At 36.6% G+C, this 119,805-nt stretch overlaps 10 protein-coding genes across 19 annotated transcripts in view; 8 read left to right on the forward strand and 2 right to left on the reverse strand.

The window, feature by feature from the left end:
- The first annotated feature begins 4,517 nt into the window (after window positions 1-4,517).
- On the forward strand, window positions 4,518-6,819 carry LOC127792046 (style cell-cycle inhibitor 1-A). Its single transcript, XM_052322344.1, has 4 exons — window positions 4,518-4,685; window positions 4,792-4,914; window positions 5,383-5,444; window positions 6,434-6,819. Exons 1-4 carry the CDS (start codon window positions 4,622-4,624, stop codon window positions 6,665-6,667), a joined length of 483 nt encoding a protein of 160 aa, XP_052178304.1. The 5' UTR covers window positions 4,518-4,621; the 3' UTR covers window positions 6,668-6,819.
- Window positions 6,820-8,369: 1,550 nt separating this feature from the next.
- Window positions 8,370-12,744, forward strand: LOC127792045 (transcription termination factor MTERF15, mitochondrial). 9 transcript variants are annotated; one of them, XR_008021055.1, is made up of 3 exons: window positions 8,370-9,703; window positions 11,817-11,903; window positions 11,981-12,383. XR_008021055.1 is itself a non-coding variant. In XM_052322342.1 (2 exons), the coding sequence occupies exon 1, from the start codon at window positions 8,505-8,507 to the stop codon at window positions 9,684-9,686; it is 1,182 nt and encodes a 393-aa protein (XP_052178302.1). In that variant the 5' UTR covers window positions 8,370-8,504; the 3' UTR covers window positions 9,687-9,703; window positions 11,817-12,383. The 9 variants fall into 9 exon arrangements, 4 of the variants coding, with proteins under 4 accessions (XP_052178302.1, XP_052178300.1, XP_052178301.1 ...); XR_008021054.1 differs by having other exon boundaries at window positions 8,371-11,659; XM_052322342.1 differs by having other exon boundaries at window positions 11,817-12,383.
- Window positions 12,745-13,492: 748 nt separating this feature from the next.
- Window positions 13,493-17,583, forward strand: LOC127792044 (pentatricopeptide repeat-containing protein At3g24000, mitochondrial-like). Its single transcript, XM_052322339.1, is given in 2 exon segments — window positions 13,493-14,316; window positions 14,318-17,583. Coding segments are annotated over 2 exon segments (3,207 nt in total). The 5' UTR covers window positions 13,493-13,902; the 3' UTR covers window positions 17,111-17,583.
- Window positions 17,584-19,759: 2,176 nt separating this feature from the next.
- Window positions 19,760-35,059, forward strand: LOC127792100 (thiosulfate/3-mercaptopyruvate sulfurtransferase 1, mitochondrial). Of its 2 annotated transcripts, XM_052322450.1 has the most exons (12): window positions 19,761-20,145; window positions 21,543-21,728; window positions 24,554-24,613; window positions 24,833-24,895; window positions 25,077-25,201; window positions 25,306-25,468; window positions 26,281-26,340; window positions 30,419-30,477; window positions 32,577-32,658; window positions 33,343-33,406; window positions 34,217-34,284; window positions 34,663-35,059. In XM_052322450.1, exons 1-12 carry the CDS (start codon window positions 20,038-20,040, stop codon window positions 34,759-34,761), a joined length of 1,137 nt encoding a protein of 378 aa, XP_052178410.1. In that variant the 5' UTR covers window positions 19,761-20,037; the 3' UTR covers window positions 34,762-35,059. The 2 variants fall into 2 exon arrangements, with proteins under 2 accessions (XP_052178411.1, XP_052178410.1); XM_052322451.1 differs by lacking the exons at window positions 34,217-34,284; window positions 34,663-35,059 and adding an exon at window positions 33,495-34,210 and having other exon boundaries at window positions 19,760-20,145.
- Window positions 35,060-35,428: 369 nt separating this feature from the next.
- Window positions 35,429-38,263, forward strand: LOC127792164 (patellin-4-like). The gene is made up of 4 exons (XM_052322560.1): window positions 35,429-36,904; window positions 37,022-37,146; window positions 37,233-37,374; window positions 37,480-38,263. Exons 1-4 carry the CDS (start codon window positions 35,912-35,914, stop codon window positions 37,726-37,728), a joined length of 1,509 nt encoding a protein of 502 aa, XP_052178520.1. The 5' UTR covers window positions 35,429-35,911; the 3' UTR covers window positions 37,729-38,263.
- A 553-nt stretch (window positions 38,264-38,816) lies between these two features.
- Window positions 38,817-42,539, reverse strand: LOC127792165 (phosphoglycerate kinase, chloroplastic). The gene is made up of 6 exons (XM_052322561.1): window positions 41,944-42,539; window positions 41,181-41,258; window positions 40,780-41,040; window positions 40,086-40,403; window positions 39,714-39,872; window positions 38,817-39,267 (listed from the first exon to the last, which is right to left on the reverse strand). Exons 1-6 carry the CDS (start codon window positions 42,355-42,357, stop codon window positions 39,058-39,060), a joined length of 1,440 nt encoding a protein of 479 aa, XP_052178521.1. The 5' UTR covers window positions 42,358-42,539; the 3' UTR covers window positions 38,817-39,057.
- A 2,066-nt stretch (window positions 42,540-44,605) lies between these two features.
- LOC127792692 (uncharacterized) lies at window positions 44,606-48,741 on the forward strand. Its single transcript, XM_052323315.1, has 8 exons — window positions 44,606-45,068; window positions 45,621-45,680; window positions 46,019-46,267; window positions 46,502-46,578; window positions 47,261-47,337; window positions 47,728-47,860; window positions 47,953-48,149; window positions 48,276-48,741. The coding sequence occupies exons 1-7, from the start codon at window positions 44,675-44,677 to the stop codon at window positions 48,106-48,108; spliced, it is 1,146 nt and encodes a 381-aa protein (XP_052179275.1). The 5' UTR covers window positions 44,606-44,674; the 3' UTR covers window positions 48,109-48,149; window positions 48,276-48,741.
- Window positions 48,742-50,058: 1,317 nt separating this feature from the next.
- LOC127791870 (nuclear cap-binding protein subunit 1) lies at window positions 50,059-111,140 on the forward strand. Its single transcript, XM_052322026.1, has 19 exons — window positions 50,059-50,225; window positions 50,370-50,429; window positions 65,059-65,115; window positions 65,745-65,816; window positions 78,197-78,259; window positions 78,907-79,083; window positions 82,496-82,627; window positions 83,124-83,190; window positions 88,380-88,579; window positions 90,821-90,891; window positions 91,929-92,013; window positions 100,708-100,776; window positions 100,910-101,028; window positions 104,074-104,212; window positions 104,750-105,247; window positions 109,482-109,781; window positions 110,141-110,304; window positions 110,404-110,515; window positions 110,681-111,140. Exons 1-19 carry the CDS (start codon window positions 50,142-50,144, stop codon window positions 110,792-110,794), a joined length of 2,583 nt encoding a protein of 860 aa, XP_052177986.1. The 5' UTR covers window positions 50,059-50,141; the 3' UTR covers window positions 110,795-111,140.
- An 832-nt stretch (window positions 111,141-111,972) lies between these two features.
- LOC127791337 (peroxisomal 2,4-dienoyl-CoA reductase [(3E)-enoyl-CoA-producing]-like) lies at window positions 111,973-115,064 on the reverse strand. Its single transcript, XM_052321138.1, has 5 exons — window positions 114,807-115,064; window positions 114,103-114,262; window positions 113,350-113,519; window positions 113,039-113,261; window positions 111,973-112,346 (listed from the first exon to the last, which is right to left on the reverse strand). Exons 1-5 carry the CDS (start codon window positions 115,005-115,007, stop codon window positions 112,186-112,188), a joined length of 915 nt encoding a protein of 304 aa, XP_052177098.1. The 5' UTR covers window positions 115,008-115,064; the 3' UTR covers window positions 111,973-112,185.
- Window positions 115,065-118,336: 3,272 nt separating this feature from the next.
- LOC127792104 (DEAD-box ATP-dependent RNA helicase 36) overlaps window positions 118,337-119,805 on the forward strand; it is an 8,026-nt gene continuing 6,557 nt past the window's right edge. Inside the window, exon 1 of the mRNA XM_052322456.1 lies at window positions 118,337-119,061. Within this exon, the coding sequence (XP_052178416.1) occupies window positions 118,465-119,061 (597 nt within the window). The 5' untranslated portion in view covers window positions 118,337-118,464. The remainder of the gene's footprint in view (window positions 119,062-119,805) is intronic.

Below are 119,805 nucleotides of genomic sequence, written 5' to 3' on the forward strand. Positions count from 1 at the left end.
TCTAGATTGCTTTAAAGTGTTTTGTTCAACATTTTTTAGAAACTATTGCTAGCATGATTTATGTTAATTGCACTTTAAACCCTCAATCTTCTAGAATTAGTATAGAAGTTCATAAAGGATTTTTGGAAAAATATAAAAAGTCCTATTATTTTATAGAAAATTTTGAAAAGATCCTTTTAGTTCCAAGATTTATATAGCAAGTTTTAAAGTTTTGGAAAATGATAGTGAGGCTCTTGATTATTTGAAAAATCATAGAAACACCCAGACATATTTTAACAACTTATTGACATGAAAATATTACATGATTGCTCAAGTTAATGATATTGGCAGACATGTGAATTATCTCCAAAATGAATAAAGTGAGTAATTATTTATGCAATGACATATGTTTTAAAATTTATCCTTATACCTGTTCCAAAAGTGTTTTGACATGGTGAATACTTAAATGAATATCAAATATGACATAGTGAATATTTAACCTTTATTATTTATGCTTATTGACTACTTAATCTAGTTTAAAATAATGTTTGAATTACACACGAGTTGAACTAGAAAGAAGAAAAACATAATAAATGAATAAAAAAAGAAAAATCTATCAAATTGATCATTAATTACGCATTCCACTTTACCTTTAGTCATCATTTTTGCCTCATCTTTGCCTTTATCTCTCGTATGAAAAAAAACTAAGTATTTCATCGATCATTGTCGTCTCGACATATCTTGACTCTTTCTATTTGTTTCAACCAACGACTCGTGAGTTGTGACTGACCCGCCATTCCTTTTTTCTGATTGACAATCTATGATTGACCCACATTTTCTCATACTCTTTGCTCTAATCGGCGAGTCAAAATCGACCCATCATTCCTATTCCTCTTTGCTCCGGCCAGCAACCTGCGATTGACCCACCATTTCCTGTCCCTTTTGTTTTAATCAACTACTCACAATCTATCTATTGATGAGTTTGTAATCTATCGACGGTTGAGCATGGTGTTTTGCTAATTTGTTTTCACGCACTTAATAGCACATCTATTACAAACTCAACGTTGGTTAGATAATTATATAGTCCAGAAATATAAATTATAAAAATTAAATATTCAACAAGTGAGATTAAAGTTCAAGGGTGATATATTTTTTATGTAAAGTTCAAATAGGAAAATATGGGTATGGCCTAGTTATTTACTATATATTGCATTTAGACGGTGTTTGTTAAAATGAACAAGATAAAATTTGAATGTTTTGTGGATAAAAATATCAAATGGTCAAGATAGGGCTAAAAAGTATTCAAAAAGTTTTTAGAATGCATTAGGAAACAATCATAGCGTATGATACAATCAAAGAAAATTGTCTTCTCTGAAACTTGAAGGACAATCTTGAATCCGATAAAGTCAATGAGATCCTTGAAATGAAGACCTTATGTCCTGATACACATTTTTCAATTTTTAAAATCAGATAATAGAGCAATCTATGTGCATAAATCGAACAATCCAGAATCTAAATATTGCATAACACATTTTTAGAGAGATTCAATATATAACATGTTTTTAACTGGAAAGAATATTACTTCCTCACAAAAAAAAAAAACCCAAAGGCTGCTTTTTGGCGGGAAATTGTGTGCAATAATATTAAAAATATAGATTTTGATTTATATTATTGAAATTTAATTTATGCAATAATAACAAAACATTGAAAATAATGAAAACATTAAAAAATATGGATAATTTTTTATGACTTAATTAATAGTTTAAGTTGTCTATTTATATTTCTCATAAATAATATTTATTTTTGACATTGTTTTAAAAATCAAACCGGATCGGCCGGTCGGACCAATTTAACAGGGAACCGGTGGCCTATCCAGTTCGGTTTGACTTAAAAATCAAATCTCCTTCAACCCAGTCAAAATCCGGTCGGACCGGTGAACCGCGAACCGGGTTGACCCTGATTTTTTTCACCCTCTCACTTATTTTTAAAATTTTAATTATTAATTAATTCTTTAATAATATATATAGCAATTATATATAAAATATTAGTTGTATATTAGTTAATAATAACATTTCTCATAATAATATATAGAATATTAGTATTTCAAATATATATTAAAATATATATATATATATGACATCATCCGATTGGACTACTTCGGTCTAACCTGTCGGACCAATTGACCCGTGACCCAATTAATAGGTCGGTTCGCTCTTCGATCCAATTTTTAAAACATTAATTTTTGATTGATTGAAGGATTAATTGATGAGAATGTATGATAGGAAATATGTATTTTTGATTAATTAATTACATTGAAAAACCCATTGGTTATTACTGATGCACGTTTTTCAATTTTCAGTATCAGATAATAGAGTAGTTTATATGCAAAAATTGAACAATCCATGATCTGAATATTGTATAACACATTTTCAAAGAGATTCAATAACACGTTTTTAACTTGAAGGAATATTATTTTTTGAAAAAGAAAAACTAAATGTAACTTTTTGGCAAGAAACTGTGTGCAATAATATTGAAAATATGGATTTTGATTTATACTATTGAAATTTAATAGTATATTTAATTTATGTAATAATAACAAATCATTGAAAATATTAAAAACATTAAAAGATATGGACGATTTTTTATGACTTAATTAATAGTTTAAATTGTCTATTTATATTTTTCAGAAATAATATTTATTTTTGATTGATTGAGAGATTAATTGATGAGAATATATGATAAAAAATATTTATTTTTGATTAATTAATAACATTGGAAAACCTATTGGTTATTGATAATACACACTTTCTAAATTTTAATATTAGATAATAAAGTAGTCCATGCGCAAAAATTAAATAGTTTAAAATTTGAATATTACATAATATGTTTTCAGAGAGAATCAATAACACGTTTTTAATTGAAATGAATATTACTTCCTGAAAAAAAAAAAAACTAAAGATAACTTTTTGGTTGGAAACTATGTGCAATAATATTGAAAATATAGATTTTGATTTATACTATTAAAATTTAATTTATGCAATAATAACAAACATTGAAAATATTAAAAAATATGGAAGATTTTTTATCACTTAATTAATAGTTTAAGTTGTCTATTCATATTTTTTAAGAAATAATATTTATTTTTAATTAATTAATAACATTGAAAAACTAATACAAATTTTAGAAATAGATTTTGGGCGGAAAAATGTTTACAACAACTCTAATACTTTAATATATATTAAGATAAAAAGTTATATAACTTCATTTATAATGATTGTTAGGTAAATTTAATAAATATAATAAAAAATATTTGTATTTATAATATTTTTTATATCTTATCTTTATTAACTTATATCTTAATTAACAAATACTAGTGGTTAAAGATAAACTCGCACTAGTTAGTAGGGGTGTGCATTAGTTCGGTTAGACCTAACTAACTAAACCGAACCGACCGAACTGGTCGGTTCGATTCGATTATTAAAAGATTGCTTATTGGTTCAGTTGATTTTAATAAAAAAAATTGATTAATTTTATCGGTTCGGTTATTTCAATCAGATTAACCGAAAAAACTAAACTGCCCCTAAACTAGCAAACCCACCCACCCAACGCGGGCGCGGCCCCCCAAAAACCCCTTCCACCTTCTTAGTTCACTCTTCTTCTTTTATTTTAGCCATGCCTCGCCTTTACAGGAGAGAAATCTCATTCTTCTTTTCTGTTGGTCACCCCCCACCGCCATTCACGGTTGTCGTCACCGTCACTATCCATTGGAGACGAAGACGAAGGTCAGAGAGACGAAGAAGGAAAGGTCAAAGAGGTTGAAGAGTCGGAGGCCCTTTGTCTCTCTTCGAGTTGTCGATGTCGATGCCACCGCCGACCTCTACATCTGAATCCGAACTCCCAACTGAGAGGCCGTCTCACATTGAAACCTCTGAGAGGCTGTCTCACATTGAAACCCTATGTTCCTAACGCTCACTCCAGATCTGTTGCTTGGCGTTCATTCTGGATCGAGCAGCTAACTGCTATTCTTCTTCCTCGCTGCAATCTTAAGGTTAGTTTCATCTACAAATTTGTGCTTTTTCATCGGCCATCGGTACAATCTTAAGCTACCATTTTTTCTTGTTTTTGTTTCTCTTATCATGTTCATTTAATCTTATTTTGTGTCTATCTCCATGAATTTCTCCTATATGTTCGGTCGTATGGTAGTCAGTTTTTGGGTAGATTTTCAGTTCGATTAGTTTAAATTTAAAATCGATTAGTTCGATTTCAGTTAATTTGGTTAATGTAATAGTTTGGTTTGGTTATTTGTTTAAGATCGGTTCAATTCGATTAGCTAAAATTGGGCGATTCAATTCGGTTATAACCGAATGCACATCCCTACTGGTTGGTAAGGAGTTGTTTTTGTTCAACTTTTAATTTTGTATTATATAATATTTATAAGTTTGAAAGGAATAGTATTTAATTAAATAATTTTAAACATAATAAATATAAAAAATTTGTCCGTAAACTATAAGTGCCGTGATAATTCTAGTAGACCGGCCCAAACAACGAGTTAGAAGGCTTCGCCTCCGACCACAAAGACCAGTCGTCCATTGAGCCCTACTTTTCTCTCTCTCTCTCGGCCGAAGATCGGAGGGCGGCGGCGATGGGCGGCGACAGGAAGTCCAAGAAGAAGAGAAGAAGTTCCCTCTCTGCCTCTGATTCTGAAGGTCACTCGTCCATTCATTCATCCTCCATCTCTTCCTTTCTGTAACCCTGCATATGGATTTATCGAACTTGGGCTGATCCATTTTCTGTATTTTTGCAATTCGGTAGACGGGGGGAAAACCAAAAGGCGTAGAACTGGAGAATCGAAGAGCGAAAAGAAAGACAAATCCAAGAAGAAAGACCGCGACAAGTCCCATAAATCCTCCAAACACCGCCACCATTCTCATAGAGGTCCATGCTATTTCCTTTTTATTTTCTACGAATTCCTTGACACGTACGAACTGTACAAAAATGCTTGGATTGGATTCTCAACTCGTTTTTTGCTTCTCCACTCTCTTTCTAGCGTGCTCTGTGATCCTAATTGGGCATTGTTGTTCCTTCCAAATATTAAATTAATTTATTTGGTATTAGGGTTTGTTCCTTTGTGTTTGAGAATTTAGCTTATTGGAAATAATAAAAGTCCTACGAGGAGAACCCGTAGATGTTTGCCACCGCTATTTTCACAACCAATTTGATGCATTCTGAGAACGGCTGTTACTATATTTTGCAGTCAGACAAGTTTATGGGATCCGATTTCCCTGATAGAAAGTGACTTAAATGCTGCACGTTGCACGACATGGCATTATCTTTGTACTCACTTCAGCAAGTATGAGGCTCAAATAGAATCTTAATTGTGCTGCTTTCTTTGCATTGCGCCAGATAAGAAGTCAAAGGCAAAGGGGAAGCACCAGAGTAAACATGACAAGCATGATGGCAAGCTGGTGCGTTTTCTATTTTTGTCCTATTTGCTTTGTTTCTTGCTTGTATTTTAGTGCTTTCATATTACTCCAGGTAACCCAAGTTCTTTCTGCGTGACCTGCGGTATTTGAGGAAGTTAACCAAGTATTTTTACCAGTTGGGTTTGTCTTGCTTAGAACCTTTCAATAGTGTCTGTGATTGTGGTTGTTTGAACGATTTTAACGATGAATGTGCAATGGTAAAGTTGTCTGAACATCCAGCGTTTGGGGCTGCATGGACACGCGCACACAGGATATGACTTACTGCCCTGCACCGCACTAACAGTCTGTCTACCTAGCTTAGTCTTCTAACCTTCTATAGAGACCTTTGTGAAGACTGTCTACGTAGGAGTAGGAGCGATGGTAGGATATGAGGCCTTGGAGAGGAAGAACAAAAAAGAAAACCTTCAAATCATAATTATGAATGTCAAACACATTGTGATTTTAATTATATGTGAGCCATCTCTAAATCCGAAGGACCCTTTTTCTGGATAGCTAGAAATCCAATAGTTTGGATTTATAGCATACCTTACCGGATGAAATTAATGCTGATATGTTGTTGTCGTGATTACAACTCCCAACCCAAGTCTCCAACAAGCCTTGATATGTTGTTGTTGATGCTACTGCTTATATTTTTTTATTATAGTTAATAATATGATGAAATTGATGGCTAAATTACATCTGTTACAAGAGTATAGCACTCAACTGCAAAAATGGGGACTAAATTTCAAAACAAATTCTATTTTTTGTGTAACAATCTGCAGATATACTACAGCTAGATATCTCAAGTACACTTGAAGTAAATACATGAAAATCTTATCAACGAGATCGTGCTAGCTAGCTAGCTAGGGGAAGTCTTGGGTAATAAGGATGTTTTTTATTGTAGTAATTTAGCATTTGCCCTTTTGAGCGGGCATTTTGGTGTCCTTTAACTCCTGGTGGTAGTGATACTGAAACTTGGGTTTGTCTCTCAGAAACTGAAATTCCAAGAGCTGTCTACCGATGACTACTTCTCGAAGAACAATGAGTTTGCAACCTGGCTGAAGGAAGAAAAAGACGTGTTCTTTTCAGAACTCTCGTCGGAGTCTTCCCGGGATCTGTTCTCACAATTTATCCTTGATTGGAACAGCGAGAAGCTTGATCCCCGATACTACGAGGGCATTGCGGCAGGGCCCCGGACAGCCCATAAATGGAAAATCAAACAGTAGTCAGTTGGATTTTCCATACTGTTTGTTATGTGTCATGCTTGCTTTGTTCTCTTTGCTTTGCTAAAACTAAGTACATAAACATAGCCTGTAGAAATATGCAATGTTATTTGCTGATTTGTTGCAATTCATCTAATCTACTTGAAAGAGGATGATGGAGTGCAGTTGTTTTCTCTGTATGCATGAGATGGATGAGATGAGAATGATGATTTTTAGGTTAGGCAAAGCTCTTTAATGTTGCACTGTGGGATGTTCATTCATTCCAGATCGGACTCGACCAACCTCGAATTAGATTGATTCGGTCTGGTCTTAAATATTTTTTTTTAACTTTAAAAAAAATATGCATATTTATTTTTATATATATATTATCCAAACATAAGAAAAATTTAAACAAGAATAAACACAATACAATATTTTCATAATGTATCATAATATAATGTAAATTATATTATTATTATTATTAATTAATACATATTATTATTTATTTTAAACCGATTTTTGGTCTTGGAGCAATCTCGGATTGGACTGGATGGAAAATCGATTGACGCTAATAAGTGGATCGAAAACTAGATATTTAACTCATTCAGATTGATTGTTCAAGTTGAATTGAAATTTTACCCCCCAAAAAAAAATATATTTTTTTAAAATTAAACTTAATATGACAAACGTTTAAAATAAGTTTTTTTTTTTTCACTAATTTGAAGATTTGGGTAATGTGATTTTTTGCAAAATTTCTCTTTATTTATTAACACAAATTTCAATTACTAAAAGAAAAATCTCTGTTTTTTTCTCTTTTGTCTTAATTTTATTGACTGTGTAAATTTTTAAAATATACTTTATATCTTTTTCTTAAAAAACACGATATTTAAAAAAATATATAATCTTTAAAATTTTAATAAATTTAAAAATAAATTTGTTATTGTATCAATATTTATGTTTTTAAAATTTATTTAAAAAATAATAAAAATTAAATCACAATTTATGATAAACTTATAAGGCATTAGATAAAGAATCAATCTATAGGCCCATGGGCTTACCAAACCCCTCACAGAAAAAGGGGCAAAAAGATAATTTGGCTCTCGTCTATTTTGCAAATTTGTAAAGCGAGCCATTGCCCTTGCCCCTGCTCTGTGCGTCTCCCTTGCCATGGCCTTCGTCGCGCCTCGCTGTTGTCGGTTCACCTCGTCTCCGTCGCCTCTCTATCATCACCGTCTCGCTAAAAATTGATGCAGCGACTGTCGTCGAGGCAAGGCGAGAAGACAATGACAGAGAGGCGACGGTAGCAAGGCGCGGTGGCAACCATGGCAAGGGAGACGCACAGAACAAGGGCGGGGTAAATCCATGGGAGGGGAAGGGAGAGAGCAGGGCATGGGGGCAAAATCATCCTTTTACCCTATTTCGGTAACCCAGTTGGTAAGCCCGAGCTTTCTAGAAATTTCCTTAGATAAATACATATAATTTATAACTCAATCAAAGATTAGTTTTTAGGGCATAAGTCAAGTGGTCGGGTAAGCAGTATATTGGTATTATTTCGATGGATTGTAAGTTTAATTCTTGTCCTACATAATGAGACGAAGTCTAGTACTTATAAATTTATCTTCCTTAATATAATTAAGAATACTAGTATTGAATAATCCAAATGAATGAATTTATTGTTAAATCAATCAAAGATTGGACGGAGAAAGAAGGAATTTGGGGCTTTGGGTTGGGTTGGTGCAGTGCTTGTGCTTCTGTTGGAGCTTCGCTGCTGCTGCTGCTATGGTATGTCCGTTTCTCTCCTCCTTCAACTCCAACAACAGGCATAACCCTTCTCCCTTCTATTTCATTCCTCAATTCATACATGCATTCTTTGACTCACAGTAATATGAGAGCTAGATTTATCCAGTTAGGTTTTCTATTCCGCGCCCCTGATTCCGTCCTCCATCATCCAGTTTTCGGTCCAAACCCCCCGATTTTGAACCTCTGCCGTTACTGGGCAACCTTTCCCGTCACGGCGCCGCCACTCTGCGAAACCCCAGACGGAGCAGCTAGTGTAGGAGAGGACAGAGGGTGCCCAAACAACTCCGGGGACGTGCTTCGGAGATGGGGCTGCTCTGACACTGAGATATCGAAGATATTTCACCGTAGGCCAGCTTTGCGCAAAGCTGATGTTCACTGCCTTCAATCCAAACTCAACTTACTGAGTGAATTGGGGCTCACCGGTTCTCACCTTGTCAGGATCATTAACTGTCGCCCCCGTTTCCTCAGTAATAACCTCAAGCAGTGCCTGGACGAGCGCCTTGAATATCTGGAAGCACTGTTTGGGTCGAGGGAAGCACTCCTGAAAGCCATTGTTCGAAATCCTTCCCTGCTCACCTATGACTTGCACGATAAGATTAAGCCTGTCGTTGACGCATACTACCAAATGGGGTTTACTAGGAAGGATTTAGTTCCCATGCTTCTATCACGCCCGACCTTGATTCCCCGGACCTCTCTCAATGATGAGAAGCTGGATTTCATTCGCAGGACTGGGATCTCCAAGGATTCGAAAATGTACAAGTATGTGGTCACCTTGACTGCCATCTCACGCATTGAGACGCTTCATGAGAAGCTGGCAAACTTGGAGAAGTTTGGGTTTTCGGAGCAAGAGGTTTTTGGCCTTTTTGGACGATCACCTTTTATTTTGACGCTATCCGTGGACAAGGTTCAGCGGAATATGACTTTCGTGTTGGGCACGATGAAACTATCGGCCAAAGCGGTCCTTGATCACCCATTCTTGCTGCTGTCCAATTTAGAAGCTGTGTTAAAGCCACGCTTCCTCCTGGCAGGCAAGATAGAGGATATGGATCTTGTCCCGCAAATTAAAGGGCCTCTAATGCTAAGGGCTCTGAGAATGGTGGAGATGCGGTTTGTTAAGGCATTTATTAAATGTCACCAAAATGCTGTTTCTGATGAATTGATGGAATTCTACACAAATGCAAAATGTGTCAAGCGATTGGCAGAATCCTCGAAGAAGACTGTGTATAAAGGTTTCCCTTTCTGAACATCTTTGGACATCAGGTACTTATATTTTTTCTCAGAAGTATTCAACTATATCAATATATTCTTAGTTTTTCAAAAGTAGGGATACATTATGGTTGATAATGGTAATTATAGTACTTAGTTTGTACTGTGGATATTATTATCCAGTTAATATTCTACCATTTTTTTAGTAGTAATATTAATAATATCACTATAACCCAGTAATGTGACAGCATTAATATTAGAGTATATAATATTAACTAAAATGAAGAAAAATTTGTTTAATAGTATCACTCAGACTTTTGCTTCTTTTTTTTCCTATTTGTTTATAAAAGCTATACTTATCAACTTTGTTTTTTATTCATAAAATGAAATTTGAACACAAAAAGTTTTTATTTTAACAATAAATACAGAAAACTAAAGATGAAGAACTAACCACAAAACTAGAAAATAGAAAACAAATAACTAACCATGTTCCTAACTGGCCTCTTTGTCTTTTATTTTGATTCTTTTTTCCCAGTTCTTCATTCCACCATGCAGGAACTGATATTGATTGTTGTAATTCATAATGTAGTTCCTTGATGAATATTTTTTCATCTGTATCCTTGTGCCATTTTTTTTTTTCAGAGATTCTTATGCATATGCCCCTGCATCCCAATGTTAGCGTTATTATAAAAAAAATGCAGTAAATTATAACAACAACATCAAGCCATAATCCCCCTAGCTGGGGTCAGCTGTATAAATTCTAGCTTGCTAATAAAGAAAGTTACTCGTAGAAAAAAGAAGAAGAAGAGCATCTCTTTATGCATAAGCAGCGAAGAGTGCCGCCCGCCTTCCCAAATCCCAATAGCTTACCTTGTACTCCCTGAATTAAGAGATCTGAGTTCCACAACTATTATCAAAGTGAAAACCGAAACAGAGAGACTAGAAAAGAAAAGAAAGTCACCCATAGAAAAACAGTAACATACCAAGCCTTTGTCCCTCCAGATGGGGTTGGTTGCATGAATTCTAGCTTTCCGTACTTTTTTGTCTTGTCTATGCTTCAGGGAGGACAAATATGCACTGGAGTCCACTGCTGCCAATTACCACCATTATTTGTGCCCGCCAGCTTAATCCAGTAGGTTTCATTATTGGCCAATCAGCCACCATTATGGGCATAAAATAGAAACAGGAAATAAGAGGAAGTGATTGATGCTCTAGGAATAAGATTCTGAAGATAGGAATAAGTCCTGGTTATGAATGATTCATGACATTGTTGAATTACATGTATTTTTTGCATAACTTCACTATTAATGTATTACTACAGCATGGATTGGATGTCTATTCATTTTAGATTCCTTTTTTGATTAAGAGGTGGTTAATGTTTTCTTAGTCTTGAATGTGCTCTTTTGCGTGACTAAAGCAAGGACCGGATCTCTACAAAGTTCTCAAAGTGATTTAATTATGCTTAATAGTCTAGATTATCACCATCAATAGGTGCTCTTTATCCTTATGAAAGTTGAGTTTAATCAGAATTAATTTCAAGATTTTCATATATAAATTTGTTATGATCACACATTTACCATTCTTTCACAGTTAGTTAAGTTTCAGAACTGATGTAGGACGGAAAAAGCCATGGTCAAACTTTATGTGAAGCATGGTGGAAAATGGTTGATATAGCCTTTTCCAGTATAGAAGTCAGGATGTGGCTTTCCACAACAAGTTGCATCTGATTATTGCTAGCAATTTTACTAAAACCTTCTGCCGTGGTGATGGGGTCCAAGGCAGGGGCCAGTGTCAATATGAGCTGTTTCAATGAAGGATAAGATCGTGTAATCAGTGATCAGAACTTCATGCTTATGGTACTTCTGCTGTGCTTGAATAGTGTTCAGCTATGTTGAGTTTGCTTACTTTTTCACCATACAAGGCCATAACAAAGCGAGAGAGAAGTTCATCTGCTAGTTAAAGACATGCATCCAGACCCTGCATTTGATGAAAATTCTTTGCCAAGGCAAGGTGAAAGATCCTTGGAGAATGTCTCCGCTGTCTTCCAGAGCATTTTTGTTCTTCTTTCTAGCTAGAATTTTTTTCCCACTTCGGATGAGAATTTCCCTGGTTCCGCTTGATTCTCTTTTGCTTGCTTTCTGATAGAGTGTATATACACATTTTCCAGCTTGATGTCTATTGGCTATTCAAGTGTCAGTGCTTTTGGGAAGTAGCAGTTAAAGCTCATGATTCTGGTTTCAGCCACCTCTAACCTGTTAGTTGACTCTTGTTAAGAATTTTCAGTATGTGATTAAATGTTGTTGTTTTCTAAATGGTTGTATGCTTATTCAGGTAGATAATGAAACCTGTACCAACCAACAGTTCAAAATTTTCAACCCTGTGGCAAACTGAAGTCTGACTGTGTCTGTGATTCGAAAGGCAACAAAAGTTGCAAGCTGAGTTTAAGGCAACACAAAGAGAATCAGATCTGGAGGGAGCATAAGTGGAAAGTATGTGAAGAATGACCATTCGGTTGCAATCGTCGTATCATGAAGAATTTTGTCTGGGTATGCTTCCTCTATGAATGCTGGAAGTTTTGAAGTTCTTGCTGATCAAATTTTGTTGTTATCCTCTTCTATTCACACTTACTGGCATCAGAGACAGTTTTGTAGTTTGTGTTGTATTGAGTAATTGTATCACTTCCTTTGATTCTTAGTACTTTGAGCTGGAAATAAGAGAGTTTACTCTTCTTGATTGTTGATTGTTCTACCCTTCTCCTTTTCTCAGCTTAGTGTCAAAGCAAGTTGATGTGCATCTCAAGTTAGAAGGATTAGCACATTCCACTCATTCCAATGGCCAGCACTATGTTGATGTCAGCATGAAGTCATCACATCATTAGGCTTCAGAGTAATGATATCTGATTTGAGTCAGATTACGGGTGTTCAATCGGCTGGTCTTAGATTGAAACAAAACTGGAATGGGCAAATGTTCGGACTGAAATTGGCAGAATGTATGCACTGCATACAGCAGTGTATGAATTGTATTTATTCTGTCTTCGATGCAAAATCGAGGTGGATCGAAATTTTATTTTTTTAATTTTTTAACCTAAGATCGAGCTAAACTTATTCAGTCTTAAATTAGATCGAGCTTCATGGTCAAAATTAAAATTTGAATACCCTTAATCAAATCAAATATCTTTTCTTTTAGAGTCTTAGATCACGAGAAACCTTCATTTTATTCGAGTCAATTTAATTTTTATATTTTGATATTTTTTTCATGTAATAGTTTAAATTTGTTATTATTTTGATCATACTAATGTATCTATATTTTCAATTCAATTTAATCTTTGTATTTTGATGTATAAAAAAGATGTATTAAATTGACTTATCTCACTTTATATTTTTTTTATACCTAAAAATATAATAATTAAATTCACTCAAAAATATATATATAAGAGTGTAATCGAAATAACAAAAAGTTTGAATTGTTATATAGAAAAAACTTTAAGTATATGAGTTAAATTAATATAAAAATATAAATTTAAAATATAATTAAAAAAACAAAAAATTTAAATAATTATATGAAAAAAATTATACATCTTACCATCAAAGCTACCAAAGTTTAATAATTCCTTTATAATTAATTTTATAAAATTTTAGCAATTGACACATAGAGAGAGTATTGAAGGATTACGAAGATGCAAAAGAATAACTTTATGCTTGAGATTATTGTTCTTCTGCCATTATTTATTGTTCGTGTTTTTAATTTTAACAAAAAAAAAAATTAAATATGGAGACTTTTATCTCCTGTAAAATAAGGAATCAAATCCACTAGTGGAATCTGAATTTATAGCTACCTAACCAGTTGAGATACAATGCTATGGGGGAAAGAATAGCTCCATGCTTAATCTTTAAGGTGGCGTGAATTCATCAGGCCAGGCCAAGGGAACACAGAGCGAAGAAGAAGGCTAAGCAATGCTCACTGATGAATCTGCTGGGCTGTCGGAAACGAATACGGCGCTTTTCTTGGATGCCTTTCTCCCTCAACCCTCGCTGCACTTCTTCTCTGTGTCTTTCCCTTCCAACAACATGCATAACCTTAATCGCTCCCTCTGTTTTGGCGATTATACGGCTGGTTGGATTTGTGCGCTGTTTTGCTTTCACATTCCTCCTTTGATCGATCATTTCATCAGTGTCTGCTTTCACAACCGTTTAAAACACTGCTCTTAAGCAGTAGATAAACTCGTTTCAGTGATTCAACAATTGCATCACAATATGAAGGCTAGATTTGGCGCAGTTATCCAGTTGGGTTTTCTATTACGCGCCCCTGAAATCTTGGGCCCTCTAGTTTTTGATTCCCCTGCTCCAAAAGCCTCAATTTTGAAGCTTTGCCGTTACCGGGCAAACCTTTCCGGCTTCACCACGGTAGCGGCAGCACTGCCACTAGGTGAAACCCTAGACGAAGCAGTGACAATACAAGGGGACAGCCATGGAAGCATTCATGAGCGCCTTTCCCGCCACCCGAACCCCGAAATCTCGGTTTTTCTCCACAAAGGTTTTTCAGAAATTGAGAACGAGATTGTGGGTAGAGCAGTACATGCAGTATGGTTAAAAGGTTCAAGTTCAATCCACGTGTGCACATTCCACATAAACACATTGATAAGCATGTACTCCAAGTTTGGCAAGATTGGAGCCTGCTAGGTACCTGTTCGATACAATGCCCGAGAGGAATGGGGCTTCTTGGAGCACCATGATGTCTGGTTATGTTCGAGTAGGTTCATATCCGGATGCAGTTATCCTGTTTCGTGAAATGTGTGATCAAGAATCTGAGCCAAGTGGGTATTTAGTGGCTAGCTTGGTGACTGCATGCAGTAGGTCTATGATTATGTTTTTTGAAGGAATTCAACTCCATGGTTTTGTACTTAAAATTGGCTTGTTGTGGAATGTGTTTGTGGGCTCTGCGTTTCTACATTTTTATGGCACATATGGGTTCGTTTCTGGTGCTAAGAGACTCTTTCAGGAGATGCCAGAGAGGAATGTAGTTTCTTGGACTTCCTTGATGACTGCATATTTGGACAATGGAGACCCTGGGGAGGTTATAAATATATACCAACAGATAAAGCAAGAAGGGGTTAGCTGTAATCAAAATACTTTCACTACGACATTTTGTTCATGTGGGTTACTTGAGGATGAGTTATTGGGTCATCAAGTGCTTGCAGATGTTATAAAGTCTGGGTATGAGAATAATGTTTCTGTTGCAAACTCTCTCATCTCAATGTTTGGCAGTTTATGTAGCATACAAGACGCCCGCTATATCTTTGATAACATGATTGAGCGAGACATGGTTTCTTGGAATTCAGTCATTTCAGCATATGCACATAATGAGCTTTGGGAGGAATCACTTAGATGTTTCCATTTGATGCGTATTGCTCATGGTGCAATAAATTCAACCACGCTCTCTGCTATACTATCGATATGTGGTACCTTGGATAATCTGAGGTGGGGGTGTGGGATTCAAGGATTAGTAGTTAAATTGGGATTTGATTTAGACGTTTGTGTTTGTAATACTCTTCTTACCATGTATTCTGAGACTGGAAAACTTGAAGATGCAAAAGAATTATTCCAAGGAATGCCAGAGAAGGATTTAATATCGTGGAATTCCATGTTGTCTGGCTATGAACTAAATGGGAAGTGCCTGGATGCTTTGAGACTATTGGCTGAATTGTTTAATATGGGAAAAGGAACAAACTACGTGACATATGCTAGTGCTTTAGCTGCATGCTCAAACCCTGAACTTGTTGTTGAAGGTAAGATTGTTCATGCACTTGTTATCATGGCTGGCCTTGATGGCAATTTGATTGTTGGAAATGCACTTATAGCCATGTATGGACAGTGCAACATGATGTCTGAAGCTAAAAAGGTTTTCCAAAAAATGTCCAAGAAAGACTTGGTTACTTGGAATGCACTTATTGGTGCTTGTGCTGAAAATGAAGAACCAGATGAGGCATTAAAGTATTTTAAGTTGATGAGAGGAGGCAGCATCTCTGCAAACTACATCACAATTGTTAATGTTATCGGTGCTTTCTCAGCTCCAAGTGCATTAATAGTACATGGAATGCCCATGCACGCACATATAGTTCATACTGGATTTGAATTAGATGATTATGTGAAGAATTCCCTCATCACAATGTATGCCAAGTGTGGTGATCTCAGTTCAAGTAACTATATCTTTAGCCAATTGGCTGACAAGAACCCTGTGACATGGAATGCCATGGTTGCTGCAAATGCTCATCACGGTGATGGAGAAAAGGCTTTAAAACTCTTTATCGAGATGCAAAGATCTGGAGTAAGTTTAGATCAGTTCAGCTTATCTGCAGCCCTTGCTGCTTCTGCAAACTTGGCTATTTTAGAAGAAGGGCAACAGCTTCACTGTCTGTCCACTAAACTTGGATTTAGCTCATATTTGTATATTATAAATTCTACCATGGATATGTACGGGAAGTGTGGGGAAATGGATGATGTGCTGAAATTGCTTCCTGAACAAAAGATGAGATCACGACTATCTTGGAACATATTAATATCAGCTTTTGCTAGAGACGGATCTTTTGACAAAGCTAGAGAAACTTTTCATGAAATGATAAAAGTGGGAACAAAGCCTGATCATGTTACCTTTGTCTCCCTTCTATCTGCTTGTAGTCACGGTGGCTTAGTGGATGAAGGCCTCGCATATTTCGCTTCGATGACTAAGGAATTCGGGGTACCAGCTGGAATAGAGCATTGTGTGTGCATTATTGATCTTCTTGGACGTTCAGGCAGACTCTCTGAAGCTAAAAAGTTCATTGATGAAGAAATGCCAGTGCCACCAAATGACTTTGTATGGCGAAGTTTGTTAGCAGGTTGTAAGATCCATGGCAATTTGGAGCTGGGAAGGGAAGCCACTGAACATCTTCTCCAGTCCAACCCATCAGATGATTCAGCTTACGTTCTTTATTCCAATGTATGTGCTAATTCTGGGAAATGGGATCAGGTTGAGAATGTCAGGGCACAAATGCAATCATATCAGGTAAAGAAGCAGCCAGCTTGTAGTTGGATTAAGTTGAGAAATGAAGTGAGTTCATTTGGCATGGGAGACCTGTCCCACCCAGAGACTGCTAAAATATATGCAAAATTGGGAGAGCTTAGGAAGATGATTACAGAAGCAGGTTATGTACCAGACACTGCATTCTCATTGCAGGACACTGATGAAGAACAAAAGGAGCAAAATCTTTGGAACCACAGTGAAAGACTTGCTTTGGCTTATGGATTGCTCGGTCATCCGAAAGGTTCGAGACTTAGAATTTTCAAAAACCTTCGTGTTTGTGGTGATTGTCATTCTGTTTTCAAGTTTGTGAGTAAAATTATTCAGCAAGAAATCGTACTTAGGGACCCTTACAGATTTCACCATTTTAGCAATGGGAAATGCTCTTGTGGTGACTATTGGTAGAGCGGCCATTGCAAGTTTTTCTTAGAGGATGGTCAGTTTTGGAGCAAGGTTGACTTACGGGATTATTAAATTGGCATGTTAGACACAGTTGGAGCCATGTCGGGCGTTGTGTCCGTCTCAACCTTGTTCCCAAACTGATAATGCTCCAATACTGGATTATTGATTGGGCAAACTCATCCTCATGTATTTTGAACACCATGTGTTGTGCATACTTTAAATTTTGTTTTAAAAAATATTTGTGTTACAAAACATATTGACGCCAGTGAAATCATATATGCAAAATGTAATTGGACCACTAAGATTGCAGGAGATGCTACAGTGGTAAATTTTTTTATCATGACTTGTAACATGAGATTTGCTATGTTTAATGACTTCTCGAAATTGCTTGCCATGGTTGAGACTCAATTTGCAACCTCTATTGTTATGTTAAGAAGATTTAGACAAATAAAAGTAGTTTGCAAACAATGGTTATTAGTGATAGACGATGTATTTATCATGACGGTGATGTTGGAAATGTAGGGTTTGTAAATGACAAATTGTTGGATGATGAATGGCGAGACAAAAGTTTATTACATTTTTGCTTTTATTGAACCAATCTATGAGAGTGAGAGATGGTTTATTTAATAATGTTGGAAAGGCAAGATTTGTAAATGAAAATTTGTTGGATGATGAATGGTGAGACAAAGTTTATTACATTTTTGTTTTTATAGAATCAATTTATGAGATGTTGAGAACAACAGATACAAACAAATCTTGCCTTCATTTGATTTGTGAGATGTGAAATTTTATGTTAGTTAAAGTGATGATTGTCATATATATAAATTTGAAATGAAAGGAGAAAGTGAACACTCAAGTTTTTGGAATATTGTGAAAGAAGATTTTAGAAGATAGATGGAATAAAAATAATACTTATCTCTTCGTTACTTGGCTCATTCTTTGAATCTCGTGTAATTTTAAATTTTAATGTGTTATTGAAATTTATTATTTTATTTGTTAAGATACTTATATAAAAAATAGATTTTAGAAAGTCCAACTCATATTACTCCACAAAGTGATTTAGAAATTTTAAAAAAGAGAACAAGTTGTTTGATGTCTTGTTTTCCAAATGAAAAGTAGCGAATAATGTCTAATGTTGAGCTTGCAAAATTTTCGGTTGTATGGAAGAATTTGGAAATACTAAATTCTTGTGAGAGAAGTAGGAGATGGATCCAAAGGTATCATAGTTGATTTATCATAGTATTTCAATTATTTTAATTTAAAGTGTTGTTATTAAAATACTTGGCCAAGTATCTTTTTTTTCTTTTTGTGAGAAAAACTAAATTACTTACTCATTCGTACAATTAATAAAGAAAAATAAAATTACACTCTAACGAGTAAAATACTTAGTTTTTGTGTATTATAACTTTACTTTTGTCTCTTCTCAAAAATATCTTTGTAATATATAGAAGATGAGAACAAGATACAGGATGTCATTTGAGATGTCTACGAGACCATGAATAATATTATAATATTACAATTTGTAAATTTATCTCTTGATGAGTTTGAATTTAAGTTTATATTATTTTAAACTGATAATCATGTACCAACAAATTTAGGAAACAATAATTTTGTAATTTATGGTGATGTTTGAAATTTGATGACCAATTCGTATTTTATATCATCACGTGAATTTAATAATGAATTTATTTGTAACTATTTTAATTATTTAATTTATAATTTAAATATGTATGGTGTAACTAATAAATTAAATTTATAAGGTACCTGCCTATGTTGCGTGAAAATTGTATTTGTAATATTTTTATATAAATTTATATTTTTTAAAATTTATTTATTAATTAACACTTTAAATTATTTATAAACTCTGTTTGTTAGTTGAGTGATATCGAAAAATTTTACGGCACAAAATATTTATCTTATTTTAAAAATTATTAAACATTTATATTGAAATTATAAACAAAAATTATAACTTATGAGACTAATTTCACTCGGAGAGATTAAGACTTATAATTATGATGATAATTATAAAATCCTTGTAGAAAATGATGATGATGATGAAATATTCATTCTTAATGTTAACAAATATTAACATATGCATATTTACATTTAAATTTTTTAAATACACCAAGAAATTTTTTATTAGGTTAATTATAATTTAGTTTTTTATAATGCATAAAAATATCTTAAGAGCACTTTAAGAGAGCTCCGTTTTGGTGTTTTCGAAACTTTTGAAACGTCAAAATATGTTTAAGTTATTTTTATAATTTTCAAAATATTTTAAGATATTTTTTGAAATATTAAAATATATCAAAAACTCATTTCACTCCACGAAAATGTTAGGGACAAATTTTTTTTTTTTATTATTTTTTAGAATTTATTTAAATATATTATAAAAATTATGTTTATTTTTAAATTAAATAATGTTTTTTATATTAAAATTATATTTATAAAATAGTTTTTATATATTTTTTTATTTGCGCATTTTTTCTGTATTTCTATGTTTTACTTTTTTTTTAAAAAAATATTTTTATTATATTTTGTATCACATTCGTTTTCTATTTATGTTTTGGTGTAGTTTAACACGATTTTAGTTGTTTTATAATAATATATAGACATGAATTAAAGAGAAAAACAGTAGAAGAAATAAGGCAAGGAATAAAAAGCGGTGGAGGGTTTAAGAGTGCAAAGAAAGGGCAATCCAATCTGTCTCTACTGCTTGCCATTTGCGTTGCCGATGATGATGATGATGATGTTTGCAATCAGAGCATCGGCTTCATCGTCGTGATCGCCATTGCATTAGGGTTCCTCTTTCGCCTGTGTTGTAGTTGGGTTGCCCATCGAATTATACATCTATCTTGCTCCCTTCTTGCTTGCCGACTCTCTCTCTCTCTCTCGCCCCTCACTGTATGCTTCCTATATCTGATTAATAAATGGCATCGGCTCTCTTCGCGAGAACTCTCTTCGCCCATCGCTTCTTTCAATCCTCACTGCCTCTCACTTCCAAGCCTACCCAGTTGTTCTTATCGTCTTTCCTCAGTGTAAGTAACTTACCCCCCGTATTCTACTATTGATTATTGCCTGATTCTACTTCGGCCATTCCTTGTTATCTACTCACGCTTCTTAATTATTATCTTCCTTTGGTAATCGGTTTGCCGGTTTTCACTTGTTCCGATTGTAATTGAAATAGGTCTTTTTAGTTTTTGGCACTGTACTAGTGACTTGCTTTCGGAGTCCATGGTCTTATTTTTAGTTATGTACATGCATCAGTCCATGATCCTTATGGTTGTTTTTCTTCCTTTCATTGTTGGAAATAGAGGGAATGGCTATAAGCTTTCAGACATTTTTAAGGGCATATCCTTTTAACCAACTCATAAATGAAATTTATGCAATCTAATTATTCTATCAAAGCTGTATAAATTGGTTGTATTTTATTTCTTTTATCCCCAATCTCTTTGATATCTGAAATGACCTACTGTTGAAGTTTTGCATTAAGTATATTCTAGAAGACCAGAAAGGATCAGAAGAAACCAGATTGATGATATAACCAGAAACGAGTTAGTTAGATAAGTTCTAATTAAGTCCGTTATATAAGGGTAGAATAGACTTTGTGTTGTTTTTAATTACCCTTTGTAATTTCTGCCCAACCCTCTATAAATAGATGGATAGGCAGACTGGAATGATTATTATGATCATTCGGTTTTTTACTAGTTCTGAATACGAGAGAATTGCTGTGAGAGTAAGGCTTGAAGAAAGGAAGTTCTTTGTAATCTCGGGTGAAGACAGTGTACTCGTGTGATAGAGAGAGGAGAGGGTTTCTTGTGTACTGATTCTTTCATTGGATTTCTAGTGGATTGCTCTCGGACCGCGGCTGGATGTAGGACTGATTTCAATCAGTTCGAACCAGGATAAATCCTCGTCTCTTCTTGTGGTTTGGTTGTCTTTCTCCTTATTATCTTACTGGTTTATATACTGTTTTCATTTTCTGTTGTTTGTGTTTTATATCCTAGAGAGTGTGTTGGTGAGATTGGCATTGAATTGAGAAGATCCTAGTGCTCCTAATCTTAACACCTACATTTAAGAAAGAAAATGATGTCCAGAAAAACAAAAAAAAATCCTTATCCCCAACCAGTCATCTCCCGACCAAGCTTGATAGTCTCTCTTGCATTTATCTAAACTGTAATTCATACTTCTAATCATAACTATGCTTTCTTTGCTACTCTTTTCCAAAGCCGTATTATGCATTTCTCTCTTCAATTGATCTATTGAAGGCTTGTAATTAGTTCTGATTTATGAGAAGAAACTAGCTTTGTATTTGAATCCCCATTAAAAAATTTTAGGAGGCTTTTGTATGGTAATTTTAGACATCCTTAATGATCATGTTTTTACATTTGTATTTTGTGCTCCTTTTTCTCATCATTTTATGATTTATTTGTAGAGGAGACCATATCACCTGTGGGCTGCTCCTGCATATTTGGTGCACAAGAAAAACTCTGGTTTTGTTTTTTGTGCCTCATCATTGACTGGGTCAAAAGCTTCTCTTTCAACACAGTCGATATCAACTAATGAGCCTGTTGTTTCAGTGGAGTGGCTTCATGCTAATCTTAGAGAGCCTGACATGAAGGTATATTCTTGAGCTTGTTGCTATTGTATCTTCGAGCGGGTTGAATTTGATCAAAGTCCTGCAAAATATTGAATTGCTCTTCTAAAATATTTTGGTGACATTTTAAATTCTAAAGTTTTATAACAAATATGTTATTTATTTATAAAAAAAGAAAATGGATGAATTTGAAAACTATATTCAGTTGAGCGTTAAAGTTTAACTGTAACTCATGTGACTTTTGTGTAAAACTAAGACATTTTTGAAAAGCTAGCTGATTTTGCATTTCTATATGCATTTAATAGAGAAACTACTAAATGCTTTCAATTTTAAGCGTTTCATTGTATTATGGAATATGGCATGAGTTTGTTACATATTGTACTTATTTTAAGAGCATTGAAGAACTTAGATATGGTTTTCTTCTAATTCAACATTAAGATAAGAAGCTTTGATTGCTCATATTTCACCTCTTCTGATGGAGACCTATATAAAAAAGTTCATACGCGCACTGAAAGATACGAGAAACAAGAGGACACAGACACAAAGCAAAACTGTTTGAGAAATAGGAAGACAAACCAGTCTATAAAAGGAACATCCCTATTAAGTGAATCTCAAAACATGTGAGGAACATTTCTTACATCCAAATCCCCTGACACATTATTTCTCAGAGCCGACCTTGCAAGTTCATAACTTCTTGTGAGGTCTGCATGTCACTCAGAAAATTGGCCATACTGGTTTTGACACTGCAATGTCATTCACAAACAGGTCTGGAACATTAACAATTTGTAAAGCATTATTCTCCAATATTACCTTGTTACAACACTTGTACTGTTGTAGCTTGGAAAATACAACCCAAAGAAGAATGTAGTAGTAGCACTGGCCAAACATTTCTAATGTTGCTTGAAAAATAAACCCCGAAATGAACATAGTAGCATCACTGGGTAAGTACTTTGTAATGTAGCTTGAAAAATAAAACCCGAAGAAGCATGTAGCAGCAGCAGCAGCAGCACTAGGCAAACACATTCCTAGAAAGCAGAAAGAAAAGAGAGGAGAAAGGGAAAACAGAAGGATATTTAATGAAGCTAAGAAAGAATATTGAGAAGAGTCAGAAGACAAATTAGAGAATACGCAACATGTAGAGGAAGAGTCAGAAATAGAAAAGGAGGACAAGATCTGGGCGGCTAAAAAAGACAAGTACCAGTTGGATATTACGAGGAGAAAAGAGTAAGGAGGAGATATTACAGCAAGAAAAAGAAATCTAGAAAAGAAGGGTATTAAAAGGAGAAGAGAGTAAGAAGAAAGAGATGTAATGATAAGGAGAATAAATCCAGAAACGATAATAGTAGAGAACAAGAAAAAATATATTTGACCCACTTGGAGACCTCCTTTTCTTTGTCATCAAAAGTTGAGGGGATTAAGCTTGATATGTGGTTGTTGTTGCTGTTAAAGTTGAGGGGCTAAGCTAACTAGATGGATCCATAATATGATGATAAATTAGTATTAATAAATTTTAAAGTTTAATATTGATTTAGGTTTCATTTGAATTTTGGAATTTAGATTTTTATGACTTATTTATTCTGTTGTGATAATTATAACTGGGGTAATTATCTTTTAGTTGGGATTTCAGCCTATAAATAGGCTTGTGATGGAATTAGAGATAATGCTTTTGATTGATATTGAATCCTATCGATAATCTTCTATCCCTGAAATCTCTCTATTCTCTCTTTCTATCTCTCAGATCTTCTTGTCTTCTCAAACTACATCTTCAACTTCTTTTTCTTCTCTCCTTTTCTTCTCCAATTTCTTCTATTCTTCTTCAATCTCTTGCAAGTTTCTTTTTTGTCCAGCATCAAATTGATCAAAGCAATTTGATGTGAAACAGCTAGAAATTTGTGAAGGATTGAAAAAGATAGGCCAAGCCAATTCAATATATTGCTTTTGATGCAAATGCTCTCAATGGTCCTATGGATCTTATTTGTTCAAACTGTAAGCAAATATGATGTCTAATTTTGTAGACCAGCTGAAGTCTTTCTTAACACTTTACATGTTGTTATTACTTCACTCAATGTCCTGATGACCATCCACTGAAGACATTATGTAATAGTGACTAGATGTTGCCATAGAGTGTATATTTGGTGTGAAATAGAGTATGCCTTCCAAATTTGGTTTTACTAAAATAGATAGGGTTATGTGAGTGTGATTGGGAGAGAAAACTTAAGAGATTAGCCTCTCAATTCTATTATTTATAGGCTAATTACAATGATTGATGGAGCTAATCATGGAGATAACTACAAATCATGGGTATAATTACAGCCTAGCTAATTACCCTAATTATCAGCTAATCATCAGTTCACTATATACACATTCTATAAATGGAAGGGAATAAATCTCATAAATTTCACAGGTTACAACTGAGTAAGTTGAGTAAGGTGTTAGCCCATTTGAGCTCATTTCGTTTGATGTGGATGGAATTTTAGGGGAGCCAAAATTGGAAGCATGCTAAGTTGGGTGGTTTGATGTTTTATTCATCTAAGTTGGACAGTTCATCCCAACTCCTACACTTAATGTTTCATGGTCAATATAACACATTAAAGGGTAAATCATATTAAATTCTCTTTTCACTTTTTTCTATAGGATTTTCACATTGAGGTTGGATGTGAATAGTTAGCAATGTTGTATCGACTATCTATTGATTTTTCTGGTACTGGTCTCGTATGGTTTTCATTCTTAAGTTTTGCCTCATTGATATCTTTGAGCAAACCTTGGGATTTTTTTCCCTTTTTGTTATTTTTTTTTCTCCTGAAAGAATTTTTGAGATCATGATCATGTTATTTTATTTACTTTTTTAGGTTCTGGATGCATCCTGGTACATGCCTAATGAACAGAGGAATCCACTTCAAGAGTATCAAGTATTGTCTAAGATTATACTTTTGGCCATTTTGTACTGGTTTGCTATCGAATGAAACTCCAAAGGGATTATTATTATTTTTTTTTTGGTATTAGAAGTTCTTATGTAAGATTTGTATGTCTATCCAATGCATTTACTTTTGTTCTTTCTTTTTTTTCTTTTTTCTTTTTTTTTTTTGGGGGGGGGGGGGGGGGGGTGTTGGGGATTGTTGTTTGAACAGGTTGCCCACATTCCTGGTGCACTTTTCTTTGATGTAGATGGGATATCAGATCAAACTACTAATGTAAGATACTTTCTTTGCGTACAGTTCATTTGTTGTTGCTTTTGTAACATTTCCCATTATAATATAAATAAGAAAAAAAGTCTACCTACTTTTAGGCATTTACAACTTTACATGAAATGTTGGTTTTATTCTTTCTTTACACACAAATGATTTGTAAAACATATTAGTTGGTGTGTCTTAGTTGCCACACATGCTACCATCAGAACAAGCCTTTGCTGCTGCTGTTTCTGCCCTTGGTATTCAGAATAAAGATGGAGTGGTTGTATATGATGGAAAGGGAATTTTCAGTGCCGCTCGAGTGTGGTGGTGAGTTGTAGTTTTGGTTTTACAGGTCCAAGTACTCATTGTTTTCTGTTCCCAAGTTGTGTTGCATCAATTGAGTTACTAATTTTATTTAACCGAATAAGAAGGATGTTCAGAGTGTTCGGGCACGACAGAATATGGGTGCTAGATGGAGGCCTGCCCAGATGGCGCGCTTCAGGATTTGATGTTGAATCTAGTGCTTCTGGTGATGCCATTCTGAAAGCAAGTGCTGCCAGTGAGGCAATAGAAAAAGTATACAATGGTCAAGCTGTAAGTGTATATCTTGTTGATCCAAGTGTTCTTTTCAGTATTATTGCAGAGCAGCCTGCACTGCGATGTGGTGCACTACAAATTCAAGGGACGCAATCGTGCAAATTCAAAATTTCAAACACCCAAAACTTTTGAGCTTGCTAAAAACTTTGCCCAACATATACATGTTAATCCTTGTGATAACCAAACAATCTTTCAAAATGCTCAAGATGATACATGGTTGAGTGGATGAATTATTCCCTATTCCAAGAAAGCTTGGACCTATTAATTTTATTTTCAATGTGGAAGATTTGTCATCTTATTGAGGCACATTTAAGCCTCCTGCTTTGCCTACTAGTGTTCTCTGCATTTTCCATAGCAACAAGATGTGACTGAAGTTGTGCTACATGATGAGAAGATTTCTTCATCTTCTAGAGTCAAGTTCTTTTCAGGGGGGAGATCATGGAGAACCTAAATCTTAATTTTAGGAAAGTCTACTCTATTCATAACTTTAGGAAGCAACATATTAGCAAACTTTATTTTGCTTCCTAATTAATTTTTTTTTCTAAATAGGGTTTGTTAGCACCCTATATAAACTTCTCTTAAGTTTATTTTGGATTTTATTGAATCAAGAATATGACTCGTTTCCCAGTGTATGTCATCTTTATTCAATTAACTATGGAAAATTACTTGTGCATTGTGATATGGATGGTAAAATCTAGGTTTTCCCTTTCTTGTTATTTTTTCCTGTTATGTTTTTGATGTCTTTATAGGATACTACCATCTGATTGTGATGAAATATCGTTATCATATTTTTTATTTGACTTTTGCAGGTTGGCTCAATTACATTTCGAACGATGTTCCAGCCACATCTTGTTTGGACACTTGAACAGGTCAGTTTCCTTGTATAATTAATGTTTATTTGTTAATAAATTAGAAATTCATTATATCATCTCTCGAAATTGTCTGAATACCTGTTGGAAACAGTCTCTTTCAAAGCAACGCATGCAAAGACAGCCTTGCCCCACCCCTCACAAAGTAGAGAGCCTCATGCATTGGAGATCCCCTTTTTAGTAAATGGACCATGCACAAGGCATGTTGTCACTTCAGTTAATATTTTTTTGTCAATACAGTAGTAAAAAAATACCAAAAATCTCAACCACAGGTATTATGAAGTAATGATTTTTTTTATGAAAATAAATATAAAATTAAGTTTACTTAAGAAATGACTACTTAAATCAACGTACCAAGTCTTTATCCTATTTATCTAGGTTGAGTTGACTACATGAATTTTATCTCGCATTCATTTCTGTCTAGAGTAATTTACAATTAACCACCCCTGAGGATTGCTTTAATTATAGAGACTACCCCCCACATTTTGAAAATGGGATAAATTGACCATTTTACCCTCTTTCTCTCTCTCTCTCTCTCTCTCTCCTCCCTCTTTCTCACTCTCTCAGAAAAATTAAAAAAACTGAGAAGCACTGGCAGCTGTTGCCAGCCAACTGCCACCATCACCTATTCGCCAATGAAGACCCCAGCCATTGCTGGGTCTGTTGCTAGAGAGAGAGAGAGGGAGAGAGAGAGCTCAACAAACAAAATCAAATGAAGTGTAGTGGAACAACCCTCCAAAAATCAGAAACCGCAATGCCAAACAGATATCGACACTCGAATCCCTAATCAGAGAAATTGGAATCTCTAAACATCTGTATTAGACCAAATCAGAGAAACCCCAAAACAACACTTGAAACTCTAACTCTGACCTGATCAACATAATCGAAATCAAAACCAAACATCCATAATCAAACCAGAACAACAAATGAGAAGAGGAATCTGAGGGATCTAAGGCCTGCTAACTGAAGCTGATCTAAAATCAGCAACCCCAAAATTGGAGGTCTTACTCTATCCAAACCAAAAGAGGGATGAACCATGAAGGACTTCGACCACTGCTGCACTATTGATACGAGAAGAAGACCACTACCACTCATTGCTACAGACCTGTCACCATTGCCAACAACTGTTGTTGAGAGAGAGAGAGAGAGAGAGAGAGGAATGGAGATGCCATAGCTATGATTAAGAGATGGAGACCTAAGGCAAAATGTCAAGTTCAACAATTTTGTCCAAGACACAGTCATTGCACTGCACTGCTGGAGAGAGGGGATGGGTTAGGTTGAGGGTTTGTGGCCCAGAATGAGAGAGAGGGAGAGGAGAGATAAGAGAGAAAGTGGGAGGGGTTTTAAAATTTAAGGTTATTTGGTCCTTTTTGAACATTTAACTAGGTTAACCAACAGTAGGAGGAAATTGCAACATGGTATTAAAATTTGAAGGTAGTTTTATTTTCTCAAATGTCAAGAGTATTATTTGTAATTGCCCTAAACATCAAGGATAACGAGCACATTTTACCCTTTTATCTATAGAATATCTTTTGTAAGGCCCACATAACTAATACCATATCGAAGTATCTCTCACTAAGTTTTTCTTATTCTTCCTATACCTCTTTTTGTAGATACTTGTTCCATTTCATCCAATCTCTTCACAAAAGCCTTTATCGCTCTTCTTCTAATGTGGTCATACCATCTTAATCATATCTCACTTATTTTATCTTCAAAGGAGCCATTTTGTCCTTATTACAAGTAATCTCAAAATTTCTAATTTTATCTCTTTTTTTTTTTTGTATGGTCATACATCCATCTTAACATCCTTCATCTCTGTTATACTCATGTTTTGCACATGCTAGTGCATTGCTTTCCAAAATTCTATGTCATACAACAAAACTGATCTGATAATTATCTCGTAAATTTTTTTTGTTAGCTTTAATGGAATCTTACTATCACATAAAACACCAAATGCACTTTTCTGTTTTAATCATCATGCCTTAATTTTATGATTAACTTCCTCATTAATCTCCCTATCTTTTTGGATAATTGATCCAAGATATTTGAACTGATTTTTTTTATGACTTTGTTAAAAGGTTTGCCTAAGATTAGACTTAAGGATCGGAGGTCAGAAAGAATATGAAGAAGGAAGTAGTCATAGGCCGGTTTCTAGAAGATGTTAGGCATTATGTAATGGTAACTACCACATAAGGCAACTACCAGTTAGTTAGTTTATTCTAATTTTGTTTCCTTGTATTTGCTGCCCCTATGTTCTATAAATAGACGGTCGGGAGGGTTCTTTTAGACTACTGAATTCATTTTGTATCTTGAAGAGTGCGCTGTGTGTGAGAGAGAAAAGTCTAAGTCTAGAGCTTTGTAATCTCTGTTAGAACAGTTGGTGTATAGGGCTGTGAGTGCAGTGCATGTAACATCATTCTGATTTCAAGATAGTGGAAACCGAAGCCTCGTCAGTCTGGACGTAGGGTATTCCTATTCAAAAGGATATCCAAACCAGGAAAAATCAGTGTGTCTCGTGTGTAATTGTGTGTGTTTCCTTATCCTATCTGATTCTGTCCAATTTCATGTGACGGTTATTGTCTTTCTTGAGGGTTGAGTGCGAGTGTGTGAAACGGGAATTGGATCAATAAACTTATCTTCCAATTTTACTATAACATCATCCACACTGGTATTTATACTAGACATATATTCTATATATCCATTTTTCACTCTATTTAACTTAAAACCTTTAGATTCTGAAGTGTGTCTCCATATCTCAAGCTTAGCATTCACACTTTGTTTTGTCTTGTCCAGCAACACATTGTACACCACAACACCTCTGGCTATATATATTTAGTGAGTTCATCTATTACTAAGGTAAATAGGTAATGGCTTAATATAGATCCTTAATGTAACCCCATTGTAATTGGAAAAACCTCAATGTCTCCTTCACATGCTTCTACTCCATGATGCATGTCTTTACTCTTTAATAACTCGTATATAAGCAATTCAAACTCATTTATTCTCTAAAACCTTCCATGAGACTTCTCTAGGAACTTTGTCTATATATATCTATATATATATATATATGTTGTGTGTGTGTGGGTAATTGGTTGAAGAGTTGCTTTGACGAAAAAATGGTCGAAGGAAAAAATTGTCCAAGAAATTTTTACTGAAAGGTGCCTTAGAATATTTGTTTGAAAAACAAAATAATCCTAACATATTTAGTGGAAGGGCAATTTTCCTGAGTGGATTGTGGACAAAATTACCTAGAAAGTTTGGTTAAAGGACAAAATTGTCCAAAAGATTTTGGTCCAATTATATATTTTTGTAAAAAGAGAAAAAGAAAAAGGTTGAATGGCATGCCCAAAAAATCATGGTTGCAGAAAAAAAATTGTACAAAAAATTGGTTGAAGGATAAAATTGTACAAAAGATTTTGGTTGAAGAGCTCCTTTATGGCTCTATTTATGTATAGATAGATGCGTGCACTTTCAGGCAGCTTTCAGATTTCATTCTCCAAAAATTTTGGTAGACAAAATTGTTGGCAATGGGATTTGCTAGCATTAATTAGAAGGAATGTTCTATCTACCATAATTGATTGGTAACACCCATAACACATATTGGGGTTATATGTCAAAATAGAAGCTCAAGGGTTTCACTGAAATTCAGCTTACTACTTAAGAAGTCAGTTCATTTAATCCAAATAAGAATGTCTTAATGGTTACTCCTAACCCAAGTATAGGAATGATTTGGTTATGCGCTTTTGGTTTTGTATTATGTAATTTATGAAATTTACTGGTCATCTGTGCTCACATTAAGTTATGCATCTTTGACACAGCAGGTAAAACAACTCGAATAATGAATTAATGTGTCTTTTAAGTACCAGGTTTTATCGAAAGGTATCATGTCAAGTTGTTTAGCATTACTTTGAAGCAAATAAAGGTGGAGTTAATTGTGACTGCAAGATGGTGACGGGATAAAATTTTTGTTTCAACATGCCTGATATTTCAGTTGCTGGAAAGAAGTTACCTTCAAGTGATTGGTCACACAGGTCATGTTTACCCCTTATTTCAGCTTACATCATCTTGATGATTTCAGGTTAAGGGAAACATAGAGGATAAGACACATCAACACATAGATGCCCGTTCAAAGGACAGGTATCTTTATATCTTTCCTTCTTGTTCAATCATCAACTGACTACTTGACGTACTAATCAATTTTGTTTCGTGTTCACTTTGAAGTATTTGATTATGGCCTTCAGCATGTTAAGGATTCTAAATAATAGTTCAGCTAAAAACTCATTGTAGTGACACAAGAGTGACCAGTCAGGATCTATTGGTTTTTAATAAGAACACCTACAGATATACCTACTGAATGATCTTTGCCTGACCTATGCATTTGGAGATACAGATACATTATAAAACAATTTGAAACTACGAATGAATGTTGAGGCAAGTGATTATTAACAAAGAGCTCTTTCAGATATACATACTGGATGCTCTTTGCCTCACCTTTGCATTTTGTTGAGAGGAAAAATAATAATAAAAGATAAAAGTTACTCACCTCTCAAATAGCTTAAGCTTAGATGAGTTTATGGTTAATAATTTAGCATAGTATTACAGCAGGGAATGTTATATAATGTTCAAATGTCATTTTCTTGTCGATAAATAAATACTTGCACAAGTGCAGGTCAGTTATGTATCAAAGTGTGGCCAGATGTGTGAACAAAATAATAATATCATGGATATAAATTACTGCTTTGTCTAATCTCTTAGCTTTTAGATGTGTTAATAGCCAATAATTTAATAAATTTGAAGGTATAGATTCTTCTTAAAGTGGATTTGTTGTAAAAGGCATTGGAACTATGAAAGAGGGTCAGGGTCACAACTGGAATGTGGAATGTGTGGCCCAAAATATAGTTAGTTTCAGGGTATTCTGAGATGTTTGTCTGGAGGTGACATAAAGGGAGGTTATGACCTTTTGCTGGTTTTTGAATTTCAGAAATGGCTCACAAAGTATTCTGATTCTCTGTATGAATCTGCCAGTTTGAATTCACGCATTTGTTTTGCTACACTAAACTGATAATACAATTAGCACATTGCATATTGAGCAAACGATATATAGTACCAAGAAAATTGGCCCAAGCTAAAGCTAGCTATGTCGAGAAATCACCAAGGTTACAGAATGCATGTGCTCATTAACCCCATCTGCCAGCTTGTTTTCAAAGATATGAACACATATATAAATGATGGGCAGCCTAGAATCCATGTAGTTGACCCTACCTAGTGGGATTAAGGCTTGATACATGGTGGTGGTGGTTGTTTGTTTCATTGAGTTACATAATAACGATCCTATCTCGTGTTAAAACACGGGGCATTATAACCACTTAGAAGGGTAGTCGGTTATTCTTTAGTACTGAGTTGGTTACCATTTTGGCGGGAATGTATTCCGGAAATGGGTTCCATGTGACTGGAAATCAGTATAAATATAGGCTGATCACCCAAGGAAAGGTATCTGAAGTATTAATTCAAAATCTGAAAATTCCCTCTCTCAATTTCTCTTATCTCCCTCTCTTTTCTCTATCTCTCCCTCTTCATTCTTCTTCGAAACTCTCTGTGTTCTCTAGAATTCTTCACAGAATTCCGAGAGCTCTTGTCAGATCTCCAAGACCTGACATCTCTCAATGCTAATCATGCACTCTGATTTAACTGTGTAACTGCTGCAGAATGGTGTTAACTTGAGACTCCTTTGATTGTAGCCTAATTTGTAGACCTGTCATACTTGGTATTGTTTGCATATTCAATGTGGAAAGCTGTTAAGAATATTAGTTCTTTGGTGAATGATCTTGAAGAGCAATGACAAGAAAATTTCTTTGGAATGTAGCTATGCTCCATGCCTGGAATAAGAAGATGCGAACAAGTTCGTATCAAATTTTTGAAGTCTATTAGTTAATTATAGTGCCATTTCATTGATTAATAAAAAAAAGGAGCCATCTGTGGTCAGGTTGAATTTTGACAACCCAATTAAAAGCTGCCAGACAGGTAAGTGGCAGCGCCAAGACAATAATTGCTTGTTAAACAACTGATGGTATAAAATTTCAGAATCTATATTGCCATCTTGTTTTGTATGATTAGGCCTAATTATTCAGAAAATCTTCTACCTTCTCGGAAGGCATTTGCCATGCATGTATAAATGGGCCAGATTCAATTATGTCTGAAACTATTCTTACATTTGATGGAAATTTCAACTTTTGCAGGTTTGATGGGGTTGCGCCTGAGCCTCGAAAGGGGATAAGAAGTGGTCATGTACCAGGCAGTAAGTGCATTCCTTTCGCCCAGGTAAGATTTTTTTTTTTTGTTTTGGGTGGTTGGGGGGGGGGGGGGGGGGGCGTTGTACTATCTTGTTTGTTTTGCCTGAAACTTAACATGCCCTAATTTCAATCAAAATCAGTTGTATGGATCCGCCATCCATGGTTTAAGGCATTTGAGTACAATTACTCCACGGTTTAAGGTACTCGAGTACAATTAAGGATTTTTCTTCTTGCTTTAAGCAAACCTGTGCTGTTTTTTCAGTGCCTTTCTGAGGAGCAGATCATTTTGTGCCCCTCCCAAAAAAAAAAAAAATGCACTGATTTCTGCATCAAGGCCTGATGGATGGAACATTGTCTGAATAAATGTCATTTTGACAAGTGTGACCTTGTATTACTCATCCAAAGACAATGATTTCCTTTCTTATCTGATCAATATGTAATATGAATAAGAAGTTAGAAAGGAAATGTTTCATTATATTTTAGTTTATTCTAGAAGCATCTGAAGTGTTATTATGGTGATGTTTTGGGAATTTCCCCAGGATTCTTCTAATCCCTCCCAAAACTTAGTCAGATGTTCTAATATTAATTAGATAAGTTTGCAAGTCATTGGCTGCCTTTTGTTTCCTTTGTTCGTAATTGTCACACATGGATATTCATTGAGGATGATTTTGACGTGTGTTTGGTTTAGTTAAATGTAACTTGTTGCTTGCAGATGTTGGATGGCTCACGGACACTTTTACCTGCAGATGAGCTTAAGAAAAGATTTGATCAAGCAGGTAATGACAATTATGTGCATATCTGTTCAAGCATGTGTCTCCATGTTTTTCGTTATGTCACTTAATGGCGTTTTTTCTTGTACTCCAGTATCTCTATATATTTGATGGTCAAAGAGTAAAAGACTTTTTTGCTTGTGCTCCAATATCTATATATTTGATGGTTAAATTCACGGGACTCAAACTTGGATCTCTTGATTGGGAAAATGCATTGCTGCCTAAGCTGCTTGGGTATCCCAAGGGACACCAGGTGTCTCCTAACTTGAATCTTCCCAGTTTCTGTTTGCTTGAATATTAAATGATCATTTGGATAAGTTGGTTTACTGGTGACTGCGAATAAGTACATGTGTTTATAAAAAATAATTAAAAAAAACTACCCATGCAAGTACATGTCTGTTTCTTAATAAACAAATGCATGTGTGTACATGCTCACACACAATATTAACCAATTACATCTAAAAATGGGAGAAATACTTGCTAGATCCTGAAAGTGCCAGAAATAATGAAGAAGAAAATGGAAATTGGAGGCGAAAACTTTTTAGCTTTGGATACAACACATTCTGAACAAATTCTCTGATAAAATCTAAATGCCCCAGTGCTGTAATTTTTCTATTCTAGGTTAAAAACTTTTGGACAGCAATTGTATCAGCATGCTTAAATCACTGTTCTGTGATTCTGAGGGGAGAAATAAATTCACGAGTCAATTTTTGATGGGGAGGCATATTTTCTTAATTATCTAATACTTGTATCTTTTCAAGTCGTTTTGTTGTTTGCCTATGGAATTCCAAACTCTCCCGTCTTGACATTGTGCAGGCATCTCTCTAGACAACCCTGTTGTTACTTCCTGTGGCACTGGTGTAACTGCTTGCATTCTTGCCCTGGTAAACTTTTCTTCATATTGTATCCTATGTCAAGCTGCATCTTCCTTTTTTTTTTTCATTTATCTTGGTATGTTTAAAAAAATAACCACATGCACACATGAGAGAGCAGCCCTGCTGAGCACACATGAGAGATGGCGAGAGGGCCATAGAAGTAATTAACTGTGTTCTTCTGGCTTAACACGTGCATCTTTTGATAAGAAACCAGTCTCAATATGGTTATATATCATATTATTCTATCAAAATTTGTTTGATTTGAATAATGCCTCCATCCCATGAAGTCAAGTCTTCTTTTAGGAGAAGAAAAGAACCAAAGTTACCCTCGGCCTTGCAGGCAAGAAGAGTGGTAAACTTTAACATTAATGTGCTTAATTATTTCAGGGTCTCCATCGACTTGGGAAGAGTGATGTTCCAGTATACGATGGGTCCTGGACAGAATGGGGAGCACATCCAGACACACCCGTCGTCTCCAGCTCCTGATTGCTCTAATTAATTCTCAGATTTACCTGTTGTTTCAAAGTCAGCAGCAGAGATAATTATGAAAAATGACTTGTATCTATCTGAAACAAACAAACAAACATGGAGAGTTTTGTTGTCCCAAAGCTAAATGTGTGTCTCATTCTCTGTTCTGGAAATAATAATAAAAAAAAACTGTTTTTCAGCCAAATTCTTTACGATTATTTGATTTGGAGATTTCTTGTAAACATGACAAATGGTCAGGGGCAAAATACATATTTTAGTCCATGTATTTACATGTTTTCTCATTTAGACATTCGAATTTTTTATTGTTTTAATTGTATCTCTAAAATTTTAAGTTAATTGTACTTTTGAACTTTTTATTGTTTCAATTATACTTTTAAATTATGTTTAATTTATTATCTTTAATAAATTTGTTTGAAATTATATAGTTTATGAATGAATGTAATTAAAATAATAAAAAAATTGAGTGTCTAAATGAAGAAAATGTACAAGTTCAGCGACTAAAATATATATTTGGTCAATGATTGAGGGTTTTAATGTTTTTTCATCATCTATATCATTTCCAGTTTCGTTGAACAAAATTTTAAGTTCATACTCCAAAACAGATCAAAGTTGTTAAAACCTGTCGGTTTGGATAAAGACTGTCATCCCTATTGTGTCTCATCAAACTATCAAAATGAATGTATTGGCTTCAACAGTTGAATAGACTTGGAACTTTGGAAGAGGAGAAAAATGGTGCATCTCTTGGAGCATATGCTGCTTTCAAGACCCATGTTTGTTTGTGGTTAGCTTAGTTGAGTATAGTGTGGATGGGTGGAAGAGTTGAAATATTTATGGGTCTTGAATCCCAACTTGGGATGGACATTCCCCTAGTTTTTCGTTTTCATTTATTTCCCCATTAATTAATAGTCTTAAAATCAAAAGTTTCAATTGATCCTTGCAAGGGTTGAGAGATTTTTATTTATAGATCGGTTACAGGTAGACCAAGACCTACACACAAATAACGGACACCCACATAACCGTTAAAGCATGGCAGAGGCGCTCTTGTCTTCTCAACAGAGTAAAACAGGGGAGCCATTGATTTTTCCCCTTTCTTTCAAGGGATTTTCCTTAACCCCCAATTCCTTCCCTTTCCCTTCAATCTTCAACCATGGTTGTGGAGGGAACGACCCACTGGATGGCTGAAGTTGCGGTTTCTCAAGAACAAGAAGCCAACAATATTAATAATGCTTCCATTGTCTCAAAGGAGGCCAAGTCTGAAGAACAAAATGGAGAATCGAAGAAAGACGAGAAGCCCAAAACAGAGGAGTCGGCTGAGGAGAAGGCAAAGAACGGCGAAGAGGCGGGACCGGCACTTGAGAGAAATGGCACTTTCAAGGAAGACAGTAATCTAAAAGAACATGAGAAGCAAGCATTGAGCGAACTGAGATCATTGCTCGAGTGCGCAATTCATGGGAATAGGTTGGTGGTGGAGACCAACGATAGGATTGAAGAAGAACCTGAGCCATCAGAGAAGAAGAAAGACAAAACTTCGGAAGATGAAGCTGCTGCAGGGAAAGAAGAAATGGAAAAAGACAACACCACACCTGCAACTTTAATGGTGGAAGAAAGGGTTGGAGGAGAAAAGGATGTTAGGCTTTGGGGGGTGCCATTGCTGCCAAGCAAAGGAGAGAGATCCACTGATGTCATACTCCTCAAGTTTCTCAGGGCCAGAGAGTTCAAAGTCAATGAGGCTTTCGAGATGCTGAAGACTACCCTTCAATGGAGGAAGGAATTCAAGATTGAGTCCGTCCTGGAAGAGGATTTTGGCGCCCATTTGGGCTCTGCATTCTACATCAGTGGCGCCGACCGCGAAGGCCGCCCCGTCTGCTACAATCTTTACGGGGTGTTTGCTGGCAGCGATGAGATGTACAGGAGGACATTTGGAAGAGAAGAGAAGAACGAGAAGTTTCTTAGATGGAGAGCTCAGCTGATGGAGAGAGCGATTCAGAAGCTCGATTTTGGACCTGGCGGCGTCTCATCGCTCTTCCAAATCAACGATCTCAACAAGACGCCGGGGCCGGCCAGCAAGGACCTCTGGCTGGCCACAAAACAAGCTGTGTCACGCCTTCAAGACAATTACCCTGAGTTGGTAGCTAAGAATGTAAGTTGAAGGATTTTTCAGTCAGCCCCACTGTCTTCTTCTTCATCAATTCTTTCCTTTTTCCTTTCTTTACTGCTTACCAGCTTTGCACAATGTTTCTTGTTGCTGGGGTTGCAGATCTTCATCAATGTTCCTTTCTGGTATTATGCCTTCAGTGCCCTGGTATCCCCTTTCTTCACCCAGAGAACCAGGAACAGAGTCGTCTTCGCCAGACCTGCCAAGGTCACAGAGACACTTCTCAGGTAAGGAAAACGAAACTTCTTGGTCATGTTGGAGGAGTGTGAATTGAAACCACTAAAACAAATCAATCTAAATCATTCGGTTACAGGTACATAGATGTAGAGCAAATTCCAGCCCAGTATGGGGGATTTAAGCGCAAGAACGATACAGAGTTCTCGGGTGAAAATGAATATCTGGAATTCGTTGTTAAGGCCAGCTCTTCTGAAACCATTGAGTTCCCAGCAGCCAAGGTATTCTTAATCGATTCTCTAGTAATTGTTCTAACTTCTTATAACTAAAAGCCTAGTTAATTTTGCATATCCTTGCAAGCTTAATGGGACTTGTTCTGAGAGCAGGTTGGAACCAGCTTGGTCTGGGACGTGACTGTGGTAGGTTGGGAAGTGAATTACAGGGAAGAGTTCGTTCCAGACGACAAGGGCTCTTACGCCTTGATCGTCCAGAGGGGGAGGAAGATAGGTTGCCAGGAAGAAGCCATTCGAAACTCCTTCACAAACAAAGAGCCCGGAAAGGTTGTAATCACCATTGACAATGATTCTTACAAGAAGAAACGCATAATCTACCGCTACAAGGCTAAGAACGTGTAGCTCATCAACTCCCTCTCCAGCCCTCTTGTTACTGCCTAATTGCCGCCTCTAAGCACTCTTTTGGTGGTGTGTCTATATCTTGTTGTATGTTGCATAGATAGGATTCATATGTTTGTTTTAGCTGCTTGTGTGTTCTGCAAACTGCAATGGTATTGATTCATCTTCTACCTATTAAACATTGAAGATGAGCATAAATATAGAAGTCTGGACAGTTTAGGTCGAGCTTAAACGCGCAGAGATGGGCGATTTGGACAGAAGGAGAAGTTTCCCAGGACAAATGTTTGTGTACCACCAACCTTCAAGTACACTGAAATACAGAAAAATCTGTATGTAAGCTCGCCCTTAGAGATGTTTAAAAACTGATCGAATGCGAGGGCAGACTAGCATTTTACCACTAGGCTCCTTTCGGTTGTATACTCTGTACCTTTTCAACACATCTGAATGTAATCATCTAAAGGATTTTGTCAATAGGTGAGCCTTGTCATAATATAGTCTGAAGAGAGCCATGACATCCATTGACAGTAACTCCCAACTACACACTTCTGCCAGTAGATGGATGGATGTCCAGAAATCCAAATGGACCATATATTTTGCTGATGAACACACCACCACGAAATCCAGCAATTCCTGATCACACAAACGAACAATTTTGTATCCAAAATCTCATCCCAAAGCTATATCCAAACCACACGATAAGCAAGTGGCCCTTGGTTTGGCTACTTCCATGGAATTTGGCCCCATCATGTCTTCTTGCATTATTATGTCATATATCAATTCAAATTAAAAGAGCGAACTGTTGCATCCCACGCCTTCTGGGGCCAGCAGCAGCAGTCCGGCTTCTTTTCCCGTGTTATTATCCATTATTTTCCTCTCTGTGACTGGTAGTTCACGGGTTCAAATTGTAAAAATAGCCAGCTACATATAAAGCGGGGAGTCCCGTGTACCAAGGATATCCTTCTAGGGTTATTTATGAGGAGCTCTCTCATCAAATCAAACCAAACGGCGCATAATATCACTTCAAAGTTCTATGATCATTTACTCAAGTTAAACAGAACATACCATGATAACCAATGATTAGAGTACAAAAATTCAGGGAATTCAAAACCATTTTATTGATGACTTGGAAAGTCTCCTTTCCCTTGAAACATTTCTCCTAGAATCTTTTCTAGTTGTGCAAATGAGGGAAGAGAGAGACAGGCTATAGGACCTTACAAGGGTGGCAAGGGTGAAAAATCTACAACTCATTTGCCTACAATGTATCTCGTTTACAAACCCAAACTGAAATGCCAAGAAGCGAGTAGGTGGTGGAAAAATCATATACAATGTGTCTTACACAGGAACTGGTGTGGCTTCATCGAGAGCAAGAACACCGGGGAGCTCTTTTCCTTCCAACAACTCCAAACTGGCACCACCACCGGTTGATATGTGGCTCATCACTTCGGCAACTCCTACTTTTTCCACAGCAGCAACAGAATCTCCACCGCCAATGATTGTTGTTACTCCCTTCCCACTGAGATCAGCTAATTTCTTTGCAATTGCCTGCAACAGTAGATACAACCTTAACTGACTGGCAATTTGTTTGAACACACATGCAGTGATTGCAATGTACATAAAAATCAGTGGTCTTTCCCATCTTTTACTCTTTCAAATGGACTTATTGCATGGCTTTAGAGTGTTAAGCAGCGTCTGTCACAGTTGACAGAGTATTTTCAATTTGGGCACAGTTCTTCTATATAGAATAAAGTTCATTTTACAAAAAACACCAAGTGCAGCCGGTATCTCATTTTGAGAGTAAGATGAATAGAACCATATACGGGCATTAGAGCACATTAAATCAATGACAGAAGTATAGGAAAGTGGGAGGTATCACATAATCCCTGAGCTCGTGTATGATAGTGTGCACGTGATGACAGTAGAAGCACAAATATGATGCATGCAATCATCACAAACAAAATCAATGACGGAAGCAAGGAATTCCTGCACACCTCTGTTCCAACAGCAAACTTATCAAACTCAAACACTCCCATTGGTCCATTCCAGATAACAGTTTTGGTAGTTTCCAGAGCAGCGCTAAATGTCTTAACAGATTCAGGTCCGATATCTAACCCCATCCACCCGTCAGGGATGCCAGATGCCGGCACAACCTGCGGTGACCAAAACAAAAGGTTATTTCCAACTTGCATGTGTAATTAAGAAAAAATCGTAGACCACAAATTAATGGAATGTTTGTTAATATAAGCTTCAGTCTAACAAAAGTAATCAGCCCACTATTGCCAGTGAGGGATTTAGAGATTTTGAATGGAAGAAGTTATAATGCTCAAACAAATGATTTTCTAACTGAAGTTTACGGAACAAACCTTGCTGTTCGCATCAGGAGCAAACTTGTCAGCAATCACTACATCAGTGGGCAACAGAAGAGATACTCCTTTCGCCTTGGCTTTCTCGAGGAGTGTAGTAGCAAGGCCAAGCTTGTCTTCCTCCACTAAAGATGACCCCACTGAAAGACCTTGTGCCTTGTAGAAAGTGAAGATCATTCCTCCACCAAGAAGCAGGATATCACACTTCTCCAAAAGTGATTCAATCACACCGATCTTAGACGAGACTTTTGAACCGCCCACAATGGCAGCAAATGGCCTCTTTGGGTTTGAGACTGCCCCAACAAGGTAGTCTAATTCCTAATAAAATAAAAGATGCAAGGTGAAGAAAGAAATAACCGGAAGGCGAAACAAAGATGCACACTTTAGTTCGAACTCTAAAACTCCCTTCGTGACATGTACGAGGACAAGCATAACATTTTGGAGTTTTTGTTTGATGAACAAATTTCTCTTTTTCCTCCTTGAATATGTTTGGCCAAGACATTCAAAAACTTCAAACTTATTAACCTGGGCATCCTTCGGAGCCAAAGAACAACCAAGGCTAACAAGTATGACTTTAGTTATATTTAACAAAAATAAAGTTTTACACGTTTGTTGAAATCTCTTTCATTTTGAAAGACTTATCTGAAAATGGCCACACTATCAATCAAAACAAGTAAAAAGTAAGTTAGCCAACCTTCTGCAAAAGGAAACCAGCAACAGATGGTTTCAAGAATTTTGTGACACCCTCAGTTGAGGCATGTGCTCTATGCGCCGTGCCAAATGCATCATTGACATAGAGATCTGCTAATGAGGCAAGCTTCTTTGCAAATTCAGGTTCATTCTTTTCTTCCTCCTTGTAAAATCTCACGTTCTCAAGAAGCAAAACACCACCGTCAGGAAGGGCAGCCACCAACTTTTCCACCTCTGGACCGATACAGTCATCAGCTTTCACAACCTATTCCATTAGCAAAGAAGAGTTGCAGGAAAGATCCACGATTCAGTCAACACATCAGATCCTCAAGTAATAAAAATTATTTTTTGATTTTTCCTCTTCATATTTGTTTGTTTTAACTTCTGATTTCGATGAGGATGTACCTGAATACCAAGGAGTTCAGATAACCTGGGCACAAGTGGCGCCAAGCTGAATTTTGGAGTAACACCTTTAGGTCGTCCCTGAAAATCAACGACCAAATGGTTCATCTCTTCTAGTTCAAATCCAGAAACAAAATGGATTGGATACTTCAAAAGTTAAAAAATTAAGTCGAACACCATAATGCAGAATAATATCCATGTCTGGCGAAGACAACATGAGGCATAGGTTAGAAACACATGGTCCATGTTAGTTGAACAGATCAGTAGGTACCACTTAATTGACCAAACTATTATTCCGAAATTCAGGTAGAAAATTCCATAATCCAAGTATCAACATCCCCTGCCATGGAGTTAATTTATGATGAGAGTTCTAGCAAACCTATTTACACAATATGCATCTACATAGATAGCATCATATTGTTCCAATCGCTTGCCGAGTTACTAAAAGAAGATACAGCTTTACCACCACATTGACTCAAACATTACAACCGAACTACATTATCTCATGAAACTCATGAAATTATAGTCAACATAGCTTCTAAAGGTTCGCGGTGAGAAGACAATCTCAAAAGTGATAAATCTGTGTATAACTATACCTGAGGTTGTGAGGCTCAAACTACTTTATTTGACACAATTATGGCGTAGCAGAGGGAAAGATGAAAGAACCGAAATTTATGGTAAAATTTTGAACCCCGTGTAGATTAGAGTCATGAGACTGTCAATTACAGTCAGGAATCAAACAAGAACATGACATCCAAAACCTTACCAAGTGGCTGGAAAGGATGACTTTGGCCCCATTGGAAATCAAGTGCTTGATGGTGGGAACAGCGGCGCGAACTCTGGTATCGTCGGTGATCTTCTGGCTGTCGTCGAGAGGGACGTTGAGATCGGCCCGGACGAAGACCTTCTTGCCCTTCAATTCGGCGGCGGTGAGGTCGCCGACGCTCTTCTTAGCCATGGAGGCGACGCCGCGGGAGGGCTTGGCCCTGAGGGATCGAAGCTTGGAGGCGACGTGGAGGGAGAGAAGGGGGTCGGCGGCGGCGGCCAAGAATCCCAAGCCTCGCAGAGGCTTGCGCAGGAAGCGGGTGGAGGGGACATTGAGGGAGGCCCGGGTGCGGGAGGTAGAAGACGAGGTGGTGGGAATGAGTGAGAGAGAGGTGGGCGACGTTGCAGATGCCATTGCTGCTCTTCAAATCCTCCTCCTCCTCCTCAACCGATTACTACCAGTCTACAGCAAGCTCCACAACTGTAGTAAATTCACAGAGCAAAGAAGAAGACGACGACAACGATGAATGGATTGGATGGAGACTGGCAGTAGCAAAAGGCGGAAATGTATATGTAAGTAAGGGGACGAGAAAATAGAGATATGGTTGTGTTTATAATTAGAGGTGGGGATTGCGATTCTCTTTATCTTCTCGAGGAGAGGCTCTCAATTTCTTTCCTTCTTTTTCTTTCTATGATCAGCCACACACATATGACCTCCCACCAAAATATAAATTTTTTTTTTTAGATCGAACAATCGAATGAGTAATATGTCAATATCAATTTAATAAGTTGTGAATTCAATTCTCGTTCTACGCAAGAATCAAAGGTCCAACCTACAATTTATCTTTCTTGACATTAGCAAAGGTATGAGTACTGAAATCGCACCAGAACTATTATCTCAAAATATATAAATTTTTCTCGTTAATATAGATGAGTTATGTTTATTGATAAAAATAAATATTTTAATATAAATATTCATTATGTATATGTTAATTGATAAAAAAATATTCTAAATTTTTAATTATAAATTATAACTCTTATTATGTATATGTTAATATACATAATTTTTTTAATATAAATATTCATAAAAAATCACAAAAAAAATAGTTAATCTACTTTCTTTACTTCACAAGATACATAGACTTAAAAAAATAAAATTTGTACTTCACAAAAACTAATAAAATATATTAATATTAAAAATATTTTTATTATCATCAAAATCATATTAATTTACTCATGAACTTAATACACACAAAAATAATTAATATACTTTTCAAATGTTGATAAAAGTGTTTGTGAAATTATAAGTCTAAAAAAAGTTCATTTGCAGAGACTAATGTATATATTCAAAATAATTCATTCAAAAGGCTAATAGGTCGATACACACAAAGGTCACTCGAGTTAATTTAAATTAATCTATAAGTTACTGTAACACGATCTACTTAAAGTCAAGCCCGTAGACAATACCAAGTTTGGGATAACATGGGTTGTTCTATAAATGATACAAGTTCACTTATTTCATAATTATATATTATTGAGTTGTTGACCAATTAACTTGTCAAGTGATTAGGTATTTATCTCATAGCAAGCAACATTCAAGTGTTAATAAGTTAAAAAAAAATTGGTCACTCATCCTCTATAACATACACTATGATTCATCTCAATAATGAGATTGCCCAACCTAATTTGAGATTGTTGCCCTTGCACGGTCCCTTGTCGCTCGTGCCATCGATTTTGACAGATGAGATAAATTGCAAGTGAAAATTTTGTCTCATTACATAGGGCAAGATGTCGAATCCTTGACTTACTGGTACGAATCTCAAGTTATCATGACCTAACCACTTGATTTGTATCTTATGAACAAATTGGCCAACCCAACTTGGCATGTACAGTGTTGGCTCACCCACTTAACAACTCTACTTATAAAGTATTGGCCAATGCACTTGTCAAGTTTTCAAATGTTTTTCATGTGGTAAATAATCTCCGAGTGACAAATTCGACTAAGCTAGAGTCATCGTACCTCAACAAATGCTACACAACTTATTCCAAATAGAAAATGAATTGACATAACTCGACATGCATGATATTGGCTGACTCGTTTGACAATTCTATTAGCAAGGCATCGATTGATCTATTTATTGAGTCATAATACGTCTTTCTTATAAAATAGTAGTCCTAAAGCACACTCAATTTCAATGAAGTTAATAGTCAATTTGCCCTAAAACATGTTAGTAATGTACTTGCTTTAACTATTCAACATTTGACAACGAAGTATTGTTTACTTTAACTTAATTATTTTAAAAATATCAGCACAATAAGAATGAGTGAATGAATGTCTCTATGTCACAACTCACCTCTAACTTGTATTGTTATAGAATTGTCTTATTATAATACGAGCTTCTTGATCAAGCATGACTTTAAATTTTTTCATAATTTGAGAATTATTTTGACTTATATCATATTTATTAAAAAAATTATCAAACTTTATAAACATTAGTCATTTTAAATTAAATTTGATTATTTTCATTAACTCCCAATAAAACCCTCAAACCAAATCGGCTCCATTGAGTTCACTTATATATATAATCAGTTAATTTGATTTAATTGCCAAATTACTTCATAACAATTACGGAATAGGGCACATATTTAAAGGAAATTAGATTTCCCGCACCCTCTGTTCTGCATCTTCCTCTATTCTGTACCCATATAATGCTTCAAGAGCGCCGGCGGCAATGGCAACGTCGCTGCCCCTCCCGTGCTTTGCTCTTCCGAAGCTCTCCGTGTCCTCCGGCGCAGGCGCCGGAAGCCACAATCTGTTATTCTTCCGCCAAACGATCCGTTTTCCAAGGCCTTGTAACCGGAAACATGCGACGAGGAGGCGAGCTCTGAGAGAATGGCAAGAAGAATACGAGGAGGCGGTCAAGGACAAAGACCTCGCTCGAGCTCTCCGATTCCTGAACTCTTCGATTACGGAGTCCGCTTCAGGTGAATTGGGAAAGTGGGAGAGGGATTGGGAGGTTCTGGATACTTGCTTGAATGCCGACGACATGGCCCTCGTCTCCGCTGCCTATTCCTTTCTCAAGCAAAGGGGCTTCTTGCCCAATTTTGGCAAGTTCACGAATATTGGTAAAGTAATCCTTCTTTTTTGCCTCGTCCTCGAAAATTTGGCAATTCATACACAATTTGCTGTAATTCGATTGCTTTGCTGCTTTTATATTTGCAAATTTTGTTTGTTGTATTTATCTTTTTGTTCAGTAACTTTAATATGCTTCCAGTTAATGATTTCAATATTATAAATCTCTCTTATTTCTCCTCCTATTATGTGATTTTTAGGATTGTTTGATCAATTTATCTCGTGGGCATCACAGTAGTAGGGGTGATATCATCTGCAGAGATGAGTTGAATATAACAGCTGTACCATACTGTTCATTTGTCTCATCTCGTTGTCATTCTCAGGGCCATCTCATATGATGTTTAATTATATGAAGATGGCAAAGATCCTTGGAATTTTACATGTATATTGTGAACTTGCTAGGTCTTGGAATTGTACTTCTGGTATGCAAATTACTATTTCTGTTCATGGTATTAATCAATGGCACTATAACGGAAGGAAAACCATTTGTAGTCTTAACTGGACAGTTTACATCTTCTTTACACGTTAATCTTCTATTTTTACAGTTTTGGAGGGCCCAAGAGATGTTACACCAAGCATTTTGAAGTCTTCAACTGGATTGGAAGGTATAGTACTCATTCTAAATTCTTATTCCAAACACTAGATAGTATTGAAATCATGTTTCATGAGTTCTCTCTGGAAACATTAGCTTCCAGAGTTTTACATTTTCCAAAGTAACTCAGAAATTCTATGCAAACTTAGGCCCTATCTCCTGTTCGAAGCAATGTTGAAAATATCCTCAATCAATGACATCAACTGTTCAACCTGGGAGTTTTTTTTCTTTTTTGCAAGTGACATGATGTGTTTTTTTGACGATTAACCAAACATTTTGGTCTTTATTTCCTGATACGACTATGGACTAACTGGAATGCCCTAATCCAGTCTCTCTCTCTCTCTCTCTCAGTGTCTAAACTTTCACCAAAGAAGTGGGGTCTTTCTGGAAGCTCTAGCGTCATTATGGTTGCTTTACTTGGTGTATTATCATATCTGCTAAATCAAGGAATAGATGTCAGGCCTAATATAGCAGCCATATTGGGTTTAGCCATGATGGACTCTATATTCCTTGGAGGTTCTTGTTTAGCTCAAATCTCTAGTTACTGGCCTCCACATAGGCTTCGTATTCTTGTTCATGAAGCAGGGCATCTCCTTATAGGTAAGCTGTTTTCTGCCAATATTCAAATTCTATATTTGGATATTTTGAAACTAATTCTTTATTGTTTAATTTGTAGCTTTCTACTGTATTCCAGAAGTATCTAAAATTGTTAGTGAACTCGTTTGAATAATCAACATATTAATTAATCATCAAGCATATGATACGAAGAGGAAAACAATTCTTATCCAGGCCTTTAATACATTAATGATTTGACCTTCTTATGTGAATATGCAGCATACCTTATGGGTTGTCCAATTCGCGGAGTAATTTTGGATCCAATCGTTGCAATGCAAATGGGCATTCAGGGGCAGGTACTTCTAATAGCTTCTGCTTTATGGAATTTTCTTAGTTTCATAGATTACATTTAACTTACATTGTTAATATTTCATTTGTTTTCTCAAATGCTTCAGATATTGCTAATTTGTTCTTATCAAAATTTCCACTTTGTGGGAGCAGTTAGATCTTCAATATTTATCCTTCTGAACGATAAGCGTGTATTGTCAAATGGGCTTCTTTAATGATACATATTACTGGACTATCAGACCCTAACTAACTACTCACATTTCTCAAACATTAGTATCATTGCTTGAGGTTTCCACTTATTTGAAGTCATCAGAACAAGAACAACCAAGGTAAACCTACACCTTTGACATCAACAGACTCAGAAGCTCTCTCTTTCCATCACCATTGATGCCCTGTACAATTGCTAGCGAGTTATATCTTCTCTTGCAATTCTCTAATTGGAGAAATGAAGGTTTGGTAACTTTTTCTTCTAACCATTAGAATTCTTTCAATCACAAAGGATATAGTGGCTTAACTGTCACTATTAGTTTCCATGAAGCAAGAAATGGTGAACTTTTGTCGCTGACATGATCAATTAATGTTTGCTATCTTTGCTGCCGCACACCTGAATTCACCTCGACTAAACTTTATTGTAATTGATTAACATCATCAGCTTGCGGCATTAGCTCATTGGCAGAACATTTGTCTCAGGCAGGGACACAATTTTGGGATGAGAAACTTCAAAATGAGCTTGCTGAAGGCCGACTAAGTGGTACTGCCTTTGACAGGTGGGTATCAAAGCTGCATCTTGCTCTATTTGTGTCAGTGATTTGCTTGCTGAGTTGAATAACTGGTTTTTACAGGAAAGAATAGTATTTCTATGAAAAAATCAATAGAACATTTTTGGTGCTTTTGGGGTGTTGGCGGTAGGAATATGTTTTAATCTATTAAGTATTTTTGCTCTTAAGAGGCTTTATTGCTTTAGAATCTGCATTCAGCACCCCCATACTCCTCCAAAAGTTAATAGAAGATATAAATTAAAAAATCAAGTATGCTGCAGCCCTCCATTTACCTAGATAGCATGAATGACTTTGGTCAAAAGTGCGGGATACTTTAGCCATCCCAGCACATCTGAAATAACCATCCTCCATGAACACAACCAATTAAAATTTGGTCAGGTACTGCATGGTGCTTTTCGCTGGGATTGCTGCTGAGGCTCTTGTCTATGGGGAAGCTGAGGGTGGAGAAAATGATGAAAATTTGTTCAGGAGTATATGTGTTATTTTGGAACCCCCACTGTCCGTTGCACAGGTCTCCTACTGTACCTCTCTATCTTCCCCTCCCGCACTCATCGTATGCTTCTGCATGATGACACAAATGTATACCATTTTTTTCCAAAACAGATGTCAAATCAAGCGAGGTGGTCAGTTCTGCAGTCTTATAATCTACTCAAATGGCATAGACATGCCCATCGAGCTGCTGTGAAAGCTCTGGAGGGTGGCAGCAGTCTAGGTGTTGTCATCAGGAGAATTGAGGAAGCAATGTCTTCAACTGGATGAAACATGAAATGCAATGTATAGCTGCAACTGGTAAAACCAAGGTAACCGTTCTACACAAGCACACCCTCCCTCCCTCCCTCCCTTCCTTTTGCGTTCTTTCGGTTTTCTTTCTTCCATTTTCCTTTGATACCGGCTCTGGAGATGACTTGAATGTTCTGGTAACTTAGGTAGAAGGCTACGAAGAGGATGCAAAGAAGTCTGAAGAATGTACATACATATATTGATATATATCGAAGTCAGAACGGTATTCTTTTGGAGGGTGAGACTGATGGAGGCCATTGTCTTTAATGGAATGGCTGGTAGCTTGGTGGCGATTAGGGCAAGTTTGGCACGTGGAACCGGAAATCCATCCATGTTGAAGAAGAAGAAGAGCAGCTTCTTCCTTTTTGGAATCTGGTAGCCATGATCAGCTGCTAAACTGTCACTGCTTGTCCTGGCATGGTGATGGAAATCCAAAAGTAATAGAAACTGGGTAGATTGTATCTATTTGCAATTGGCAGGGGTATTGGAACAATGTAGTCATCATGTGGAGCATTTTGTACAATGAAAATGGTTTCTGATTCACACCAAGAAGGCCATGCGTTCATTCATGTTGTTGCCATACTCCTTGAGGATGATAATATTTTTCAAAATTGTTTTTAATTTTAGAATTCAATATGTTTTGAAGAATTTGTCAAATTTCACAGGAGTTGGATTTTATGAAACTTAGTTATTCATATTTCCCTTTCATATTATTCTTATTGATATAATTTATAAAAAATGTGTTTTTTAAACGTTCTATATATTTAAGTTAAAAAATATGTTTGAAAGGTACATCACAAAAGTAACAAATTTGCTTTGATTATAAAGTCATGCTTGTTTGTTGGAGTGAATTAGATGATCGAGACGAGGGCTACCTTGTTTTTCCCTCACTCACATTTCTTTAACGTTGCGAGTCTTGAGCCATCAAAGTCTTGTTGACTTAATTTGGTTTGATCGTCTCTGTGTGATTGAAATGTAAAGTTGAAATATTAAAAATAAATCACAAAATCACATATAAAAGTAATTTAAGGGCATATTTGACATTGTGAACTTTTCCATTGTTGTGATAATTATTTTTGTCAAAAAGGGCTTTGAGATTCATAAAAATAAAAATGGTTTTGATATGTGAAAATATTTTTAACACTTATTTTACTTTTGATGATATAATACTATTTTTAATTTAGATTGCAGGCAAATAGAAATAAAAAACGAATACAATATGAAATGAAAATGCGAAAATTATATTTTTCAAAAAATAGAAAATGGGAATACGAAAAAATGTGTAACTAAATAAACACATTGGTTTTTTGTAAATATAAAATTTAATATAAAAATTATAAAAAATAGTTATTCAATCTAAAAATAAATATAAGTTTTATAATGCATTCAAATAAATATAAACATAAGTTATATTATCTATGAACCATGACTTATAAATTAAAAAAAATAAAATTCTATCTCTAGCATAGTTAGAGATGAATTTTTGTTGGTCTTTGTCTCTAACCTTTTCATATACGAAAACACGTATTTGATACTTTTTATTTATAATCTCTTTGTGAATGAAAATACTTTTATGATATTTTATTAATATTATGAAATGATTCTTAAAATATTTTTAAAATTATAGAAATGACCTATAAATATTTTTTTAATTTTTTAATATTTCAATACAAAAAATATTTTAAAAACGTTGAAACGACACTCTTAAGGCAGTTCTGTACGTCATAATTTTTAATTACAACAAAACTATTATGTTGTGGTGGGCTGAAACAATTCTTTAAATTATAAGAACATTTTTAAAAGTATAAATAATATATTTAATACAATTAAATATTACGATATATTAAATTGGACTGGGCCGGGCTGGCCTGGATTGTGGGCTGTACAAACGAAAGCCCGTTTAAATCTCATTCTTTCCGAATTCCACCTGCTCTCTCTACAACGGTGTCTGAGCATTTCATTTCATTTCCTCTCAATTGCAGCTCCACATCCTTCATCTCTGCTGGATCGAAATGAGTAGTTGGAAGGCTCTGCTTCTGCGAATCGGAGACAAGTGCGCCGAATATGGTGGAAACACTGATTTCAAAGATCACGTTGTCAGTGTTCCTTCACTCTCTCTTCGTTCTTGTTTTGCAAAAACCCTAGTTCATGTTTCTTTTCCTTCTTTTTTTGGTGTCTATTTCTCATTTTCACGCAACTGTACGCCGCTTCCAGTTTAAAGTCTTCTGTTGCAATTGCAGGAGACGTGCTTCGGTGTAGTTCGCCGAGAGCTGGAGCACTCCGATAATGACATTTTGCCTGTACGTGGCTTTTGCGGTTCCTTAATTTATGTAGATTTTTAGTACTTTTCTTTTTCCCCTGGTTGTCGGTAGTTTTCTTTGTTGAAATATCAGGCATTGTTGCTGTGGCTTCTAGGGTTTAGACAATCTTTTGATCTTATTTCTGTGCTCTGCTTTTCTTTTGGATGAAGGATTGTGAAATATTTGTACCTCTGCTCATGTCTTTTGAAAAAAAAGTTCTCTGCCCCCCTCCACTTTCGTTTAGTATGCTGGAAGTTGACTCAAGCACCCAAAAAACATACAAGAGAAAAAAAAAAGAAGTGTACTGCCTGTCAAACAAGACGTGGAAAAATACTTTTTCAATCTTATTCATCCTTTGAGGGAATAGCTTTGATTATATACACGCCTTCCTATCAATTTAGGAAGTTCCTAAAAACAGAATAGGATAGTTTCCAAAATTCAGTTTTTGGAAACCTGTACAAATTAGGATACAACAAGATATAGAAAGTTACAGCTCCTAGAAGATACACACACTAATTTAGAAAGAAAATATAATCGAGAAATCAATCAGCCTCTCACTTGTTGACACTCCCCCTCAAGATTGAGAATGGATGTCATCCATTCCAAGCTTGCTGATCAACTTGTGACACACTACTATAGGTAACCCTTTAGTGAACACATCTTCCAATTGATCCTTAGAGGAGATATATGGGGCACAAATCAGGCCACTATTCAACTTCTCCTTAATAAAATGTCTATCCACTTCATCATGTTTAATTCTATCATGTTGGATTGAATTATGAGCAATGCTTATTATTGATTTATTGTCTCAATAGAGTCTCATGGGAGTTGTCCACTTGATTCTTAGATCATCCAGCAATATTTTTAGCCACAATAACTCACACACTCATAGAGCTATAGACCTGAATTTAGCTTCTGCACTTGATCGAGTCACTACACTTTGTTTTTTGCTCCTCCATGTCATAAAGTTACCCCCTAGAAAAGTGCAATAGCCTGATGTGGATCTCCTATCCACTATAGACCCTTCATAATCAACATCCTTGTAAGCCTCAAGAGACATGTTTTCACCTTTCTTAAACATGATTCCTTTCTTGGGTGTCCCCTTCAAGTAGTGCAATATCCTATACACTGCCTTTAGGTGAGTTTCTTTAGGGTTGTGCATGAATTGGCTGACCACTCCTATTGCAGATGCAATGTTTGGCTGAGTATGAGCTAGATAAATCAGCCTCCCCACTAGCCTTTGATAGAATCCCTTTTCAACCACATTGTCTTCAGGAACTTCTCCTAACTTGTGATTAGGTTCAATCGGAGTGTCTGTTGCCTTACAACCTAGCATTCCAGTTTCAGTTAAGAGGTCCGTTATGTATTTCTGTTGAGAAATAGAGTTTCCCTCATTTAAATGTGCAACTTCTATGCCTTGAAAATATTTCAATCTTCCCAATTCTTTAATTTCAAACTCATTGATCTAACATTCTCTGAGTTTATTCCTATCTTCCTCATCATTTCTGGTGACCACAATGTCATCCGCATATATTATTAACATTGTCACTCCCCCTGTGTCCGAGTGGTGGATGAATAGGGTATGATCCCCTTGGCTTTGTCTATACCCCAGAGCAAATATCACTCTTGTAAACTAGCCAAACCAGGCCCTTGGGCATTGCTTTAGGCTGTATAGAGCCTTTTTTAGTCTGCACACTACCTTCTCATGGGTTGTTGGGCCATATCCTGGTGGTAAGTCCATATAGACTTCCTCTTCTAGATCCCCATGAAAAAACGCATTTTTTACATCATATTGTTGCAATGGCCAGCCTAGATTTGTAGCCAAGGACAGGATGACCTTGACAGTATTTAACTTTGCAATAGGTGCAAAGGTATCTAGGTAATCTGCCCCATACACTTGAGTATAACCCTTAGCTATCAGCCTTGCCTTGTATCTGTCCAATGACCCATCAGACTTATATTTTATTGTATGCATAGTTCTGAAAGGCGAGAGACGCAGCGAGGCGCAAAGGGTCCTGGAGCCTGAGGCGCGAGGTGCACGAGGCGAGGCGCGGCTTTGCGAAACGAAGCGCATCTTTTAGAAAAAAAACTCAAAATATTGTAAAATCATAAACAACTATCAAATTATCAATAATAACACATTGATATCATTCATGATTCATTATCTTCAAATTCTAGACTAACAACATCAAAATTGATTCATTCATCATGCAAATTCTAAACTAGAAATATCATCAAAGTTCAAACTTAAAGTCTCAAACTCAAACAAGTACCAATCATAATACAAAGTTCTAAACAAACGCATAAACACTACAAGTCCACAATCAATATAAAGAAGTTTTAATCAATCATCATCAAGGAGATCATCAACATCAAGGTCAATATCTTCATCATCCCTTTCAATCACCCCTTCATCTTCTTCTTCATCTCCCAATTCTTCTCCCTCTTCCAAGTCTTCATCATCTTCGGTCTCTGTCTCACTTCCTCCTCTTCTTCAATCTCTTGAGTTGCTCGCCGCTTTGAAGTCAAAGTCGAAGTTGAACCCGATTGTGATCGAGTTTGTTTAATTCTAAATCGATAACTAGGCTCTCTAACTCCTGCAGCCGCAACGACATTACTCCATGTCAACCCATCCCCAACGTCATCTGGAAAAACAGTTTCATCATCTTTATCATTCTCCTCATCAAGTTTTCCAGTCAACCATTCTTTGCTTTCATCAATGTGGGTCAATATGATAGGGTCAATGGTATCACGCATTTGATGCCGACGCTTCAATGCTCTATTGTATTTCACAAACACCAAGTCGTTTAAACGAAGTTGATCAAGCCTGTTTCTCCGTTTAGTATGAAGCTGCAACAATTTATGCAAAAACATACTAAGAATAAGCTACATGAAACAAACCAACTACTAATAAAAATTGTAAGTGTTATATGTATAATGCACTTACATTTTCAAACACACTCCAATTACGTTCACACTCAGATGAACTACAAGTCAAGCTAAGAATTTTAATTGCAAAATTTCGCAACGTGGGTGTTGACATTCCATATGAAGCCCACCATTCAGCTGTCCAATAAAATTCATGGGTTATTTATTATCTATTATATAGAATGATTATATATATAATGTAATATATATATATGTGTGTACTTGGTGATTTCTCAGCTCTCTTTCTAATAGCCATATAGTTTCCAAAGAACCCATCTGCCTTGCTATACATCGAAAGCTCCGCATCAATTTGGTCTTGAACCTTTACATCTTGATTTAACTTTTTAATGCATTCATATAAGCCAGTCATGATCTCTGGATCTATACGTTCAGCCTTGTAGAAATATTTTGGGTTCAAGTACCAACCAGCAGCGTGCAGGGGGTGGTGAAGCTGAACATCTCATCGATTATCAATGATCTGAAAAATGGGTGCATACTTCTTTTCATCCCCATTAAAAGAGTTAGCAATCGCTTCTTTGTCCCTATCCATGGCCTCATATATGTATCCCATAGCTGGCTTCTTCTCATCATCCATTAAGCGCAGTACACGCACCAATGGACCAGCCACCTTTAAAGCATATACGACATTGTTCCAAAATGAAGGCATCAAAATCACTTCTACAACCTTTTTAGCCCCCGCTTCTTTTACCCACTTGCTTGTCATCCACTTCTCGGAGGTAAACATCATTCTAAGGTTGCTTTTCAGATTATGCATCCTGCTTAAAGTGATAAATGCAGTTGCAAACCGGGTTTTTGCAGGCCTCAACAACTCTTTCTTGTCAGTAAACCTTTTAAACATGTTTGCTAGACTCGAACGAGTATAGATGTAGCTATTCACCATAACAGCTCTCTCAAATGTCTTCTTCATATTAGGCAACTTGAAAATATTTTTCAACATTAAATCCAAGTAGTGCGCTGCACATGGTGTCCAAAACAACGTAGGATATTTTGCCTCCAAAAATCTTCCTGTTATTATTTAGAGTGAAATTAACAAGATATTAGTAAATAATAAATATCTAATAAATATTCAAATTGTTTTATTTATAAATATAATACAAATTACAAAAAATGAATTTCATACCTGCTAAAACATTGTTTGAAGCACTATCGGTGACCACTTGTACCACATTTCTTACTCCAATCTTTTCCACACATTTACTTAATAATTGAAACATCTTTTCCCCAGTTTTTGAATAACTAGAACCATCAACAGACTCCAAAAACATACTTTCTTTAGGAGAATTGACTAAAAAGTTAATCAATGTCCTTTCCCTCTTGTCTTTCCAGCCATTTGACAAAATGGAACATCCATATTTGGCCCACGCCTCTTCATGATCTTTCATCATTTAACGAGTGGCTTCCACCTCTTGTTTGAGAAGGGGAATCTTGACTTCATGGTAACTAGGTGGCTTTACACTCGGACCATACTGACCAACTGCTTCTATAAATACTTTAAAACTGTCATATGTCACTGCATTGAATGGAATGCTTGCATCATACATCCATCGTGCAAAGCTTCTACAAACTCGAGCTCTTAATTCTTTTTTTGCAAAATCATTCTCACCCAACCTTGTTTGCTTTCCTTTGCCCTTGCTTTTCAACACATTAACTTCTGGGTCTTTAAGAAAAACATCAAGTGGATCCTTTTGTGTCGGCCCTTTAACACTACCAACACTACCAGTACCGCTTCCACTTCTGGTAGATACATTGGGTCTCATATCCTTCACCAAATTAAAGATCATCATCTAACGGTGCCATATTTTGCTCATCCCTGTTATTTTTATTCTTTTGCATGTACTCTCCAATCTCTTCTTTTACTGATGGAGGACATTTTGGACAAGCTTTAGTATTCCTAAAACCACCCACTAGATGTTGTTTCGCCCGAAATATACCACCTTTTGTTACTTTACGACAAAATTTACATGTGGTGGTATTTCTATCATTAGGATCAGCTTCAAAATAATTCCATGCTGGGTCAATTTTGGAAGTGGTTGACGACATTTATTGGGCTGCTGCAACACAGTTTCAACTTCCATAAAATTCTCCAATCAAACACGAAAACAACAATCGTATAAACTATAAAAAGAGAGCAGCAACCAGCAAGAGAAATTAAGCAAGAATGCAAGAAATAATCAAATAAAAAACAAGTAAATAACTCGCAAACTCACAAGAAGAGGGGAGACTGGAATGGAACCGAGATTGGTAGCTACTGCTTAACAACTTGAACTTGAAGAGCAGCGGACTACTTAACAACTTGAGAGGAAATTAACAAGATAGGAGGCAGGCCGAGTTGGAGAGGAAATTAAGAAGATAGGAGGCGGGCTTGGCTGGGGAGGAGAGGAAGAGAGGAGGCAGGCGCGATTGGAGAGGAAAGGAAGAGGAAGATCAGGCTGAACTGGAGAGGAGAGGAGGGGGTCGCGGCTGGAGAGGAGAGGAAGAAGAAGAAGATTGGGCCGAGCTGGAGAGGAGAGGAAGAAAGGAGGGGGTCGTGGCTAGAGAGGAGAGGAAGAAGAAGATCAGGCCGAGCTGGAGAGGAGGAAGAGAGGAGGGGGTCGCGGCTGGAGAGGAGAGGAAGAAGAAGATCGGGCCGAGCTGGAGAGGAGGGGGTCGCGGCTGGAGAGGAAGAAGAAGATCGGAGAGGCTGGAGTCTGGAGAGGAGGAAGAGAGGAGGGGGTTACGACTGGAGAGGAAGAAGAAGATCGGGAGAGGCTGGAAAGGATGTAGGTGTTGCTGGATGCTGGAGTCGGGAGAGGTTGAAGCCATTGGGATGCCAATTTTAATTAAAAGACCTAAGTTTCATGTGGCGCGCCTCACACCCCAGCGCCTAGGCGCGCAAGGCGAGGGCCTCGCCAAAACCGCCTCGCCTCGACCCAGGCGAGGCGCCAAACTAGCGCCTTAAGGCGCCTTGCGTCTAGGCGCGCCTTTGATAACTATGACTTTATGGACCCATTTGCAACCCACTGGGTGCTTCCTTTTAGGCAACTGAACAAGCTCCCATGTTTGATTCTTTTATAGGGTTGCTGTCTCGACCTCCATGGCATTCTTACAATTCTCATTCCCTATTGCTTCAGAAAAAGTTTTGGGAATAGGAATGGTATGAAGGCTAGTCTGAAAGGTTTTATGTGGAGATGACAATTTGGAATAGGATAAAAACAAATGTAAAGGGTGCTTGTTGCAACTTCTAGTGCCCTTTTTAAGTGCAATAGGCCAATCAAGATCACACCTAAAAGTTTTTGTTTTAAGTATGGGATCAGTAGGTTTAATAGGCTCATCATCAGGTATTGAAGGTTCAACACAAGAATTACCTGGTGAGTCGTCAGGAGAGCTATTAGACCCGTTAGTGTTGGTAGTAGCAGGATTAGGACTAGAATTAGATGCTGGGGCTTGCAAAGGAGAAGAAACTAGCCCTTTTCGCCTTGAGTATACCTGTAGCGGGCGAGGAGTACCTTGTGAGGGATCCTCCAGTATCATACCTGGTGAATCCTTTGGAATAATTGATGGGAGAGAGAATGATAACTGGTTAGGATTAGGTAGGGAAAGAAACTAATCCCTATCTGTCAGGATTGGACTCTGTTCTTGATGAGAATAGCCAAAATAAGGAATTTTTTCAGCAAAAGTCACATCAGCTGACACAAATAATTTTTTTGAAGGAGGATGATAGCATCGGCAACTCCGCCTGGGGATGTTATCCACTGCCGGTCTCAAGCCTGGATAAAGGAGGAGGGTTGTGTTAGGTAGCTGACAGCCAACGTAAAACTTAGTCGGATCCAAAACATGAATTTTAGACAAATTATGAAAAATCGTTTGGGCGTGGGCGTAACCCTTCATAGTGACGCTCTACACTGCCCGCGTATAGTGTCAAGTGAGATAGGGCCGTTGCATCGGCGCCTGGATGTAGTGATAAATGAGCAAGGGTTCCCGCATTTGCTTGGACGGATGTGGGTAAATAAGTTAGTTCAAAATCAAAATCAAAATCAAAACCAAAACCAAAAACAAAATCAAATTCAAAGTCAAAGCCATAAACAAAATCATAGATTAAGGATTGGGTCATGGAACATAGGAACATTAACAGGCAAAGATATGGAAATGGTAGATGTGATGATTAAGAGAAAGATCAATATTATGTGCCTTCAAGAGACGAGATGAGTAGGGAAAAAAGCAAAAATTTTGCCAGAAAATGGATATAAAATATGATACACAGGAAATGATTGAGCAAAAATGGAGTGGGGATTATTATGGGTAAAAGCTTAGTAGATGAGGTAGTGGATGTAAAGAGAATAGGGGATAAAATTATTATGGTGAAGGTTATTCTAGGAAGAATGACTATGAATATCTTTAGTACATATGCACCACAAGCGGGGTTAGGCGGGGAGATAAAAACAAAATTCTGGGAGGACCTAGAGGGACTCATACAAATGATACCAAGAGGAGAGAGAGTGATTATAGGACGTGACTTAAGTGGTCATATGGGTAGAGACGGAAACGACTATAGAGAGGTACATGGAGGGTATGGATTCGGGAAAATTAATAATGATAGTAAGTCTATTCTAGATTTTGCAATGGCATATGGGCTCATCATAACCAATACTAGGTTCAAAAAATGGGACGAGCACTTAATCACATATAAAAATGTCACATCAAGCACCCAAATAGATTACTTCCTCATGAGACAAGAGGACTGGGTATGTTGTAGGGATTGTAAGGTGATACCGGGAGAGTGTTTGACTACTCAACATAGACTTCTACTACTTGAGGTCCAAGTAAGAAATTGGAAAAGAAAAAATCACATAAAACAAAATCCAAGAATCAGGTGGTGGGATTTAAAAGGGGAGAAACAACTAATCTTCAAAGAAAAATTAAGAAGTAGAAGAGAATGGAATGGAGAAGGACAAACAAACCAAATGTGGAGAGAAATGGCTAATGCCCTGAGAAGCACAGCAAATGTAGTTCTTGGAGAGACAAATGGTAGGGCCCCAAACCTTAAGGAGTCTTGGTGGTGGAATGAAGAAGTACAATTGAAAATTAAAAATAAGAAAAATTCCTATAAGGCTGTATATCAGTGCAACAAAGAAGAAAATCAAAAAAATTACAAAGAATAAAAAAAGACAGCAAAAAAAGCTGTTAGTGAAGCAAAGTCAAAAGCATACGAGAATCTATATAAACGATTTGATACAAAAGATGGAGAAAGGGATATATATAAATTAGCTAAAGCAAGAGAAAGAAAAACAAGGGATTTAAATCAAGTGAAATGCATAAAAGATGAAAATCAAAATGTATTAGTGAATGAGGGAGCGATTAAGGAGAGATGGAAGGAGTATTTCACAAAATTATTCAATGATGATGGCGACACAAGAGTTAGGTTAGGATATCTTAGTAACTCCGGAGGGAACGTGAGCTATACATTTTATCGACGTATAAGTCCAAATGAAATAAGACAAGCATTAAAAAAGATGAAAAATCATAAGGCGGTGGGACCGGATAATATACTAATAGAAGCATGGAAATGCATGGGAGAATAGGGCATCTCCTGGCTAACGAAATTATTTAATACGATTCTTAAATCAAAAAAGATGCTAGATGAGTGGAGGAAGAGTACTTTGGTCTCTATATATAAGAATAAAGGAGATGTTCAAAATTGTGAAAATTACAGAGAAATTAAGTTAATGAGCGATACCATGAAACTCTGGGAGAGAGTAATAGAGCAGAGGCTCAGAAAAGAAACAGAGGTCACGGAAAATCTGTTTGGTGTCATGCTTGGTAGGTCAACAATGGAAGTTATATACCTACTGAGACGCCTAATGGAAAGGTGTCGGGAGCATCAGAAGGACTTACATATGGTGTTTATAGATCTAGAAAAGGCCTATAATAGGGTCCCTAGAGAAGTATTATGAAGGGTTTTAGAGAAGAAAGGAGTCCAAATAGCCTATATACAAGCCCTTAAGGACATGTATCATGGTGCAGAGACAAGGGTTAGAACATGCGGAGGGGATACTGAACTGTTTAAAATTACAATAGGATTGCATCAAGGTTCTGCACTAAGTCCATACTTATTTGCTTTAGTAATGGATGAACTCACTAAAGATATTCAGACAGATGTGCCATGGTGTATGCTATTTGTAGACGACATAGTGTTGGTGGATGAAACAAAAGAAGGAGTGGACACTAAGCTTGAGTTATGGAGAAACAATTTAGAATCTAAGGGATTTAAATTAAACAGAAAGAAAATAGAATATATGGAATGTAAATTTAGTAAGAATGCAAGAGTGGAAGATGTTATAATAAAATTGGAAGACCAAATCTTACAAAGAAAAGATCATTTTCGATATTTGGGATCAGTGATTCAAAAAGATGGAGAAATTCACGAGCATGTCACACATAAAATTAAGGCAGGTTGGTTAAAATGGAGAAATGCATCGGGGGTGTTATGTGATGGTAAAATCCCATTAAAACTGAAAGGAAAATTCTATAGGACAGTTATAAGATCAGTTTTGTTGTACGGTTCAGAATGTTGGGCAGTCAAATACTAGCATGAGCAAAAGACGAGCGTAGCGGAGATGAGGCTGTTAAGATGGATGTGCGGCCATATAAGAAAAGATAAAATTAGAAATGAAGTTATTTGTAATAAGGTAGGAGTAATGCCAATAGAGGAGAAGATGAGAGAGACTAGACTAAGATGGTTTGAACATGTGAAAAGGAGACCAAGAGATGCTCTTGTGATGAGAGTTGATGAAATGGAACAATTAGTCAAAAAAAGAGGTAGAGGCAGACCTAAGAAGACTTTGGGAGAGACATTAAAGTTTGATATGAAGTGTATGGACCTCAATGAAGATATGACAAAAGATAGAAATACATGGAAGTTTAGAATTCATGTAGTCGACCCCACATAGTGGGATAAAGGCTGGATATGTTGTTGTTGTAGGATAATAGCATCGGCAACCTTTTTGGGTAGAGGAATATCCAATGAAGATGCATTTTAGAGCACGAGGATCTAGTTTTCCTCTGTTAGGAATAGGGACATGAACAATGAATAGACACCCAAATACCTTAGGTTTCCAACTATGAGAGACATGAACATCAGGGAAGTGCTTGGGTAGGAGTTGGATTGGGCTATGAGATTCAAGAGTTTGAGAAGGCAATCCGTTGATAAGAAAAGTAGCTGTTAGAGCTCATTCTCCCCAATAATGTTTAGGAACATTATGGTAGAATAAAAGTGCTTTAATAACAGCTAGGAGGTGGCCATTTTTCTTCTAGGCCACTCTATTCTGTTGAGGAGTATAAGGGTAAGAGGATTCATGGATGATCCCCTTTTTGTTAAAAGAAAATTGATAGGGACTGATTAAAGAAATCCTTGGCATTATTAGAGACCTAAGACTTTTAGGTGGTGTTCTCTTTGTGTTTCAATTTTGAGTTTTGAGTTTTGAATTCATTTTAAGTTTTGTGTTTTGAGTGTCTGTTTTGAGATTTTTGAAAACCCGTTCTTTTTGTCATTCTGAAAAATTGTTTCTTAAAACAAAAACTAGAAAACGCGTTTGCTTTTGAAATTTTGTAAAATGCTATTTTATGATATTTTATTTAAAAAATTTGATTTAAAGTAAATTGTAAATAGTTGTGAATAAATTATAAATTTAAAAAATAAAATAAAAAATAAAATTTAATATTCAAAGAAGGAAGTAAAATGAAAAATAGGAGTGAGAATAAATTTAGTATTAAAATGAAAAATTAATACAGAAAGGACAAAACAAAGAAGATGAGGAGCAGAAGGAAGATGAAGATCGGTGAAGGGGAGGCCGCGATTTGAACGGCAACGGTGGCTGGGGATGTTGGTCGACAATGGTAGGCGGTGGCTGGGGTTGTCGGGCGACAGTGGTGGGCGGCGGCGGCGAACGCGATGGTTGGCCGTTCGGCAGTTGAACAGAGGGGAGACAGTGATGTTGGACGCGATGCAAGGGGAGCGACGGTGGGCAGTCGATGGTGGCTCGCACGATCGGTGGTGGGCACGGTCGACAGCGATGGTCGTAGTGGCAGTGGCGGATGCGGTCGACGACGGTGGAAGAGGCAGTGCTGTGTTTTCGTGTTTGCGAATTTGGGTGTTTTGGAGAGAACTCAGAGAAGAGAGGAGAAAGAGAAAAGAGATGGGGTCTGCCAGATTTGGGGGGAGGGGGGCGGTCGATGGCGGCTTTTGACGGTGGCGGGCGAGGTCGAAGGCGGCTTTCAACGGTGGTGGGCGAGGTCGACGACGGCTCATGGCAGCGACGGTGATGGCGGGCGCGGTGTTTGGCCGAGGCTTGAGAGAGAAGAGAGAGAGAGAAGAGATGCGAGATTGGAGGGCGGGGGGCGGGGAGGCGCTGTGTGTGTTTTCTGTGTTTTGATTTTTTGTGTGTTTTCACAGAAAACGCCCAAAACAACAAATGTTGTTTTGGGTTTTCTTTACAAATTTTTTTATTTATTTTCGAAAATGCATTTTTAAAAACAGAAAAGAGAATGGGTTTTCAGTGTTTGAAAAACTGAAAACTCAAAATGGGTTGAAAATAGCAAAGAGAACAAGCCCTTAATTTCCACCCAAATTGATTCTTGATCATGTTATAGAATGTAGGAAAAATTGTACCCACCTTAGATTTATTTTTCAACGGGTAGAGCCATTGTTGACCTAATTTTATACCTTACTCAAATATTCTACACTCAAGATTTTCCAGAATACTCACACTTGAAATGATAAAGAGAACATAATAAGAAATAATCATGCTAGATGTACATCACTTTTGTACATCTTGGGCTACATAAGGGGTATTATGACCAAAATACCCCTCGCCTCTATGCGTTTCATGAGAGACTTTTTTGTCATTAGTACATCTTTATGTAGCCCAAGGTGTACACAAAGGTGTACCAATAGCATTTTCCAATAAGAAAACAGGAAATTAACAGCACATTCACACACACAAAGGCTCATGATTTATCCTGGTTCAGTTTCCATTAAGGAACCTACATCCAAACTGCTTAGGCGCCTTTTCTCCATTATCAAGAACCTCTGAATCGATTACATGTATTGCCCACAAGTATCTTCTCTCTCACAACCCAATACCCAGGCTATACAGAGAACTAAACGCGATTACAAAGCCCCCATAAGCTTTTTTCAATCACAGCACATTCTCGCTCAAAATTCCCCAAGATATTACAACCAAAACAGGTGAGAAAACACCTAACCCCAACCCCTTATTTATAGAACATAAGGGCGGACATTACAAGGTTTTAACTAACTGCACATTAGGGATATAACTAACCAAACAAACAGCTATGAGAAATAAAAAATATACCCCTAACATAAATTGTTTTAATTGAGACAATCAACTAATCTAATACAAATGATTTAACGGCCACGCCACCCTAGTGCAGTCATGTACAAACACAATGAACCAATGTGTCTCAGAAATATTGGGAATAGTTGAAGGGCCCCAAACATTGCTATGAATTAAAGAGAAAGGAAGATTAGTTCTTTTATTAGGAGGAGGATATGTCATCTTTTATGCTTTGCAAATTCACATACAACATAATGGAAATGTTTAACATCAAGACCCTTAAATAAAATTGGAAACATCACCCTAAGAGTCAAAAAAGAGGGATGATCAAGATGATAATGGTGTAACCACAATTGATCTTTACTGGATTGGGCTAGGCATGACATAAGGGGCACCTCCTCCTTTTTCTCCTGCTCACCTAGTTCCTCAAGGAAATATAGACCAACCCTAGAATCTAGGATCCAAGAATTAGGTTGGACTATTCTTGAAGCATGTAGGGTAAGAGAATGAGAGGAAATACCTGTGACTGCAAGAGAACATGTACCTTTCTTAGCTTTCTTGTCAAGGGATTCCAGAAAGCTTCTCAGTTTTTTAATTTCAGCCCTGTTAAGCTCCAAGCCATCTCCCCATTTTGAACCCTTTTGTTCAACTTGCTGGTGGCTGTTTTGGACCCTTTTGTACACCTGACTTTGCCTTGGCCCCTCAGATGTCCTCCTTTGGATGGCTTTCCATGGAGTTTCCAACACTTCTCTATGGTGTGCCTAGACTTTTTTCAATAGGTACACCATAAGGAATCCCTGTCCCTAGCCTTCTTCTCCTCTCTAGGTCCTTTATTCTGATTAGGAGCCTTTAGGGACATTAGGGCAGAACTCTCAATTGGGGAACTGTCCAGTATAACTCCCCTTCCTCCTTTTGCACGAACTATGGAAATCACTTCATTTAAAGAAGGTAAATCCTCCTTACCAAGGATTTGTACCCTTATCGCATCAAATTCCATATTGAGGCCAGGCCGGCTAGGAAGTTGTATGTCCTCTCTTTCTCCATGAATCTCTTTTGTAATGCAGCATCTTCACTATACTTCATCTTCAGGCATTGGTAATGGTCCAATTCCTGCCATAAAGTCTGCAACATATTTGCATATTATGTGTTGGACCTTGCCCCCTTGCTTGGTGGCTGCAACTTTGGTCCTTATCTCATAAATCCGTGCAGCATCGTGAACCTTGGAGTAGGTGAGCTTTACTGCCTCCCAAATGTCCTTGGTTGTTGTTAAGAATATCACAGTATCACTAATCTCCGAAACCATGGAGTTCCATAGCCAAAACATCACTAGGGAATCCTCCTCATCCCATGCTGCCGTGGGGTCTCCCTCCCCTAGGACCAGTCCCCAAAAGATAACTTAACTTCCCTTTTCCCTTTAGAAACGTGCGGATCAGCTGAGACCACTTCAAGTAGTTCTTATTGTTCAACCGGTAAGTTGCTTGAAGGTTCTGCAATTCTCCTTTTGAGTCTACACTATTTTGTTCCAGCAAGCAAACGGAATTTCTGTTGCACTGCTGGAATTAGTCGAATCCAACATAGGGTTATGGGTAGTAGACATAATTTCGTATGAAGAAGATTGATTGAAGGCCTCAATAGTCCCAAAGAATGGTGACTATGATTCTATAGCTCTGATACCATGTCAAACAAGATGTGGGAAAATATTTTTTCAATCTTATTCATCCTTTGAGGAAATAGCTTTGATTATATACAGGCCTTCCTATCAATTTAGGAAGCTCCTAAAAACAGAATAGGATAGTTTCCAAAATTCAGTTACCAGTCCAAATTAGGATACAACAAGATATAGAAAGTTACAGCTCGTAGAAGATACACACTCTAGTTTAGAAAGAAAAATATAATCGAGAAATCAATCAATCAATCAGCCTCTCAATCGTTGACACTGCCATTCAGTATCATTTGCATTTTACTCCATTTGCTCACCTCTCACCCACTTTATTCTTCTAGCTTGTTCAGATGGCTTTTAGTTAGTATTACATTCTTAGATCATGCTTTTGATCTGCTTTGTTTTTGACTCCACAGTAAAATAATTTATTGCCCACTACCACTAGCTTCCTTTAGGTTTGATATTTTGCCAACCTTTGAATAATTCCATGTTATTGTTTTTCAGTTTTTATGATTTTTCCGACTTTGATTCATATACAGAAACACATATCATTATCTTTCACACACACAATCACTGCATCTTCTGTTTCTTGATTAAGAAACCAAATGCAAATTGTATTCGCTTTTGGCCCTTTTCGTATTGCTTTGTTTTATCTTTGCTTACTTATGCATGTGCTTCATCTTAACAGTTCCTTCTTGAGTGTGCTGAACAGTTACCTCACAAGCTTCCTTTTTACGGGACAGTGGTGAGTGCTTTTATCACCTTTAAACTTTTTCTTTCCATGTTATATTTTAATGTATTCTTTTTTTAAAAAAATTCTTTATGTTGTACTTGTGCATGTGTGCATAGTAAAGAAGTACATAATTAGATATGGTTATGTGGATAATTTGTCTTCAAGTAGGGTATTTTATTGTAAACTAGGCAAGAATATTCTTTTATTGAGATTACAAAAATTGGTTTGGGAAATGCATCATGTAGAAATCCAGCTCCAGAGCAATATGAGGAAATTGTTTGGCTGGGTAACTAGAATGAAAATTTATTTATATAGGAATGCTAGAAGCACGTAGCTTAACCATGTGAAACATAATAGTATCAATCAACTAGCTGTCCTTTAAGGCCAACAGGTGTGCGGTAGTGATAGACTAGTACAATTATTGCTATTTGTTACATGGGGTTGTTTAAAGTAGTATCTCTTTTTTCCTACCCTACCTATTTTGATTCTGCTAATGGTGGGATGTCTAATCGTTTGTGTGTTCAATACTTATTATTTTGCATCTTCCTATTTCTGAAATTTTTTTAAAGTTTAAACTGATTTTTCTCCAACCAGAAGCACTTCTTCTGTATTTGTAACTGATTTCTGTCATCTTTATGCAGGTTGGTCTACTTAACTTAGAAAATGAGGACTTTGCAAAAAAAGTAGTGGAAAGCACTCAAACTAATTTGCAGGTGGGAGCCTTGAAACCTGAAGCATGAGAAAACATTTTCTTGTACTTGTTATTTTGTCCTTAGCTAAGTTTGCTTCAAAATTATAGCTCACAGGGACCAATATATATAAAAATGGTGCTATATGTATCAATAATTTTGCAGACATGCTTGTTTGATAATGTTCATGGCCTTATGCTTCTTGTAGATGGAGCCACTAATACCATGTTAATTCAGTTACATATGCATGGGGCCATTGGTAAATTTACTGAACCAAGAGACATTTGGACTTCCACTCTTTTGGAGTTGTAGTAAATGTTGGGATTTTCAGCTCACCTTCCTAATTAGTCTTGATGATTTCCTAATAAGTTATTTTCCTATTCCTAATATTGGTTTCTGTTTAATTTGTGATTCTATTTCCTAGTTAGTTTCCACTACTTGTTAGGCAAGAAAACTTAGCCTTGGTGAGTAAGGAAACAAACTATAAATAGGATGCTTTATTGTTATCCAATGAGTGAGCAAATTACTTGTAAGGGACCAGTGAGACTTAGGAATTGGGATTCGGGTTTAGAGAGAGAATATTGAGGTTTATAGTTGTAAACTTTACTGTATAGTGATATTTTTCTTTGTCGTCCTGATGATGGTGGTTTTTCCTTTTTAGGATTTTCCACGTAAAAATCTCTTGTGTTTGAGTGTGATTGGATCTTTTCTTTTTTATCTTATTTTTCTTTATTTTCTTGACATTATCTTACTAGGAAGACCTTTTTTTTTTTCCCCCAACAAGTTGTATCAGATCTTTAGTCATCGATCGCCTAGTATGCAAGAGAAATGTCAAGCATGATGAAGTTTGATTTTGAAAAGGTCAATGGGAAGATCAATTTTGGCTTGTGGCAAATATAAATCAAGGATATCTTGATCCAATATGGGTTACACAAGGTGTTGAAGGGCAAACCAACTCTTGAAGGCTCTAAAAAATCTGGTAAAGAAACGACTGATGCTAGTTCTGGAAAATTTGTGATGAGCGATGATGATTGGGAGGAACTTGATTTGAAGACTGCAAGTATAATTCGATTATGCCTAGCCAAGAATGTTCTCGCTAATGTTCAAGGAATATTTGGTGCGAAGGAACTTTGAGAGAGGCTTGAAGAATTGTATCGAGCAAAGAGCGTTTGCAATTGATTTTACCTGAAGGAGTAGTTTCACAAATTGCAGATGACTGAAGGTGTTGGACGGAATTAAAGAGCCGAAGACAAGAAGACTTTCAGCTAAAGAAGAAGTCTAGTAGATGTTGATAAATTAGAGTAGATAATATTAAATTTATGTAGTGTAAATCTTGTTGTAAAGTTGGATTTAATTCTTAAGTTTTAGGAGATAGCTTTTTCTATTTTTTAGGAGATACATATTCTAAATCTTCTCCTATTTTATAGGAGGAAGAATAGGATCCTAAGCTTATAAACTCCTCTCGTGAGTTTCATGAATTAATTTTAAGTCTTTAATCTTTCTAAGACTTATTTCATGGTATCAGAGCCTTGTTCTGATTTTCTATACTCAGCATTTCATTAGCTGCAGTCGAGAACATGGAAGATCATCATCAAAATCCTACTCTAACTAAGGCATTGGATACAAGCTCTCCGAGTGTTCTTCCTCATCTTCCTTTTGCAGCTAGTTATTCCACCAGTTCGATTGATCATCATCCACTACAAATTACTCACCATAAACTAAATGGGAGTAATTTTAGAAAGTGGTCTCAATCTGTGATGTTGGTTATCAAAGGGAAAGGAAAATCTGGTTACTTAACTGGGTCTATTCCTTCTCCATCAACGAAAGCAACCACATATGGTGTTTGGGAGGCTGAAAATTCCACCATAATGGCCTGGTTAATAAACTCAATGGAGCCTAAGATTGGTAGAGCTTATCTATTTTATAAAACTGCAAAAGAGGTGTGGGATTCGTCCAAGAGATGTACTCAGACCTGAAGAAGTCATCCTAATGTTTTGAGATCCGATCTGCCATCAAAACAACTCGCCAAGGTACTTTAATTGTTACTGATTATTTTAATCTTCTGATTGAACTATGGAATGAGATGGGTCTTTTCTACATTGTTAATTGGAAGTGCTCAAAAGATAGTGATCTATACAATAAAATGGTTGAAAAGGATAGGATGTTTGATTTTCTCCATTGGTTGAATCCGTAATTGGATGAAGTTAGAGGGAGGATATTGGGGACAATGCCCTCGCCCAAGGAGGCTTTTTCGGAAGTAACAAGGGAAGAGAGCAGACGCAGGGTGATGTTGAATCAGCAAAGTGAAGTTGCTATGATCAACCAAAACTCAACTCTTGCTACCTTTACACGAGAGGAATCTCTACCAAAGAATCCAGGGAGGGACAAACAATGGTGTGACCACTGCAAGAGGCCTTACCATACTAAGGAGAATTGCTAGAAACTCCATGGTAAACCGGCCAACTGGAAGCCACGAAACAAGAGGGAGCTTGCACGATCAACTTATGTGGAAGAAGTGCCAACGGAAGTTGGGAAAAATACCAATTTAAATCTGATCGAGGATCAGATTCAAGCCTTGTATAGGCTCCTTAACCAGGGTACAACATCCTCCAGTCTTTCTAAGGCATCTACTGCAATTCAAGGTAATTTTTCCTACTCTTTAGTTTTAAAAAGGCTTCCTAAGAATGTTTGGGTAGTAGACACTAGTGCATCCGATCATATGGCTAGTTCAGCCTCTTACATGGCAGAATATCTACCATGTACTACCTCTATTGATATTTCTATGGCTGATGGAACTACTTCTCCTGTTATGGGGTTTGTAACTATTTATATTTCTGGATTAAAGTTGAAATCAGTCCTGCATGTCCCTAGTTTACAATGTAACTTATTATCAGTCCATAAGATTACTCAAGATATGAACTGTTATGTCACTTTCTTTCCATCCTATTGCTTGTTTCAGGACCAAGTCTCAGAGAGGATGATTGGCAATGCTAGGGCAAGAGACAACTTATAATACTTAGTAGAGGATACCTTAGTTTTTGCATCAAACAAGGCTGGTTTAACGGTCACTACTAATGCCAAAATTCTTTTATGGCATAAAAGATTAGGACATCCAAGTGTTTCCTACTTACGGTTCTTGTACCCTCAGTTTTTCATCAATAAAAATAAGAATTTTGCATGTGAGCAGTGCACCCTTGCTAAACATACCCGGGCCTCTCTTCCTATTCAATCCTATAAACCATCTACTCCTTTCCATTTAATTCACAGCAATATTTAGGGACCATCTAAACACCCAAATATTTTTGGTTCTCGATGGTTTATTATGTTTATTGATGATCACATTGGGGCTTTTTGGGTGTACCTAATGCAAAAAAAAATTAGAAGCCAATTTTACCTTCAAGAAATTTCATAAACTGATCTTAAATATGTTTCAAACCTCCATTCACATTCTTGGAACAAATAATGGTTAAGAATATTTCTCTCATGACCTTACAAACTATCTTTCTGCACATGGTATTTATCATCAAAGCTTATGTCCTTGTACGCCACAACAAAATGGCATTGCAGAAAGGAAAAATAGGCACATCTTAGAGGTGGCCCGAGCAATGATGTTTACTACCAATGTTCCCTATTTTTACTGGTGAGAAGCTGTGCTTACAACAACTTATTTAATTAACCGCCTCCCTTCCAAACCTTTGGGTTTTAAGACTCCTCTCGATCTCGTTTGTCAGTCCTTCTCGAAAATTGTGTTCCCTAATTCTATTTCTCCTAAGATCTTTGGCTATGTTGTGTACATACACAACCACGGTCTTTCCCATACCAAACTTGATCCAAAGGCCATCAAATGCATTTTTATTGGGTATTCTCCTTCCCCAAAAGGTTATAAGTGTTATTGTCCTAACACTCGGAAGATCTTTGTGACCACTGATGCTACATTTTATGAAGATCTCTCTTTTTACCAATCATTTGGTCATCCTACTGTTAATCAGCCTTCTCCTTCCCAATTACTCTCCATTGATCATCTTCTGCCAGTAGTATGCTCTCAAGGGGGAGAATTACCACCTGAGAACATCCTGACATAACAATCTTAATCTTCTTCCCCTTCTTCCTCTTCTTCTTCCTTTCCTGGCTGTCCTTTCTCCCCTGGCTGTCCTGTTCTGGTGTTGGTTGATAATCCACCGCTTGGCTTAAGGGCTGATGATCCTTTATTGGTGTACTCAAGATGTCCTCAGCCTCAACATTGGCCGTCATCACTTCAAGAAGCTGGTCCATCAGATGACAACTTGAAAAAGGATGAGACAGAAACTGACCAGCCGGCCAGTGACCAGCCTACTAGTGGCCAAGATGATCTTGATTGGGCTATGCTAATTGCTCTAAGGAAGGGGGTAAGATCATGTGTAAAGTACTCTATGATTAATCATCTGTCTTATTCTAAATTGTCTCCCCAGTTCAAAGGTTTTGTGGCACAAATTGACAGCATCTGAGTACCAAAAAATGTTCAAGAAGCTATGAGTGATCTCAAATGGAAGAATGTTGTTATAGAGGAAATGAATGCTCTTATAAAAAACAATACTTGGGACTTTGTTACATTACTTGCTAACCAGAAAGTAGTAGGATGTAGATGGGTTTTTTTAGTGAAGCATAATGCGGATGGAAGTGTGGAACGATACAAGGCCAAGTTGGTAGCCCAAGGTTTCACACAAACCTATGGGTTTGACTATGAAGAAACTTTTGCTTCAGTGGCAAAACTTAACTTTATTTGGGTACTAATCTCTCTTGCTATTAATTTGGACTGGCCCTTGTATCAATTTGACATTAAAAATGCCTTTTTAAATGGTGACTTGGATGAGGATATTTACATGAAGATACCTCCCGGTTTTGAACAAGGTGCTGGTTATGATACAGTGTGCAAGCTGAAGAAATCTTTGTATGGACTTAAACAGTCCCCACGAATATGGTTCAAGAAGTTTAGTATGACTCTAAACCAGGTAGGATATAAGCAAGGGTAAGCTGATCATACCTTGTTTATAAAACACACGGTAAGAGGAAAGAAAGTTATATTAATTATGTATGTTGATGATATTATTGTGATAGGAGATGATTTATAGGAAATTGAGAGCTTACAACAACAATTAAGGGCAGAATTTGAGATAAAAGACCTAGGAATCATGAGATATTTCCTAGAAATGGAGGTTGCTAGGAGCAAGGAAGGCCTTTTCATCTCACAACGAAAGTATACTTTAGATTTACTAAAGGATACAGGTATGATGGGATGCAGGCCAGCTGGAACTCCCTTAGAGAAAGGCTGGAAAAATGATGAGGAAGGAAAGGATATTCCTGTAGACAAGGAGAGGTACCAAAGATTGGTTGGAAGGCTCATATATTTGTCACTAACAAGACCCGACATAGCCTATACAGTCAGTGTGGTAAGTTAGTATATGCATTCTCCTAGTCAAAAACACTTACAAGCAATGTTTGATGTTCTTAGGTATTTAAAAGGAACACCTAGAAATGGCCTATTATTCCGGAAGACCAATGAAAGAGGGATGGAAGGTTTTGTGGATGCAGACTGGGCAGGATCTCGTGAAGATAATAGGTCAACCTCAGGCTGTTGTACTAAGCTATGGGGGAATGTGGTGACGTGGAGGATCAAAAGACAATTAGTGGTGGCTCGTAGCAGTGCTGAAGCTGAATTCCGAGACATAACTCATGGAATTTGTGAAGTAATTTGGTTGTAAAGGCTGATGAAAGATCTAGGGATACCCTTAACTCAACCAACCAGGGTTTATAGTGATAATAAATCAGCTATTAGCATTGTAAGGAATCCAGTGTAGCATGATCGGATGAAGCATGTGAGGATAGACTGAAGTTTTATAAAGAGGGAGATAGAAGAAGGAGGGATCAGTTTGTTCTATATTCCTACAAAAAACCAGATAGCCGATGTTCTGACAAAGGTAGTTGCAAGACCATGTTTTGAAGAGTTAATTGGCAAGCTGGGAATGACTTGCATCTATTCATCAGTTTGAGAGGGAGTGTTGAACGGAATTAAGGAGCTGAAGACAAGAAAACTTTCAGCTAAAGAAGAAATTTAGTAGATGTGGATAAATTAGAGTAGATAATATTAAATTTATATAGTGTAAATCTTGTTGTAAAGTTGAATTTAATTCCGAAGTTTTAGGAGATAACTTTTTCTATGTTTTAGGAGATAGATATTCTAAATCTTCTCTTATTTTCTAGGAGGAAGAATAGGATCCTAAGCTGTATATAAACTCCTTTTGTGAGTTCCTTGAATTATTTTTAAGTCTTTAATCTTTCTAAGACTTGTTTCAGAAGGTATGGAAATTTTTGATCATCTGGGGGCGCTCAATGGAATTGTTGCTGAACAAGAGTCAATTGGAGTTAAAATATATGATGAGGACAAAGCGTTGAAACTCATCTGGTCACTTCCATCTTCCCATGCACACATGAAGCCTATCTTGATGCATGGGAGTCCAACTATAAATATGATGTTTTATTGTTATTCAATGAGTGAGCAAATTACTTGTAAGAGACCACTGAGATCTAGGAATTGGATGGAATTGGGATTTGAGTTTAGAGAGAGAATATCGAGCTTTATAGTTGTAAACTTTATTGCGTAGTGATGTTTTTCTCTGTCGTCCTGATGGTCATAATTTTTCCATGTTGGAAATATTTAGGAGAAAGGAAAAAACTCTTTTTTTCATTCGTGCATAGGATGTATATATACATATGAGTACAAGACATCTACCTCCTATAGAAGTCTACTCTATTTACAAGATATCTGAGTTTTTTAAAATACAAACTAGCTATCTCTAAATTTTAGGAATACAATTTAAACTAAATTATATAAACTGAATTATCTTTTTTTCCCTCTATCTCTAACTTCCCTAGAATTTCGAATCCTCATCTTTGTAATATTCTCGGCCTGTTGGCCTCCCGATCTCTTGTTTCCACACTCCCTCTCAAGCTGGGTTGAATATGTTATTTAGGCCAAGCTTGCAACTTAATTCATCAAATATTCTTCTTGGTAGAGCCTTAGTGAGAATGATAGCTACTTGACTGTTAGTAGGAGTGTAGCTTAACTTGAATACCCCTTCTTCTATCTTCTCTTTGATGAAATGCCTGTCAATCTCCACATGTTTTGTTCGGTCATGATGAACCAGATTTTTTGCAATACTAATAGCCGATTGGTTATCACACAATACTTGTTTCGGCTCTGTCATAGGTATTTGTAATTCTTGAAGTAGCCTTCTTAACCATATTCCTTCACAAAATCCTTTAGCCGTAGCTCTAAACTCAGCCTCCACATTGCTTCTAGAGACAACAGATTGTTTCTTGCTGCGCCAAGTAACTAGATTTCCCCAAACAAATGAACAATATCCAGAGGTTGATCTTCTATCTAGGATTGACCTAGCCTAATCAGCATCACTGTAGATTTTTATCCCTTGGTTTGCCATTTTCCTAAACATTGAACATTAATCCCTTGTCTGGAGTTAATTTTAAGTATCTTAGGATGCGATAAACTGCTTCTATGTGCTCTTCTTTGGGATCATTCATGAATTGACTTACAATGCTCACAAAAAAGCCTATATTCGGTCTAGTATGTGACAGGTAAATGGGCTTTCCCACCAACCTTTGATATCTCCTTTTGTTAACTAGAGTGCTTTCTTTGCCAATGTCTAATTTTGCTGTAGATTCCATAGGAGTATCTACTGGTTTGCAACCCAACATCCCTGTCTCATTTAGGAGATCTAGGATATACTTCATTTGAGAGATTGAAATCCCTTCTTTGGACCTTACAACTTCCATGCCTAAGAAGTATCTTAGACTTCCGAGATCCTTAATCTCAAATTCCCTTGCAAGGACTTCTTTAAGGTTTTTGATTTCAATAATATCATTTCCTGTAATAATGATATCATCCACATATACAAGGAGAATAGAAATTTTACCTTCCAAAGAGTGCTTGATGAATAAGGTGTGGTTTGCTTGGCATTGATTGTATCCATGCTTCTTGACTGTCCTTGTAAATCTCTCAAACCAGCCTCTCGGGGATTTTTTAAGTTCATAGAGTGATCTCCTTAGCTTGCATATTTTGTTTCTTGTAAGCTTAGTTTCAAAGCCATGGGGAATTTCCATGTAGACTTTCTCTTCTAGATCTCCATTTAGGATTGCATTTTTTACGTCTAATTGGTGCAAAGGCCAATTCAAATTTGCTATTAGGGACAACAAACTCTGATGGTATTTAACTTTGCCACAGGGGCACATTTTTCTTGGTAATCAACACTAGAGGATTGGGTGAAGCCTTTTGCCACTAGTCGAGCTTTAAACCTATCAATCCTTCCATCCTCTGTATTTTACTGTAAAAACCCATTTGCAGCCCACGTGATTCTTTCTGAGAGGTAAATCAGTGATATCGTCTCATTTTTTTGTCGAAGTCTTGATTTCCTCAAGGATAGCCTCCCTCCACTTAGGATGTTGAAAAGCCTCTTGAATAGTATTGGGAACTTGCATTTTATCCACATTTAAAACAAATGTGTTGAATTTGGGTGAGAGACCCTTGTATGAGATATAGTTTTGTATAGGATGTTGTGTACATGATCTTACTCCCTTTCTCAAGGCAATAGGTCAATGTAAATCCTCATCATCAATAGAAGCAGTGTTAGAATTCTCAACAGTGGTTGCATTCCTTCCCCATATTATCACCGGATTTGAATTTGGGTTAGCCTCTCGTCAGTCCTAGGGCATGTTTGGTCCTCACTTTCCTTATGTTTAGATAGTCTTTGAGAATAAACTTGAAATTCCTTGGTAGGAGATGGAGAATGGCTGATCGAGGAATTAGAATCTAGTCCCTTAGGCTGCTGGTTATTGGCAGGGAGCTGGTTATCAGTAGGGAAAGATAGAATATCCCAAATTTGGTATTCTGAAGAGTTATTTTGAGTGTTCTCCCCATGAATATTAGATTTGAGATTATAGGGCTGATGCTCATAAAAGGTTACATCCATAGAGGTGAAGAATTTCTGAAGCTCGGGAGAGTAGCATTTGTAACTTTTTTGATGAGGAGAGTAGCCTAGGAAGATGCATTTGATGGACTTAGGATCAAGCTTGCTTCTAAGGTGGTTGTGAACATGAACAAATGCATAACCACCAAAAATTTTTAGAGGAATTTGTGAAAGAATTAGAGTGCGAGGAGAAGTTGACTAGGAGTTTGATGCTTTAGGATGCGTGAGGACATTCTATTTATAAAGTACGTGGTCGTAAGGATAGCCTCACCCCAAAAATGTTTGGGGACATTAGTAGAAAACAGTAGGGATCTAGCCACTTCTAACAGGTGTCAGTTCTTCCGTTCAACAACCTCATTTTGTTTGGGGGTATCGACACATGAGCTTTGATGTATAATGCCTTGTTGGGAGAGATAATGACCAAGAATAGAATTGAAGTATTCTTTGCCATTATCAGTCCTTAGGATCTGAATTTTGGCATTAAATTATTGTTGCACCACTGAATGAAAGGTTTGGAAAATAGGACCAGCTTTAGATTTATCTTTTATAAGAACCAACGAGCCCCTGTAATGTTTTTAACCCTGAAGGCCCCCACATATCACTATGAAAAAAAAAGAAAAAGGGTAAGATGGAGTATAGGTTTGACTGGGATAAGTGTTTCGAATATGTTAAGAGAATTGACAAATTTCACATTGCAACATATGTGGGTCTTGATTCTCAAACAATGAGGGAAATAATTTTCGGAGGTAAACAAAATTAGGATGTCCTAGTCTATAGTGCCATAACATGATTGTACTATTATTGTTAGAATGAAAATTAGAGAGACAAACAGAGGATTTAATGGAGGAACAATTGCTGAAATGAGCAAGCTTATTGCTGGAAATAGTCCCTTGAAGGATGTAGAGTCCTGAACATGCCTCCGCACTACCAATCGTTTTTCCCGAAATCTGATCCTAAAATTCACACTGATTTTTGTAAGAATTTAACTACACAATCATGATCAGCAGACAACTTACTTACTGATAATAGGTTACAGTCTAGATTTGGCACCAAGAGTACATAATTTAAGGTAAGATTTGTAGATACAACCACTGAACCTATTCTAGCCACCTTTGACAGTGAGTCATTAGCAATTCTTACCATCCAATCTTGGTTGCATGGTTGAAATCCAGTAGATTAGTATCTCCAGTCATGTGATTTGAAACCCCTAAATCAACAACTCATACAACAGAAAAATTACTCTTAGCGGTCAAGGCATGCAAGGTGTTACCTTTATGAGCTATAGAGCTGGATGCCAATGTAGGAGACTGAGAAATCTGGGTCTTGCCAAACATATTTTGAAGCCATTTCATTTGTTCTTTGCTAAATAGATTGGGTAATGGGGCTGTTGCGGTTTCCTCTATGGAGGCTAAGGTACCTCTACTCTTACTTTCATGGGCCAGCTTCCAATTAGGTGGCTTCCCAAGGATTTCCCAGCAAGTATCCTTAGTGTGGCCTGTCTTGTGACAATGATCACACCAAGGACGCCCCTTCTTTTGTTTAACTGAAGTTTGATGGCTTCCCCGAGTGATTAAAGCCGATTGCTCCAAGGTCGGGTTTGTAGGCTTCAGCATGACTTTCATCCGGCTTTTCTCCTTTCGAACTTTCGGAAACGCCTCTCTAAGACTTGGCAGAGGCTTTGTACCAAGAATTCTCTCTCTTACTCTATCTAGGTTTTTGTTTAAACCTATGAGAAACTTGTATAGTCTCTTCTTTTCCACAATCTGCTCGTACCTTGCTGAATCATCTGTATACTTCCATTGGATGGTATCACACTTATCCAATTGAAGTCAATATTTGTTTAGGGAGTTAAAATACATGTAACATGAGAATCTCTTTGCTTTAGATCATCAAGCATGCTTTCTATCTCAAATAATTCAGAGGCATTCTCAATATGTGAGTAGGCTTCCCTAGCAACTGCCCAAATCTTTCGTGCAGAGTCATAAAGAAGAAAATTCTCACCTATTTCGTTTGTCATAGAGTTGATGAGCCAAGACATCAACATATTATTTTTGGACTTCCAAGCTTTGAACCCTGATCTTACTTCTCTTAGCTTGGTTGTGGCTCCGAGTAAGTAATCATCTTTTCCCTTGCCGCATATGAACATCAATGATGATTGTGACTATTGAAGATAGTTCTAACTATTTAGCTTGTGCCCCATAATGGTGAACATGTTGTTGTCAATGGTTCCAGGGTTCCTGTTTGGTAGGGGAATGATCTCGGAGGATTGGTTGCTTCTGTCGGCCATTGTGAATAACGGCAAGACTGGCAGGTATGGGTGAAGGGAGCTGGATTATGCGGCAGCTAATCTCCTAGGGTTTGATAACAGGAGGAAAAACAATTCTGCTCTGATGCCATGTAGAAAATATTTAGGAGAAAGGAAAAAACTCTCTCTTTTCATTCGTGCATAGGATGTATATATACTTATGAGTACAAGACATCTACGTCCTATAGAAGTCTACTCTATTTACAAGATATCTGAGTTATTTAAAATACAAACTAGCTATCTCTAAATTTTAGGAATACAATTTAAACTAAATCATATAAACTGAATTATCTTCTTTTCCCTCCTTCTCTAGAATTTCGAATCCTCATCTTTGCAATATTCTCGGCCCGTTAGCCTCCCGATTTCTTATTTTCATATTCCCTTTTAAGGTTTTTCACATAAAAATCTTTTGTGTTTGAATGTGATTGGATCTTTGTTTTCATCTTATTTTTCTTTATTTTCTTGACATTATCTGACTAGGGAGGCCTTTTTTTTTTTTTTTTTCCCAACAGTAAAGTGAACTTGAGCTCTCTCTTACTCTACAAAGGCATGGGAATGAGAACCATAAAATGCATTTGACTAATTTTGGTTGCTATTCTTCATGTGGAAAAAAAAAATTATTAGTATACAGTATACTTGCATGATGGGCTAGGCCATTCTCTGTTTGGTTCTGGACTCATAGGATGCTGGTAGTTTGTAGTTTCTTGGCTTTGAAAGAGGGGTGTGATTTTAGTCCTGTTAGGGCTTTTTTCAGTTGCAACTCAGTTTACACTCAAAAAGAAGAGCTGAAACTGTCTAGATGAGAATGATTGGCACGAACTTACAAATTTATTGTAGAAGATTCAAATTGGTACTTGGCATACTGGGTGGGAGTTGAACTCCCCTTGTTAGGCTAGGAACTTAGCTTATGGAAGTTATTGATTTCCTTTCTTTGACGCAGGACAATGTGGAAATTTGGGTCTGTGTTTAGTTTCATGTAAATGAGGTTCCTTCATCAGTTATAACATGTTGGTAACTAAAAATTTTTAATGCTCCAGTTCTGTTTTTTCATCCTTGCTTGACACTCACTTCTCTATTTTCAGGATGCTTTAGATTCTGGAAATTGCAACAGGATTCGTATATTGATCCGGTTTCTCACTGTTATGGTATGCTTTACTTTTGGGCCATGGATAACTGACCTAAGAAGATGTACTAGTTTTATTGTGGATATTAATACTTGTGGTTGTGAAGAAGAGTTTGAAGAATAAGAAATGTTTTGTGTAATATGATCCATTTTTGTTTATTCATTAGTTGAAATGGAAGTGTAGAGAAAAGTAATGGCATAAAGTCTATAATTTTTTTTTATCTAATCAAGATTGTGAGATTGGGAAGAGAATTGCATGATTTTGCATGGTTTCTTGTTCCATCAGTTTGACTCATATATGTTTTTGGGGTGAAAATTAAAGGAGAAGCTGTCTGGCACCTTCCCTCAATTTTTCTTCCATACCAATTTCCAGATGGAGTTAACCATCCTCACTTTTATAAGTAATTGAAAATTGATGGTTAATAGATGTTTTGAATACATAGTATAATTCTGGCTTAGTTATGCATGCTAAGTTTTTTATTGTTTATCTTTCAATTACATTTTACTATGAAGTCTTCAAAGAACAATGACAAACAACAACATACGAAGCATTTATCCTATGTAGGGTTGGATATATGGTCTTCAGAGATGGAAATACTGTATTCCTTTTGGATCCTCAGCTTGTTGAATTGATCTTCTTATTCATAATTTTGTGGTTGTTTCTTGTAGATGTGCAGCAAAGTCCTCCAACCAAGTTCTTTAGTTGTTCTCTATGAAACCTTGTTATCATCTGCAGCTACAATAGTGGATGAAGAGAGGGGAAATCCATCTTGGCAGGCATGTGCTGACTTCTATGTGACTTGCATTCTATCCTGTCTCCCTTGGGGAGGAGCTGAACTTGTTGAGGTACCTTTCTGCTATGTATTTCCTTTAGCATGCTCCTTACCCTGCCGTTCCTTTTATTTCATTCTCTTCCCAAAATTTTGGGTCCTAAAATGATTTCCATAGAGATTAATTTGGTTCATCTGTTTTTTAATACATTCAGAGAAAAAGCAATTCTTACCACGACGATACGCCTATTTGAACCTCAACTTGCTTTGCTGAGCTTTTAGCATGTCCATCTTGACAAAATAGTAGTCACTTTCTGGGCTCTCTTTTTCTTCTCCCCCCCAACCTTTACAGAATAAGCTACACATGGTTTTCATCATTGTTAACCCATTTTCTTATGACCCTTTCTACTCCCATCTGTTATAGTATGGTGCCAAAACTGATGTAGAAAGGGTCATCATTGTTGTGTTCTGGAACGTGTCTATGGAAGTAAGGTACCAGAACTGACGTTGCAGGGAAATTGTACAAGAACACAACAAACACCATACAAAACTTGAAAAATGTTGATATCAAAGGTATGAATCCCAAGGGACCTGCAAGTAACAAAAGCATTGCCATGACCACTAGTAATCATGGAAAAGATATATTATTATACTAGATTAGTAATATAGCAATTGATGCAATCTTAGTTATCAAATGACCATGTTAATGCAATCTTGTAAGTCAAATGAACATGCCAGTAAAATTGAGTGGGACGTAATAAGAAGAACTATAGTCAAAGGGGGTGTGATCCCAATGTGAAGTCCATTGGCCCCTGGAACCAACTACACAATCACGTAAATAGAGAGTCAGGACACAACGCTCTCTCAACAAAACATGTACATGGTGCGCCCTTAGGCGATATACTTGGTTTGGTCTCCTATCCAACAACTCCCACAGTTACCCCTTAAGTTTCCTCGTCTCTGTTAGGGACATCCTATACATTGGTATCAATATGGGGGGGGGGGGGTATCTAGTGCGCTGAACTCCACCTCATGGTTTGGGGGTAAGCCTAGTAATTCCTTAGGAACCACATCAAGGAAGTCTCAAACAATAGGGATTAACATATATCTGTCACATTCCAAGGGTAGTATTTGTAATTTTCTTTTCCTTTTTGTTAGAGATATTTGCCCTTAGCTATAGGTGGTTATGATTTCTGTTGAAGAGCACATTGGTGCTGTTTCTAGAATCTGCTTTCAGTTATAAATAAGCTATATATTATGTAAAGAATGGACTAGAAAATGAAATATTGATTTCAGGCTTCTTTCCTTACATTTCTCTCTCTTGATTTCCCCCGTTTTCCTTCCATTCTCTCTGTTTCTGTTCAGTCTCTCCCTCCAATTCTGCTCTCTCCCTCAAATTCTTCTCAATTTCCTTTTTAAACCCTAGCCCAGCCCTAGGTTGTGACAGTATCTACTCTAGACTGTTGAGTATCTCGTACTAAAGAATTTCGGTAGAAAATTGAATGAAAACTACCGTGATTTATTAATTCAATGGTAATCGAACTTTATACACAAAGAGTCCTAAAAATAGTTAACTTTATCTCCTAGATACCAGCTCATCTATCTCCTAAATATTAGCTAACTTATCTCCCAGATATTCTCCTAAAAAATAGGGAAAGATTACAACTCAATTTACAGCTAACAAGATAATTTACAACCTTTAAATTTTGGAAACCTTCTTCTTCCGTGAGATTATCTTCCAAGACTCCTAATGGATTACAACTTCTTCCAACACATACCATAGCTAGAAATGCTAGACATCTCATCATCATCATTTGTCTAGCCTCTAAAGTAGAGATCATTGCACAAGGGCTGCCTGCCTTGGTCACCTTGTATGAAGAAAGGTTTGTCATGAGGAAAATCAATCCTAATTTGCTTCTCGTGACAATTAAGGCTTGCACGACATGATTATTACCAATCCATCCCCATAATGGTGTCAAACTCCATTACTCCCCATATTATGAGATCAACCAATGTGTCCTCCCTACAAGCTCTAGTGACGATACACGAGCAATATAGTTGATCCACCTGTGGTGGATCTCCTAGCAGTGTACCAAGCAAGTTTGTGCCACTAAAGGAGATGAATCTATATGAATCACTCACAACTTTTTATAATCCCTTTCCATAGCTGCATGAGAGAACCTAAGATTTCCTGCAACACACCCTCTCTTGTTATTGTACTTACCATCATTCACTCTCCTATAAAGACTGCCCAATCCATTAGACCTCAGAACAAGGAACAACAATAGATGTTTATACTCCCATGGTAGATTGAAAAGTAAGAAAAGTTCATTATCCTCCCAAAAATTGGAAGCCTTCCAATCAATCTTCACAATTGTCTTTGTTCTTCTCGTGTGCCACCCAACGTTTGAAAAACGCTAAGCACAGAAAGCCTATGAAACTTAAGTGCAAAGCACAAAGTGAAGCACATGCTTAAGCAAAGTGAAGCACATATAAATAAAATAAAGAATATAACTTTTATGTGCATAGCAAATACAAACTATTAAAAGAGCATTCATTAAAAAAAAAAAAAAAAAACTAAATAAGAATGAGGGCTGCAAGTTTAACAAAAGATGAGATTTCATTTATATTTTATACTAGTTTACAAGTTCATGCAACCATAGCAAAAACACATTGGGCACATATAAAGGGATACAATCTGCCCGTTGCTGGTCCTGATGGAACTTGGAAGACAAACTGGTTTGAATTCTTGGTTGAAAAGATCTGAATATGATAAGGCTTCTTTTTAAATTTCTTTTTTTTTTTTTTATTTGGTTGAGTCTTCTTTTGTGTTCTGTAAAAGTTTGGCAAAAAAATCATTCTATTTCATTAACACGATTTATACAAAGGATCAAATAGAAGAATAAGGAAAAAAATCATCCCTAATTTACATCACAAATTAATCAACCCTTAATTTTCAGCAATCCCCAATCAATGAATCCCTAATTTGCAATCAATTAACAATCCCTAATTTACATCAATCATCAATCCTTAATTTAGGGTAATCTAGAATCAATTATCAATGCCTAATTTATAGCAATTAGGAATAAATTAGCAACCCCTAATTTATGCCTAATTGCATGTTTCCTTTAATATCTTTTACTTGGTAAATACAGCTGAGTCTTCTTTTTTTTAAAAAAAAAAAAAAACAAATGTATACATGATTTTAGTTAGAACTAATTACTATCAACAAATTGCTTCTAAGATTGCTGTATACATGGCTTAAGCTTAACAGGCAAATTAGAATGAATAATTAAATTGCTATCAACTTGTTATATATATTTAGCCAAGTTGCGTCTATCCTGAATTTGAGTCATTATCATGATTTAAATTTATGAGATTTAAGGACTAATTATTATGTCTTTTTGTGATTTGTCTTGAAAGCATTTGCACATAAGTTATTGAACTCTACAAATTATTTTTTAATGCCATGGTGTTTTGGTGTGCAGCAAGTTCCTGAGGAGATTGAGAGAGTTATGGTTGGCACAGAAGCCTATTTAAGAATTAGAAGACGAGTTTCTGATATTGGTTTCTCTATTTTTGGGGATAATGATGATTCAGATAAAGCTCTTGATGGAAAGGTATTAAATGCCAAAAATTGCCTTTTATCACTTGATGGATACTGGATGTTGTTAATTTGCTTCTCCTTCTGTATGAAAGAAAACAGGATACTTTTGGGACTGGGAGGTAGAGAATAGAATAAAATGACATCTATACGTTGGTTGAAGTGGGGCCTGGTATGAATTTGATTAGATAGTAACCTAGTGCGATTAAAGCTTGTGATTGTTGTTGTAATGTTGGTTTAGTATGGCTTTCATATGAAGTGGTATCTATGGATTGTAAACCTGAATAAGTTGCTTGGTTGAAATAGAACTTCTTATAAAAGGTTGGGGAAGTGGGTTTTACATCCCAAGTCTAATAAAAATGTTGAATTATTTAGTTGATCAGTATCCATATTTTTTTTTTGTTGGACAAATTTATGCACCATATTTTGGAGTATGAGGCTGCTGTTTTGTTTTAGTGGATAATATGGTACAGATTGTTATCTTTTAACTCATTATTTTATATAATTTTCAGGATTTCTTGGAAGATTTATGGGTCCGGGTTCAAGATCTATCGAACAATGGATGGAAGCTTGAGAGTGGTATTCTGCATTTCATATTGATTGTTTGTTGCCTTTATTCTTATTTCTTCCTTTTTATTGTTGTTCTGGGTTGATGTGATTGTGTTTTGGCTCCAATGATTTGCTCAATCATTAAATGACCTCGTGCCTACTATGATAGGAATCTCTATGATTTAGTGGGTTGTGGAGATGTTTTTCTGTAAGTTGATCCTCGGAGGTGGTGTTCCTTTCAAGTGCTGGTGATTTTTCAGTTTTGTTCACCTATAGAGGGCAAGAGTTTTTGGAATCCACTTCCATCTTTGTTACTTGGCGTCTATCCTTTTGTTGCCTTTCTATGCTTCATGCATTTTTCTTTATTTTAAGGAGGAGCATTCAACCTCTGTAGCTTATGATCAATATCCAACTTGTAATGGATTTTAAGTAGATTCTTCTCTATTAATGAAACTTTCTTTAACTTATAAACTGCTGAGTATCATGTATTAGTGAAAGTGGAGGGGAATCCATCTTTTCTTGCTGCATGTGAGAGATCAGCAAGCAAGCCCAAAATAATACAAGCTTGGATTAGTCTTTTAGTGGGAAACATTATTTTCATCTTTTGTTTTTGTTGTCAATAGATTTATAGAATAGGTTGTGCCAGAGAAATTGCTTGTCAAGAAATTAGAATTGAAGCTATAAGTAGAAGAAAGGAAATCATATCAAGAAGTAAATTTCTTCATCCACATAGCCTATTTTCTTTCTCCAGCAAGTAAAATAACCTATAAAATCTGTTAATATATACAGACTTAAGGTGCATCTGCCTGTTGGTACAAAGAGGATGGGGACCATATGGTGTAAGCTAGAGATGAGAGCCATCCAACAAAACCGAATTGACACTTGACGAAGAATAAATCCAAAGTCCAAACCCATCCCAAATAAGACTTAACATATGACCATATAGGCTGAATCAGAGATAGAAGAGGTAGAGAGAAAGAATGAATGGAGGGAAAAACTAAGATCTCTAACTGTATTCAGTTAGGTTCAGGTATATTTATATATATACCTGCTAGGTGCAAGAATGTATAATACTAACTGTATTCCTGACACTTCCCCTCAAGCGGCTTCATACATGTCATATGTGCCTAGCTTGGTACAAATGTAGTTAATCCTCGAACCTGGAAGTGCTTTAGTGAACAGGTAAGCCAGCTGGTCATTAGTACCCACAAAACAAGTGGTAATCTCACCAGAAGCGAGTTTTTCACCCACAAATTGACAGGCTTTTAATATGTTTGGTCCTCTATGAGAAACTGGGTTAGAAGCAATGTGAAGTGCAGCCTGATTGTCACACATGAGCTGCATAGACCCTGAATCTCCAAACTGCAGCTCCTTAAGAAGCTGTTTAATAGTGCCATAGCTCGATGTTCTATCTCTGCACTAGATCTAGCCACATCATGCTGTTTCTTCCTCTTACAAGAAATCAAATTGGCTCCAATCATTACACAATACTCTGAAGTAGAGCGTTTGTCAAAAGGACAACCAGCCCAATCAGCATCAGCATAACCTGTAACTTGTATATGACCATTATCCTGAAATAACAAACCTCTACCAGATAAGCTTTTGATATAGCAGAAGATGCACACCAAAGCATGCCAATGACTCTCACAAGGCGAGTCCAAAAACTGGCGAACCACACTAATAGCAAAAGCAAGGTCAGGTCTGGTGACTGTAAGATAATTCAGTATCCCTAATTGACAATATTCACATTCCAAAGAATCTAAAAGATAAGGATGGAATTTGTTTGAGTAAAGATAAATGTGGATGATCCATCCTACAATGAATAAACAGAGGTGAAGCTGCTGAATAAGCACGAACAGATGGCAAAGAAAGATGTTAAAGTCCGACAGAATCATGTCCTGTGCCAATTATTTGTCAAGTACCCTGATCCTGGACCAAAACAGATGCAGAATAAAAAATAAGACGACAATTAAGTAATTTGGTCAGGCGACTGGCAGGAATTAGATCATATGGACAGTTGGGAACATGTAAAACAGAGTTAAGAGACAATGAAGGTAATGGATTGACACGACCTATGCCTATGGGAATGGCTTGTGAACCATCAGCCACTGTAATTGGAGGCAGTGTATTACCTGAATTAAAATGGGAGACAAGGATTTATTAGCAGATATATGTTCAGTGGCAGCTTAATAAATGATCCAAGGGGTATGTAGTGAATGAGAACCTGCTGCCAAAGAAATACCAGATGAAGAAGAAACTGGACTGGCTCCCTGGGCAACAGAATGATGCGGTCACTGTTCTTGTTTGAAGACCCGGCCCAAGGCCAACCCGACCTAAACTGGGCAGTCCAGAACGGCCCAAACAGTAGTGGAATAGTAGCGAAACAGTCCATTGTGGGGGGGGTGAATTCCATAGGGCTGAAGCTTCATAAGTTTTTGGGATTTTAGTACTTCATATGTTTTAGGATGTTAATTATATTTCATGTTTGTTGGGGTTTTACTTCTATTAGGATTCTAGTTGGATTTTATTTACAAGTATTAGATGAATTAGCCGAACACTATATATATATATGCTTAGAAACTAGGGTTTGCAATCAACTTTTTATCAATTCAATTACAGCAGCCTATTCAGGTTTCTTTCCAGCAAAACAGGTTCAGTTTTGCGCCTTTTTGAAAGCCAAGTTTCGGCCATTGAAGTTTGTTTTCAAGGGTTTCTTTCGTGTGTTTTCTCTACACGCACTACACACTGTGTCATAAAAGCTATGGAGGAAGACACCTGCTGTGTTTCTTGAAGCTGATGAAATTAGTTGAGAAACATATCCTTGATCACTTCCCTGTCCAGCTGCATTAGCCTTGTTGGCAGATTGACTTGCGTGTTGAGGTTATGTGGTACGTAATGAAACTCTCAACAAGTGGAGGAAAAGAACGAAGCTACTGATCACCAGGAAATACAGATCTGGTTGAGAAACCCTAGCTTTCAATGAACAACAGGAACGATCCAACACCAGTACAAACCTCATAGAACCCAGATCACACCCTAAGCTTAGACCGCAGCAGATTCGATCTTCATATCACAGAAGAACCTCACGATCCAAGGAACAAGATAATGTATTGATGTTGCGATCGGTACCTGATGTGCGATCCACGGATGTTGCAATCAGGATGAAAGATCTGGAATTGCAATTAAAAATCTGAATTGCAATCAAGATCTGAGTCTAAGAAGTTGATTGATGCGGAGAATCTACTCGAATCCAAGTCTCTAGGCCTCAGATGCAATGAAACAGAGATAGAAGATGTAGAGAAAGAGAGAATGAATTGATGGGAAACACTCAGATCTCTAAACTGTATTAAGTTAGGTTCAGGTATGTGTGTGTGTGTGGGGGGGGGGGGGGGGTGTATATATGTGCCTGCTAGGTACAAGTATGTACAGCACACAAGCTATCTACAAAATGCAAGCTAACTAGCTCTATTATGTACAATAGTAACTGCATTCTCAACATAGGCTTTGACTATGAGTGGTAGATTACGAAACAACCACCATAGGCTATTCTTGAGTGATGTAGTTCAGTGTTGATGAGCAAATAGATGGGTAGGCCATTTTGATTACATATAGTGGGATGATTTCACTTTACAATTTGTATAATGTTGTATTATGGAGATATTTCAATCTATTAGGTGGGTCATGGTTCAAGTCCTTCGTGGTATATTTGGAGTTTAAGATAGTGAGATTAACAACTTGATGGCCTTTGAACACAAGCGACCCGAAAGATTCCTTGTGAGTGCTATCTATTAAATTGGATGAGAAAACATATCTAGCCTTAATCCCACCATGTGGGATTGGCTATACAAATTGTAGCTTGTCAGTCATTTCTATCTGTATCTGTTAAAGCATTTGTTCTAGATTAGAGTTTGTAATAGTAGAGATATTTTCATGTAATGTTTCTGCTGTATTTCTAGAAGGATTTTATTAATTTTTTAGGGCTGACCAAGTTGGTTGTAACTGCCAGTTTTGGGCAGTCGGTCAGGGGCCTTTTCTCCTATTAGTTTCTTATATATAGAGGCGGAGGAGAAGGCCTTTTGGGGTGGCTTTTCTTTCTCGGGTTTATTGATCTGTCTTGGGGTAAGATTGAGCAGTAAGGAAGAGTGAATATCTTTCTTGTATCAACTCTATATAGCTTTCAGGTATTTTGGGCTAGGTGAGAGTTGAGTTTGAGTGCTTGGTAATCTTGTATTATCGTTCAAGATAGTGGATTAGTGGGGGCGAAAGCCAAGCTGGATGTAGGTCTTCTTTAAGACCGAACCAGGGTAAATTCTTGTGTTCTTGATTGGTTTTTGTTTTTGTTTTCTGATTGCTGGTTGTTTGCGAGTCAGGGAGAGACTTCATTTGAGTGTTTTTGAGTGATCCTTAAAGGGTGAGATCTCGGTTAACAGTATCCCTAAAAGTATTCGACCAAGTGTTTCTTGGTCTTCCTCTACTTCTCTTGCTAAATAATTGTTCCATTTCGTTCACTCTCCTCACTGGAGCCTTTACGCTTCTTCTTCTTACATGGACAAATGATCTTAATCAAATCTCACACTTTTTTTTTCCCCAATAGGTCCCACAGTGACCTCATTTCTAATTTTATCTCTTCTTTAAGGTCTCACATTCATTTTAATATCCTTATTATGCTTGTATTTTTCACTTGTTGATGGTTTACTACCCAACTTTTTGTGCCATACAACAAAGCTAAGCTTATAGTTATTTCATAAAATTTTCCTTGTAGCTGTAAAAGAATCTTGCTATTACATAAAACATTGGAAACAATTTATTTGGAACTTAGCAAATTGACCTGTATGAAGCTTTGTTCCATCTCTTAGTTAAGCTTTTGCATAAAATTGGGAACAGTTCATTTTCTTTCTGTCCTGTGGGGGAAAGAGTTGTAAAATTGTTAGCTTCCAATGGATGTTTTGTAACTCTGAACTAGTTATTTGACTTTGTTACATCTTATCCTGTACTGTGTTTTAAGTGAATGAATAGGTATCATCTAACTTTATGATTAAATGTGGGTTTATTGCTTGAGTGTTTCTGTTGCTGATTATGGGCTACCTATTTTTCCTGTATATTTCTTTCTGTCTAGTTCCCAGGCCTCACCTTATGATTAATTGTGGGTTTATTGCTTGAGTGTTTCTGTTGCTGATTATGTGCTACCAATTTTTTCCTGTATTTTTCTTTCTGTCTAGTTCCCAGGCCTCACCATTCATTTGAAGCACAATTGGTTGCCGGAAAATCTCATGATTTGGGGCCAATCAATTGTCCCGAGCAACCAGAGCCACCTGTAGTACTATCTGCTATCACCTGTGGCAAACAAAAGCATGAGGCTGAGTTAAAATATCCTCAGAGGATACGCAGGCTCAATATATTTCCTGCAAGTAAATTTCAGGTAGTTTACTGATTTAAGATCCTTAAACTCGTGGATTTGTGATTGTATTCTTAGTAGGATTAAGGCTTGTTATTGGTTTTTTGCTGCATTACTTGTTCCTATCTGCCTCTTGTTCCCTGTTTCAGTACTGCTATCATGTTGTCTGAAGGTAAAATAATGCTTTGTAAATAGCTAGCTGATTCCTGCACATAGGGCTGTTTTACATGTGGAGGGTCATCATAGTTGTTTTAAAACTTCTTGAATCTCATGCTTAGGTTGGTGCTGTAACTTATGTCAGAACATGAGCTTATAAGTGCAACAACACCACCACCACTAAGGCTAATCTTACTAGGTGGAGTTAGCTACATGAATTATATCTTGTCAATCCTGTCTATGTATGAGTATATTATTTGTAACGCCATTATATTCTATGTTATGCCTGGGAATTTTTTTGTCTTCCTCTTCCTCTTTTGGTGTGATTCCAGAATGATACTAAGTTGATTTCTTCTATAAGACAGGAGTACCTCAATTTCTTCTATGATACTAAGTTGATTTTTCTCGTTAAAATTGATGTGCATATTGCAAATGGTTTTTGGTGCTTTCTGTTTCAAAACCAAAAACTTCTCCATGTTCTAGCTTGTTTCACTAAAGAACTGTAATTGTAGTGAAAGGTTGGGAAAACAACTATTGGTGTGTGTTAAGCTGTTCCATTAGCACAGTAGTTCAATTTTTCATATTTACAACAATTTATCAAGATCCTGTTCTACCTTCGTTACCCTTGATTTATTGGCAGTAGTTAAGCAGAATGTTATTGTAGGGAGACTAAAGCTGACAGGCTATAAACCTAGCTTCAACCAACTTAATATCTCTTACTATAATAATGTAGATGATGTGTTGTCAGAATGTTTTCCGGTCAATATTTTGGACTATGCACACTTTCATGGCTTGATTCATCATTCATCATCATCATCATTATTATCATTAATTGCATCTTAAGTTAAGGTAATGATAATTGACTTCTAAAAAGTCACATTAACAATGCAAATTCATGCAAAAACACGTGGCAAAATTTTCACTGGATGCCTTCTTGATGCAACCGTCTAGCAACAGAATGGTGAAATAAAGTTTCAACACCATTTTCATATGGAAAAGTTTCATGACGTGATGGTGAATGAAGACAATTGATGTGGTCATGTTCCATCACATAGATGATATTTTGAAACCAACCTGTACAACATGGAAACGTAGCGCACTTTCTTCGTTTGATTGTTGTAGGGTTTTTGTTTCTTTTTTCATTTTTCTCTCTCTGGATAAGCATTCTGTTTGGTGTAAGGATCTTCCATTAGTTACTGCAATTAGCTGAAGCTTTTGGTTTTAATGTAAACTGTTTGAGTAGATCACAGCAATCCCAATAATTCTCTCAACCCAATCGCTCACTAAAATCACTCACCACATCCAAGAACACAAACGATATAGGCAAAACAAACAAGAATAATGAAAACAGTAAAGTACAATAGGATTTATCCTGGTTTGGTCTCAGAATGAGACTTACGTCCAAACTAGCGCCTCCTTTCAATCCACTATCTTGAAACACAATTTAGGATGATTACATGAGTACTCGAATCCTACCCAGCCCATATACACTGAAAGCTAATTGGATTCTAGAGATTACAAGACTTATCCCTAGCCTTACTCTCAGCCTCTCAATCAATCCCATCCCACAAGATAGAAACATAGAAACTTTCTTGGAATGAAGCGCTCACGCTGCCTTGCCCCACGATCCCTATTTATAGACTATAGGGTCGTGAGTTACAATAATAACAGACTGACCAGAACTGACTAACTAACTAAACCGGTCAGCCACCCTTCTAGAAACATGCATTCTAGAAGTATACTTATTCTAACCTTAAAACAGAAAAGGAAACATACAAATGCAGGCACACAGAATATTTGTTTACACATAACTCCTAACCTAATACAAATGACATAACATAAACTATATGCAGAAATATTTTGATTCGAGTGACTTCTATATGTTTCTCATTGATTCAACGTTTATATAACCTTGAAGAATGTAAAGTTTTTTATTCTCAGAAGTATTTTTATGAAGCTTCTGACCATTGTTATGAAACTTCATTCAGCATTGGTTTATGATGTATGTTTTGTCCTTCAATAATCACATGCCTTCACTGCATTCTTCTTCCTCATCCTCTCTCTATCAATAGATTTCTATTCCTTATTATTGCCTCATGATTTTGATAGGATTTGCAGCCTATAGATCGCTTTGTTGTGGAGGAGTATTTGCTGGATGTTCTTTTTTTCTTCAATGGCAGGTTTGTACTCATTATTATCATCACTTGATTTCTCGAAACTGCATTGAGTTGTTGGATTTGTATATGAATTTTATCTCCGGTCTTCCAGATGTAGAAGTTATTCTAGGCAGATGAATGACTGAAATTGCCTGGCAAATGAAGATATTGTACACTATGAAGTTTGACTTTGTGATGCATTTGTCGTAGCAGACCCACACTGGGATTAAGTTATATGTTCCTTTGATTTGTTATGCATTTCTTGTACAAAAAACTCCTATGATGATGGTGGTAAAACTCGTGTTAAAATGGCCTCTTGTGGGAATTGCATAATGTGGGAATTTGCCAAACTGTTTGGTCCAAATCTTTAAGAAGGCTGAAATTTTTTATTTGATCAGCCTGTGTAGTATTTGGTGGTTGGTAATGCCCAAGCCAATGATGCGTAGCTGGTTCTTTTGAATTATTAACCACACCAGAAAACAGAAATGGGGTTGCAACAATTCAGTATATGAAATTTTAGGAGCTCACTAGATGACCTGTGTGCAAACATTCAGATCACTTTCCGTATCAATCAGCATTACAGATACTACCTGGGCCCAACAATGTGAGCAGACTTTTGGAAGTAACATCTTTTACATGGGGCTTTTGCAGAAACTCAACCATTTGCAAGGTTTCATTTCAGCCCTTGTCTTCCCACCAAAAGTTGGTTGCTAAGAAAAGTATAGTAGGAGAAACTAAATTGTGTGTAGGGAACCTACTGAATTAAATGTGTATGTACACAGTACACAAGCCTTGATCAAGAAGCAAATACTATCAGATTATGTTCAGGTTTCATTTTTGCTGGTGCCAAGTGAATTGGCTGAGCTTTTTTCAACGTTGTGCCCAACCAACTCTGTTTTTTTTTTTTTTTTTCTCATATTGATTGTTGATTTAATGGTCCTTACACATTTCCTATACTGCACTTCATGGCAGCAAGCATTTTGTTCTCAAAGTTATGCTTTTTTGGTGCTTGAACTTTTTTGGCCTCATTCTTCTACCTTTCTTGGTTCATGCAAAGCTAGTCGAAAGGAATGTGCTTCTCACATGGCTGGACTACCTGTACCATTCAGATATGAATATCTCATGGCTGAGACCATATTCTCTCAGGTAAAAGATGATCTTTTTCGTACTTCAATGTTAGAGAAAAAAAAAAATCTTATTTCTGCATTTCTGGTTCCTAGATGATGTTAAGTGCCTTTCTTTCAAAAATAATTTACTCAATTTTTGTATTTGAGTAATGTCTGGCGTGGGCATTTTGTATTTTGTAGTTATGGATAGTTTAGAGTCTGTTTGAATTAGCTTTCATTTTCATTATTTTGATGATGAAAGTAGAAAATGTTGTTTGGTTACTCATTTTTGTTTTCATAAATTTTGCAAAACAAGAAAAAAGTGTTTTCACAATTTTGCATTTGTTTTCATTTTCTTTCCCCGCCACTCATTGTTGGCCTTAGGAATGTTGTCAGCAACCCTATGTTGGCATCATCATTCGCTGTTGTGGCTCTTTGAAGCTCAAGGATTTGTGCCAATGACTCCCATAGGATTTTTAGCTATGCGACTCCCAAAATCAAATTTGGGACGAGTCACAGGGGGGGAGAGTTTATGCTCTAGAAGCCCTTGAAATGGGAACTTAAAGAAGTAATACCAATTAATAATATCCTTATGGGGTGCAATAGGAAAACATTCTTCCACCTCCCTCCTGAGATAGATTATGCGCTCTCACTCTGTCCTAACTCTTTTTTGATCGGCATTCTAGTTATATTTAGTTGGGATGTTGTTTTGAATGGGTTTGATAGGCTCTTGGACAATTTGGCTCGTATGAGCTATATATGTTGGGTTGTGAGAATGACTTGTAGGTGCCTGAGGTAAGTTGAGAAACTATTGAATAATGAGTATGGTATATGCTTTGAAGACTTTAATAGAGGGCTTTTTGACAAAATCCAGTGAGAAACAAGTGTTGTTGATCACCAAAAGGTCCTAGTTGGATATTAGTAATAAGTGGCTGCTTCCACTATTATCATTCTGAGATGAATGGCACTTGTTAAAAAGTTTCATAATTGCATATATTTGAAATTAAGCCTGGACAAATAGTTACATACAAGTAAACTCCATAACAGCCTAGGCAACCACCTAGCCAGCATATATAAGCCCAGTATCCCCTTCCTTGCCAGCCAATGTAGGATTCACCAAGGTCACTTACCGGCTACTACGCACCGGGTCTACCCCCCTTGGGACACATGCGCTCCCGCACGTGCTCACCCCACCATCAGGTAACAGAAGGTTGGCTCTGATACCAACTATAACAACCTAGGCAACCACCTTCTAAAGGTAATTACCTAGCCTGCACAGGGCCCAATCTCACCAGCACACGCCTATTGCAGTGCCCCTGGCTTCGCTAGCACACGCTCATAACAGTGACCCCGGTTGGCTCTAATGCCAACTATAACAACTTAGGCAACCATCTTCTAAAGGTTGTTGCCTAGCCAACATATATAAGCCCAGCATCCCCCTCCTGGCCAACCAATGTGGGATTCGCCAAGGTCATTCACTGATTGCTACGGACCGAGTCCAAAGGTTGATGGAACCTACGAACAAAATGAGTAATTCGGAATGTGAATCGAAATATAAGTAATAATCCAATTCTACTGAGGTGTAATTTGTGATTATTTTCACCTATGTGTATTAGCATATTGATGTATTGATATATTGATGTACCTGTCAAATGAGAAGTGAAGCATTCGTTGGCTCATTAGCCAAGTGCAAATTTGGAGGACAAAATTCTTTAAGGGGGTGGGGGGTGGGGGGGGAGAAATTATAACTACCCGGAAATGGAGAAGGCTATCGGGTAACAATACGTCACTGATGTTTATGTAACTAGAGGTTGAAATGCCTATCTCAAGGGTGTCATGTGAGTGAAGGTGCCTTCGACGTTAAGGGTACAATAACAACATATTCAGCCTTTATCCCACTATCTGGGCCGGCTACATGAATTCTAGACTTCCATGTATTTCTGTCTTTTTATCATATCTTCATTTAGGTCCATACACTTCATATCAAACTTTAATGTCTCTCCTAAAGTATTCTTGGGTCTTTCTCTACCTCTTTTTTTGACTAATTGTTCCATTTCATCAACTCTCCTCACAAGGGTATCTTTTGGTCTCCTTCTCACATGACCAAACCATCTTAGTCTATTCTCGCTCATCTTTTCCTCGATTAGCACTACTCTTACCTTATTACGAATAACCTCATTTCTAATTTTATCTTTTCTTGTATGGCCGCACATCCATCTTAACATGCTCATCTCTGTTATGCTCGTCTCTTGCTCATGCTGGTATTTGACTGCCCAACATTCTAAGCCATACAACAAGACTGGTCTTATAACTGTCCCATAGAATTTTCCTTTCAATTTTAATGGGATTTTACCATCACATGACACCCCCATGCATTTCTCCATTTTAACCAACTTGCATTAATTCTATGCGCGACATCCTTGTGAATTTCTCCATCTTTTTGAATCATTGATCCCAAATATCAGAAATGGTCTTTTCTTTGTAGGATTTGGTCTTCCAATTTTATTATAACATTCTCCACTCTTGTATTCTTACTAAATTTACATTCCATATATTCTGTTTTGCTTCTACTTAATTTAAATCCCTTAGATTCTAAATTGTTTCTCCACAACTAAAGCTTAGTGTTCACTCCCTATTTTGTTTCATCAACCGACACTATATCATCTACAAATAGCATACACCATGGCATCTCTGTCTGGATGTGTTTAGTGAGTTCATCCATTACTAAAGCAAATAAGTATGGACTTAGTGCAGAACCTTGATGCAGTCCCATTGTAATTTTAAACGGTTCAGTATCCCCCTCCACATGTTCTGACCCTTGTCTCTGCACCGTGATCCATGTCCTTAAAAGCTTGTATATAGGCTATTCGGAATCATTTCTTTTCTAAAACCCTCCATAATACTTCTCTAGGGATCTTATCATAGGCATTTTCTAAATCTATAAACACCATATGAAGGTCCTTCTGATGATCTCGATATCTTTCCATTAGACGCCTCAGTAGGTATATAGCTTTCATCATTGACCTACCAAGCATAAAATCAAATTGATTTTCCGAGACAACTATTTTTTTTCTGAGCCTCTGCTCTATTACTCTCTCCAAAGTTCCGTGGTATGGCCATTAACTTAATTCTTTTGTAATTTTCACAATTTTTAATATCTCATTTGTTCTTGTATGTAGGAACCAAAGTACTCTTCCTCCACTCATCTGGCATCTTTTTTGATTTAAGGATCGCGTTAAATAATTTCGTTAGCCTGGAGATGCCCTCTTCTCCCATGCATTTCCATGCTTCTATTGGTATATTATCCGGTCCCACCGTTTTATGATTTTTCATCTTTTGTAATGCTTTTCTTATTTCATTTGAACTTATGCGTCGATAAAATATATAGCTCGCGTTCCCTTCGGAGTTACTAAGATGTCCCAACCTAACTCTTGTGTCTCCACTATCATTGAATAATTTGTGAAATACTCCTTTCATCTCTCCTTAATCGCTCCTTCATTCACTAATACATTTTGGTTTTCATCTTTTATGCATTTCACTTGGTTTAGATTCCTTGTTTTTCTTTCACTTGCTTTAGCTAATTTATATATATCTATTTCTCCATCTTTTGTATCAGGTCATTTATATGGATTCTCATATGCTTTTGACCTTTCACTAATAGCTCTTTTTGTTGTCTTTTTCGCTTCTTTATAATTTTTTTAATTTTCTTCATTGTTGCACTGATATACAACCTTATAGCAAGTTTTTTTATTTCTAATTTTCAATTGTACATCTTCATTCCACCACCAAGACTCCTTAAAGTTTGGGGCTCTACCATTTGTCTCTCCAAGGACTACCTTTGCCGTGCTTCTCAGGGCAGTAGCCATTTCCCTCCACATTTGGTTTGCCTGTCCTTCTCCATTCCATTCCCTTCTACCCCTTAATTTTTCTTTGAAGATTAGTTGTTTCTCCCATTTTAAATTCCACCACCTAATTTTTGAATTTTGTTTTATGTGATTTTTTCTCTTCCAATTTCTTACTTAGATGTCAAGTATCAAAAGTCTATGTTGAGTAGTCAAACACTCTCCTGGTATCACCTTACAATACTTACAACATAACCGATCATCTTATCTCATGAGGAAGTAATATATTTGGGTGCCTTATGCGACATTTTTATATGTGATTAAGTGTTCGTTCTGTTTTTTGAACCTAGTATTGGTTATGATGAGCCTATATGCCATAGCAAAATTTAGAATAGACTTACCCTCATTATTAATTTCCCCAAATCCATACCCTCCATGTACCTCTCTATAGCCGTTTCCGTCTCTGTCTCTACCCACATGACCATTTAAGTCACTTCCTATAATCATTTTCTCTCTTGGTATCATTTGTATGAGTCCCTCTAGGTCCTCACAGAATTTTGCTTTTATCTCCTTACCTAACTCCGCTTGTGGTTTATATGTACTAAAGATATTCATAGTCATTCTTCCTAGACCAACTTTCACCATAATAATCATATCCCCTATTCTCTTTACATCCACTATCTCATCTATTAAGCTTTTATCCATAATAATCCCCATTCCATTTTTTGGTCGATAATTTCCTATATACCATATTTTATATTTCAATTTCTAATAAAGTTTTTGCTTTTTTCCCTACCCATCTCGTCTCTTGAAGGCACATGATATTAATCTTTCTTCTAATCAATACATTTACAACTTCCATATCTTTACCTGTTAATGTTCTTATGTTCCATGACCCAATCCTTAATCTATGGTTTTGGCTTTGGCTTTGACTTTGAATTTGATTTTGTTTTTTATTTTGATTTTGATTTTGTTTTTGTTTTTGATTTTGGACTAGCTTCTTTACCCACATTCGTCCAAGCAAATGTGGGGACCCTTGCTCATTTGTCACTATATCCGAGCACCGATGCAGCGACCCTATCTCATTTGACACTACACGCGAGTAGTGTAGCGCATCGCTATGAAGGGTCGCGCCCCAACGATTTTTCATAATTTGTCTAGAGTTCATGTTTTGGATTCGACTAGGTTTTACGTTCGTTGTCGACTACCTAACACAACCCTCCTCCTTTATCCAGGATTGGGACCGACAGTGGATAACATCCTTAGGCGGAGTTCTTCGACGTTAAGGGTAACGGAAATTAAATTATTGTAACAGTATAAAGGTGGAGGAATACATGATCATGATAGTCGATGTGTTCGTATAGTGTGAAAAGGCAATGAAAGGTATGATGTGGAATGGTCAAAAGGAGGAAATGGTGTTGCAGGTGGAAAGTCAAAGAAAAAGGATTAAGTTGAAGATTGCAAAGCCCAAAATTAGAGGCATTGGGAAGGGGTTGTCATGCCTAGTTGGGTATGTATATGCGTGAGAAATATGTATTATGATATTAGCAAATTGTGTTGGGAATGCGTGTAAGATATTTGCATTGTGTTGGAAATATGTATATGGGATTGTGGGATGGAAAACTGGGTAGTAGGCAACAGTGTCAGAGGAGGAAGTTGCTGGTGGTCGACAAGTGGGGTGAGGTTGTCGACAGTTGGTGTTGAAGTTGTCGACCGTTTGAGGCGGTTTGAGGGTGTTTGAGAGAAAAATTGTTGACCGATGAAGATGAGGTTGTCGATCGTTTGCTCCAAAATGGGGAAGCTGTCGACTGTTTATAAGCAGGGAGGACTCAGACTGTCGATGAATGCCTTCTGGCTGTCGACCGTTTTTTGTCGGGGCACGATTTTCCAAGCTATCTAGTATATAAATCTAAGAGGGATGGAGGGGAAGAAGTCGGTAAAAGCTTGGAGAAGCAGAGGGTAGCCGAGAGGCGGTGGGTGGTCTCTTCCTTTCTCTTTCTTCTCCTCTTTTCCTTCCTTTCTTCCTCTTTCTCTTTTCTTATTCTCTCTTTCTTTGTGTTCTTTTGGTTTTGGAGCTTCTAGATAGAGGTGGTGTAAGTCCAGTAGGTTGTTTCTTCTCCTTGGTTCGACCATCTAGCATCTCTAAAGGCAAGCTCTACTACCTTCTTTGTTTTAAGAGGCAAGTTCTTGTATTTGGATTGTTTACCATGGCTAGTTCTTCCTTTTATGAAGCAAGATTCTTTATTTTATACCCTTGATGGCTGTAAGTTTACCTTCTTTTGCAGTTGTTGATGCAAGCTCCTATTTCTCCTTCTTGTTTTAATCCTATGATATTTCTATTCTTGAGATTTGATGCAAGAAAATCCCCGTTTTAGTGTAAGGGGCTTGTGTTTGTTGGTTATGCGGAAAGTTTGTAAATCTCTCATGTTTCTCGTCGTGTCATGTCGGACTCCCTTTAAGCCTCAAATAGGGTCTTGTATCACCCTATATTTTCTCGGGAATGATGCTTTTATTGGCTAAGTTACAAGCATGCAAGATTTTGGTGTTGCTTGCATGGAAGTACTTTTGCGCATGTTAGTTTAGGTTGTAGGCGGTAGGGACTGTCGACCGTTTGCTGGAACTGTTGACCGTTCTTGAGGCGATTCCACTGTGGCGGTCGCTCGACTGTGCCAAGCTGTCGATCGTCAGATGTATGGGCGCTGGTTGCCGGCCGTTAGATTGGAAATGCACAAGTTGTCGACCAGGGCTGGAATACTGTCAAGTGTCTTTGCTGGTGTGTGTTTTAATGTCTTGTTTAATGGTTGCATGGACATGGGTGGTAGCATTGGGGGTTTATAAATTGTGTATGCAAGGACATGAGCATCAGAGGGAGTCTAGCATGCATGCCTAGTAGGGCATTTGCATTGCATATATATTCCAATGTGGGCGAAGCATGGCTTGATGCATGGTTTTATGGGGGCCTTGTATTACGTTAATGTTTACACTGTCGTGCATTTTCTATGTGTTGCATTGCATGGTTACTGATGCACGCGACAAACTTATCCGCGAGGTACTTGCGAGCTTCGGCTCGAGATGATGTTATGGGAGCTTTGGCTCAAGAGGTTGTTGTGGGAGCTTCAATTCATGGATATGTGCTAGTCAGTTCATGGTTGTGCACGGGTTTGTATACAGAGCCTTGGGTGCCAGTGTGTCTTATGTGGGACCCTCGGCTCATTATGTGTGCATTGATGCATTGGTATGTTTGTGACCGGTGGGTCAAATTGTGATTCATGGCATAGTTTGTATGTAGTGTGTGGGTAAGTCTACCTCTAACCTTGGCGTAGGGGCATTTGTTGCTGATGATGGTTATGTGTTACTTACTTGCATTGATCGTTCTATCCTATGATGACTCCTGTAACCTCGTGGTTCCATATCGGGAGGCTTGTTGCCTTGATTCTTGTTCATGATTCATGTTGCTTCATATCCATGCCTTTGTATATTATATTTGCTGGGCCTTGTGGCTTATTCTTGTTTCGCATCATTCCAGGTATCAGAAGAGCCTTGGGTGTGAGCCAGTTGTGGCTAGAGTTTTGTGGGTAGCTATGTGTATGGGGCGATCCTAACCAAAAAGATCTTGGGGTGTGCTGGCGAAGCCAGGGGCACTGCAATAGGCTTGTATTGGTGAGACTGGGCCCCATGCAAATTAGGCAATTATCTTTGAAGGTGGTTGCCTAGGTTGTTATAGTTGGTATCAGAGCCAATCGGGGGCACTGCTACGAGCGTGTGCTGGCGAAGCCGAGGGGCACTGTAGTAGGTGTGTGCTGGTGAGACTGGGCCCTGTGCAGGCTAGGCAATTACCTTTAGAAGGTGGTTGCTAGGTTGTTATAAATTCATTGTTACATGAATGCAAAGATGCATTGTGCATGAGGTGAGACAATGAATGGCTGTAGTATGAGTTTGATGTGTGTCACAAATGTTTATATACACTGAGTGGCTTTTTTGACTGGTCTATGTTTCTGAAGGACCTGATAGGCTCTGCAGATTTTGTATCATGAGCATGAGCTAAAATAAGTTTGACATGGGGTTAGGATTGATCAAGGATCTAGAAAATGATAACCTGTATACATGGATTAGGATTATGGTGCCAGATGCAGACATGTGTCCAAAGACATGGGGATATGGATAATTTCAAAATTTTAAATGGTTCTTGCATTTATTTAATGCAATTTTATGAACTAGATTCTTATATACAGGATCTGAGCGTTATACATGGCTTCCCTGATTTTTTAAACACATTTTGAGCCAATATCTGATTAACCATGTCAGACACATCTCATGTTATTTGAAGTGTTAATGATGATGCTGGTAGTCCACCAATTTAGAAGAATATATTTAATAGAGACCAAAGGTGGGTCACCAACCCTAGGGACTAGAATGGCCCTCCTGTTTTGGACAGTAGAACAGGGGAAGGAAAAGTTATGCCCATTCTCTCTCCAGGCATGAGCAGGAACATCCAAATTTCAGACTGAATACATGTACATGACTTAACGGCATATTAAAAAATGTGATCCAATTTGATAGGCTGTGTCTGCAGAAATAGTTTACTGATCACATAGCAATTCAGTCTTGTGTATAGCATGGGGACATGTCTCCCGAACAATAAAACTCAGGCTGAGAAATGACGTGTTGCATAATTTCATTTATCAGAAAATGGTTTTCTTATTTTGATGCATGCATTCATCAGACAAACCTTTCTCAATAACTGACGACAAACTGTTCCTCACTATATATAGATGTTCTTCTTTGTGAATGCACACATTCATGTGTATTGGATTTGTTTTTCCTTCTTTCATTTATGTTGGTTTTGTCCTCTATTGTCTAAAGTGTCATGTTTTTCCTTTTTTCTCCTGCAGCTACTCTTGTTGCCCAATCCCCCATTCAAGCCAATATATTACACATTGGTTATCATTGACCTCTGCAAGGTATTGATACCTGTTCTGCTGATTAAATTTCTACTTGGTTTTTGGCTGCGGATGTACCTTTGAGACTTAAAGAGCACAGTTCTTTTATAAGCTTTCTTGCATTTAAGATTTTGACTCAAAATTCTCATTTTAGGCTCTTCCAGGGGCCTTTCCGGCTGTTGTAGCTGGTGCTGTACGTGCACTTTTTGATAAAATAGCTGACTTAGATATGGAATGCCGAACTCGCCTCATCCTTTGGTTCTCTCACCATTTGTAAGTTCAGGCTTCTGGAATTTTAGTTCCATGCTTATGCAATTTCATCTACTTTTGCATGTATATTTCTTATTGTTGAGGATGTTAATTACAAGTGATGATCTTAAGTTTAATGAACCTTATGCTTCTGGGTTAGTTTCATATACATCTTTAAATTGAAGGTGGATAACCATGTCTTGTTAGTCATCGGTCAAATTTGGTTTGCTCTAATAATCTCCAGATTTGACATGTGCTAGGGGTTTTGAAGTCACCAATCTTGCATTGCTGTACTGCGATGTGGTGCTTGTGTGCATCTATTCATTCTGCATGCACACAAACGGGCCATCCATATTTGATATGTTATATATCTTCATACTCAATGCCCTAAAAAGGAATTCCCAATGCACAACTCTCCTGCTTTGTGAGGGTTCGGAAAGGGTCCTAAACACAGCCTTACCCTTGCCCTTGCTTTGCAAAGTGGATGTTTTCACAACTTGAACCTGTGACCTTGTAGTCACAAGCAAGCAACTTTCATACAAAAAAAAACCTCCATTGACTGTCACAGAGTGGAGAACCTCGTGCATTAGGGATGTCTCTTAATTGGTAATCAGTTAGGAAAGTTTTGGATTCAAGATGATATATACAACAAATCTACAATGAAATTACAACAATCACAAACCTTAATCCCATCTGGTGGGGTGGACTTTATGAATTCTAGACCTTTGGCCATTTCTATCCTTTTGGCTATATCGTCTATAAGGCTGCTATATAATAAAAGGTTTTCTATCTTTTTTTTTTTTTCTCCATCTAGCTCTTACCACCTTTGTTACAGACTCTCTCTATTTTATTGACTTGCCTCACAACTGTGTCTACTAGTCTTTTACTCACATCTGCAAGTTATCTTAATTGCATCTCCTAAATCTTATCTTTAATAGGTGCTGCTCTATCCTTATAACATATAATCTCATTTCGTGTTTTATTTGTCATTGTTTTGAATTTTTGGTGTTGTGAGAATCAGGTTTTTGGAAAGTGCTGTTGCAAGAGTTACTGTTAGGAAGAAGTAGCCCCGTGTTTCGCTAGATCATTTGAGAAACACTTTTATTGTTATGTATTATTGGCCAATGATTAAAAAAGTGTTCTTAACAATCAAGTTATCAAAAAGGACATTTGAGAAAAGTGTTTTTGTAATTAATTTTGTTGGATATAAAACTGCTTTAAACATTTTAAAATTTTTATGATTAAATATTATTTTAAATTTTTGGCTTAGTGGCAAGCAAAGATCCTTTAGATTTCAGGTTCAATTCCTGCTACATGCAGGATTTTCCTAGAATTTTATTTATCCAACTTATTGTTGGCTCTGAGTTGTACTGTAATGATTATATTCACATGAGTGATTCATGTGTATTGAAATTTACTTGTACCCATAAAAAAAACTAAAAAAATCATATTAAGCAAAAACACTTTTATAATTAAAAATAGTATTTAATCATAAAGGGAAACCAGTACCCATCTTTTGATTTGTCATGAACTAAAAAATCTACCAAAAATCATTCAGAAACTAATGATTTTTCAAAGAAAATGTACCAAGCCTTAAGAATTATGACAAAATCATGAACAATTGGACAAATGTAGATTGAGAATGTTAAGGATATGTACGTCGACTGTTTGCAGCAAATTATTTGAGGACTGAAGCCTTTTTTTCTTTTGCATTATAACTGTAAAATATGTGAAAATTGTGAAATATCATGATGAGAGTCGGTGAAAAGAGCTTGGTCTGTGAGGTTTCTTGTTGGATATATTATGTGAATATGTATTCTTTGTCGATTTGTTTATAAGGATATAGAACAAGAATTGAAGGCGATTGATGAGAGTAATGTCTAATTTTAAGCACTGATTGTGGGTAACTTTGAGTGAAAATAATTCTATTATTTGCTTCTCTTTTGTTTGGCAGTAGAAGTTTCAAATTTTTGCTTCTACTCTGATTATTACTATTTTTTAAATTTGGCCAAACACCATAAAAAAAAAAAATTATGAAAGTGTTTTTGTTGAAAACGAAAGCACTTTTCTAGATGCCTGATACATTGGCAAAGCAGAGGCTTGGTGTTTCTTGTCATATTTTGCACTTTCGGTGCATAACTGCCCAACATTTAAGCTATGCAATAAGGATGGTCTTATAACTATCCAATAAAATTTTCCTTTTTAACATTAAAGGGATCTTATCTTATACAACAGCAACGACATGCCAACCTTTATCCCACTGTGGGATTTCAACTCTAAAGGGATTTTATATTGCATATAATATTGGACATACTTTTCCATTTTTACCATCCTGTCCTGATTCTATGAGTAGCATGTTCAATATTTCCCCCCTCTTTTGTGAACTACTGATCAAAGATAAATGTATATTGAAGAATTGAGAAAAATTCTTTGGAATAAAAAATTTTCACTTGGCTTATAGTTCCGGAATTATATAACTATATGTTGAGTGAATGCAGAACCTGAAACCCAAATACAAGAGTAATCCCAATTACCGAAATCAATATCATTAATTAACGTCAATAATCAAAGCTGCCTTCAATTACAATCCAAAAGAACTATTTATAGACAACTAATAGATAAAAATCTACTCTAACTAGGATTCCTTATTCCATTCTAATTAGGATTCTACTAACTAAAGGAAACAAAAAGATAAAAGAAACCAAAAGAAATTAGGAAATAAACTAAAATAGGAAATAAATTAAATAGATAAAATAAACAATACTAATTCCTAAAATTTACTTTTCTGTCATACATCATTCAGTTATAAAAAAATTTAGACATCTTAAAAAGAAATGCCACTGGTACTTGAATTTGCAAATGTCAATTTGAGAACATTTTATGATTGAAGAATTTGTCAAGGCTCACTTTCTTTTTACTTTTTTCAACTATGATATATGCCTTGTATTCAACGTCTTTTACTCTTCTTTCCTTTAGTTGGCTGGAATATTGGCCTTTTTTTAATTTTTGAATAATGACTATTAGTGCTTTTTATTTGTTATCTTTTTGGGTGGCTTATTGATTTTGCAGATCAAACTTTCAATTCATTTGGCCCTGGGAAGAATGGGCTTATGTCTTAGACCTTCCAAAATGGGCCCCACAACGCATATTTGTTCAGGAGGTTTTGGAGAGAGAAGTCCGTTTGTCATATTGGGACAAAATTAAGCAGGTAGTAGGACGTGCTGAACTGCAATTACCTCCAATTGAATGTTTTGCATATCAGTTGTTCCTTTTCGGAAATTAGATTGGAATTGTGTAACTGGGTGAGGTAATGCAGTGGGTTCTTTTAAATCTTCTCCTGAATGTTGAGAGAAAGAACAATAATCAATTGCCACAACGAGTAATTCATGTTTTCTGCATGCAGTAAGTTTCACTATGAAGACAATATATTGAGTTCCATTCAATGCTATTACTACATGCTGCATTGCTTAATTCACTTTTGAAGTTACATTTGTGACTCTGGTGAGCCTGGGTGTAACTTCACTAGATGATTTCATTAGTAGACACTGGAAGGGGGTAACCAGTTATGTTAAGTGACTCCAACTAATTTAGTGGACTAATTTGCCTTGGTTTTTGCCATGCAAGATGGAAGTGTGAGAGAATTTTGGGTTTCCCCCTATTGTGAAAAATAGTAGGCTTCTTGCTGTAGCCTGCATGATAGCTACTTGCTTTAACTTTTTTTCCATTGGTAATTTTGTCTCTGTAGAGCATTGAGAATGCCCCTGCATTAGAGGAGTTGCTTCCTCCCAAGGGTGGACCAAATTTCAAATATGGTGGTGAGGATGATAAAGATGGAAACGAACATACTCTTTCCATGGAACTCAATGGCATGGTGAAAAGGAGGCAAACTGCTCGTGAAATTATTTCATGGGTGGAAGAAAATGTCCTCCCAGCTCATGGTTTTGAAATTACACTCAGGGTAATTGTTCAGACCCTTCTTGACATAGGTTCAAAAAGCTTTACTCATTTGATCACTGTCTTGGAGCGGTATGGCCAAGTAATTTTAAAGATTTGCCCCGATGAGGACAAGCAAGTCATGTTGATAGCTGAAGTGAGCTCCTACTGGAAGAACAGCTCCCAAATGACAGCTATAGCCATTGATCGAATGATGGGTTATCGTCTTATATCTAATTTGGCTATTGTGAGATGGGTCTTCTCTTCCGCAAACATTGAGCAGTTTCATACTGCTGATCGTCAATGGGAGGTACACAACTGTTTTATCTGCTATGTACTGCTAACATTTATTTCTTTCTTTTGTTTTCTAGAAGAAATTACTGTTCTTATATGCCTGGTTATTATGCACTCTGAGCTAAGCTTCTGAAATGTATGCTTATTTGCAAACCTACTGGTGAAGCTGTGGAGGATGTTTTTCAATGGAAAACATATAGTTCCATGGCCAATCTGGAATGAAAGCCCTTTTTTAGTTGTGTACAACCCATTTTCTTATGTTCCAACAGCTATGGCATCCCAATTTTAGTTATCTGAGAGGCCTCATCCATAAGGTTGTGTAATTAATGATCTGACTCCAAGGGAAACATGACCTGAGAAAATTCATTTCCTGAGTCAAGTTCTCTATGTTTGAAAAGATCATATACCCAGATTGCATTTCAAATATAGGCCTTGACCCATCTCCTCCAGCATGGCTAGAAAAAAACATAGAATGGGTACATTTACATTCATGTTCATAATCCTCCTTTCATGCTTAAGTTCTCCCTCTGGTTTATGTCTTGATCGACTCTATCCAATTTACTGAAACTTTAATTTCTCTTTTTTTTTATTAATGAGATTTTAATTTCTTTTTCCCCCCTGTTTAGTCTCAGAATGTTATTATTTACTCTGTTATTCGTGGTAGTTGATAGTCATCCTTATTTTTTGTCTTTTAACATTCATGTATACATTGAAATAAAAAGGAATATCATTGTCATGTGCCTCAGGATTTGCCAAATTAATGCTTTTGGTTGTCATTTTCATGCTAAGCCACCGTTCAAAATCAAACGTGGTCATAATAACATGGAGGGCTTTCAAGAATTTGTATAAATGGTACTTGCACATTTTTTTGTATAAAACATGCACAGTTAGACAACTTGATGATTGATTAGAGAAACATCTTTCACTTTATTTGCATTGATACCTCCACAATCTCTGCTGAGTCAACCATTTCACTTTCTGGTTTCTTTTCTTTCAGAGAGTTAAGTTCTTGAATTTAGCTGTCTTTTATCTCTAACATGCCTCCATTTTAGGTTGTTATTATTGTGCAAAATGCCATGTAATTTTAAGAGTATCCTTTTGTGCAAGTATGGTTTTTTTGTGTTTCCCATCCTCAATCAGTAAACTGACAGATTTATGCAGTAAACGTACCTTTTTGGTACCATACGTTTTTTTTAAAATCAAATAATTGGTTTTCTTCTTTGTTTTACATGCATTATCACAGCAGATTGTTTGGAGTCTCTTCTTTTCCATATTTGGTATTCAAGGTGTGATGCCATGCTCTGTTTTTGGTATGTTTTAGTGGTGGGGTGAGCTTACCCGATTCATAGGTTGGGCAGAGTTTTGAATGTAGTCTCCTGTTTTGTTATATGTGAACTCTATGGAGAGAGTACAGTAGGAAGTCTTCTGATGGAGTAGAGCAATTTGTTGCTATAATATCTGGAGTGGTGGTGGACTGTTATGGTATGTGGAATGGGAACAAAAACCTGGTATGCCACATGGAAAGGTATCGAGATCATCAGAAGGACTTGTATATGGTGTTTATAGATCAAGAAAAGCCTTATGATAGGGTCCCTAGAGAAGTATTATGGAGGGTTTTAGAGAAGAAAGGAGTCCAAATAGTCTATATACAAGCTCTTAAGGACATGTATCACGGTATAGAGACAAGGGTCAGAATATGCGGAGAGGATACTGAATCGTTTAAAATTACAATGGGACTGCATCAAGATTCTATACTAAGTCCATACTTATTTGCTTTAGTAATGGATGAACTCACTAAACACATTTAGACAGAGGTGCCATGGTGTATGCTATTTGCAGATGACATAGTGTTGGTGGATGAAACAAAAGAGGGAGTGAACACTAAGCTTGAGTTGTAAAGAAACAATTTAGAATCTAAGTGATTTAAATTAAATAGAAAGAAAACAGAATATATGGAATGTAAATTTGGTAAGATTGCAAGAGTGGAGGATGTTATAATAAAATTAGAAGACCAAATCATACAAAGAAAAGACTATTTTCGATATTTGGGATCAAGGATTCAAAAAGATGGAGAAATTCATGAGAATGTCACGCATTAAGGCAGGTTGGCTAAAATGGAGAAATGCATGGGGGGTGTTATGTGATGGTAAAATTTCATTAAAATTGAAAGGAAAATTCTATAGAACAGCTATAAGACCAGTTTTATTGTATGGCTGAGAATGTTGGGCAGTCAAATACCAACATGAGCAAAAAATAAGCGTAGCGGAGATGAGAATGCTAAGATGGATGTACAGCCATGCAAGAAAACGACACGTGCTGGTATTTTGGGTCTGCTTCAATTTGGGATAGGTCATTTAAGAAAGAGGATTCCCCTCTAATCAAGAAATTAAGCGCTATTAGAGACAGTTTAATTCTCTCGGAAGGGTCCAGTGCGACTGCTATATAGAGGCTATCCAGCTGGGTCAGTGGCGGCCATTTGAGTATTAAAGCTGCGTATGATTTCTTCCGGCCAAAGGGGAGTAAAATATGCTGGGCTAAGGACGTCTAGTGTAAAGCGGTAACTCCAAAGCATGCTTTCATCACGTGGTTGGGGGCTAAATCCAGACTTTTAACAAAGGACAAACTATTGTTCTTAAACATTAGCTATGAATGCAGCCTACGTGGCACTGTGGATGAATCGGTTAACCACCTATTTTTTCAGTGTGCTTTCAGTGCAACAGTTTGGAAGCATATCAGACATTGGTTTGGTATTTCTCGTGCCATGTCAACTGTTTTGAGTGGCCTGAAGTGGATCAAAAAGGAAGCGAGGGGCACGTTTTGGCATAACAAGATTAAGCAGACAACATTTCCCAGCACCATTTATTACTTATGGGCAGTGAGAAATCGTGGGATTTTTTAAGGCTGTAAGCCGTTAGCTTGTAATGTTATCAATAGGATTAAAACACATGTATACAGGGTTTTATTTACTTTGTATTCTCACGTTTTAATCCATCTTGACTTGTGTGCTATGGGTCCATAATGGGGCCTCTTTTGTCTTACTTGGGTATGCCTAGTGTATACTGTATAGTTCTTTTTGATCAATATATTTACTCATTTACCGATAAAAAAAAAAGATAAAATTAGAAATAAGGTTATTCGTAATAAGGTAGGAGTAGTGCCAATTGAGGAGAAGATGAGAGAGACTAGACTAAGATGGTTTGGTCATGTGAGAAGAAGACCAAGAGATGCGCCTATGAGAAGAGTGGATGAAACGGAACAATTAGTCAAAAAAAGAGGTAGAGGTAAATCCAAGAAGATTTTGGGAGAAACATTAAAGTTTGATATGAAGTGTATGGACCTAAATGAAGATATGATAAAAAACAGAAATACATGGAAGTCTAGAATTCATATAGCCGACCCCACATAGGGGGATAAAGGCTGGATGTGTTATTGTTTATAATATAAGATAGGTTACCATCTATTTTTCTGTTGGCAATTCAGTATCCAGCCAAGTAATACAATCTAGTCTATTGTTTGTTGAAATTTATCGTATAATAATCATACAACATATTTTGTAACATGACAATCAAGTTCCTTTCTTTCAAGCCAAGTCCTTTCTGTTCATTGTAAGTGTGTATTTTCCTCATAGGAAACCATTTAAAAGAATAAATATAGAAGCTTTGGTATTGATAGGATAGGTGATTTCACCATTGTGGGACACCAAGATGCAAATGTATCATATTTTGGAATGTGCATATCAATAGGCAATTAACTAGGGTATTATCATTTTCTTTTCCCTTTTTGCTACTTAGGTATTATCATTTTCTGGTAGCATAGATCTGTCACGTTTTTGAAGAGAACCATTTTTGAATCTTGATTGCCTTTTATGGTGGATAAAGGAGGATAGAGCCCTTTTTGTTCATTTTATTGATGTTTTGTCATGCCTATAGATACCATAGGTTTTCTTGCATGGGGGCTCAACCTTTTTTTTCTTCTTAATATATTGTTGCTTATAAATATAATCAGTCATCTTCCATTTGCATTTCGCCTTTGAGTTGGAAGTCTGCACAACTATTGTAATTATTCCACTTGATCAGGAAAATTTTCTATTTTCTGTTATTGCAAACTAAATTTCAAGGGATGCATCTCTTAACATATTTTTTGATGTTTGTGATTTAATTTCTGTATTTAGTGCCTTTTTTTTCCCGAAGAATATATCAACCCTGTTGACTAGTTGTTAATGTTACTTGTGGCCTATTGCTTGTTCACAGATTCTTAGAAATGCTGTTAATAAGACCTACAATCGCATTTCTGATCTAAGGAAAGAGATTTCAGCTCTCAAGAAAGGTGTGGTGTCAGCTGAGGAAGTTGCAAGTAAAGCTAAAGCAGAGTTGGATGCTGCTGAGTCAAAGCTTACACTTGTTGATGGTGAACCCGTTCTAGGAGAAAACCCTGTTAGACTGAAGCGTTTGAAAGGAATTGCTGAAAGAACCAAAGAGGAGGAGGTGTCTGTTCGTGAATCTCTAGAGGCAAAGGAAGCACTACTTACCCGTGCTCTTGATGAAATTGAGGTAGCTGTTACAAACTTATTCATTGTTTTTCTTTCCCCTATGAAAAGATCTATGAGAGAACATTCCACACCCAGAAGTATCGTCAAAGATTTTGAAATTTCATGGACAAGAATTTTCTTTTCCGTGGCTATTGTTTCCTTATTTGTTGTTGAATGAAAAGATAGTGGGACAAATCCGTGTCATGTTGTTGTTAATGAAAAGAGAAATTTTTGCCATAAAAAGGATTTCCATTTCCACCTTGTCTGGCCATCACAATGGTATGGATCATTTTTGCTTGCAAATGCATGTGAGGGGGCACACTCATGTTGCATCATTTCCTTCAGTATTTAGCTTATTTTCTGTTTAAATGGCATGTGCAGGGACTGTTCCTTTCATTGTTCAAAAACCTCTCAACTGTTCTGATGGAACGTCTACACGATGCATTTAGAGATGGAACATTTCAACAATCCAGGCGGCAAGCAGATGAAATGGCGATTGACCTTGAAGATTCATCTGCAATGGACTTGGACAAAGAGAAGAAAAGGTGCTTCCCCCTCTTTTCCTCTTTAATAATAATAATAACAATATTGTTGCAAATGGAAGATCTAATCACGTTTTTACTTCGCCGTGTTACTTCTAATAGTCATTCAAATGGTGAGAGGACCGGCAATGTTTACAATGTGGGCGAAAAGGAGCAATGGTGTTTATCAACTTTGGGTTATGTGAAGGCCTTTTCAAGGCAGTATGCTTCTGAGGTTAGTGCTGTTTGCAGGAACCAATCTCACTTCTTGCTTTAGAATGTTTGTTTGCCCCACGTCTGTGGCTCTTATCTAACTACTCTAAAATCATTTCTTAAATCTATTTTTAATCAGCTGCTCTATGTGTGTGTACGATGATGTTTTTATGGTGATGTTGAATAGATATGGCCCCACGTGGAGAAGCTGGACGCAGAGGTACCACTAACAGAGACTGTGCACCCTCTTTTTCGTAAGGCTGTCTATGCTGGGTTACGTCGCCCTCTAAATGAGATGTGACTCTGACCTGCCCCAATTTTGGTTGGTGACTCTCTCTCTCTCTCTCTTTACATACGACCTTGTAGTTTCGTGTAAAATTACTAGAGAAATGTAGAAAGAGTTGAAAGTTGGGGTTGGAAGCCTTAGTTGGGCATTATTGATATGTGGGGTGCCTTGTTTGTACTAATATTTGTGGTGGTCTAGCTGCTTTTGTATGCAAGAGTAGGTATCTCGTTGACATGATTTTATGTATTACTTCTTACTAGCGGGAGTAGCAGTTATATACTGCCCTTACAAGGAGGGCCTCTTTACTCCTCTTTTCTCTCAAGAGAGATTGATTATATGCATTAGTTCCAGATAAGAGTTATATATATGTGTGACATGGGCTCACATTGTTTTTGTTTAAATTGTACTGACCATTATATTTTTAAAAATAATACTCTTTACCTCTTTTAACATTTATGCAACATCCAAAATGACTATTGGCTTCCCTTGACTTTGTTTATGGTGTAACACTAAATTTCTGATTGTTAATTAGTATGGACTGTTAAAAACGTTTTTTAAGTCTCTCCTCTCTCCATACAATGTATTTATCAAGAAACAAAAAAAAATTACTCCATGCCAAAATAGGGTTGAAAATGAATCAATCTGTTTGCGAGTGGATTAGTGACATAAGTTCATTCAAATTCATTTGTTAAAATAATCGAGTTGATCTTGAACTTAATTTTAAATTTTAATTTATAAACAATGTGTTTGAATTTAGTAAAATTTAATTTTTAAAATTTCTGTATATCTTTAATTAAAAACTCATGAATAATAATATGCTTGATCGAAAGTGAATAAACTACTTGATTAAAAATTAAGTAGTGACTCGTGAGTAAATATATTAATATATTTATTTATAATTTTATAAATATATTATTATATATATTAATTTAATTATTTAATATAATATAATATATAAAATAAAATAAAACACTAAATTAGGTTTAAGCATCATTTTTGACAAAATCAATATTGCTGAGCGGTTGGCTCAAGAACTGGTTTTTAGGCTCAAGTGCCCGTTAGCGAGCCTCCACTCGAATTCAACCTCGCAGACTCAGTCTCAAGTCTAAAAATTGTCTCACAAACCAAAGTTAAGCTTAGCGTAATTCATATTGGCTCGATTCAATTACAATTCTAAGCCAAGACAAACAAGATTGAGAGAAATATATATGGTGTTTCTCCATATGGCCAACGACCAACAGTTGAACATAATAATATAGTTAATCCATTGTTTCACCATAATCCATTCATCTAATGGATAGAGAAATGGGTGAATATAGAATTAAGTTGGGGCATTGAAATATTTGTGAGGAACATAAAAATATAAGCGATTTGATAGAATTATTATAGGTTAGAAGAGTGGTTGGTCATAGCTTGGCTTTTGGAACGCCAACAAGAGCAGATTCACCTCTGGATCTCTTTTCCACGGTGCGGGAAAGCTGCTTCACTTGCTCTTTCGGTAGATGGCGCGGCTGACTCAGCCACAGCCCTCCATCCACCACGAGTATCGTCCCATTTATGAATTTACCTGCATGATATTACAACTCATGTTGAATTATTGAAAAACAATGAAATCTAAGAAGCCAAACATTTTTGCCACTATGCTTTTATTTATTTACTTTTTTTGCCACTATACTTTTTATGTTTTTTTGTTTTTGTTGTTCTTAGATCTATATTTTTGAGTTAATTTAACCCATATATTTTGATGTATAAAAAAATAACTAAATTGACTCATTTTAATTTTTTTTTTACACATCAAAGTATATGAGTTAAATTAATTCAAAAATATAGATACATAAATGTAATTGAAATAATAAAAAAGTTCGGATTGCCACGAAAAAAAAATCGAAGTACAAGAATTAAATTAATTTGAAAATGTACACAAAAAAAAACATAAAAGTACAAGGACAAAAATATAAATTTGGCCGATCTTAGAAAGATAAAACTGAAACTTCTCAAGTCTGAGAGAGAGAGAGGGAGAGAGAAAGCACATGTTGGAATGTTTGAAACAATCATCATCTACTAAGAGAGGTCAGTCAGTTACATATATTGTGTAGAGGTGACAAAAATACCAGAGCATCAAGTGGTTAGAAGACAAGTAAAACTATCAAGAATACCATACAGAACGCTAGATAGATCAATGCAAAGCAAAATAGATGAAGAAGTTGGGATAAGATAAAGAAGCTGCATCGAAAGATAAAGGGAGGTGATTCTACTGACCAGCATCAGAAGCGAGGTAGAGGGCAGCCATCGCAATATCCCATTTCTCCCCGAGTTTATATAGGGGCATGTAGTCTCTGGCTTTGCTATCTATCTCCTCAGGAGCAAGTTTGCCCATTCCAGGAGTATCAGCTATGGGCCCTGGTGCAATTCCATTGACTCTGATATCATAGTCCGCGCCCCACTCTAGTGCCAAGTTCCTGGTTATGGCATCAACAGCTGCCTGGTGGCGAAAGAAAATATGTGATCATTCATGAAAAGAAAAGAAAAGAAAAGAAATTTTTATTACCAGGAACATATATGTAACAAACCTTGGCTGCAGACACATGGATTTGATACCAAGATGCAGTATAATGCAGAGTAGCACTGATGTTAACGATTGTTCCACCACCAGATGAGTACCTTCCTGGCCCTCCTTTCTTAAGATACTTAAGGGCTTCACGGCACATTGTGAATGTTCCAACAGAATCAATATCCATAACTGCAAAAGTTATTTCGCATGCCGACACTTAGATCAAGCTATTCCACATTCTAAAAGAGTTTTCAAGCGTCAACCGGTGTGCTCTAAAGCTGGGCTCTCTTCTTATTTATTTTCTCAAAACCTTCATTAAATTTTTCTCGAAAGAGATTTTGCTTAAGAATTAAACTCGATACTGTCTGGCAAGTCAATTTACAAAACTATTATACTGAACAAATCGTTCTAAATTTCGTTTGATATTAAATCGTCAAAAAGAAGGAACTTAATAGATTTAAAATATCACAATAACTGTGGATGGCATATCGATTTCCGTATTTGTAGACTCTATGTTGCAATGATATGTAAATGACAATTAGGTGGCTCTGTTGCAAGGAAACCATGCTTGAGGAGATGGAATGCCCTTCGAATGCCATGGATAGTATTCTTCTTTGAAAGAAAAATTTTCAATGTCCAGGCAATAAGGAGACACAAAAAGAAAATATTTAATTGCTAAAGTCTGAATCTATAGGGCTGATTATGCATGAAGGATGAATGAAGTGTAATAGCAAAATGATTAGGTTCATGGCAACAGTCAGGAAACCTTCACCTGTCCGAAACCCATTAGAAGATAGATCCTCAGATGAAACAAGAAAATTGCCAGCTGCAGCATTAACCAGAATGTCAAGCCTGCCAAAATGTTTAACAGTTGACTCCACAACTCTCTTTGCATCTTCTTGTTTGCGAACATCCCCCTCGAACCCAATAGCCTGAGACAAGAAATAGCTTATGATATAAGAAATCCTATAACTGTTGGTAACTAACAGATTACAAACCCCACAAAGATGATTTTGAACTGAAATAATTGCTCTTGAACTGAAAGCTGGAAGCCAGTGTGACAGGTTCGCTCAAACTTAAAGCAAAAAACTGTCAGTCGTCATCGGCTGCACCTTATCCTAACCAAGCTAGGGTCGGTGGCAGACCATTCATAAAATATTGGTGACTTCTAAGCCACGACCCTAATCAATTTGAGCAATTAGTGGGTCAGACAATTGTAAGAAAAAACGTAAGGATTCAACAAAGCAATCAGATAAATACAATAAGGCAACATGAACAGAAGCGCCCATGAAGGTAGAAAAGGGCAAGGAAAACCGAAAGCTCGGAATTTGGAGAAAAATTCATCTACAGGAATTGGGAAATGGAAAATAAACCCTTGGAGGACACAAGCAAGAGCGCGTAACAACCATTACCGAGCACCAAATCAGAAAAGGAAAATAATCGAAAACAGAATAGAAGAAGAAGAAGTGATTGTACGGGAATAGATAGGGATCGGAGAGTGGAGACGGCGGCGTCGAGAACATGGTTGCGACGGCCCATGATGACGACGGAGGCTCCATGTTTGCCTAACTGCTTGGAGATCTCTAAGCCAATTCCAGAACCACCTCCCGTCACCAGTGCCACTTTCCCTTTCACTATATCATCCTTGAACGGCGACGGCGACGGCGACCACGCCATTTTCCACTCTCTCTCTCTCGTCCTCTTACCAGCCGCCTAAATTGATTCTAAGACTGATAATTTTCAAACTATTATTAAGAGTCTTGCTACAGGGCTGAGAGCCTTATAGCTTACAAAAGGAGGATAAATAGACAAAATTACCCTCTCAAATTTTGTAAATTTACAAAGCATCGTCCCTGCCCTTGCCCTGCTCTCTGCTGCAACGACGCGAGGTGAGGAGAGGCAACAATGGAGACGAGGCAACGACGATATGGCAACGAGATGTCAAGGAGAAACGAAGACAACAGAGATGCGGCCATGAAAGGGGAACGACTGTTGGCGAGGACAAGGCGAGACGGCCATGTCAGAGAGATGAGGCAAGGCGACAGCAGCGAGGCACGACGGCGAAGCAAGGCGGCAGCCATGGCAAATGAGACGCACTAGAACAGAGGGAATCCATGGAATGGGGAAGGAGAAAGCGGGCGTGGGGGCAAAATTGACTTTTAGCCCCCATTCGATAAAGTCATCGGTAAGCCCGTCAGGCTTTCTAGCATTTTTCCTATTATTAATTTTTTAAATAATTTAATAAAATACAATTATTTTTAAATTATTTAACAAACTATTATTTTTCCATCTCAACATGCCATGTTGATGGGTATGTTTATTGACGAGCCCTCGTTGATGGAAGTAGTAATTAGTAAGTTACAATTTATGAAACATGAAAATGGCTCGAAGTTGTCATTTTGTATTTTTAAACTTTTTATAGTTTTAAAAATAAAAAAAATGTAATAAAATATTTTTTGAGTCATTTTAACAATTTACATAACATTCTGAGACATTTCGCAAATTATATAAAATGATTGAAAATGTGTTTCTAGCTACGAAATTCACGAATCCCTTTCAGTCGTTAGAATTTACGATGACATAATAAAAATATGAATGTGCAGCGACAATAATATATAACTGAGATGTAACATGCAGTAACGATCGGTGGTAAAAAGTAAGTAGGTAATAGTTGAGGCAACAATGATAGTTGAGACAACGAGAAAGTTGATGGAAAGAGACGAGATGATAGCGGCAGCGAAGGTCAGTTACTGCCTATTAGAGAAAAAAAAGAAACATACAAGAGACGGCCAGGGGAATGGAAGAAATATGAGATAGAAAAATAGAGTGTTTTGGAAAAAATGAGACATAAATGATAAAATATACGTATGTATAGATTATTACAAAAAAGAGGAATATGATGATATGTATATATATATATATATGTTAAATAATAATATTTATTTATTTTTAATTATTAAATTTAATTTATTTACTGTTATAACACTGATACCAGCACATTCTCACTCTTGATTTACTTCTAAATTAATTACAGTAAAAATATTATTAATTGGTATTTTTTATTTTGTATAAAAAAAAGATATTGACTATTAATTTTTATTTATTATTTATGTTTATTTATATTATATTTGAATTTTTTTATATTAAAAATTATATTTACAAACAAAAATATGTATTTTTTAATTTACTATTTATCCCATATTTTCATTTTCTATTTTTTTTGAAAAATTACCATTTCCTTGTTTCTATTTTGTATCAAAAACATTTTCCGTATTCGTTAATGTGTAACTTAAGTTACAATAAAATATATTTAAAAAAATATAATAAAACACGTTATTTTTTATAATAAATTTAATTCACTCTAATTTTTACAGTTAACACGGTATCTTGTTACACTTTTTCATTAATACAAAGGCAAATTTTTCATACATAATTGAAGATCACAAAATTAATAAATTGTAAATAACGTAAAATGGATGAATTATCTCTATCTTATTTTATTATTTATTTCATTTATTTTTACCTTATTGATCTTTAATGTAAACTCAAAATCATTAAGTTGCATTAGCAAAACCTAACTGTTAGCCAAGTTACTCATATTAATTAAGTTTTGATAATTAATAAAAATATTTTTATGATATAAATATTTTTTCTAATTTATGTAAAAAGTAAATTTATTTTGAATTAAAAGATAATTACTTTTAGATATGTTTTATTATTTTAATCATTTATGTATTCAAATCTTATATTTAAATTTTTTAATTTTGAATTAAATGAGAATTATTTTTAAACACATTTTCTCTTATTTATACAAAAAATAAATTTATTTTGAATTAAAGGAAATTGCTCTTAGACATGTTTTATTGTTTTAATCATTTATGTCTCAAAATCTTATATTTGAATTTTCAAATATTGATTTCTTATGCAAAAAGTAAATTTATTTTGAATTAAATATGAGACATGTTTTCTTATTGTTTGAGAAAATCTAAACATTTTTTGAATCTCAAACTTCATATTAACCATTTATTTAGTGGTTAAAATGTTTATAAATATCCTAAAACTTATTTTTTGAGTATCCAAATACTCCAATTGCATATTCAAAACACCCGAAAGTTCTCAAACACTATAAAGTAAAACATCAAAGCAATCCGAGACTCTTGAAGCATTATTGCACATCCATCGAAAATCCACAAGGTAAGAGAAGAAAAGTTCTTAAAATTTTCTACAGCAAATCCGAACTTATTTATTTGAGGTTACAAATTTATTTATTTATTTAAATATTATTATCTTGTATAATTTGTTATTAATTATTTATTTGTGTCTAAGTGTGGACAAATTATTTGTAAATATTTAAATTATTATTGAGGATTGTATAAGTTTTATAGATCTGTTAAAATCTAGTTTTAAAGGTAAGATATGAGAAAATTTTTGGTATAGTGGTTGTCTATAACCTATTATAATCTAGGTGTATATTTAGTTTACAATGTGAACTAGTGTGGAAAGCTTGTCAATTTTGATTTAGTGGAACCCCAATGATGGTTAGACTTTGGGAAAGTGGATTAGGTATATATAAAAACACCAAACCACTATAAATTATATCGTGCTTCATATTATTTATTTTTCTTATTTCTTGTAACTTACATTTATTATTAATCTTAATCATAATTTATTATACTTATCAGATATATTTTATAATAAAATTTTTAATCAATAATATTTATTAAAATTAAAAAAATATTAATCACTCAATTCACCTCCTTTTAAGTGGTCATACTCTAAGTGACCAACGCTATTATTTTCGGTCATAAGACGAAGCCTAATGATTGTTGGGGTTTCAATGACTAATAGTGGTGGCTGCCCACCAGTTTTTTTTTATCTTTGGAATATTATTATTGAGTTGGTATTCATTATTATTTCTGAAACCTCACGGCGTCTTTACAATTAAAGCAAACATGAGGGGGTTCTTGGTAAATTACTCTTATTATTGCAGAGTGAATGAATGTACATAATTGTGGACTAGGGTTTTGGAGCGAACTTCTGAAACCAGAAAACCGCCGGTTCTTCAATTCTCCAGGAAGCCATTACCATCCAAGCAGCGAGGGTACTGAACTGACAGTAGTTTTCTACTCCAAATATGGATGACGAGATCACCGTCGATGAGAACTTCCCGTTGTTTTCCCGGAAAACCAAGTCGAAACAACCCTCCATAGCCGCCACGGTGGCCGCCGAGAAGCTTCAGACACCGCACCTCGAGAAAGAAACAAACCCTAACCCCAACCCTAACAACGGCTCTTTTGCGGACCTGGGCCTCTCGGAATGGGCAGTCCAGACCTGCAAAGAGCTCGGGATGAAGAAGCCAACGCCGGTGCAGCACCACTGCATTCCCCCCATCCTCTCCGGCGAGGACGTTCTAGGGCTGGCACAGACCGGCAGCGGCAAGACTGCGGCCTTCGCTCTGCCCATACTTCACCGCCTCGCCGAGGACCCTTACGGTGTGTTTGCTCTCGTGGTCACGCCTACTCGGGAGCTGGCTTACCAGCTGGCCGAGCAGTTCCGGGCTTTGGGCGCGTGCTTGAACTTGCGCTGCGCGGTGGTGGTCGGTGGGATGGACAGGATTAACCAGACTCAGGCGCTGATGAACCGCCCTCATGTCGTGATAGCCACTCCCGGTAGGATTAAGGTTCTTATAGAAGAGAATCCTGATATCCCTGCTGTTTTCTCGAAGACGAAGGTAGAATCCATCTCATGAACTTGATTTTAGCCACTTATAAATTAAATTTCTCTTAATATCAATGATATTAACTAAGGCATAGTTGATTTGCTTTGATTGGAGACAACTGACAACAAAGTCAGGATATGTGCAGCTATTAGAGAGTCATTCAATGTCCCGATGTGGATTTGTAAGTATGTGGGGTAATGCAATTGAGAAGACCTCTTTCAATGTAGAAAAACTTCTTAATGCTATGCAAATACCCCCACTCATGTAGAGCTTCAACTAATCTTGTAATTATACCCTCTCATTCTAAAAGAAATCCCACCCCATTTTCGTAACTAAGCACCGTAAAGTTAAAGAGATCCAACTTGCTTTTCAGTCCTCCTTTATTTCATTGCCAGTAGCAGGTGAACTTAGTCTCATGCGTATAGTCATCAGGTCAACAGCTTTCCTTTATTCTCTAATGCATGGATTGTGTAAAAAATCGGCATATAGTCATCAGGTCAACAGCTTTCCTTTATTCTCTAATGCATGGATTGTGTAAAAAATCGGCATTACGTTTTTCTTTTATTAGCTAAGTACATGTACCCATTTTGTGTCAAGTGGCCATTTCAAACATGTTGGTAAATATTATCCTATCAGCCATGTGTACTCTTGCATGCACATCTCAGGTAAGTAGGCTATTCAAGCTCTTTATAATTGTCTATGGAACTCTCATTTGCTGTCATTTCTAGTTTTACAGTTACTTCATAATGAATGGAT

Source organism: Diospyros lotus, chromosome 15 (genome assembly GCF_014633365.1).
Source record: "Diospyros lotus cultivar Yz01 chromosome 15, ASM1463336v1, whole genome shotgun sequence".
In the NCBI taxonomy this organism is placed as follows: domain Eukaryota; kingdom Viridiplantae; phylum Streptophyta; class Magnoliopsida; order Ericales; family Ebenaceae; genus Diospyros; species Diospyros lotus.

What these genes read in the sequence shown, in the direction of transcription:
- LOC127792046 (XM_052322344.1), top strand. Translation starts at nt 4,622, where the DNA reads ATGGGCGGCGACAGGAAGTCCAAGAAGAAGAGAAGAAGTTCCCTCTCT. An exon ending in CCGCCACCATTCTCATAGAG is followed by an intron (nt 4,915 to 5,382) that starts GTCCATGCTATT and finishes GCATTGCGCCAG; the next exon opens with ATAAGAAGTCAAAGGCAAAG. An exon ending in ACAAGCATGATGGCAAGCTG is followed by an intron (nt 5,445 to 6,433) that starts GTGCGTTTTCTA and finishes TTTGTCTCTCAG; the next exon opens with AAACTGAAATTCCAAGAGCT.
- LOC127792045 (XM_052322342.1), top strand. Translation starts at nt 8,505, where the DNA reads ATGCATTCTTTGACTCACAGTAATATGAGAGCTAGATTTATCCAGTTA.
- LOC127792100 (XM_052322450.1), top strand. Translation starts at nt 20,038, where the DNA reads ATGGCATCGGCTCTCTTCGCGAGAACTCTCTTCGCCCATCGCTTCTTT. An exon ending in TCTTATCGTCTTTCCTCAGT is followed by an intron (nt 20,146 to 21,542) that starts GTAAGTAACTTA and finishes ATTTATTTGTAG; the next exon opens with AGGAGACCATATCACCTGTG. An exon ending in TTGTTTGGACACTTGAACAG is followed by an intron (nt 26,341 to 30,418) that starts GTCAGTTTCCTT and finishes TGATGATTTCAG; the next exon opens with GTTAAGGGAAACATAGAGGA.
- LOC127792164 (XM_052322560.1), top strand. Translation starts at nt 35,912, where the DNA reads ATGGTTGTGGAGGGAACGACCCACTGGATGGCTGAAGTTGCGGTTTCT. An exon ending in GTCACAGAGACACTTCTCAG is followed by an intron (nt 37,147 to 37,232) that starts GTAAGGAAAACG and finishes ATTCGGTTACAG; the next exon opens with GTACATAGATGTAGAGCAAA. An exon ending in TTGAGTTCCCAGCAGCCAAG is followed by an intron (nt 37,375 to 37,479) that starts GTATTCTTAATC and finishes TTCTGAGAGCAG; the next exon opens with GTTGGAACCAGCTTGGTCTG.
- LOC127792165 (XM_052322561.1), bottom strand. Translation starts at nt 42,357, where the DNA reads ATGGCATCTGCAACGTCGCCCACCTCTCTCTCACTCATTCCCACCACC. An exon ending in TCATCCTTTCCAGCCACTTG is followed by an intron (nt 41,259 to 41,943) that starts GTAAGGTTTTGG and finishes GTTGATTTTCAG; the next exon opens with GGACGACCTAAAGGTGTTAC. An exon ending in AGTTTGCTGTTGGAACAGAG is followed by an intron (nt 39,268 to 39,713) that starts GTGTGCAGGAAT and finishes CTACTGTTGCAG; the next exon opens with GCAATTGCAAAGAAATTAGC.
- LOC127792692 (XM_052323315.1), top strand. Translation starts at nt 44,675, where the DNA reads ATGGCAACGTCGCTGCCCCTCCCGTGCTTTGCTCTTCCGAAGCTCTCC. An exon ending in TGGCAAGTTCACGAATATTG is followed by an intron (nt 45,069 to 45,620) that starts GTAAAGTAATCC and finishes CTATTTTTACAG; the next exon opens with TTTTGGAGGGCCCAAGAGAT. An exon ending in AGTGGTACTGCCTTTGACAG is followed by an intron (nt 47,338 to 47,727) that starts GTGGGTATCAAA and finishes AAATTTGGTCAG; the next exon opens with GTACTGCATGGTGCTTTTCG.
- LOC127791870 (XM_052322026.1), top strand. Translation starts at nt 50,142, where the DNA reads ATGAGTAGTTGGAAGGCTCTGCTTCTGCGAATCGGAGACAAGTGCGCC. An exon ending in ATAAAGCTCTTGATGGAAAG is followed by an intron (nt 82,628 to 83,123) that starts GTATTAAATGCC and finishes TATAATTTTCAG; the next exon opens with GATTTCTTGGAAGATTTATG. An exon ending in GTGCTCTTGATGAAATTGAG is followed by an intron (nt 109,782 to 110,140) that starts GTAGCTGTTACA and finishes TGGCATGTGCAG; the next exon opens with GGACTGTTCCTTTCATTGTT.
- LOC127791337 (XM_052321138.1), bottom strand. Translation starts at nt 115,007, where the DNA reads ATGGCGTGGTCGCCGTCGCCGTCGCCGTTCAAGGATGATATAGTGAAA. An exon ending in TTCTAATGGGTTTCGGACAG is followed by an intron (nt 113,520 to 114,102) that starts GTGAAGGTTTCC and finishes TAACTTTTGCAG; the next exon opens with TTATGGATATTGATTCTGTT. An exon ending in TCCATGTGTCTGCAGCCAAG is followed by an intron (nt 113,262 to 113,349) that starts GTTTGTTACATA and finishes TTTCGCCACCAG; the next exon opens with GCAGCTGTTGATGCCATAAC.